Source organism: Ptychodera flava, chromosome 14 (assembly GCF_041260155.1).
Source record: "Ptychodera flava strain L36383 chromosome 14, AS_Pfla_20210202, whole genome shotgun sequence".
Taxonomy (NCBI): Eukaryota; Metazoa; Hemichordata; class Enteropneusta; family Ptychoderidae; genus Ptychodera; species Ptychodera flava.
In genome coordinates this window covers 12,854,861-12,999,039 of record NC_091941.1, presented here as the reverse complement: position 1 = coordinate 12,999,039, position 144,179 = coordinate 12,854,861, and the positions used below count along the sequence as shown (strand labels likewise).

The following is a 144,179-nucleotide window of genomic DNA, read 5'->3' as shown; positions in this document are numbered from 1 at the left end:
ATTCCATTCTCCAGAGCAAATACTTTATCTTCTTGTCATTTTACAGTTTCCTCCATATAGCTAAAAGCTTTACCAAGATCAATAATATCTATTCGGAGTTCACTTACTGTTGACTCAAACTTATTGGAAAGTTTAGTATTAGGTTCTTCCAGTGACATACCACCACTTTGAACAGCTGCCGATGTCGCCATTTTGTTTCTCGATTCTTTGTTCCCAATTACGGGCACGTTTGATTCTGTTTCTGTCAGAGTACTTCTCCTTTTGCCTTTCCTTAATATAACAATACTTCAAATCTACACCAGTCACATCATTTTCTTCTTTTGACGACATTTTCCGACCAAATAGCGTCAGGTGAAGGGAGAAAAGGTTACATCGCCGGAGCGAGCACAAAGCATAGTGGCGATATACCACGGCTGGCATGCGCACTAGCTCTCAGCTTGAGGAAAATTCCTTTTATGACGTTCCACGCAAGAATTTCAATATACTGTTATGATATAATAGCAATAAATCACACCCAGCGACGGTATACCACTCGATTTTGACCATTTCACTTCATATATGCACTTGCTATCGCTCGTGCATATATGTCGTCAACTGGTCAAAATCTCGTGGTATACCATCGCTGGGTGTGCTTCATTGCTTAATTATAACACACCACATGGTCATTCCGGTCGCGATTCGCCAGAATACGTCACGTGACGAGAAATTGATAGGTCTTGTCCCCACTGACTCGACAAAAGTGACGTCAGATGGTATATTTTGAAAAAAGGATTTCCCTAGGGAAATAGTATTGACCAAATTTGGAAAAGTGCCCGGTCACGTGACCGTAGTGTCGTCTGCAGCTTTGAAACAATGGTGGGAGACTAGAACGCGATGTTCGCCCGGGATGAGCGACAAGTCTCTCTGAAATAGAATGATAGATTTTCCATTCCAACAGCGTAGGAATTTGAAGAGCTCATTGACGAAAAAGATTCAAGTGCAACCAAGGATTTTGCTAGGTATATGCTTAGAATATTTCTTGGAAGAAAGTGGTACCATTTACATACTGTAACCGCTGTGGAATTATCGCAATGTAAACCTGTCAGGGATTGTTGCGGTGTAAAATATCAAAACACATTAAAAACTATAACATAATACAACATGAGCGTGTGGTGTGTTATAAAACACCTATCATCTGGTCTTTATTCTGGCTATAGCACCCGTTTATTACCCCATGTGACCGTGTGTTACCAGAAACACATCGCTATACCCCTTGGCCTACGGCTTGTGGGAATAGCTATGTGTTTATGGTAACGCACGGCCCCTCGGGGTAATAAACGGGCGCTACAGCTCTCATGACCAGATAATAGGTGTTCACTATAAGAGTATACGGGCATGTTTATCATACATATGTATTTGTGACTTTGATGACTATTTCAGTGGCATGTCAAAGGTCACAAGGTGGCACATACTCAGGATGTGAGCCAATGGGTTTGTTCTGGAGTATGAAACCAGCGGCAGGTTCACGGAAGGGTAGTCGTCTATATAGGCTTGATGTCATGAAACCGCTTGTTGTTAACATCCAAGTGTTCAGGGGTCACCTGAATGAAAAGTTTGCTATCGCTTCACCAATTGCCATGACAACTATTGAACGATGGTATATCCGACCTGGAGTGACCAGAATTCCCATAAGAGAGGGTGACATCCGGGGCACTTTGTTCATTCCAAATGGTAAGTTGTGTCTTCAATGATTGATATCTTTACAGCCGTCTCTTAATAGTTCCTAAATTTGTTCAAAACTTTAAACTCATGTATGCTTTGAATTTTTCTTGTATCTTGAGAGTGAATATACTCTTAGGAGAATAAATATCCTATCGACTTTGTGTTAATTTTCAATGCATTCTAAGGATTTATTGATATATCTACCACAAGGTGAATCTTTGAATATGTATGTTATATGTACGTGTTTATGTATGTATGTATGTATGTATGTATGTATGTATGTATGTATGTATGTATGTATGTATGTATGTATGTGTTTTGTTTGTGTTGAGGAGCTTATATCGATGTCTACAACAGAAATTTTTACAGTTTTTCAGAGTTGTGGATTTTTATTTTCAAAAGTATAGTATGTGCATAAAGGCTAAAAAGAAGGCTGATAGTGTGGCGCTGTCTGTAGTCTAGCATTCGATTTTGTAGAGTCATGGCTCGATTTTTCTTAGTGTTTATTCAATACATGCGCTGAAAAATGAATACTCTTATCTAAAGGATGAAATTAAAATTGTTCAGCTCTTACAACGGCAGTTGTGCACTGTGCAACCTGTTAGAAAACTTGGGTTACCAAACTTGATTGAATTTTTGATGATCTAAACGGTAATATATAGTTGAACCTCTAATACAGCATGGTAGTTGTTTGAGAGCCAGGGATGACAAATGAAATATAACGGCTGAAATTATACAACGTACAAGATCACATGGGTAAAGATTTAAATTCTTTTTTGACTTCATCGAGGGTCTGGTCCTTTCCCTCTCGTCATCGATTTATGGGGAGGTGGAGGGGGCATCCTTGAATACAGGAGCTCCCTGCTTGCATCGCATGGCTTCGCTGCTGCAGTCTTGGAATACATTGGCCGTCCAGATCTTCCAGTTACAGGTGCTGATATTCACTATTTTGAGGTAAGTTTCAGTATATGACGTTTGTTCTGTTTGGCACTACTTATGAAATGTTCATAGTGTTTATATTATCGACCATGCTTGCCGATTCAAAAGATCTCATTAATCAAGACATCAACAACATTTTCGATGACCAGTACTATAATATTTACCCGTGGTATTGGACCTCCATTCAGTGCTTGTACTACGAAAAATGTCCTGATTTCAAGAATAAAAAGTAAATACGAGGCATTCTGGCAAAGAGGCCACGAAAAAGACACTTTTTCTCTTAATCTTTTTTTAGAAATTGTTTTCAAAGTCACGTATGACTTCATTTGTTTATTCTTTTTCGATTTGCTGTAAATCTTTGTATCAATTTTCTCAGAGCTGCTTCTCGCAATAAAGATGTAATTATTATTAATACACAGTCAAAGCCGCTGAAAAAAACTTGATATTGTCAAAGTTTCGAAAATTTGAGATGGTAGCCAACGGTTTCTAACATTACTGCTTACCCCACCACACACACGATTTAAAAGAGTGGCAACCTTGACCAGACATATGAAAAGTGACTGTCCGATATGCTTGTGTTCATAGCCAATCAGTTGTCAGAATATAGACTCCGTATTTTCACTACTTGATAGCCATTACACGTAACCAACATGTACAAATTTACAAATGGGCACAGGGTTTATTTTATAAGTAAATAATTAGTACCATTTTGGTTGCCATCCTAGGAAGCCTGTGATTTCCTTTGTCGTCGTCCAGATATTGATTCCGAGAACATTGGATTTATAGGCAACTCACATGGAGTATCCGTTGGTTTGCAGATTGCTTCAGAATCCACTATAAGGGTATGTACCATCATCGACATTGTCGTGCAAGTTGTTATGCGATTAAACAGTGTGCAACAGAAGCGCTTTCATTCCACTCTCTCTCTCTCTCAAACCTTGCCATAACGTATAGCATAATGTCGTTTCAAATCTTTCGGAGGATAAGGATTTAAAACAATGCTAGATTACTTCATGACAAGCTAGCATATTCATGTGATATGTATTCTTCTGTAGTGTATATAGAATAGAGAGCCATCATGATGCTTTCCGATCAGGGAGTTTTCAATTTTTTATGATGGGGTGGGCTACAGAAAATCGAGGGTGGGCCATTCTGTAGTGTATCATCTCCTTCGATTACCTTTCAAGAATGTGGCCCTTCCTCTTCTCAGATTTAAAAAAAGACCCTCCCAGTTCAAAAATTTAAAAGTTTAGAAAGCGTGTATGACTTTGATAAAATGGCTGACATTTTTTACCTAGAATCACTAGGTGGAACTTGTCGTTCAAGTGAACAAATTTGTGGGAAACTCGATTATTTGTGTGTTATTGCGACTGCGAATTCGGTTTCCTTTTTGGCACCAAGAATGATGCTAATTGAGTTTGACTAATCGAATTTGACAAGATGTTAGGAGTTAACAGTTTCATGAAGTGTATACATAAACATTACAAGAAGAGGTATTTTCGTATGGCAGTGGTAAACAGACATATTGATGTGAGATACTTGATCTCGATTGGTTAATGGTTCCAAAGTTTAGCACTTGCGAATGAAATAGCAAACTGTCACGCAGAAGAAATAGATTTTGGAGTGAATAAAATTGGACCAAGCTCAAAGCTTGTATCTTGGTTTTGATCCACTGTCTGAAAATAATCGTTCAGGGAAGCTTGTCATGGCATAAATCGAAAATAAAAATGCAAACACCTTATTTATAAAGTTTATAAATATCCAGCAGACCTAATTCTATAAATAAACGATAAGATGGTTTTCTGAAACCAGAATATAACAGACAAAGAGAAACACGGTGTTTCAATTTGTCTTGAGAACATGTAATACAGCGTACACACATCATTCTTCAACCGTTGATTTATACACAGCTACCACTTCTATAATGCTGTGAACAACAAACAGAGAATTTTACAATCCATCATAAAAATGGCTAAGGGACTGATCAGTTTCTTCGAGATGGGGGCGGTGGATTATTTTTTGTCGACGTCAAAAAGTGGCTGAGTCCCCCCCCCCCATTCTAATTTTAGAAAACAGGGTGACCCACCTATTCCAAATTTCGAAAACAGCGCGCGACAATATATATATATATATATATATATATATATATATATATATATATATATATATATATATATATATATACATATATATATATATATATACACACACACATATATATATATATATATATATATATATATATATATATATATATATATATATATATATATATATCCATCCAATTACATCTCCTGAGAAACTATGGAAGCTATTGTTACCAAGTATGATATGCGCAGTGTCTGAGAGGACTTCTTCTTTTGACTTTGAAACCATGTCCGATATTTTTAAGTAACGCAACCGAAGGGCTGGCCATTAATATTGAACATAAAAGTATTTCTGATATATATATGTGTATATGTCTGATATTTCGAAGTTACGCACCCGAAGGGCGCGCTGCAAAATATGTCTGATTATAAAAGTAACATGCCCGAAGGGCTGCCGAAAAATGCATCTGATTGATGAAATTTGTGGCTGGCACAATGCATTTTTAGGCCCTGTTGAAATTCAAAAACACACTGTCTCCCCTCCCCTATTTGGTCATTTCGAAACCCCCCCCCCTCACCAAAGTCAACATCCGTGAGTTATCGGGCCGTGTGAACGATGTACGCTTCCCGTACTTACCGTTACGGTGAAGCCAACAGTAAAACAAGCTGTCTGTTAATGCTAGATGTAAAATATCCATGCGGGCACTGCTATTTTGACTTCGTTAAAATCTGTTCGGTGCTGGTCGATAATGGTAAAATTGTTTGAGAATGCCCTGCATGTAACTAAATGTCATATAGCATTCGGGCTGTTGTTGTTGGTGCACAATGAACAGTTTGTGCACATTTATTTGTATTCTAAGGCCACCGGCCCATATGCAAAGGGTTACATTACTTAATTTAAATATAACTTACAAAATCACCATACAAACAGGTGTCGGAAAGAGTAATTAATCTTAAACTTGTGTAGTACAAACAGTCTTCATTCTGAGATTGAAGATTTGAAAACAACATAACATAATTGGAGTAAAATCTTTTGGTTTGACGAATTCAAAATGTTTTAAAGCAATCCAATTTTTCCTATTTTTTGTCAAAAAAATCATTTTCTCCCAAAGTATTTGTTGGATTGCTTTAAAACATTGTAGTCTTGATCCTAGGGTTATTTTCTGTCAGATATGTAAAAGTCATTCTGAGATGGAGCATTACATATTGCTGGGGTATAAGATTAATTTGGACTTACAATGGAATTTTCTTAGTAATCAACCTGTAAGAATGCAATGTCATGTGTGTACTAGTACTTAGTATTTCTGTAAAATAGGAGCACAGTGTCATTGACACAATTTTTTTCAAAACAGACCAAAACTCACTAGAATCTCCATGTGTAGCGTTTCGAAACTCATCTCTAATTTTGTCTTGGAATTTTTTCTTACCGTCTCTACATGTTTGTTTGAAAGTTTTATTTGCATTCTTGTACTGATTCAATGAATCTTCAGAACCATTTCTTCTAAAAGCTTTCAGACTATCATACGCATTACGTTTCAGACTTTTGCTGAATGGCAACGCTCTCCAAACCATTTTGATGTCATCGAGTGATTCCTTTCTTGAATCATATTCACGTAACTTAGAGCTATTGTGATGTATTTGTTCACGAAAATCCACCATATCATCTTCTATGCTGTTCATTCTCGATCCTAGATTGTCCGGCTTTTCGTGAATGTACTGTGACTCGGCAAGTATTTTGTCGAGTTTTGTGTTCAGTCCCCGGACATCCTCTTTCGTCGCAAAATCAGTTGCCGTGGCCAGTGAACCAGTGGAACGTAATTTTGGAGGTCCAGGGTTGCGTTCAATATTGCCGGTGATGACAAGAAGGCAAAACAAACAGAGCTTCACTGAAAGTGACATCTGGCAATTGAACAGCGGTATGACCAGTGACGCCATATTGGCTGGCTTCACGTGTCTCCACCACTAAATCTTCCAATTTTGTCTCTATACAGAGTCAAATCGATACCCATTTTACAGGTCGGTGGTTTAATGCTTTAAGCAAGGCGATGTAGAGAGCAGAGACCGGTATGCGCAATCAAAGACTGAAATTTCCCAGATTTTGACGGAGCCTTCCTTCCAAGCCAGTTGCTGGTGTGGCTGTTACGTATAGCATTAACTGTGAAGATGCATGTAATAAAAATATTATTACATGAATTCATGGGTTTTGTGCCCGAGAGCAGGTGACTGGCGTCGGGCATATAAACTCGTGTATTCAGGCGATAATATATAATGTTCTGTTTATATCATCAGCTTAATTGTGCAGTGTTCACAAATAGTGTCTTCACACGACCAGAAACAGCAATAACCAGGGCACAGATGGCCTTTAATGTTCCTCCAGGGTAAGCCAAAGTTGATGAGTCATGCCAGTTACACTCAACACAGAGGAAAGGTCTTTTTGATCATGCACTTTTTCACAAGAAACGAACTTAGAATTTACCAACAAGTACATGGAATATACAAATTCAAATAAAAATGTATGAACTTTCAGTAGAGGGATATTTTGTCTCATTCCATGCTCGGCCGCTCTTGCCTCGCATTACACACGGGAGTGTCATAAACACACCCCGGAGAAATACAATTGATATTGCCATGATTGAATGATTGCTCCATTTTCCAACACTATTGACACAGGGATGTATACGGTCTCTTCCGCCGTAAGTGTATGCTAAATGTTGTATTTCGTAAGTTTTCATTTGTATTATCAGTAGAGGACAAAATGAAAGAAAACAGTACTTAAGAGCTTTAGTAAATACAACATTATCTCCAGGGATATATTTTTGTCAGGAGCACTATGCAAACTAACGAATATATTAATTTTTCCTGTAGTATGTTGAAGTTAGTAGACAAGAAGGATGATATCAGAAAAAGGCGTTCTCCTCCAACTTGTTGAGATATAGCACATTGAGAGGCATCTTAAATAACCCTTAGATTTTAGGCCAGCAATGCTTGATTAAAAATAAAGTAGGTTAAAGAAGTAGGAGAGCTGATTGATGTTTAAATGCTGCCAACTTTCCCTTTGGCACAAAGTTCTATTAAACCATTCCTTTACAAGTGACTCAAACATAGCAAAAATTGGTAACTGGCTAAGTAATTAATGTACAAAATGATATCTTTTGTCGACCAAATAAGAAAGTTGACAGTCAACAATTTTGTCTTCGTTATTTTAAGGAAAGAAACAATGTCTCAAGCTTAATTTCAAATTAAACAGTGTATCACTAATATTTGAAAATGAAATATTACTTCTCTCGTCAAGTCTTGTGATACATTTTCAAGAAGCTGGCGATATTACAAGTCTAAGAGAATACTCTTCCACTTTCACATACATGCCAATGAAATGATTACATGCTGGACTACTGATTGGTCGTTAGTCTTTTATCGGTTTGCAACTCCTAACCAACAGTGCCTACTTACCTAGAAAAAATCCAGCGGTAACGAAGGCACACAGATGGCACCATATGCAGGATATGTCGAAGCATAATTTGCGTGTTACAATGATATTGCTTTTCCTCACTCAAAACGTTTCTAATTTAACACTGATGTCTTTTGGCTTTCAGTCTTCCATGTAAGAAAGATGAAGATGGTAATTTCCTCACATGTGATATCACAGATTATCATCGAATTCTCAAAGAAGAGGGTGAGCAGGCATTTATCCGGGTGTGTTTACAATTCTACAGCTTTTATCCTTGTTGCAATAAGATCGATTATGGTAGTCTTCATTTCAACCTATAAAATTCTAATCATTATCTACAATACGTCAAGTTTGCTGTCCGTCATAATTGGTTCAAAGACAATCTGAAACCGTGCAGACTGGTCGTAATAAATCAAGAGCAATCTCACAGAATCGAAGAAATATTCGTACAACCGCTAATAAAATACTCAGAAACCTACACTCCGGGAATCAACCTACCCGTAGATAAACTTGTAAAGACTAATATTGGCAAATAATATGATGTATTCACAAATTTTAAAACTAGTCATACTTATTTTTTGACCATACATTGCAGGTGGAAAACTTAAGTTGTCCGTCATTGTTTTTGATATCAGGTGATGATCTAAGCTTGGATTCGGAGGGCCATTTCAAGCAAGTAAGAATATTTTTTGGAATCGATAAGTGAAAGAATATCTGTAATGAAACCTATTGTGGATACAAGTACAATACACTATGACAAACATTTATAGTAAAGTCAAGCATATGTGCTGATAGACGTGATATGTCTATTGGTATATGAAAATAAAAAAAAATCCTCTGAGAAAGTGTCCAATAGTACTGTTTCTCGTCAAACAAGGGGAATATTTTTTCATATTTGTTTCAAACAGTGTGTTAATCGGTGTGGTTTATCGCAGATAAAGAATAGCTAATCTGTTCTGGCCAGCTGTTTAATCGTGGAATTGATAGAAAAGATCATTCTTGAATTTTCATCACTTATCCCACGACTGTAAAACTGCGAAAGGACGCATAATTTTCAGTAACTGTATCCTTAATCCGTTTTCTTATATTTCCAACAGTTATACAAAAAACTAGAAGATGTTGGCAAGGAGCATTTGGTGAAAGTCCTCCGCTATCCACAGGCAGGTCACATGTTGGAGCCTCCCTATACACCATTGTGTACCTTAGGATATATAAAACCTACTCGAGCTGTCATGCGTGATGCCTCCGATGGTAAGCGTAGGACGACTTCTATAGATACTGTGTCGATCGTCAGGTTTTGACCACCGTCTTCTTGGACGTTTTTGAATTTCTTTCCTGAAACAGCCGTTTCAATTGTTTTAATAATGGGTTCACATTACCGTATAAAACTGTCATACTTCAGATTTTTGTCCAAATCACTTAAAATTTGGAATATAACCCTTATTTCTTTAAAACATTGTTTTGAAAGGACATAGTCGCCTGTTTAGGGATTTTTTTGCATTAATTTTGAGTTATGTAAAGTAGTTTGTGTTTGATTTCTTGAAACATGCTAAAATTCTTGTCAACTGTGCACACACAAATTTGCTCGCACCGAGAAAAGATTTAACATTCAGTGAACATTTTACGGTCTGTGTCAAAAAATTAAGTTCAAAAATCAGTTTTACAACCGAGAATAGCATATTACATAAAGTTTTGGACTTAATGTAAACGTCTGTGAAGGAATCTTACTTGGCCATGCCTTTCGAAATTCATGTAGATAACGATAGCAGTTTCATTTACATACTGTGACAATCCTTATTTGTCATAGAAAAAAATTCATTTTGTCAAGAGGTTACAGGCGAAATCTTTTCATTCTACAAAAGGATATGTACACAGAGTAAATTTATACAAGTAAACAGTGTCTTCTTGATATCCCAAAAGGTATATAAGAACGACTAATTTTTTTTGTCCCTTTAAACCATCTTATCCGATCGTTTCTTTAGTGGATGCCCAGATGTTTTATTTATAAAATGCCCAAGATTGGTTATGAAGTTTCATGTTCGTATTTTCATAGAGTTTTTCCTCATATTTAGGGTTAAAAAGTCTCCTCTGACATCGTTTGTCCGATTTGAAATTTCAATAGCGTTGATCGCGATTTCGGGTTTGTTACTAAATATAGCTGCACGCGCGCGACTTTCGGACAAATATGCTAAAATTCGGACAAGTTTTGTCTTTGTGTGCACGGCTGTTGTTGCAGCTTGTAGTCTCAGTCATCAATTCATATGAATAAGTGTGACGCTAAATAGCCATTCTAACACTCGCAGGTTTTAATTTCGTCGTTTATGCAGAAAATGCGGACGAATATTTATTTATCCATATTAATGAGAGAGAACAGCGATCAGCGCTATTGCTTCTGCCAGTGTGCTCTTCTTACTGAAAGCACACTCCGTATTGACACTTGCTCAACTGATAACTAAGTTCCTAGAATTGACCTCATCCAGATTTACTAACATGATAATTGCATTTACATATGCAAAAATTCGGGGTCACTTTACAGCATTATTTCTCAGGAACCATTTGTTAAATAGATTTTAACTTTGGTATGTAAGTTCCAGGAGATAAACTGATTCAGATTCGTTAAAATTATGAATACATTTTCATATTTGAAATCAGGGGAGAATTTCTCATTTGATCAAAACATATTTCGTCAATTCACTTGAACTCTGCCATTCATGCGTCTACTGTAGAAGTCAAGATCGTCATTTGAAAAATTAGGGTAATGCCAAATTTGGCCATGAAAGACTTGAAGATTGGAAACGAACAGAATAATGCTCGTTTTCATTGTTCCATTGCCGCAGTATAAGTCTTCTATTGAGAATTTTCCTTTTTGTAGAAACGTTCTCTGTACAACTAGAAATGGTATGATATCGAATGAAGTGGATGTAATTAGTTACTCGTATCTAATGATCAGGAAAGAAACAACAAATTGATAAAAAAAACCATTTTAAGTTGAAATACTATAATGGCGTAATTATTTTTATGAGGGTGATTTATGTCACTAAATGGTGTTTTAAATAATATTTTTGTATTCACAGCTATATACATAAAATATGGCGGATCACCAAAACCTCATTCTGACGCTCAGGAACACTCATGGAAAGCTACCCTGCAGTTCCTTGATAAACACTTACGAAACAGGAAAAGGCAACTAATGGTCACACCGTCAAGGCTTTAATAAAATTTAAAAATACTTTAACACAGCCTTAAAGGCACAAAGTCAGCCATTTTTCATGAATTGTGTTTGATACGAGATACCATTTATATTGTTTGATATGTTGAAAGATACTGAATGAATGGGTGACCGTGCATATATTCTACCCCGGTTTTAGATAAATTAAATGAAACCATCGCAAAAATGAATTAATGGTCATGACCATTAATTCATTTTCGCGATGGTTTCGTGTATCGTGTCTAAAACCGGGGTCGAATATATGCAAAGTCACCCATTTATTCAGTGTCTTTCAGCATGTCAAACAATACAAGTAGTATCTTATATCAAACAAAATTCATGAAAAATTGCCGACTTTGTCCCTTTAATAAAGCATGTTCATAAAGCCATTTTCAATGATATTATTACTGAGCTTTGTGCAAAAAGTTGACACATGCTAATTTAAATATTGTGCGGAATACTTTGAAAACATAGCTATGCACTGCAAACTAAAATTGTTTCCCCGATCTCAAGTTGCGAAAACAAGAAAGGAAATGTACATGTGCCCATTTTAAGTAGATCCCTCCCAAGTTCTAATTGTCAGTTCCTTAATGAAAGTGACGAGTGGCGATATTCATGGTTAATGGCGTGGCTGTGGTAAATTTAAACTTCAATTTGGTCAACACATTATCGATGTCCCTTGATCTTATTCCATCGTGCATATTACGTTGACATTGTTGTTCGAGTTAAATTTGTCAAGATTTTCAACTGCGCCACCACCGCTAAAAGTGTGTTAATTTTTCTAGGATACACATGCACGGTCTACCGATGAGAAGTGAACATGCACTGCAGTGATATCGGGGCAGGCAGACTGACTCATAGATAGTGACCTGTATGTCTTGAACTTAAAGCACGTTAATAGATCACAACATAAGCTGGGGTTTGGCGAATATCTGAACACATCTAAGATTCAATGACCCATCTAAAATGAGATTTAAATGTTAAAACTTTGGTGCATTTAGGAGAAAGGGGTCCGAACTAGTGGGAAATTCGAATTTTTGAGTGAATACCATGATTTTTAGGTACGTGATTTTTTAGTTACTATAGACTATAGTCAATAGAAGCAATTGCGATGAATATCCGTCCGGCGTCAGTCTGTCTGTCTGTCTGTCTGTCTGTCTGTCTGTCTGTCTGTCTGTCTGTGTCTGTATGTATGTATGTATGTATGTATGTATGTATGTATGTATGTATGTATGTATGTATGTATGTATGTATGTATGTATGTATGTATTTGCATTTGTAAGGCAAATGTTTATCATTTTTGGTCAAAAAATCTTTAAATCTCTTCTTCGAAGCTGGAGGTCAGATTTCTTTGATATTTGGTATATAGCTCCCTAGGGATGACCTATTTCAGATTTTGTCAAATTGTGCAGTAATATGCAAATTTGTATTTTTATGGCAATGTTTTGTCAATTTCGGTCGAAGAATTTGTTCACTATAACCGTTCATCTAACAGCTTTAACATTTGTAAATTATATGATGAAATAAGCAATTTTGTATTTTGGGGCAATTTTTGCAATTTTTAGTCAAAAACTGTGTATCTCTTAAGGTACTAATCTGATAGCTTTAATTTTGATACACAGATTTCTCCAGATGTTCTAATTGTGATACATTGAAATTATGATGAAATCTGCAATTTTGAATTTTTGGGCATATTTTTGCTATTGTTGATAAAAACTGCAATTTTAAAAACTGCAATATTGTATTTGTGGGACAATTTTTAACATTATTGATAATTTGTATTTTCTCAAAAAGCGCTTGTCTGATAGCTTTGATAGTTGGTACACAGGTTCCAAGCAATTATTCGAAGAAAATATGATTGAAACTATGATGAAATCTGCAATTTTGCTTTATTGGGAGGGGGCAATTTTTGCCATTTTGGTCAAAAAAATTTCATTCTCAAAAAATACTTGTCTGAAAGCTTTGGTTGACATGTTTTTAAGGATGATCTTAATGTCATATGTTAATTATGATATATTGAAATAATGATGAAAACTGCAATTTTGTATTTTGTGGGACAATTTTAACCAATTTTGGTCAAAAAATGTGCTTGTCAAAAACTTCTTGTCTGATAGCTTTGATATTTGGTACACATTTTCCTACAGATAAACTAAATGTGATTTATTGAAATTATGATGAAATCTGCAATTTTGTATTTTATGGGCAATTTTTGCCATTATATTTTTGGTCAAACAATTTAATTCTCAAAAACTAATCGCCTGATAGCATTGTTTGACATGTTCTTAGGGAGGATCTTAATGTGATATGTTTAAATTGTGATGAAAACTTAATTGTAATTTTATTCAGGTATTTCGCCATTTTTTGTCTTGTCACTGAAATGAACTATCAAAGATTTCCACCTTCATCAACATATGTGTCAAAAATAGTTATTCTTAACATAACACAGCGAGCTATATCGGCCACAAGGTCGTTTGTTTACTACGCCCTCTATTGTCAGTGAGAGAAAAATTTAGTGACAGCGAGTGTCGCTGACACTCATCATACCTGTAAAAGAATTGTCTGCTCGGTTTGAGTGTCTAGATCAAGTGGCAACATGGGGAATTTAAAGTTTAATCTAAAATGTTGTGTCGAATTTTGGCAATGGAGACAAAGCCCTCAGCGTCATATTGACCACGTGATATCCATGGATAAGGGAAGTCATTTTTCTCTAACTCTTGTAGACGCAGTGTTGTAAACTGCACAATCCCATTTTGCTCAGTCACTTGGTCTTGAAGTAAATCAAACACAACATCGAAAGCTCTAAGATGAGCAGCAGATTTTCGTTCCTGCTGTATTTCAAAGGCATGGTTTATGGTTCTTTCTTTGTCATTCAAATGAGCTTCGACATGATGACCTATGGAAACTTGCCTCTCTTGCAAACAAGTCTTCACCTTGCACCATGCGATGTAGATCATGTAGCCCTTATTCAAGGGCTTGGAGATCATCTTTTACAAGAAGGGGTCTTCAAGACTCCAGCCTTGTCTTTAACTACCTTCATTTTGTCAAGAGGTTACAGGCGAAATCTTTTCATTCTACAAAAGGATATGTACACAGAGTAAATTTATACAAGTAAACAGTGTCTTCTTGATATCCCAAAAGGTATATAAGAACGACTAATTTTTCTTGTCCCTTTAAACCATCTTATCCGATCGTTTCTTTAGTGGATGCCCAGATGTTTTATTTATAAAATGCCCAAGATTGGTTATGAAGTTTCATGTTCGTATTTTCATAGAGTTTTTCCTCATATTTAGGGTTAAAAAGTCTCCTCTGACATCGTTTGTCCGATTTGAAGTTTCAATAGCGTTGATCGCGATTTCGGGTTTGTCACTAAATATCTCTGCACGCGCGCGACTTTCGGACAAATATGCTGAAATTCGGACGAGTTTTGTCTTTGTGTGCACGGCTGTTGTTGCAGCTTGTAGTCTCAGTCATCAATTCATATGAATAAGTGTGACGCTAAATAGCCATTCTAACACTCGCAGGTTTTATTTTCGTCGTTTATGCAGAAAATGCGGACAAATATTTATTTATCCATATTAATGAGAGAGAACAGCGATCAGCGCTATTGCTTCTGCCAGTGTGCTCTTCCTGCTGAAAGCACATTTCGTATTGAAACTGCTAACCTGATACCTAAGTTCCTAGAATTGACCTCATTCAGATTTACTAACATGATAATTGCATTTACATATGCAAAAATTCGGGGTCACTTTACAGCATTATTTCTTAGGAACCATTTGTTAAATAGATTTTAACTTTGGTATGTAAGTTCAAGGAGATAACCTGATTCAGATTCGTTAAAATTATGAATACATTTTCATATTTGAAATCAGGGGAGAATTTCTCATTTGATCAAAACATATTTCGTCAATTCACTTGAACTGTGCCATTCATTTTTCTACTGTAGAAGTCAAGGTCGACATTTGAAAAATTAGGGTAATGCCAAATTTGGCCATGAAAGACTTGAAGATGGGAAACGAACAGAATAATGCTCGTTTTCATTGTTCCATTGCCGCAGTATAAGTCTTCTTTTGAGAATTTTCCTTTTTGTAGAAACGTTCTCTGTACAACTAGAAATGGTTTGATATTGAATGAAGTGGATGTAATTAGTTACTCGTATCTAATGATCAGGAAAGAAACAACAAATTGATATCTAAAACATTTTAAGTTGAAATACTATAATGGCGTAATTATTTTTATGAGGGTGATTTATGTCACTAAATGGTGTTTTAAATAATATTTTTGTATTCACAGCGATATACATAAAATATGGCGGATCACCAAAACCTCATGATGTGGCTCAGGAACACTCATGGAAAGCTATCCTGGAGTTCTTTGATAAACACTTACGAAACAGGAAAAGGCAACTAATGGTCACACCGTCAAGGCTTTAATAAAATTTAAAAATACTTTAACACAGCCTTAAAGGCACAAAGTCGGCCATTTTTCATGAATTGTTTTTGATACGAGATACTATTTATATTGTTTGACATGTTGAAAGATACTGAATGAATGGGTGACCATGCATATATTCTACCCCGGGTTTAGATAAATTAAATGAAACCATCGCAAAAATGAATTAATGGTCATGACCATTAATTCATTTTCGCGATGGTTTCGTATATCATGTCAAAAACCGGGGTCGAATATATGCAAAGTCACCCATTTATTCAGTATCTTTCAACATGTCAAACAATACAAGTAGTATCTTATATCAAACAAAATTCATGAAAAATGGCCGACTTTGTCCCTTTAATAAAGCATGTTTATAAAGCCATTTTCAATGATATTATTACTGAGCTTTGTGCAAAAAGTTGACACATGCTAATTAAAATATAGTGCGGAATACTTTGAAAACATAGCTATGCACATAGCTATGCACTGCAAACTAAAAATTGTTACCCCAATTTCAAGTTGCGAAAACAACTGTCTGTCTATCTGTCTGTCAGTATGTATGTATGTATGTATGTATGTATGTATGTATGTATGTATGTATGTATGTATGTATGTATGTATGTATGTATGTATGTATGTATGTATGTATGTATGTATGTATGTATGTATGTATGTATGTATGTATTTATGTATGTATGTATGTATGTATGTATGTATGTATGTATGTATGTATGTATGTATGTATGTATTTGTAAGGCAAATTTTTATCATTTTTGGTCAAAAAATCTTTAAACCTCTTCTTCGAAGCTGGAGGTCAGATTTCTTTGATATTCGGTATATAGGCTGGGGATGACCTATTTCAGATTTTGTCAAATTGTGCAGTAATACGCAAATTTGTATTTTTATGGCAATGTTTTGTCATTTTCGGTCACCATAACCGTTCGTTTAACAGCTTTAATATTTGCAAATTATATGATGAAATAAACAATTTTGTATTTTGGGGCAATTTTTGCAATTTTAGTCAAAAACTGTGTATCTCTAAAGGTACTAATCTTATAGCTTTATTTTTCATACACAGTTTCTTCAGATTTTCTAATTGTGATACATTGAAATTACGATGAAATCTGTAATTTTGAATTTTTGGGCATATTTTTGCCATTGTTGATAAAAACTGCAATTTTAAAAACTGCAATATTGTATTTGTGGGACAATTTTTAACATTATTGATAATTTTATTTTTCTCAAAAAGTGCTAGTCTGGTAGCTTTGATACTTGGTACACAGGTTCCAAGCAATTAGTTTAATAAGATATGATTGAAACTATGATGAAATCTGCAATTTTGCTTTATTGGGAGGGCAATTTTTGCCATTTTGGTCAAAAAAATTTCATTCTCAAAAAATACTTGTCTGATAGCTTTGGTTGACATGTTTTTAAGGATGATCTTAATGTGATATGTTCATTATAAGATATTGAAATAATGATGAAAACTGCAATTTTGTATTTTGGGGACAATTTTAACAAATTTTGGTCAAAAAATGTGGTTGTCAAAAACTACTTGTCTGATAGCTTTGATATTTGTTACACAGTTTCCTACAGATAAACTACATGTGATTTATTGAAATTATGATGAAATCTGCAATTTTGTATTTTAAGGGCAATTTTTGGTCAAAAAATTTTATTCTCAAAAACTAATCGCCTGATAGCATTGTTTGACATGTTCTTAGGGAGGATCTCAATGTGATATGTTTAAATTGTGATGAAAACTTAATGGTTATTTTATTCAGCTATTTCGCCATTTTTTGTCTTGTCACTGAAATGAACTATCGAAGATTTCCACCTTCATCAACATATGTGTCCAAAATAGTTATTCTCTACATAACACAGCGAGCTATATCGGCCACAAGGTCGTTTGTTTACTACGCCCTCTATTGTCAGTGAGAGAAAAATTTAGTGACAGCGAGTGTTGCTGACACTCATCATACCTATAAAAGAATTGTCTGCTCGGTTTGAGTGTCTAGATCAAGTGGCAACATGGGGAATTTAAAAGTTTAATCTAAAATGTTGTGTCGAATTTTGGCAATGGAGACAAAGCCCTCAGCGTCATATTGACCACAGATATCTGGGGATAAGGGAAGTCATTTTTCTCTAACTCTTGTAGACGCAGTGTTGTAAACTGCACAATCCCATTTTGCTCAGTCACTTGGTCTTGAACTAAATCAAACACAACATTGAAAGCTCTAAGATGAGCAGCAGATTTGCGTTCCTGCTGTATTTCAAAGACACGGTTTATGGTTCTTTCTTTGTCATTCATGTATTTCAAATCAAATGAGCTTCGACATGATGATCTATGGAAACTTGCCTCTCTTGCAAACAAGTCTTCGCCTTGCACCATGCGATGTAGATCATGTAGCCCTATTCAAGGGCTTGGAGATCAATCTTTTACAAGAAGGGGTCTTCAAGACTCCAGCCTTGTCTTTATATACCTTGTAAGTTAATGCATCGCTCAGGCTTTCCAGACACTTTCTTTTCCAGCTTTCTACAGAAGATGCATTCTGGAGGGAACGGCCGCATGACAGATGAAGATTGTAGCTTATGAGACGAGTGTAATGTTGAGGCTTCTTGTACTGCAAAACCATGACTATAGGGATCCTTCTTTTTTAGCGAAATTTCGGAAGCAATCTCGATGATAGCCTGTTACTTCTAAATCTACACCATCACGACTCTCTGGAATGCGATCACAGACATTAGACATGCGATAGGGTGAATCATGTGGTTTAAGCAGTTGAGCCAGTTTTTCAACGGCTGAATCTCTTATTTCACTAAACGGTGTGAAATCTAGATACTAGATGCCGTTTATATGTAAAATACAATTTCCAGAAGGACACTTCTACAGTACTTCTGGCCTATTGTCCTGATCACTCTTTCGGTATTTTTTGGCATGATTAGCCACCACCACCACCACCACCACACTATAACCAGTAGCCTCCCAACTGTTGGAAAGGTTGTTTACTGTACAACTTGAATACTTTCTTATCCTTTCGAAAGTGTTTAGTTTTGCACTTTGTCCAATTTAGGAATGTACCATACCGCACTGTCTGCTAGTGTGAGTTGAGTACAATAAAGATTGATTGATTAATTATGCTATGATTGTTAGTTGACTATCACCTGTTATAGCTAATACTACGGGTCCAAGCCTACATCTACAAGAGAGAATAGATTAAATTACGATATATGTCAATCATATCATATCAGTATATTGATATTGCACATCCAGAGCCCTGGGAACATGGGAACACTTCATTCCGACCAGATTAATAAATTCTAGCGGATTGGTGCAGATTCAATCGGCCTTCAAGTATTCATATGAACCATTACTCAATATGTTGTCTTTTTCCCCTTTGCCCCGATGATTGTTTGTTCAAAGTCTACCTTAAAACTAAGTCTTGCATACTAACATTCTCATACTCTCAAAGCCCAAGGTGAAAATCGGATATATCATGAGAAGCATGAACAAATGTCTATGGTATTATACTATCAAGAAATTAAGGCGTTGATCTCAGTAACCCGGTTGTTACGCTTTCATCGGAAATCCTTTGAACGGTCAAACTTTGTTTTCTGACAATGATTCTAACTTTTCACTTTTTTGTTTTGCCTTTTGCAGGAAAAAATCTAATACATTAATTCGAAGTGTAAAAAAAATCAGTCACTGTTACGCACTTATTCAAAAATTCTCACGGAAAAAAATCCGACCGATAAATTTATAAAGTAAGCTTACAAGGCCGCAATGGAGTCAAATCCAAGAAAGATACATCGAAGATGTAAAGGCTGACTCTTAAAACCCAAGACTTGATGTCCTATACGACATCCTCTAGTTTAGAAGTCACAGAATGAGGTGGTCATATAATATAAAAATGCCGGTATTTATGTCTGACAAGGCCTACATCGTGCAGCGGAGGTATTGTCCGTCACGGACGATGTACGAGGATATTAAAATCCCGGCATTTTGTGAATAAACTTATTATTATACACCTTTGTAGTCCAATTTTACAAGGAAAAAGTCAAAATTAAGGCGTTTGAGGGTGCCTACCGCGCACTGCACTGAGCGATCGCGTCACAGGCGTTATGTGGGTTGGGTAGTTTGTAATAGTAGTTTATGTTATTAGTTTATGCTACGTTCCAACGTTCTGATACGTAGACTTGTGTGATGTTCAGACATGGAAAAACTCTCAGACTCTGGCCCTGTGAAGTTTTGAATGTTTCAAAGCATATTTACAGTAAAATATTGTAAAATCTTCTCTCTTATGTAAAGGTGTTGTCAGGTCAAAAGTCAAATAGCGTCCAATAACACCTGAAGCTGTTGTGCTCCGCATCAATATTATTGGACTATTCTGATATTAAAACTCACCGTACGACGAAACTCCGTAGGTTACAGCCGCAGGTGTATAATAGAGATGTCATCGGTAGTTTGTGGAGTCGTAAATCCTAAGTCAAGTTCTCAAATTGATTCAACATTTTTCTGTACGTTGAGTTTTACCATTTTGTCATTCGTAGCGGACTTTTTGGATCTGTTAATGGGTCTATGAAGAGCGCCCAAAACGACGATCGTGAGAGAGTTTACAATCGTGCATTTCTGGGCACCTTTTGCAAAGAGTGAAAAATTGAGCGCGGTGGGCGGGCTGCCCCAAAACGATGTATTTTGAAAATTACAAGATAAAACCAAGAATCGTTAGGGTTTCGATAGCTTGTCATATCCCTGACACTTGTATTCCAAGAAGATTGTAATATTAATTAAAATGAAGTATCCATTATTGGAAACAAAAAAGCCCCAGTGCTTTTGGTTATCATGTCATCACAAAATAACCAAGCCGCTGTAATTATGTGATTCTTTAATATTCCAGATCACAAACAAACGCTCGAGATCGAAACTATGTAATGAGAATGCAATCTTTGATGAGGAACTCAAAACAGTTACTAAAATCCAGTTATCATAAATATCCCACCAAGATAGTGCTTGTCAAGCCTCGTTTTCAAGTATTGAATTTTGAAGAAATCTTTCGGCCATCCTAGGGAAATAATAGGACCTACATGTGTGCGATAATATATTTGACACCTTTGTTCCATTTTTGACTCGGCAACTAAAACGGCTTTTTTGTTTCATGTCACTTAGTGGAGATTACTGTTCAGTGTTTGTAAAGTCTTAGAGGTAAAAGTAGCAGACTTTTGAATAGATATCATTTTGGCGATTTCTTGAGTGTAAAAGTTTTTTGTATTGAAGTTCTGAAGCTAGGCTTGCACTTGTTTTAAAGCTGTATTATTTGGAAGAACTTCAATGACGTAATTTTTGGTCAGTACCATAATCGAATCGAGTAATACTTGTCATGAACCATTATTCAGCATGCAGCATGGTTTCAGGAAGCAGAGCACCACAATTAACATTATTAAACTTGTCAAGTTAAACAAAAACAACCAGAGTAGTGTCGAGAAACTTTGTCCAATTATATGTACCTGTTTAATGACAACCATTCGAATACGGAAGGTAAATGACCTTCCTTGTTGATAGCCAGCGCGGGTTTTACTCATCCAACTTCCTCCAGAGTCGGAGTAGCCCACAATTTAGGTTATAAAGATCGATGTTAATTTTATTGTAACATTTTTAATTCATTTTATTGTAATGTTTTTAATCAATTTAAGTTATCAGATGCATTGGTAAAAGGGAAACCAATTGAAGATAAATCATTCTGTCACTTGTGCATCTCAAAGGGAGAAAACAAATCGAGAATCAAATATCCTTATTGTGAGGTTATTCCCTTCCGTTCCGTCGATCGGTGTAAACGCTAAACCTTACTGTGTACCGAGCAAGAAATCTTTGCGGGTAGACAAGCGCTGTATTTGTAAGTCAGAGCATGAACAGACTTAAGTTTTGCAGGGTAACTGAATTGGCACATCATCTTGCAAAGACGCGAGTCTGTCAGTTTTCAAATGTTTTTGTCCACGTTAATTGCATTCGGGGTCACACTATGAGATTCTACTGCCGTAAGTAAAACGCCAAAACTAATGAACTCGGAAGAAAAATAACTCGATAAGTAAAGGTGTATGGCGTATCATTTCGAAAATGCAGCTCAAAAGAAAAGTCAGAGAGACAAAATATGTTATTAATCCCTCAGATTTTTTTCCCAGGAATGTCAGCTGCATTTATAGTATATGCTATCACAAAGATCAGAGACACAATTTTCTGCCAGTAGAATCCTCTTCTGAGACGGGCCATTTTTAACGACCTGTTAAGGGGCTTCTGAAAAGTAGTATAGTGTATCTTTTCCAACGAAGAAACATACAAATCTTTAGGGGAGAACTAGAGAACCGTTCGATTTCAAATATTTGACGCTTCGGCCTTTGACACATATAATTCATACACGTTCGATGATTGATCTAGTGCTGCTGAACAGATAGGAAGCTCAACCCTGATGAAATACTAACATGCTTTAATAAATATCAATATTTCATAATTATGATATTATTTTTAATAACGAAAGTAATATTATATTCTTTTAGACTTTTAATACTCTTTTCCCCCTGTGTATATGTAGTCAAAGGGCATCCTCAATGTGTGTGGGTGTTTTGACCTTTAGCCATGACATGGGCCTTTTATCATGTTGATGGTCGATTGGCAGCGGTAATTTTCTGACAGGCAAGATCGACGTTGAAAATTATACCTTCTGTTCAGAGCACAGTGAGAGCAGACTGTGTCCTAGCGTACCGTCAGATTTATGCTACATCCAGTGACCGTAAGTAACTCTGCACGTGTATCAATCGACTGAACAGAGGCGCTTAAGCCTTAATTCATGACAGACAAGGGTTCTGTGTTTATTGAGACCTTAAGCATGTCTCTGACCTCGAACATGTTCCCGTAGGCCTTGTGCTAAAAGTGCAGTAATATAGACGGTTAAACGTAAGTCTGACGATACCTACCCGGACAATCCCTTATACTGCGTGGAAATTACGATCAACTGAAAACACCAGGACATGTTTTGAGGTCAGGGATATGTTTGAGATTAGGGAAATGTGTCCGACCATTGAGGTGACCTTCATGGCATTAGGGATTGACCATTAGATCTTGGGAGGGGTGGTCACTATCAGATTGTGAATATTTCTTTTAACAATTGTAATTATTTTTCCGAAGTGAGGTTTTACATGCTTATTTTTTCTAAGTAAACTGTTAGATTTATACGTTTTTAATATCGATGGAGTCTGTTTAGAGGACTTTTTTCATTCGTTACAGCTATATAAATAAATAGAGGTGACCATAAGTCCAACATCCAAGGCTAAGTGATTAGCTGATTGTATTGCTAAGTGTTGCAGATCATCTTGCAGTAGTTTTATCAAAACACACTGGGTGTCAGGTAGGACTCATTTGGCTATGTAGTTACATATACATTTCCAACTGTTTCCTTAAGCGGAGAAATTGGTGTGTGAGTGTTTTTGCCCAACGTAGTCCTCAGAGTCCTTCCCACTTAAAGTCCTACCTATTTTATCATTACATAAAGCAAAGTTGACATGCACTGTCCATTTGCTTGATCTTTCAATTTTGACAACCCTTGCCCCTGCAGCTCTTTAAACCCATCATAATAGAGCTATTAATTGTTGTGCTGAAATGCACATGCAAACTGCAGTGTTGTCCTTGGTTTTAAAAGTAGGCGGGTAAATAAAAAAGTAGGCGGGTATTGCTATGAGCGAGCGCAGGGAGCGAGCAAAGAGCGGGTGCGAGCGGGTACACCCTCTCGCAAGGCGAAAATTGAAATTTACAAGTGGAAATAGAGTTTTCTGGTGACATCTAAGAGTAAATTCAGTAACTGTTACTGAGACTCATAGGGAATCTCTGCTCTGGTAACGAGAATGCACAAAGTACCCGAAGACTGAACCCATAGATCAAATTACAGCCGGTTTCATGTCTGTTTGGTTTTTGCTATACAATTGTTCAACACCGACAAACTACTGCACCATGTCCTCACAATCTTCAGTCTAATCCTTAATGTTACTGCCACTGTGACACAGTGATCACCAAATTTTAGGGCATCTGTTGCTTTATCAAGTTCGATACGGAGGGCTTCTTATCGTGTTTGCGTGGCTCTATCAGTTCCATGTACTGCATCCTGATTATCACCAGCTGCTCTTGGTACAGTTAGCATGTTGACACTCCTCAATGTAAAGTTTTCATGGAAGAGGCAGTGAAGCAGTGGAAAGAGGTGTTAAGTAGAACAAAACTGCCAACATAATTTTCACGGTGCGTACAGTATTCGAAGCCTGAAAGGAAATTTATATCCTTTGCATGACTGCCATATGAAATAACATGATCTTATCATGACTAGTCCTATCAAGGTCAACCAAACAGCACGTCTACAATTTTTAGAATTGTTTCGAATAATAAAACAACTCAATCAAATGATACACACCGAACAATAATTCACTATGGACCAAACTACCAGCAAATTTTCAAGTGTTCAGAGATAAAAAATTCATGAAAAGATGAGATGATGGCAACTTCCAGTTGAAAGGGTATATGCAATACATATAGCTGCTTCCTGCTGCTAAAATCTAAAGAAATTCAAGATTTTAAAGATTATTGCAGAGTTTTTACACATTTGTGTTCTGATTTTTTTTATTTTGCAAACTAGTCCGAAGATTGTTTTCCCTAACATTTTGCCTTGAATTTTTTTCTGCTTTTGTCTACCCCTTCCCAAGATCTAACGGTCCGTCCCTTATAGTTCGGAAATGGTAGACATGCACCACTTATGTTTGAGCGTGAATTAAGTTGTGCGCGTGCGCTAGGCATGAGCCTTTCTAGGCTGCCGTTATATGCAAATTACATAGCAACCATCATTATCAACAGTTCCCTCCCCTTATTTCAACCAATGGAATAAAATCATACGTACGTGCCAAAGTTATTAGAATACATAAACATGTTGATGATCATTTCCACTTGTTGCTCGGAAAAAACGGGGCGAAAATCGTGTGTCCTGTCTGTTTTACCGAGCAAAAATGGTTTAAAGGTCATATTTTTTAAGTTGAATTTCTTTGAAATTTCATGAAATCTTCGGGAAGTAATTCTATGTTCTTGAGGTTTTCTTGAGATGAAGGTATCATGATCTTGGAATTATATATAGATACAAAACTTTTATTGTATCAACCAACCACATGCACGGCTAATTTTTGTCTTCGCGCGCATAGTCAGTGACATGCATGGTATTACAATGCATGTATGTGGTATACGGGTCGCGTACGTAGAAAGAATGGCGTTATTCAACACTGAACATTCCATACGCCTGTGCTCGACACAGGGTAACTCACGGGGTAATATGATACAATGAAGTTAAATCACTTTGTATTTGCGTTTGTAATACCCAAATGAAGTGGTCGAAGTGGTTTTACCATGTACAAGAATCCATGTCCTTTCCCGTTGAAACTACCCAAAATAAAGTAAATAAGCAACATAAGCGCAAACGCCCTCAATTAACGGATCGTGAATTTCGGAATTATGAGAATGATCTATTACTGTAAAATCATATATCGGAGAGCCATTCTCAATATCGTGTGATAATAACCATGTGGCCATTTCGAACTTTTGCAAAACTCTTTTTGAACTTCATTAAGTTACAGCAAATGATCATGTGACAGAAACTGTAAAGAAGGCGACATACCCTTCCAAAGTTTTAGAATCTCAGCATACGTAAAACATTCGTATTGAATTCAATGAGATTCAACGATGTACGGACAAGATGATCAAGTAGACATGTCCACGGACACTTCATTGACCCAATGTGTACGTTTCTAAAGAAATGATGAAACAATGTCAATTTTTATATGATATATCATTTGGCAACAATCAATTGTTTGGTTTACCTTGTCAGTGTAATTTTGACGTTGAATGATTCAAATACATAAATATCACAAGTTGCATTCTGCTCTCTCTCTTTTTACCTCACAATAGAAAATTTATAGCAGTTATAGATCATCATGGCAATGGTTAAGAAAGCAGAAAACAGGGAACCATTGACCCCATCACCTATCATCACAGTAACACCAGCGAGGGCAATGGTAGACGAGACTGTGCAGGTTTTCGCTTCACACATGTTGCCAAGACAATCAGTCACACTCTATGCATATTTAATATCGGAGAAGCAGACGAAGTGGGAATCCTGGGGTCACTACATCACCGATGATGATGGTAATATCAGAGGTAAGGTTGAGTTAATATTTTCATTTTGTTCCATTAAAGGCAGAAAATAACCCACCTTCTTGAATAATATTCTGCTTATTATCATACATGCTATGCCTGTATTGCCATTTCCTTATTGTTTAGAGAGTACTTATATGAATCCGTATTTTAAGATGTTAAAATATGAATCGCATTTTCACTGTCATCGAACCTCTTCCAGCCAGGCGTAAGTACATGCAGAGTTTTACCAAAATGAAACAAACAAAGGAACGAACGAACGAACGCGTCGAAAATTTGTATATATTGCAACCGACATTATAGTTTCATTGTTCACGTTTCCGCACCGTGTTTTCATGATATCAACGCTGCTGAAGTGAAGACTGTAGGTCGACAGTGCGTTATGACAAAAGCGCTACAGGCCAGAGAGCAACACATGACAGACAAGGAGACTTCAAGGTGGTCAGTATTTTTGATCGTGTGATTAATATCTTTTACCTTATAACGTAATCTTTGAATTTCGGTGGATACCCTTATCTCAATTCGTTCTCATCAAATTTAATCTCCAGACATTCAGTACATTCCATTTGATTTATAATATGTAGACTCAACTGAACCTGACTGCACAACTCTAAAGTAGCACTATCTCCTAAATCATCAAGAAACCGGATAGTGCCTAAAATGTTCCTGTGTTTCGGTATATGAGTTTCATTTAATTTGATCAAGGCTATTCAGATATATATGCTTAATTCGAAAATTTCATTAAATACGCAAACTACTTATAGGTCAAAGTAAAAATGCTAAATGGGTTTCAATGATGTTATATCATAGTGTACATGTTTTCAATGTACATAGCAAGTTTCATCAACTTTTATCAAGTCGATTCAGACATACCCTGATTGGAAAACTTCCTTTAATGTATTAGCGATATGCTGAAGTAAAAATGCTAATTGACTTTCAATAGATAGATTATTAGATACAATAATATCTCGAAAGTGCATGGCAAGTTTTATCAACATTGACAAGTGACAGAAAATAATGACAAATTAACGAATAAAAACACAATTTGAACTCTGATAGAAGAATATAGACTACTCGGAACGTTGAAAAGTGTAAAGGTAAAGTTTGTTTATCAATATTCATGAGCAGATTTTGCACATTGTATGCGTGAAATATAGGTTATATTCTCCATTATAAATGAAACATTTTTCCTGGAACAAATTTCACAAAAAAAACGAATTTCGTTTTGAGAGGAAGGGTGCCACAAAAAAACTAAGGAATTACGTTTCTAGTGCGTCGGCTTTTATTTTCGACGACCTTGAATGAAACATATAACTCATGTACATAAATACGAGGGATCACGGTTGTGCCCTCATCAGATGCGAAATTGCAGAAGTGAATTTATTACACGTACCAAACGTCACTTTTATTTGAACACTAAAGAAAGTAACATGTGTAGATCTGTTGTGCAGCCATCTTTTAAACAAACCATATGCTATTTATTTGCTGTGTCTAAAGGTTTACAATTAATTCTTCCACACTCGGCTGTTTCATTTGAGATACATAAAGCGTGCCTTTATAAGTACTACAAAGTACTACTAGGGTATATTGGTATGTTTTTTCATAGCAAGTAGAGGGGGAAGATACTGTCTATAGTTTTTATTTATCAATATGACTTTGATCTCTATTTCAGTGGCATGTCAAAGGTCACAAAGTGGCACATACTCAGGATGTGAGCCAATGGGTTTGTTCTGGAGTATGAAACCAGCGCCAGGTTCACAGAAGGGTAGTCGTCTATGCAGGCTTGATGTCATGAAACCGGTTGTTGTCCACATCCTAGTGTTCAACGGTCACCTGAATGAAAAGTTTGATATTGCTTCAGCAATTGCCATGACAACTATTGAACGATGGTACATCCGACCCGGAGTGATAAGAATTCCCATAACAGAAGGTGACATCCGGGGCACTTTGTTCATTCCAAATGGTAATTTGTTTTCCGTGGTTGATATCATTACAGCCGTTTCTTTATAGTTCCTTTAATTTGTTCAAAAATTGAAACTCCCGCTTTAAATTTTCCTTGTATCTTGAGAGTAAAGATACTCTTAGCAGGCTTATTCTATCAGCTTGGTGTTAATTTACAGAGGAATTTAAGGATTTGTTCCTACTACCACGGATGTGTTCTGTTTGTGTTGAGGAGCTATTGCGTTTATACTGATATCTTACAACATAATATTTTACATTTTTTCACATGTTTGGATTTTTATTTTTAAAAGTATAACATGCATAGAGGCTAAAGAGAAGGCTGATAGTGTGGCACTGTCTGTAATCTAGCATTAAGTTTTGTGGATAGCTCGATTTTGCTTAATGCTTTATGAGAAAAATTATATTTTTGCGCTAAAAAATTAAATGCTCTTATCTCAATGATGAAATTGAAATTATTCAGCTCTTCCAACGGCAGCCAACTTGAATTTGTGGTCTGTGCAGCCTGTAATAGAGCTTAAGGTACCCAACTTGACTGAGAACGTAGGCTGATGAATGAAATGTAACGGCCGAAATTATACAAGGTACAAGATCACATGGATAAAGTTCTAAATTATTTTTGACTTCATCAAGGGTCAGGTCCTTTCCCTCTCGTCATCGATATATGGGGAGGTGCAGGGGGTATCATTGAATTCAAGAGCTCCCTGCTTGCATCGCATGGTTTTGCTGCTGCAGTTCTGGCATATATTGGCCACCCAGATCTTCCAATAAAAGGTGCTGACATTCACTATTTTGAGGTAAGTGTCAGTCAGGTCAGTATATGACGTTTGTTCTGTTTGGCACTACTGATGAAAACATTATAGTGTTTACATTGTTGACCAAGCTTGTCGATTCAAAAGGTCTGGTTAATCAAGTCATCACTAACATTTTCGATGACCAGTATTCGAATATTTACCCAGGGTAGGACCTCCCATTCAGCGTTTGTACAAAAGACGATGTGCTGATTTCAAAAATAAAAATTACGAGGCATTTTGATTAAGAGGCTACAGAAAAGATACTTTAATACACTGTCCAAGCCGCTGAAAAAAAAACAACTCGAAATCGTCAAATTTTCGAAAATTTGAGGTGGTAGCCAACGGTTTCTTACATTATTGCTTACCCCACCACATACACGATTTAAAAGAGGGGCAAACTTGACCAGACTTATGAAAAGTGACTCTCCCATATGCTTGTTTTAATAGCCAATCAGCTGTCAGAATATAGACAGCGAATTTTTAGCTCATATATGGTTTTGTATATAAATACCAAAAAGAGCTAATATGATGAGTCGGTAGCATCTGTATGTCAGTATGTTTGTGGGTACGTATGTGCGGATGTATGTCCGTCTTACAAAAAGGCTCCCATACCGCCAGAGCTACCATCTCAGTATTTGGTGTACAGGTAGGTGCAGGGGTTGAGATGTGAATTTGTTCAAATGAACACATCAGTGTCAAAAATGTGCAAATGAGGTAAGAAAAAGTGAAATCCTGCAAATGTGCAGGAGTGATGGCATGCCAGTAAGAAACAGGCCAAAAGTGACGGATGGCTCATTAATATTCATACGCATTAATATTCCTGGAAAAATTGTTGCGTATTCTTGATGCTACAATATTCTGTATGTTTGTTTGTACTTATTCTGTATGTTTGCTTTCTTAGGGCTTAAAATACATTCAAACATAATAACAACAGCAAGCCATTTCCACTGTACATGTAGCTTCAAGGGATTTTTTTTTCATTTTTAACTGAACTGTGTGCGTTTACACAAAGCAAGAAAAAATCTTTAGTAGTTATAAAGGAATGTTTTTCCATCTTCTGAAAAAAAATAATATACTTGTTTGTCACGTTTTTACTGTGCTTATATCATCCCTAACCACTGTAGAGTTTGGATCAAGATTGCCCCATACAAACCAGTTACCTGTGCGTTTCTAGTGACCTAGCTGGTCTTGTAGTCTTGTGCGCAGACTCAGTAGAGTTAAAACGAACAACTTAGGAGGTCGGACTAGTCTCTGTTTACCATGCTTTGAATGTGGAGTTTCTCGATGTCAGGTTCACTCTACTTGCTTTTTGTCAGTCATTTTACAATGGGAAAACAACAAACAGAAAGGCTGGTTGTCACCGACAGTTAACTTTAGGGTTTATTTGCCCAAAAAATAAGTCAATGTTTGTTCACTGAATTCAAAAACCGGGCCCATTGACACTACAGCTTGCTTGTGACTCTCATTGCATGCAGTCTCATCACAGTGCCAATGCCATTCACTGAACTGAACACGTTTATGTAACAGTAAAGTCCAATTTCCGTGTCAATTTTTGCTACCAGGATTATTTTCATAGTGTTATGGACATTCATATTGTGCATAAAAACTTCAGTTTTTTCTCCTTTTCTCAATAGTACAGAGATAGTTTGTCTCCTTTTCTCAATAGTACAGGGATAATGTGACACAGAAACCTTATATAGCTAGGGCAATGAACTTTTGTGAACGTAACTCTAAATGGGCTGACAGGCTTTCATATGCAAAATCAGCGTACGGAAAGTACAAAGAGTATCAAAATCGAACTAAAATTAGTCTCTCATGTTAATGTTCTTGCTACACTATACAGGTGCCGATAACGGGCCAAATGGATCGAAGTGTGACACCCATGATATTTGATATGCCATTCCAGCCAGCTCAGTGCAGCGCGCGATGGGTCGCCCCTTCTATGTACAGTTGGCGGCGCGCAGCACATCAAAGAGGGGGAATCGCACAGATAAAACACTGAATGTGGTGTTTGGAAGTGAAGATGTGAGATTTAAATATTGATATGTGAATTTCAGGCCAAAACTACAACCTCACTTCACATGGTAATCCAGGGATAAAATATAAACAATTTTTCCCTTATAAAACCACAGGGGAAAAAATCAGTTCCCCTGAGTGGGGAAGGAGGGTTTTTGTGCAACTGTTTACTTTATTTGATTTATTTTGATTATTTTCAAAGGATAAAGCTATTCTTTAAAAGGTTCACGGTATGTTTTTTTTGAGCACGTAAATTGATGTGCGTCACTATTTTTCATTAAAACACGTTTGAAGTTCACAATTCACTATTTTTTCCTCCGCGTCATGTTGAAAAACATCAGCCCACCCGTCTTATAATTTCTTTTCTGTCCCTTAGCATGAGTAATCCATTGGGGAAAAGATCATATTTTTTGGGCTCTTTATTGTCCCTTTATTGGCTCGTTCCATCTTGTTCTGGCCCCTTATTGCTCGTTATTGCTCGTTACTGCTTATTTCTGGTCGTTATTGACCGTAATTGCTACGCTGCAGCTCGTTACTGGTAGCGGGTCGCACCATGTCCAAACATGCCGTAGAGCTAGTGGGCGGGATTTCCAGGATTGCGCTTGCAGATTAATGTATGGATAGATCATATTTTTGGCTCGTTATGGCTCGTTCTAGGTCGTTATTGCTCGTTACTGCTTGTTTCTGGTCGTTGTGGCTAGTTACCACATTTACAGACACCCATAACTAATAGCATTTTGGTCACCGTCATAGGAAGCCGTGGAGTTCCTTTCTCGTCGTCCAGACATTGATTCCGAAAACATTGGATTGATAGGATACTCACATGGAACATCCGTAGGGCTGGAGATTGCTTCAGAATCCAATGTTAGGGTATGTACCATCATCTACATTGTCGTGCAACTTGCTATGTGTATAAAAAGTGTGTAACAGTAGAGCTTTCATTCAACTGTTCCTCTCAAACCTAAGGTTGCTATAACAAATAATAGTGTATTGTCGTTCCAAATGTTTTGGACGATAAACTGGATTACTTCATTTTCGACCAGCATACGATTTATTCCGATGAATTCTTCCATAGTGTATACAGAATAGAAAGTCACCATGATGATTTCCGATTAGAGAGCTTTCATTTTTTGCTTACGTGTTTACACACGTGAGCATATGTCGTAGCGATGTCTGTCTGTCTGTCTGTCTGTCTGTCTGTGTGTCCGTGTGTCTGTCTGTCTGTCTGTCAGTCTGTCTGTTGGTCCGATATCTCAAAACGGCTTATCAGATCAGAATCAAATCTGGTACATAGATTCAGTTAGCAAATGGCAAGAACTGATTAGTTTTTGGTGGGTCTGGCTTGCATACTTTTTGCTCATTTGCATAATTAATGACTATAGAAAAACGGATATTCATTAAAAACGACTACACACAATTTGATGAGATTTGCTAGAAATGTTGATCACACCAAGATATATCAGTAGTGGGAACCATTTATGGGTGACTGAAAGAGAGTTACTAATTTGCATATTTAATGAACTTTCCTAATTAGGGATATATGTCTGATTTGACTCAATCAAAATCGACCAAACTTGGTATGTATATTAAAGATGCTATGATTTAACATTATTGAAAGTCATTAAGCGTTTTAACTGCAGCCAATTCCTAATTTACATATTTAATGAACTATGCTAATTAGAGATATATATTTAAATTGACTGGACCAAAGTTGATGAAACTTGCTACATGTATTGTAGCTACTATGATACACATTTTTGAAAGTCATTAACAGCGTGTTCATTTTTAGCCGGATGCCGGCCAAATTGACCGGCTACTTTCGTATTTTGGCCGGCTACTTTACAGCACTGTTTCGCTCTCTGGCCCGGAAATTCTGGTTTTGATAACAATAATTAGATTTTTTGGTGGTCTTGCAAGCCGCAGATAATATTTCAGAAGTGCCGATGTGGCTATATGTAGTCTAGCAATTTACGCGGTGAACTTGTTGCTATCACTGTAGTACCGCGATCAGCGAACGTGTTGTACTATACACTGGGCATCGCTCTCGAGGTCAACCTCGCTCGCCCGATCACAGCCCGAATTATTCCGACGTTCACATCGGTATAGCCGAAAATTGGACTAACATACAATTACGTTATGCCCGCGAATAGCCGACCATTTCCGAATGAAGCCGACTTTTGTTTCGCTCAAACGCGGAAGAGAAAGTCGACGCTTGAGAGCTTTGGTTTTCTGCGTAAGGGTAGGGCCTAGTCTGATGGGTTTGGTAGGTTTTTGATCAAATCTAAAGCGACCACAAGTTACTGAGTCTCACTGTTCATACTTTCGAAACGCCACGTCAATCTATCCATGGTCGATCACGATGTCAATATTCAACTCAAGTCGATCGACATCGCGCTTTGTGGAGGGGCTGTGGTTGTGTGCATCGCGGAAGAGAAAGTCGACGCTTGAAAACTTTGATTTTGTGACTTTGTCTGTTGGTTATGGGAGGTTTAGGTCAAATCTAAATAAACAAAAATTACTTGGCCTCACTTTTCGTACTTTTGAAACGCTACGTCGATCACAGTGTCAAATTTCAGGTCGACCGATATCGCGTTGTGTGTACTGTGTTACAATTGACTACCAGTGTAGTACAGGCTGGCGTTCAGTGTCGTTTATAGTTTGAGGTTTTATCAAACATGAACACTAAAATTTAGCTCTCTTTTTCAATTATATTCAACATCAGCAAAAAGTCAATAATCAGCTCGCGGATTCGTTTTATTGTGAAATTAGTACAGTGAATTAAAATCACTGAAAATTGTGTTCCTACAATTCATTGAATTGAATAAACTCTTTGATTTTACTGTATCTTCAATCAAGTTTATTTAAATCAGTAAAACACTTTGTACAGCCAGGCTGGTCAGGATTCTAGCGGATCGTTACCTGGGTTGTGAAAAACCTAGGCCCATTCTACGATGTATTTCAAAATGTTTGTTCAAGTCATGAGCTAAACATAATTCTGCACAACAGTCTGGTATTATCCTTGTCAACTGAATGTAGTTGACAGGCCCAAGTGATATCAAATTAATTTTTCTGACTTTTTTAAAACTTTATCCCTTGAAAACATGTTGTAATTGGCAATGATAATGATTATTCTGTATGCTGAAACGGTCTTTAATACTGTACAAGAATGCATAAAATTACTCCAAAATGTCTTCAAATTTAAAATTTCTTGCCCACCCCCGTTCCTGAAACCCTCCCCCTTTGTGTATGTTGAAATAGCCTTTTATACACTGTATAAGAATGCATGAAATTGCTCAGAAATGTCTTCAAATTTAAAATAATCCTTAACACTCTCATGCTGAAATGGTTTTTCATACAGTACAATAATGCATGAAATTACTCCAAAATGTCTTCAAATTTTAAAAATTTCTTGCTTTCAGGGAGGGGACCCCTCCCTGAAACCCTCCCTCCTGTGTGTATGTTGGAATAGCCTTTTATACACTGTATAAGAATGCTTGAAATTGCTTAGAACTATCTCTCCCCCCCCCCCCCCCAGCCCAGGGAACCTGGTTGCACACATTAGCTAACCGCCTACTTTTCTGAATTTTCCGCCTACTTCAAAAATTTTTGAGAACCCTGCATTAAACATTTTTACTTCAGCCAATTCCCAATTTGCATATTTAATAAACTTTCCAAATTAGGGATATATATCTGAATTAACTTGATTGTAGTTGTTGAAACTTGCTATATACATCAAAGATACTGTGATATAATATTATTGAAAATCAAAAACATTTTTACTTAAGCAATTCCTAATTTACATGTTTAATGACATTTGCATATTAGGGATACAGCGTGTTCATTTTTAGCCGGATGCCGGCCAAATTGACCGGCTACTTTCGTATTTTGGCCGGCTACTTTACAGCACTGTTTCGCTCTCTGGCCCGGAATTCTGGTTTTTGATAACAATAATTAGATTTTTTGGTGGTCTTGCAAGCCGCAGATAATATTCAGAAGTGCCGATGTGGCTATATGTAGTCTAGCAATTTACGCGGTGAACTTGTTGCTATCACTGTAGTACCGCGATCAGCGAACGTGTTGTACTATACACTGGGCATCGCTCTCGAGGTCAACCTCGCTCGCCCGATCACAGCCCGAATTATTCCGACGTTCACATCGGGTATAAGCCGAAAATTGGACTAACATACAATTACGTTATGCCCGCGAATAGCCGACCATTTCCGAATGAAGCCGACTTTTGTTTCGCTCAAACGCGGAAGAGAAAGTCGACGCTTGAGAGCTTTGGTTTTCTGCGTAAGGGTAGGGCCTAGTCTGATGGGTTTGGTAGGTTTTTGATCAAATCTAAAGCGACCACAGTTACTGAGTCTCACTGTTCATACTTTCGAAACGCCACGTCAATCTATCCATGGTCGATCACGATGTCAATATTCAACTCAAGTCGATCGACATCGCGCTTTGTGGAGGGCTGTGGTTGTGTGCATCGCGGAAGAGAAAGTCGACGCTTGAAAACTTTGATTTTGTGACTTTGTCTGTTGGTTATGGGAGGTTTAGGTCAAATCTAAATAAACAAAAAATTACTTGGCCTCACTTTTCGTACTTTTGAAACGCTACGTCGATCACAGTGTCAAATTTCAGGTCGACCGATATCGCGTTGTGTGTACTGTGTTACAATTGACTACCAGTGTAGTACAGGCTGGCGTTCAGTGTCGTTTATAGTTTGAGGTTTTATCAAACATGAACACTAAAATTTAGCTCTCTTTTTCAATTATATTCAACATCAGCAAAAAGTCAATAATCAGCTCGCGGATTCGTTTTATTGTGAAATTAGTACAGTGAATTAAAATCACTGAAAATTGTGTTCCTACAATTCATTGAATTGAATAAACTCTTTGATTTTACTGTATCTTCAATCAAGTTTATTTAAATCAGTAAAACACTTTGTACAGCCAGGCTGGTCAGGATTCTAGCGGATCGTTACCTGGGTTGTGAAAACCCTAGGCCCAATTCTACGATGTATTTCAAAATGTTTGTTCAAGTCATGAGCTAAACATAATTCTGCACAACAGTCTGGTATTATCCTTGTCAACTGAATGTAGTTGACAGGCCCAAGTGATATCAAATTAATTTTTCTGACTTTTTTAAAACTTTATCCCTTGAAAACATGTTGTAATTGGCAATGATAATGATTATTCTGTATGCTGAAACGGTCTTTAATACTGTACAAGAATGCATAAAATTACTCCAAAATGTCTTCAAAATTTAAAAATTTCTTGCCCACCCCCGTTCCTGAAACCCTCCCCCTTTGTGTATGTTGAAATAGCCTTTTATACACTGTATAAGAATGCATGAAATTGCTCAGAAATGTCTTCAAATTTAAAATAATCCTTAACACTCTCATGCTGAAATGGTTTTTCATACAGTACAATAATGCATGAAATTACTCCAAAATGTCTTCAAATTTTAAAAATTTCTTGCTTTCAGGGAGGGGACCCTCCCTGAAACCCTCCCTCCTGTGTGTATGTTGGAATAGCCTTTTATACACTGTATAAGAATGCTTGAAATTGCTTAGAACTATCTCTCCCCCCCCCCCCCAGCCCAGGGAACCTGGTTGCACACATTAGCTAACCGCCTACTTTTCTGAATTTTCCGCCTACTTCAAAAATTTTGAGAACCCTGGGATATATACGGGGATTTACTTGATCAAAGTTTGCAAAACATACTATGTACATTGATGATTATACCAGGTTTAAACAATATCAAAAGTCATTTCACATTTTCATGTCAGCTAATTTATAATTTGCATGTCTAATGAGCTTTCACAGCTCGGCATATATGGCTTGACGGACTTGGCCAACGGGAATTACACTTGCTATATAAAGTGGTGATACAATGACAGCAGTAAAAGAACTTTATTTCAGCTAATTACATATTTGTATACTTCATGACCTAATCGGCGGTGATTATTTTTCATTACGTTGATCATAATATTTTCGATGAAGTTGCAAACATGTGGCAAAGGTTAAAATTTACACATAACTGCAATATATAATGAAACACGTGAGCATTTTCAGTTCATATCTGGTTTAATGATGAGGTGGGCTACAGAAAATCGAGGATGCTCCATTCTGTAGTGTATCATCTCCTTCATTTCCCTATCTAAAATGTGACCTTCCCCCTTTCCGTTTAAAAACAAATACTCTCCCCGCTCCAAAATTTAAAAGTTTAGAATGTGTTTATGACTTGATAAACTGGCTGACCTTTTTTTTACCTTGGATCACTATATGTTGAACTTGACGTCTACGAGGGCAATTTTGCAGAAAACTTGATTAATTGTGTGATGTACAACATTGAATTCAGTTGGCATTTTTGAACCAGACATGATGAGTTGAGTGGGGCTAATGCAGCAATATATGCATATCTACGTAATCGACTCGAAAAAATACGACTTTTGGTATTTATAGATACACTGATCAGTAGACTAACACTCATTTATTTGATGGATGTTTGGTTGGTATGAAACTTTTGAAATCTTACAAAATAAAATGTACTTCTAAGTTTATAATTGATATTTATACTGCGATTTCCAAGTTGTGGACTCTCGGGCCAGATGGTGTCACTTTGACATCAAGTTACACGAGTGTCTGCATCACCGAACTGGCGCTGTTTGTTGAGTCACTCACAGCCTGGTCACTGTCAATCTTTGTCCAATTGAAAGTTACATCATAATCATCATCATCATCATCATCATCATCACCACCATTATCATCGTCGTCATCGTCATCATCATCATCATCATCATCATATCATCATCATCATCATCATCATCATCATCATCATCATCATCATCATCATATTATCATCATCATATCATTATTATTATTATTATTATTATTATTATTATTATTATCGATCATCATCATTATCATGGCCAACATCATATTCATTTATTCATTCATTCATTCATTCATTCACCTATTGCCAATTAAAGAGTGCATGCCGTACTGTTTTAAACAGTTAAGAGATTAACATGGCAATAGGAGTAAAAAATCGCATTTGTCAATCAAACAACGACTCAAATTAAAGTGCTTTGCACAAAACGAGTGTCAGCCATAGACAGAGACATATTGGTGGGAGTTAACAGTTTCATGAATTGTAATGTATATAAACATTGAGAGACGAGATATTTTCTTATGACAGTAGTAAACAGACGTTTTGATGTGAGATACTTGATCTCGATTGGTTAACTGTTCCAAAGTTTAGAACTTGCTCATTAAAAAGCAATCTTTCCCGCCGAATTAAAAGTCTTTGGAATGGATAAATTTGGACCCAGTTTAAACCTTGCATCTCGGCCGTGATCCCGTCTGATAATAATTGTTTGGTTGATGGGTAAGTTTGTCATGGTAGAAATCGAAAATAAAATTCCAAACACCTAATTTATAAACATTGTAATTATCCAGACCTAAGTCTATAAATTAACGGAAGACGATTCTCTGAAACCAGAGAATGTAATACAGATCACACACATCTTCATCCGTTGATTTATGAACAGCGTCAATGCACTGCACTTCTATGATACTGTGAACAACAAACAGGGAATTTTACACTCGTCATAAAACTGATTAAAGTAAAATGTAAACCTTTCTTGGGGGCATAGTTTGTCCCCATTTCCTTATCCCTTTAGAATACCTGAAAGTTCCTTTCAGTTCCAAATTATACTATTGACTAAAATAGACTCTGTTACTTCCAATACCGTGATCTGAAACATGGAAATACATACAATGGCTACATTAGCGCGAAAAAAAATATTGTATATATTAATAAGTCAGCTAATCGCTGTGCTGTACACAGCAGAAAGCTATGATTGCGATACGTGCTTTCTTCTTCTAAATATCTATTGGAAAGCTCACAGTAGTTAAGAGCATAAAGCAGATATGGGTTTAAATTCAATAGAAATGTGATTGACACATATCAAGATGCAAGAACGAGAACGGGCACTCAAATTATGTCATAACTGTGGGCACATGTGTGTTTTCAATCTGTTTAATTCAATCTGCATCTCTCTCTCTCTCTCTCTCTCTCTCTCTCTCTCTCTCTCTCTCTCTCGGACACACACACACATACACACACACACACACACACCTACACACACATACACACACACACATAAATATATACACCGGCCGAGACATAGACGCCTTCATCGTCTAACCAATATGTTTTTGTTATATCACCAGCTTAACTGTGCAGTGTTTACAAATGGTGTCTTTGTGAGACCAGAAATAGGAGCGTCACGTACATACATGGCGCTTAGCGTTCCTCCTGGGTAAGCCACTGTTGATGAGTCATGCAAGTTACACTCAACACTCTGGAAAGGTCTTTTTGAATATGCACTTTTTCACTGAAACGAATATAGATTTACCCACGACTACATATGATATACAAATTCAGATAAAATGTATTGACTTTCACTAGGGGATATTTTATTTCTCATGTAAATTGTAGAAGAAGTAGAGCTCAATGCTCGGCTGCTCTTCCCTTCCCTTGCGAAAGACAGTTCCATTATCATATTGGAGAAATGCAATTCGTATTGCTGTGATTTAATAATTGCTCCATTTTCCAACACTTTTGATACACGGATATATATATATATATATATATATATATATATATATATATATATATATATATATATATATATATATATATATATATATATATATATTCGAAACTAATGAGAAAAATCACACAACTAACAACTACGTCTGCGTGTCTCTACACTGCAAATTTTGGGGGCTTGAAAAAAATTGCCTGTGTAGGACTTGAACCCACGTCCCCCGAATTCAGTTCGGATGCTCTACCAACTGAGCTGACAGATCATTAGTTTCAACTTCAAATTTCCACGCTACACAACACTGGGGAACCTGTCATATTACACAATACGTTTATATATATATATATATATATATATATATATATATATATATATATATATATATATATATATCGTCTGATGATCGCTACAGAGAGCACATGTAGTGTGAAACTGAGTAACGCTTAAGTCCTGTGTTCTACTTGTTATCATTTTTTACTGTATATGTATATATATATATATATATATATATATATATATATATATATATATATATATATATATATATATATATATGGTCTTTTCCGTCGTTAGTGTATGCTAAATATATATATATATATATGGTCTTTTCCGTCGTTAGTGTATGCTAAATGTTGTGATGTTTTGATAGTAATGATTACATTAATTACGCAACCGCAATATTCGTATAAGCAGTAGAGGACAAAATGAAAGAAAACAGTTCATGTTGTAAGCTTTGGTAAATCTAATGTGAGGCTGCAATTTTGTTCACTCAGGTGTTTGAGGGCGCACTTTGTCAGGCGCATGCGTGGATCACAAAAGATCTGATAGTGCAGTGATTTCTGGCGCGCACATTGAAAGTTTTAGCGGTCAGTTTATCACAATTTGAGTGCGTTCATCACATCTTGCAGAGAACTCACATGAACCCCCTCTTGGTAAGCGTCCTTGTGTTGTATTTGAAGTCTTTCAGAATACTTTTCATTCAGTTCTATAGACGTTTTCAGTTCGTATCTGGTTGGATGCGAACGTACGCACATGTGTGCAGACACACAGACAAGTGTTCAGCGGCCAGTGTTTACCGTTCATGCACAGTATTTTTCTTCTGCTTTGATATTTCACGTTACTGTTGACACAAAACCGAGTCTAGTACTTTACGATGTGACTCCTAGTCATAGCCATTCTGAACACAGGACACTTTGGTGGTATTTTTTGTCAGTAGACTCTTAGAGCGGCAACATTTTAATGTAATGTAATGTTTACACGTAGCGTACACTGATGGAATGTTCTGTACAATTTGCAAGACACTTACACCGCTGTCCTATTACTTAAACAGGTGTTTTAGTGTGATAACTGCAGAGGTTGTATGAGGCTACAGACACAGGTTGCATCCTGTCAGGGTGAGTTTTGTGTATTATTCACATGCAGTCCAAATTGTAGTACTGTATTCAACAAGTCTTTATTATTGTAATGCTGTGATGAAATAGCCACCCCGTCTATCCATTGCTCAGCATGTAATCTCTCTGATGCAACAATATATTGAATTTGTTACTGTACTGCATGTAGAGGTATGTGAATTTGATTTCTCAGTGGAAACTTGAAACAGCAGTGTAATTATTTACATGGGTATTCTCTGTACTTCTTGTACACAGGTCTTCTTCTCCTCCTCCGTGTCATTCCTTTACCTTGGCATAAGAGTTAACTGTTCTGTACTGAATGTACTGGCAGGAATGTACTACTGATTTGCCTTGAATTAATGTGGAATTGGAAATAAAAGAACCAGGTATTGATGACTCAAGCTGCTGTGTCTCTGTGCATCTCTACCGAACGTTACACATGGCGTAGTCGGCAGGATTTCCTCATCAATATTCTACATCGAAGACCCTGACTGTATCCGGATGTGATGGTGTTTGTGCAGTTGTATGAAAAGACAAGTTTATGCTGTACTGCTGAACTGTTCTGGACACACATATGTGCTATGTACGAAGAAGTGTCACTGTGCTGTGAACATTTAGAAATGTTTTAAAGTGACTACACATATTGAACAATATTACTGCTGATATTTGTAGAAACTTTGAATGTTTTATGGTAATGCCATAGGTTGCTATGATACACAGTTATAATTTCAGTCATTGAACGAAATTGTCACTTGCTATCGATTCCAATGTAGTAACGCATCATACTAGTGTACTTCTGTGGTAAAGTGTTATCTATTCAGGATGGCCAACCCTACGGCAATGAAGGTAGAGATCACTGAGCAGGAGATGAAACGGTTACAGGATACCATAGCAAGCTTGAAGGCAGAAGTAGCTCGTAAAGACGATGAGGCTGCAGCGGCAGTTGCTAATACCAGAGAGGCAGAGAGAGAAATCAAGAGGCTGGTTTCAGAGAAGAAACACGTTGCCTCTGAAGTCGAGTCACCTTCAGGCCATGCCAGTAAAAGTACAGCTACAAAGATGGTATATGTGTCACCAAATCGAAAAATTGACAGGTTTGATGGCAAGCGTGAATCAGGGCTGCTCATTGAAGACTGGATAGAAGATGCCAGAGCAGTAATTGCATCAAGGGGTCTGACCAGCCATGAACAAGCAGCGTTTCTGATTGAAAACTTGTCTGGCAAAGCACGACGTGAAATATTGGGCAGAGGGAAGAGCATAAGCTCGGATCCAAGTAAGATATTTGCAGTGTTGACTAAAGTATTTGGTGATGGTGACACGTTGCCACAATTACAACAGCGCTTTTTTGCCTACCACCAGAAGGATGGAGAAGATTTAGTGGCTTGTTCCCTGGAGCTGGTGAACCTGTATGATAGAATCATCCAACTTGATCCATCGTTCAAACCAGGTAGGGAAACGCAACTGAAAAATCGACTTGCCGAGGCCGTGTTAGATGACAACCTACGAACAGAACTCAGACGTCTGAATGCTGACCAGCCTTCTCTATCATTCTTCGATGCTAGAGACCATGTCATAACTCTCATGGGACGGACTGAAAGACGTTCACGGGCAAAGCGTGGTGCCGTTTTATGTGAGGTTGCAGCAGAGGAAGACTTGCGCGCTCTGATTGTCAAACAAGGTGAACAGGTTGCAGCCCAGCAAAGCAGTTAGAACTGTTGACATCTATGATACAGAATAGAAACACTAGTACCAGAACAAAGCCGTCAAAGCCTACTGTGTCTGCAGATGGTAAGAGGCGATGCTGGAAGTGTGATGCTCTTGGCCATATAAGTCGGGACTGTCCCAAGAAACGTCCCAATGGAAGTGCTACTGAAACCAATGGGAAAGCCGAGACTGATGAGTTAAACTAGGCAAGCCTACTACCGTGAGCCATGTGGTAGGCGAGACTGTGACTAATGGAGGCTCAATCATACTTAAAGCAATTGGTGACTGTCCAACGACAATGGTGAAGTTAGGTGGTGTTGAGGCGGCATGTTTGATTGACACTGGCGCAGAGGTGTCGACCATAACTGATAGATTCTTCAGGGAGTATTTGACTCAGGAAGGGGAACTGGTAGATGTCTCCTCGTGCATCACGATTACAGCTTCGCAAGGGTTGGAAATCCCCTACAGTGGGTATGTGGAGCTTTCCGTGACTGTATTCAATATGAAGTTTGATGGTCTTGGATTCCTTGTGGTACGTGATCCAGTCAACACTCCTGTCGAGGCCCGGAAAAGGAGAGTTCCTGGTGTGATCGGATCTAATGTACTACGGGATATTAGACAAAAGTTAGTCTGTAAATATGGTGATGATTACCACAAGAAGTTATCTTCATCACTAGGCGATGGTGAGGTCAAACTTCTACATGCAGTAGAGATGTATAGGCCGATGGTAACGAGTCAAGAGACAATCGCAACGTCCAACGACATGCACCTTGTTCGTGTTGCTGGTAGGAAGCCTATTTTGGTCCCCGCTCGATCAATCAGTGTTGTTGAAGGTTCTGTCAGGCCTGCTGCTAAGGGACAAGTATATCATGCAGTCATTGAAAGACATGAAGCCCGCGTGGCTGAGCTACGAAACGGACTTGCAGTTGGAGCGTCATATGTGTCTGTTGGTCGTGCTGGCAGAGTTCCCATGCAAATTGCTAACTTCAGTGATGCTGATGTCTATTTGCAGCCACGTACGCCCATTGGAGTTGCTAAGTCTGCAACTCTGGAACCGACTGTCACATTTCATAAGATTGACGAGAATTCAGTCCAAGTGAGAATGTCCAATCGGGACGAAACAACTTCATCCATTGTGAAGGACATTGTATCAAAGATGGATGTTGGTGAACTTAGTGAAGCGGAACAAGATGACTTGAATGAAGTAGTTGGCAAGTACTGTCAAACCTTTAGTATGCATGAAAATGACACTGGTTCCTGTGATTTGGTTGAACATGAAATACACACCACTGATGACATTCCAGTTAAAATACCCTACCGGAGAGTGCCACCATAGTAATGGGACGAGATGAGAGAATACCTCCAGAGATCCCTGGATGCAGGTATTATAAGGGAGTCGAGCAGTCCATGCGCCTTTCCTATCGTTTTAGTTCGCAGGACACGTATAAAACTGCGTTTATCTGTGGATTATCTCGCACTGAATGCCAAGACTTGCAAGGATGCCGATCCGCTGCCCTGAATAAAGGAGGCACTGGACGTGTTGAATGGGCAAAGTACTTTTGTAGTCTCGATCTTGCCCATGGCTTCCATCAAGTACCGGTCGCCGAGCAGGACATCGAGAAAAACTGCCTTCCTGTCAGGCACAGGTGGCCACTATGAGTTTGTCAAGATGCCATTTGGTTTGTCAGGAGCACCGGCTACATTTATGAAGCTGATGGACAAGGTGTTTGGCGATCAAAACTTCCAGACCCTCCTTGTGTATTTGGACGATATCCTGGTGTTTGGATCAACGTTCAAGGAAACTCTGGAACGCCTTGAGATGGTCCTGTCACGGTTGACCAAACTCAACTTGAAAGTCAAACCGGAAAAGTGCCAGCTTTTTCACACAAAGGTCCACTACTTAGGCCATACAGTGAGTGCGGATGGTACTGCCCCGCTGCCTGAGAAAGTGAAGGCAGTACAAGATTGGCCAAGACCTCAGACAGAACGTGAGTTGCGTGGGTTTCTAGGCCTGTCTAGCTACTACAGGAGGTTCATACCAGGTTATGCAAAGACAGCTGCACCTCTACAGAACCTGTTGAAGAAACCCGACAATACACATGGTAAGGAAAAGGACAAGAGAGTACACGCCAACAAGCGCAACCTACACAGGGTGGTCACTGAGTCATGGGACGAGTCATGTGAAGCATCCTTTTTGGCACTGAAGCAAGCTCTCATTTCACCACCAGTGTTAGGATATCCAGACTTTAAACTGCCTTTTATCCTGGAGACGGACGCAAGCTACCATGGATTAGGGGCTGTATTATCACAGAAGCAAGGTGATAAGGTGGTTGTGCTCAGCTACGCCAGCAGAAGTTTGAAACCCAATGAGCGAAATATGTCGAATTACTCTAGCATGAAGCTTGAGCTATTAGCACTACGTTGGGCTATCACCCAGAAATATCGCGACCTCCTTATTGGTGCGGAATTTACCGTCTACACAGACAACAACCCGCTCAGCTACCTCTTGACTACTGCCAAGCTAGGAGCCACTGAGACGAGATGGGCAGCTGAGTTGGCACAGTTTAACTTCAGTATAAAGTACAGATCTGGAAAAAGTAACGGGAACGCTGATGCATTAAGCCGGAAAAGGAATCACACTGATCAGGGAGAGTATGCCAGACTAGAAGAAATCCACATAGACATCGTCACTAAGGACACTTCGAGTGCCAGATCCTCAACACCTGTGCCCAAGGTTGTCCATATTGAAGCTGAACAGAAAACGGCAAGGGTGCTGCTTAACGAAGTTAGGGCGAAGTCAAGCAAAATGGAACCCAGGGCAAGTTCTACATTTCCCTCGATCCAGGAATGTGACCTTAAGCTGATGCAGTCAACTGATGATGTTGTGGGTAGACTGTGGTTCTACTGGAATTCCAGACACGCCCCAACCAATCGCCAACTGATGAAAGAATCAAAAGAAGCCCGTAAACTTCTTCGAAATTGGAAAAGGATCCAAGAAAAGGACGGTGTTCTCTATCGTATTGTGTATGACGCAGGGAGAGAAGTCAATCAGCTGATACTTCCAAGTTCTCTAAAAGAAAAAGTTCTAAACGCTGTTCACGACCAGGTCGGACACCAGTCTGCAGAGAAAACTACAGCACTCGTTAGGAACAGATGTTACTGGCCAGGCATGATAAAAGAAGTTGCTGACTATTGTCGCGTTTGCCAACGGTGTACTTTGGCCAAAGCAGGGAAGCGGTTACACCCCACCATGGGCTCCTTGACTGCTTCAAGACCACTAGAAGTACTTGCAATGGATTTCACAGTGCTCGAACCCAGTTCCAGCGGCATAGAAGATGTTCTTGTCCTCACCGACATATTCACAAAGTTTACTCAGGCAATCCCAACAAGGGATCAGAGAGCTGTGACTGTAGCGCGCACTCTTGTTAGAGATTGGTTCGTGAGATTTGGCGTCCCGCAACGGATCCATAGCGACCAGGGTCGCAATTTCGAAAGCAAGGTGATACAGGAACTCTGTCGAGTTTATGGCGTCAGGAAAAGTCATACCACGGCATATCACCCAGAAGGGAACGGCCAGTGTGAACGTTTTAACCGTACTCTTCACGATAGGCTGCGTACTCTTGCTCCAGAGAAGAAACGGAAATGGCCTGAACACTTGCCGGAGATTGTCTACGCATATAACATTACACCACATTCCTCCACTGGCTATTCGCCACACTATCTTTTCTTTGGAAGAGAGCCTACCCTTCCAATAGATCATCTGCTGGGTACAGAGGCTTGTGCAAGCACAGAGAGCCAGATGGATGATTGGGTTTTTGAACACCAGAAGAGATTGAATGAAGCCTTTGAGGCTGCATCCCAAAATACTGAGAAAGAAGCTAAGAGGAGGCGAGATAGGAACGATGCCAAGGCGGACAACACTGATTTGCCCATAGGCACAACTGTATTCTGTAGGAACAGAGCCATTAGAGGCAGGAACAAGATTCAAGACAAGTGGAGTGCTGAACCATACCGTGTGATCAAAAGGCTGGACACGGGAGGTCACACTTATGTCATTGAACCTTTCAGCAAAGAACTGCCAGTGAAAACTGTGAACAGGTGTGAGTTGCTTGATGCTAGGCATATGATCAAGGATATTGACAACGGTTATAATCCAGAAATAGCCCTCGAAGATGAACAGTCCGAGGATGGTAATAGTGAAGTTGACGATGACTTTTGCATAGACAGCGAAAGCTGGGATCAAGTGGTGAGTCAACCAGAGAACCAGGAAACGGCCACTTGCATCTCCATAGATGTTCCAGGCGATGACTCCAAGGCAGAAGATCAAGATCGTACCTTGATAGCCCATTCAGAGCCACCGCAACCCTCCAGGACAGGATTGCCTGAACATTCCAGTGTAGAGTCCGAACACTCTGTGACGGATGACACTCATCCACAGTTGAGGCGATCAACAAGGGTTAACGCTGGGTTACATTCAAATCCACATCACTTGCCTCGATCTGCAATTAGCGAGTCAAATTCTGGTGATGCTAATGCTAATTTACCATCAAAACTTGATCCACAAGTTCTTGCCAATTTAGTTCAGTCGCATTTATTCATGACACAGTTACTAAATTCACAGAATTTTTAATGTTGTATTTTGCAATGTTTAGTATATTTCTCGTTATAATGTTGGTTATGGGGACATTAACCGTCAAGCAGGGAAGTGTGTGAGGCTGCAATTTTGTTCACTCAGGTGTTTGAGGGCGCACTTTGTCAGGCGCATGCGTGGATCACAAAAGATCTGATAGTGCAGTGATTTCTGGCGCGCACATTGAAAGTTTTAGCGGTCAGTTTATCACAATTTGAGTGCGTTCATCACAACTTGCAGAGAACTCACATGAACCCCCTCTTGGTAAGCGTCCTTGTGTTGTATTTGAAGTCTTTCAGAATACTTTTCATTCAATTCTATAGACGTTTTCAGTTCGTATCTGGTTGGATGCGAACGTACGCACACGTGTGCGGACACACAGACAAGTGTTCAGCGGCCAGTGTTTACCGTTCATGGCCACAGTATTTTTCTGCTTTGATATTTCACGTTACTGTTGACACAAAACCGAGTCTAGTACTTTATGATGTGACTCCTAGTCATAGCCATTCTGAACACAGGACACTTTGGTGGTATTTTTGTCAGTAGACTCTTAGAGCGGCAACATTTTAATGTAATGTAATGTTTACACGTAGCGTACACTGATGGAATGTTCTGTACAATTTGCAAGACACTTACACCGCTGTCCTATTACTTAAACAGGTGTTTTAGTGTGATAACTGCAGAGGTTGTATGAGGCTACAGACACAGGTTGCATCCTGTCAGGGTGAGTTTTGTGTATTATTCATATGCCGTCCAAATTGTAGTACTGTATAGTGTATTCAACAAGTCTTTATTATTGTAATGCTGTGATGAAATAGCCACCCAGTCTATCCATTGCTCAGCATGTAATCTCTCTGATGCAACAATATATTGAATTTGTTACTGTACTGCATGTAGAGGTATGTGAATTTGATTTCTCAGTGGAAACTTGAAACAGCAGTGTAATTATTTACATGGGTATTCTCTGTACTTCTTGTACACAGGTCTTCTTCTCCTCCTCCGTGTCATTCCTTTACCTTGGCATAAGAGTTAACTGTTCTGTACTGAATGTACTGGCAGGAATGTACTACTGATTTGCCTTGAATTAATGTGGAATTGGAAATAAAAGAACCAGGTATTGATGACTCAAGCTGCTGTGTCTCTGTGCATCTCTACCGAACGTTAAATCTAACATTATCTGCAGGGATATGATTTTGTCAGGAGCACTTAGCCAAATACAGAACATAGTAATTGCTTTTGTTGTAAGGTGAAGTTAGTAGACAGGACGATATCAGAAAATTAATGTTCTTGACCCACCTATTGAGATATAGCACATTTACAGGCATCGTTTAATTACCTGTTGCAATGCTTCTTGATTCAAAGAAGGAGATTATTTTTTTTATGATTAAGACTTTATTTCGGACTTTGCCGTCCATATCATCATTACCAAAAAAGCTTACAGGGAAGTTACTTTGTGAGAAAGTGATGGTTAAAATGAATACATTTGTCATAATTAAACAAAAAGTAGGTTGTTCCATAATTTCATGATCTCAGATGTGAAAAACAGAGACTCACACACTTGTCGCACATTTGTGTTGCTACACTTCATCAGTCGCTGTCTTAAACCATGAATCTGCTTTCTAAGCAGAGCATCGAAGTTATCAATTCTGTTTGATACGAACATGAAACCGGCATTATATCGTTTTTCGTACCCAAATAAGAGACGAACAGCATTATTGTAAGCGACCTTCAATTTTCTCATAACATTTACAGAGTATTTCGCCCAAAGTGGACCTCCGTACACTTGATAGCAATACGTTTGAAAAGAACGCACTTGACATTAAAAGTACATCGAGAAAATTTTCTCAAGAGCATATTAGAAGCTAGCGCTCAATGACCTCAACATCTCTGAAAACAGTATTTAAAACGTAAACCAGATGCTTTTTGTTTGTAACAAAATTCAATTTAACTCCTCCAAGATAGACAGGAGGAATGCGACGAACTCTAGAGGAGTCGGAAATAACACACATACAATTTGTTTTCTTGTTATTGAAAATGATTTTGTGACTGTCACCATATGCAGGAGAGGTCAAAGCATTATTCATGTGTTGTAATGATGGTTTTTCTTCGTTCAAAACAACGCTTTCAATTTAATAATTATGTGTTTTGGATTTCAGTCTTCCATGTAAGAAAGATGAAGATGGCGATTTCCTCATATGTGATATCATGAATTATCATCGAATTCTCAAAGAAGAGGGTGAGCAGGCATTTATGAGGGTGTGTTCACAATTCTACAGCTTTTCTCCTTAATACATAAAGAGCGATTATGGTAGTCGTCATTTCGACCAATTAAATTCTAATCATCATCTACAATACGTCAAGTTTGCTGTCTGTCAGATTACGTTCAAAGACAATCTGAAACCGTGCAGACTGTTCGTATAAAGCCAGAATCTAAAAAATATATGTGCAACCTCCAATAAAATAATCAGAAACCTGCAGTCGGGAAATTAACCTACCTGTAGATAAACTTTGAAAGTTTAATGTTGGTAAATAACATGATGCATTCACACATTTTAAAACTAGCTTTTTTTACTACACAGGTTGAAAACTTAAGTTGTCCGTCATTATTTTTTATATCAGGAGATGATCCATGCCTTGATGCCGAGGGACATTTCAAGCAAGTAATAATCTTTTTTGAATGGATAAATGAAAGAATATCTGCAATGAAACCTATTGTCGACACAAGTAAAGGCGAGCACTTGTGCCAATAGACAGTGATAAGTCACTTGGGTATATGAAAATTAAAAACACTTTCTTCGTAGAAAGTGTCCAATAGTACTGTTCCTCGTCAAACAGGGGGCATATTCTGTTCATATTTGTTTCAAACAGTGCGTTAATCGATGTGGTTTACCAATGATAAAGAAAAGCTCATCTGTTTTAACCGGCTTTAATAGTTTAAAGGGCCATTCTTGAATTTTCATCACTTAACCCACGAGTGTAAACGTGCGAAGGGACGAATATTTCTCAGTAACTGTATCTTGAATCCGTTTTCTAATATTTTCAACAGATACACAAAAAACTAGAAGATGTTGGCAAGGAACATTTGGTAGAAGTCCTCCGCTATCCACAGGCAGGTCACTTGTTGGAGCCTCCCTTTGCACCATTGTGTACCTTAGCATATACAAAACCTACCCGAGCTGTCACGCGTGATGCCTCAGATGGTAAGCGTAGGATGACTTCTATAGATGACATATAACTTTTAGTCCGCTAAACTGTCAACCATACAGAGTTTAGCAAAAAGGTCACTCTCTGCTGAGTCTATCGTGAGGTTTTGTCGGCCGACTTCTCGGACGTTTTGAATGTCTTCCCTCAAACTGCCATTTCAATTGTATTAATAATAGGTACACGGTACGATATAATGTCCCGCTTCAGATTTTTTTCCAAATTTACTTAAAATTTGAAATATCACCTATTTTCTTAAAAACATTCTCTTAAAGGGACAAATTCGCCGTTTTTTTCGTGAATTTTATTTTATATAAAGATAGTCTATATGTTTGTTTGTTTGTTTCTTGAAACATGCTGAAATATTTGTCAACTTTTCACAACATCAACTCTGCTTGCAGGGAGAAAAGATTAAATATTCAGTGAAACATTTTATGGTCTATGCCATAAAGTCATATTCAAATTAAATCTGCAAGCAGCTTCACTGGGCCCAAGCACTTACATAAATTGGCTAAAGGTACCAGAATGACATTTCTTATCTCTGTAGTTCCTGAGATACACTAAAGTAGGATAAAGGTCATGCAGAGTCATAAAAAGTAAAGAAATTTTTGGCATGATGCAATCTAAGAGGTCCATGATGCAATGCTGTCAGAAGCCTCATCCACGACAAGTAAGAAGGTAGTAGCACTTGTGGTTACTGATTTATAGGCCTATTGGTAAAATTGAAGTCAAAGACCATCCTTTGCTCTCTTACCTATGTCCTAAAAATCAGACGTCTAGCTCTATTGGCAAGCCCAGAATTAGATATGTGCTTAATTAATGAGGTACGGTATGTGGCACCATAAGCCCCCGCCCCCCCCCCCCCCCATCCTAACAACTATGAAGGGTATACACTTATGGTTACTGATTTGTATCCCTTTTAGTGAAATCGAGGTCAGAGGTCAACCTGGTGACAAGACATTTTCTAAAAAAAATATTTGCCTGCGTAGTTATCCCTGTTTATCAAAAATCAGAACTCAAGCTCTTTTGACTACCCAAGAATTGGATATGTGCATAATTAATGAGGTAAAGGACGTGATATTTGTCATGGGAACCTGTCCCTATGGCCTACAAAGTATGTTTACAGAATTTTCATTGATCAGACTTTGTGCAAATGGGATAGACTTAAACGTTTCTTTCCTGGTCATTTGACCAGTTTGCACGCTAATGAAATGGAAAAAATATGGTCTTTGAGTTTTACCCATGTGCCAAATTGCAGATCATTCAGTGCAACAGGATAGAATGGGAGCCCAGATACATTCAAGCAGGTCAAAGGTTATTCAAGGTCATCCAAAATTTGTCAAAAATGTGTTGGTCCCATACTAAATCATATGCACCAGGAACCAAACCTTAAACCCCTGTACTATCTGATATACATTGATTTTGCATAATTAATTAGTTACAAAAATATATTATTTAATCACTTAAAGATCTTCGTCTCAAAAACGACAAGGTCAGTGTCCCTGAAATTTGGTCAATGGCATCTTCGTACCATGCCCTAAAAAGTGGCAACTCAGTGTTTTGATTGGTCAAGTTTTATGCAAATTAGCTTGAATACAAAATTTGAATTCAAAATGGCATCCAGGTCATGTGACAAATGAAAATTTTAAGGGGTCAGGTGCACGTGGAGTCATAAGGATCTATCAGCTCTGCAAGTTTAAAATGGCTGGGTGCAGCAATTTCTTAAATCTAGGTCGACAAAAAAAATATAGAAGAAGAAGTTGTTGTTGTTGTTGTTGTTGTTGTTGTTGTTGTTGTTGTTGTTAAAAGGCCAAGGTCGGGCTTGGGCCCCAAAAATTAAGTGTACAACTCTCGCAATGCATAAAGTGTGGACCTAATGCAAGCTTTTGTGATGTAATCTTAATTGGCGGTGCCTTTCTTATAGATGATGATAGCAGTTGTCCCTTACAATGTGGCAATGTATATTTATGATAGGAAAGCAAATCAGATTAGGAAAAGTCTATTTTATCAAGAGGTCACAAATGCAATCATCTGATTGCATTCAGCAAAGGGGTAATGTTTTACACTTTGCAGTTGTGTATTGCCATTACCACAAAAAGATAAAAAAACCTACTTTTGTCCCTTTCAACTATCTTATCCGATAGTTTCGTTAGTGGATACCTCGATACTTTATTTATAAAATGTTCAAAATTTGTTAAAAACTTTCATAGTCGTATGTTTATAGGATTTCCCCATATTTCGGTTTGTAAAGTCTTCTCTGAAATTAATCGTTAGTCCGATTTGGTAAAGTTTGATAAGTATAGCTTCTCAGTATATATTATATTCAAATGACGATGAAGTTTTTGCTGACTTGCTTGAGCCAGTCTTTACTTCTTTTTGAAAGCATCTTCCGTATTGAAACTGCCCATCTGATACGTAAGTTCCTCGAATTGACTGAATTAAGCTTTACTAAAATGATCATTTCATTTACATATGCAAATTTTCGGGATGAGTTTCCTTATGTCTCCTCAAGCCAGGGGCGTATGAAGCACTTCACGGTTGGGGGGACAAAGGTAACCTATATTCTGGTGATGAATGAATTACGATCTAAAATTTGCATACATGAATAAATTAAAATATCAAATCGTACACGAATAAATTAAAATAATTAAAACAGGCCAAAATCAAACTTAATAGTAAAAAATGTAATGAAAGCACCACTACTTTCACATACGGCAATGTCTCAATATTTGTGTTTTTATGTATTAGGCCGTGTAAAGAAAATTCTTTTGTTTGCTGTCCTTGGATTTTTGAAAAACCTACAAGCCAGCCAGCAAAATAACCCCCAAAACAAACACACAACATAGATCAATCGCATAAACTTTAACTTTCCCATCGGTTTATGGGTCACAAGTATGAAAAATCATCTGTTACATTTACAATGCAGTGTTTCTTATGCTCTTCATTAAAGGCGGAGCCTCCCTTTAAAAGGGCGCCAACCTATGGCGGCGTTCACTGTGTAAGTGGACATCAAACAGGCAACGTGAGCGCACATGCTCCAGAAAATGCCACTTTTTAGTTTTTTTCGGACCGCAAAAACGCTGTCAGACTGCCAAGCGGTTAGCACGAAGCTGCTGCCGATCAAACCCTTCGGTTATATTCAAATTCTAACGTGACTGGAAGACGTTTTTTAAAGGAAATTCGAGTGTGGTGCTGGGGAATATATGACCGTTTGCAATTTGAACCCACCGTCAATCAAACGGTTATATAAGCTCTATTTGCAGGATTAGAAAAAGGTGACAAAAGATTGAAATCAGTTTGTGTAATGAATGTAATAGAAATCAAACATCATACTGGCCATGTGTTTGACTGGGAGGAGAACTCCACTAATGCGAGAACCTGGGATTGAAAAGTGCGGCTTTAAGTACGTTGAAAGCGATGCTTGGAAACAAAGGTTATATTTGTATAAGTACAACAAGCATACTTAGAGTTAGGTGCCTGTGAGTCTGAACAAAAATTCCATGATAAACAATGGCAATAAACAATATACCAGTACATAGGCCCTAGTGTACCACATGTACAGTGTGATAGTAAACAACTGGTTGTGTTACGCAGATCTATAGTTTGTCTCTGACGGAGGTTTATGCACTAGGTAGTCATAGGCAAGAGTAAAACTATTAAAATAACAAGATCTCAATTATGAATAAAAAGCATATTTGCGACAAATGTAAAAGATGCAAATTACGTATTACGACGATGTTTACGAAGTTTTGAAGAAAACGAAATATATTTGAATCAACACCTAATGAAGGAACATAAGAACTTCACCGTTTACGCAATGGCTTCAATTTTGCAACGTGTCTATAGTGACATTTGTATAGTAGTTATGACATGTACATTTAAGATCGAGATCTGTATTGATGTTTACGATTGGACGTATATTTCGATCTTTAATTCATATCTATCATATGATGCAAACCAAGCCTTAAACATAACGTTTAAAATCCCATTCTAAAATAATACGGGAAAGGGAATACAAAGAACAAGAGGGAAAAATACAACAGACAGGGCAGGAGGACAGACAAACGGAGAAGCGTATCTTGGGCGATGGCAGCTGTCAAGCTTGTCTACCGAGAAATAAAGTCTATGTAGTACCAACCAACTCTGAACATCTCGTGTAGTCAATCGAAGATTACCAACACCTCTCAGCAAGCTAAGACGAGTCCATGAGTAAAAGCAGTCCAAGATGAGGTAATGAGATAATAGGAAAAAAAACGAGTAGTAACAGTTGTTTTGACAACTGTACACTATGTATTTCAACATTTTGGGGTAAGCTTAGAACAAAAAGTTCTTCTTGCAAAACCTGAAAATTCCAAATATAATACTGCAAAAGTTACTGAGTATAACAAAGTATGTAGTTATCACTCAGAAAACAAATGCTAAACATCTTGGTAAAAGGTGAAACTACTACCTCTTCCATACAATTAAAATTTTTGCAGTGAGAAGAGTGGGTAGCTGAAAAAATCATAACAGCCTTGAGTACAAATCCTCCTTTTTAAGTGACAAATAAATATTAGTCCTGATCACTGTTTCTGCTGAGTTAAATGCTCCATTAGCTGTAACTTTAAAGGCTATTTATTCTGAATTTTATGTATCAACTATTTTTTTAGCCGAATTCCAATAGCGCTGATCGCGATGTCAGGTTTGTTACTAAATATAGCTGCACGCGCGACTTCAGACACTGCTGCCTGAAATTCGGACAAATTTTTTTCATGCGCGGTCGTTGCAGCTCAGTTGTAGTCTGAGCCATAAATTCATAGGAATTAGTGTGAGTTTTTGTATTCATTATAACACTAGCAGGTTTTGATATCATCGTTCTTGCCAAAAATGCGGACTAATAGTTATTTTTGCATATTAATGACAGAAAACTGATGCTATTGCATACTAAAATGCTAAATATTCTGCTTGTCAAGACAGCAATGCCGAATGGCCATTGCTATTTTGAAAGCTGAATTTTAATACGGACTTATAAAATGTCCAAATCGTTTTTAGCAGAAAAAAATGTTCAAAGTAAGGGCAACTTCCACCGCGTACGAACTATTTGGAGCATTCAACAACGAACATTTCAACGGCGGTACCTGCTTGCCACGGTGCAGATCAAACATCGTGATCAATCGCGGATCGTGGAAAAGCTGATGGAAATTCAGTTCCGTTCCTTATTCGAAGCTAGACCAGTCAAGAATTATTTTCGATCCGTCTTGCATGGAGACCAAAAAGATTTTACGCACTTCCGTCGATTTGAAAACTTTGAGGGAGAAATCAACTTGTGAAACGGTCGATTGATCTTCACTTACTGTACACTGCAGTCCGCTACAACAGGAGGTGCACATGTACACTTTACGTACAGCGGTCGATGTACCCCTTTAAGATAGGTAATCTGATTTGTATGGAAACAATCGTACGACATTTGCGTTTTTGCGACATTAAAGTAAATGACTGCGACATCGCGAACAAAGGAAGGGCATATTTTCGATCATACGATCTGTGTTTGTTTTTCAGATTTCGTCCAAAAACCTACCCGCACGCGGACGGCAAACAAAGAATTTATCTTACGGCGCCCTAACTCCAGTTGTTTAACTCCCTACATAGCACTCAGCAATAGTTGGGACAGCTAGCCGTAGTCAATGTGTATTTGTAGAAGTTGGGGGGGGGGGCAAAAGTATACCTTCCCCCCCCCAACTTCAGCATTGGGGGGGCCGCCCCCTGCCCCCCCCCCCCCCCGGTTCCTATGCCTATGCAAGCATAATTTCTCAGGAACCATTTGGTAAATGTATGTCACTTCCAGGAGATAACCTAATTCAGATTCGTCGACATCATGACTTAATTTTCACATTTGAATTGGGGGCAAATTTCTCACAGATTTGGTTAAACACATTTTGTCAATTCACTTTAATTCCTCCATTCATGTTTTATACTGTGGGTCGCCATTCGAAAAAAGAGGGTTATGCCAAATGTGGCCATGATAGACTTGACGACAGAATATGAACAGAGCTATAGTATATTGCTATTGATTGTATCATTGCCACAGTACTCTCTTCATAAATTCCCTTTTTGTGGAAAGGTTCACTGTACAACTGGAGAGGCTTGGCTGTTGAATGAAGAAGACATTCTGTCCTTAATAGTTACTCGCATCTAATGATCTGAAAAGAAACAACAAATTGATATCTTAAAACCTTTTAAGTTGAAATATTATAATGGCGTTATTATTTTTATGAGGGTGATTTATTATGTCACTGAATGGTGCTTTGAATAATTTTGTATTCACAGCTATATACATTAAATATGGCGGATCACCAAAACCTCATGCTGACGCTCAGGAACACTCATGGAAAACTACCCTGCAGTTCCTTGATAGACACTTACGAAACAGGAAAAGGCAAAGAATGATCACACCGTCAAAGCTTTAATAAAACGTTATATCCCTGCTTGGAAAAATGCTCTTTGTTAAAATACATTCAGGTACATGTATGTTTCATCCGAACTACATCAAGTAAAGTTGATCACCGCAACTTATGCCTAAAATCATACCAAAATGACAAAAAGTCATGCCCAAAGACAGAAAGGTTATCATCATTACCCTTAACAACACAGGCGCTTGGCACATTGCTGGGATAATAACGGTACGTGATACTACTGTACATGTGAGCTAGCTTAACCGAGCGGCTGTAGAGCTCTGCGGGGCTTGGGCCCGGCTTGGGCCCGTTGTCCACCGCTGTCACATGCACAGTAATATCACGTACCGTTATTCTTTATTAAAGAATCAAGTCATGTAGTACACATTGATGATAATGCAGTGCGTTCGCCGGGCCCGAGCCAGGCAGCCATAGCCATTCATGTATAATGCCAGTCAACATGTAGGCCTATAACCCTACACTAATATCACGTACAGTGATTCTTTTATTGAATAATCAAGTCGTATATATATATATATATATATATATATATATATATATATATATATATATATATATATATATATATATATATATATAGACATTCTACGTATTAAATACGATCATTATCCCAGCAATGTGCCAAGCGCCTGTGCTTAACAATACTTTAAAAGAGCATTTATAAGGCACGTTGTCAAAGCCATTTTCGAGGATATCATCGCTGATCTTTGTGCAAAATGTTGACACAGGCTAATTTTAAATAGAGTGTGAAGTACTATGAAAAGTTTTTAACACAACTCTAGCTGCACTGCAAATTCTTGCGAAAACAAGAAAGCAAGTGTACATGTGCCCATTGTAAGTAGATCCCTCTCACGTTCTGTCTGTCTCTTAATTAAAGTGACAATTGACGATTTTCACATTGAAGCAAGGGATATTCATGGAATGGCTGTGGTAAATTTCACCTTCAACTTGGTCTATACATTGACGATGTCCCTGGAATTTTTTCCGTTTGTGCAACGCCTACGTCAAACATTGACATTATTTTTTCGAGATAAATTTGTCAAGATTTGAAACTGCGCCACCACAGCTAAAAGTGTGTTAATTTTTCGAGGATACACGTGCACAGTCTACTGATGAGAGGTGAACATGGACTTCATTGACATAGGAGACACGCAGACTGACTAATAGATAGTGATCTGCATGGCTTGAGCGCTAAAGGCACTGTGAGCGATCCCTGGGATCGTGTTTGTTCTAATCTGTAGGAGGATTATGGAGGTGTGATAGCCTTTTGTTTTCCATTGAAATTGTAATCTGATGGGTAAATTTTCAGATGAGACAATTTGGCGCCAACACAGGCCGGGGGGACAGATATTTGGACTCTCAAACTTTTCCAATTCTCTTTTGATCTATCACTTATGAGGTTTAATTTTGAAGTACTAAGAGAAATGAAATTTAAACTTTTACCGTCTTAGTTTTTTTGAAAATCGAAAGTTTTATTTTTCTTCGTAGAGAATGGGGTAGGGGTGGCGGCCATTTTGAATTTCGAATTTCGGTAAAACTTGGTTAATTTGTTTCTCTAGTACCCAAATTTGCACTATGACTCCCGATTTTTATTCTTTAAATTGGATGGTTGAAAGATTCCTTGGAGAAAGTCGAGCAAAAGCTTATGTCCTTCAGTTTCCAGGCGCATACTACCTTACAGCAAGTCAAAAGATCACAACATAAATAGTCTTGGTTTGGCGGGTATCTATACACATCTCAAGAGTCAATGACTTATGATCGATCTAAAGTAGAATTTAAATGTTAAAACTTTGGTTCATTCGAGAAGAAGGGGTCCGAACAAGTGGAGAATTTGAATTTTTGAGTGAATACCATGATTTATGGGTACGTGATTTTTTTGTGTTACCTTTGTTTTTGTATTTTCTGACAAAATAAGCTTTATATCCATTTAAGGCCTAGAATTGGCAGATTTACATTTGTGAAGTCAAACGAATTCCTACAATAATATGAAAGCAATTGGATATGGCAGTTGGAGCATATAATCATCAGAATTATCTGGGGGATACTTTAGAGGTCATTTGGACACTTTTGGAATCAAATGTATTTTTTCAGTCCAATGCTAAATGTTTGGCAAAACAGTTGAAGTGTATCGCAATCAGATAAGTAAGTGTCATACTTGTATAGACCCTGGCACCGTCGTCTGAACTTTCGACGAACCACATGGAAAAGGGGTAAGTATCCTGGGATAGAGAGGGGAGGGGTTCTTTGTCCAACTGTTTACTTTATTTTATTTTATTAATTTTGACTGAGATATTTGAAATCAAGATTTCAACTTTAGACCGTCTGACTGCTTTCTTTATTACTACAAGTAATTTATTAATTTTCACTGTGATTTTTCAAATAAAGATTTTGACTCCAAACTGTCCGACTGCTTTATTACTACATAAGTCTATATCTCCTCTCCAACCTGTATACACAGCACTGTAATTGCTCAGAAGACATTGCAAACATTGCCAATCGACTGTCCGTACCAGCGGATTAATTAAGTCATCCTCGCAGCCGTCCCACAGGTAGTAAAATTATTGGGATGGGGTGGGGATAGAGGTTTCTTGGTCTCAGCACAGGATTCTCCTTGCTTTTGTTTATTTAGTACGTTTGACTATGATATGTATTGCCAATACAGATTCATACTCATACTGCCAAGACCGTTAATGTCTTGGTCGTATGTTAGCACTAGTTTTGTAACGATTTTTTCTTCTTCCCTGTGTCACGTACAGCAGGGTATAACAGAAGATCCTCTGTTATACCCTGCTGGTAGGTTCGTTGTTGACTTTGTCAAAGTTAATCCCGTAATAATCTGGTGACAGCGTCCACAGATTAGTATTTTACCCTTGCTTGCTTTGACGCATTAGACAATCAGACGCATCAGTAGATAATAGACGCGACAAAGTGACAAAACTTTGCGTGAGATTATCGAAGGTCAAATACGTGACACGGCCGGAAGGACAAAAAAAATCGTTACAAAACCAGTACTAATAACTAAAAAGACAAAGACACCAAATGTTAGCAGTATAGATCTTATTGGCAATAAATATCATAATCAAACGTATTAAAATAAATAAACAATAGCAAGAGGAAACCTGTGCTGAGGCCAAGACGCCTATCCCTACCCAACCCCCGGGGACGGACATGTAAGCAATCCCCTATGACCAGTATCGGAACGTTACTAAATCACAGTCATTTGCTCGGTTACTTTTTACCAAATAGGTTTGACAACAGGGTACAGGTGCGCATGATGAAAATCTAAATTAGTAAGACCTGCCATGGTGCAGTCTGGTGCAATCTTAGATGTATTTTTAACTCAAATTTTTACTAGTAGCCTAAAACTGTTGGCACACTTTAAGAGGGAGAGCACGAGAGGGGGATATACCCGCTCTCGCATTGAAAATTATGAGAGATTGATCCGTACAATGGTGCAATCTGAGAGGTGTATTTTGCATCAAAAATTGAGTAACCCCTTCTTTCTCTCCACATTTTGAGCACCCCCTTGCATCTTTCAATTTTTCTAGTGACCCCCCCCTCCTCAGATTTCTCCGAACACACCCCCGGTCGTAAATAATGGCGACATCCTAAACATGGGCTTTAATTTCTATGTAGCTAGAGCCATTGATTCCATTGCCAACATTTTTAGTATTTCCATAAGAGTTGCCGCCCGCCTCGAACGACTACCCAAGCAACGTTACGATAACCTGTGGTCTCCCTGAATGTGCTTGGTTTTTAGTCTGGTCCCCTGTTCCATTTCTACCGCTGGCTGCGCTGCTCACGAAAATACATCCCCCTTCTGCCCTTGTGCACGTTCTGCAGATCTGGCGTTCTGCAAATATTGACGCTGCAACTTTTGACCTGGGACAAAGGTCATACAGGTCTAAATGGCAGTCCGGTAGCGAAATTTTACGTCTGAACATGGCCATGGGTTGTTTTTACGTGCGACCGCACATCCCTACCACTTCTGTGAACAAGCACACCGGGCAGTAACCAGAGTAACAGCGAACTGGCGGTATGGGGGAGATGGTGAACGTTTTGAATGTACCGGTTCCTCTTGTAAGTTACTCGGTGCTTTGCTCCAGGGCTGGAGGGTTTGATGAAGGTTAACTGTTCCAATAACATATTCATGCTAGATGCCATGTATGAGACCATTGAACTCACCGGCCTACGGTAGATCAAACCTACGATGGTCAACGCGGCATCTGCCGCCCTCCGGAGCACCTGCACGTGGACGTACTATATGCTGGGCAGCTTCGCCTGTCCATACAAATTTGTGCGACATAAAACGTTTAGTATAGAGATGAAAATTGAAAATATGAACGACAGCCAATCTGTGACTAGATAGTGGAAGTTGTTGGGTTTTTCACACATCGAAGTGTCAAGCATCAGAACCGCCCCGCAGCATGGTTCACTGTCTACTTCATTTTCATCCGGGATTTTCATTGTCGTACAAAATTATGGTAAAATTACAGTCAAGCCCTGTTTCCCCTTTGCATGTACACAGTAAAATGTTATACCAGATGTACGCAAGCAGTAAAATGCAAAAGACGCTTTTATCAGTTAGCCAATGGTCTTCCACGTGTTGAATGTTTATTCATTCGACACATAAATTCATGAGGCTATGGCAAGGGCAGGAGATCCCTTCAGAGTGCAGTCCTTCAGAAGAGTCAGACCACTGAACATCTCTCTTTGTTGTACGCCACTTCTCAAAGATCTGTCGGGCACTTCACTGCAAATTTTCAGGAGTGAGCCAGTGTCGAAGGTAGGAACAATTGCAGAATGTAGTATGAAGTTTTTTCTATTAATTGGAGCCACATATCCTACACTGAGTCAACTTATTCATTGAGTATATTTTAGGTTTTATATCATTGAAATTAGAAATTTTGAACAAGAATGTGTAAGACTTGTGAATTGAAGGTAACCAACAGTATACATGTGTTCACAGTCCCTCTGTTGTTGGTTATGGCCATTGTAATAACATTTTCCAAATTTATTGCTGTACTGTTTCCTCATGAAAAATCAAAATTTAATTTTTTTTCTCTCCTCTAATGTATGAATTAAATGTATAACTTTTTGAAGACTAGAAAAGAAAAACGGTTGTGCATCTTGTAATATCTTTTTTCCCCTGTGGACAGTTCCGTGCTCAAGGTGCATGAATCGCACGATGGCCCTGCAGAATGTCCTGTGGATGCTCATGTGCTTAGCAATTCTGCTCGATATTGCGACCAGTTGGCCGAGTGTGGACTCCACTCATGACTTTTTAATCGAGACAGAGGACCAGCTTAACAATATCCTGCAGAAGCAGTTGCGAGAGTTCACTGTCAAACTGGAAAAATCTGCACTTGAAGTTCAAGCACAACATTACAGGTAATTTAAAATGGAATGTTTTTGTAAAGTTGTTTACAGATGTTCTCCCTCGTCAAGCAAGTTTATCTATTCATCTCTCTCCTTCATATCTAAAAGTCATTATTACATTTTCTGCCTTAGTCTATACTTCTCTTGTCTGGAGATCCCAACACCTAGTATAATATTCTTGTATGAAGTGTTCTTCTCCCTGCATGTCTACAGCAATTTCATGATTGTTCAAATTTTCACACGCCAAAGTCAAGGAAAACTTTCCCCAAAATACAGCTGCTTTCTCATTATATGTAAGAGGGGTTGACCATTACATCAGGGAGGGGTTGTCAATGATGGAAAGAGACCTGCAGAGCAAAAACTACTGCAAATATTTTGGCAGCCATACAGATTAAAAAATTCACAGGAAAGTCTACCTAAGAATGTGCAAATTTGGAAAAATTTGTTTGTTCTGTAAAATCTTCAAAATTTGTCAAATTTTGGAATGGGAAAAAAGCTTTGCATGTCTTGCTGTGATATCAGACTGTGAAAAAGTTGTGAGGAGGAAAGTTGTAAGATGTTTCATATTTTTTGCATTTCAGAACGTATGACACACCTCACCAACGCAGGAGACGAAGTGCCTATGCAGAGAGTTTTCCACACGCATTTACATACGACACTGGTGTTGGCAACAGAGAAGGTATTATTGCTTTAAAATCTTGAGCTGCAAGACTATTCCAAACTTGACCTTGACTAAAATTAGTAAGGCATTTGTACAAATAACAATTTGGGTATCTTGTCCGTCCAGACAGATTTCAAATTTCAAAAGGATGACACAGATTTACAAAATTTACATCCACATGTTCATGTAATTTGTATGATTATCCTTTTTTGCTGCATGTCTAACATTGTAATGTTTGAAGTCATGTTCTGCTTACACTTGGCTAAGGCCGACACTCAAACTTTACAAAACAAATTTTATTTAGTTTACCAGCATGTTTAGAACATAGCTCAATAGGACTGTGACTGACAATTATCATTCTTTAATCGTACTAAAAAGTGGAAAACCACTCTACAGTATAGCTCCCTTTGGATCCTTCTTCCATAAGAGGACTTTTGCTTTGAAAGGCTGGTTTCTACTGAAAAGCAGCATCAACTTAAATTGTCCAAATTTTCAATGTTAGCAAAATGGGTTTCCTTCGTGAGCACTGCATATGTAATCTGTCCCTGTGGTCATTTTGCAGAAGTGAAGCTGGTTGGAGTTCAACCATTCCAGACATTCAATTTGTTGGCTGCCAACGATTGGGAATATTTTTATCACAACAAATCCCATGTCCTAGCCCTGGCATCTACAACAAATGGAGAGTCCGCTCTGTATGTTTATGACAACTCTACCAACCAGTTTGAATTGACAACACCGTTCGGAGGATCTGCAGGCAAGTTCCCTTTTGACTTCAGCTTTCAGGAATGTAATGTGGTCTTGTGGGGTAGCTGTGTGGAATTTATTCAAATGGTACATATTGTTTTGAATTAAGGAGGAATACACTCCATGAATCCACAAAATGAAAGTGAGCTGTGCATTTTTGTTCAATTACAGGCGTTCTAGATGTTGAAGCTTTCTCAATAGACAGGAGAGTAGGTGATGCTATAGAGACTGACATGTTCTTGGCTGCCGTTGAAGGAGATGACTCAGTTAAGATATACAAAGTGGATTCTGATATGGCAATGGTGAGTATCCATACTAATTATTGCATTTTACACATTTCATTTCGGATGTTCAAAGGACCAAATACTGGTATTTTATCAGGTTCTTGTGCAAGGTAAAGCTTTGAAATTTTCCTTCAAAAGCAACTTGCATCTCAAGAGATTCCATAGCTTGCTTTTGGCATGAGCTGGAGGAATATTTTGTGCATGATCTTCTGGATATTCCTGTTAAGTCTCATACAGAAGAGACAAATATTTAACAGCAATGCCTGATTAACAATGCAATTTTACTTGATCAAGTTTGTGAATGATAATAGTCATAACATTGCAGCTTTGTGCTTTTCTGGTGTGAATCTTTGAATTTGTCAACATTAAGTCAAATTTGAGTTTCTGACTCAGTATGGCAAAGAAAATGGACTGCTATCTTCAAAGCAAAGTGTGGATGCCAATAATAACCCCCTCCCTCCACTGTTGCAGATTCTTTTCTGTTCATTTCTTGGTTGTTGTGAAAGGGCAATGCACTTCAACAATGTACTTCATTTGCATATTAAACCTGAAAAATATTTCAAATGAACCAGTCAAGACTGATCATTGATATCTTCATGCTTTGAAATAATACCAGGAATGCCAACAGGTCTCTATAACAGGTATTAGTTTTTCTTCAGTACAGTTTCGGACACCTAAATGTGTTGAGCATAACAACAGTGGATACTATACCGGTACAATTGAATGACCCCCTCCCTTTCAACATGAAATGTTGCAATGATTCTGTTTACCAAATGGTATTGTCACATCATGCAAAAAGCAGTCTTCTGAGTTGCCTAGTGTTTATGTAAATCAAGTGTAATCTATAATTATGACAATTTTTTTTCACTTTCTATATGCAGTTGTATACAAGCCAACATTATACGCAAATAATTAGGAAAGACTTTACCAACACATTCAATTAGTTTGTTCATATTAAATGTTGTTACAGCAGAAGATTTAAGGTTGCGCTGCATTATGTGAGAAATCTGCAGAATGCTTGATTTTCTTTCAACAGACTGAAATCCAAACTATTAATGACGGCGATGCTCAACATGTTGCAGTGTTTACCGCACCATCCAAAACATACTTGGTTATAGCAGTTTATCAAAACAATGGTGGCAACAAGAAGCACGTTTCAACAGTGTACACATGGCATGCCAGAAGTAAGTTCCCAAAACAAAGTGGTACCTGCATTTGCCACATGTAACTTGTGTTGCACGTTCATAAATTCCTCAGATTTTTGCATTACAATACATCAACTCTGAAATTTGTCTGCAGAAACCGTTCAAGTGTGTTCACTTGTGCCTTGATTTTAGGCCCAAAATAGTCACAAAAGAGGCAATTCTAATGTGGCTTGTTTAAAGCTGTCCCGTTTTCACTTTCCTTAAAATGCAAATACTAGTTCTTGTAGAGTGCTCTCGAGAAGTGCACCTGAGGAATCAAATTTTTACTATTTTTTTAAAGTCAACTACAAGTTTATTGTGTTGAGATACAAAGCTTCCAGCTTGTCAAGTCTGCCTCTACGTGTACAGACTGCATTGTAGTTGAGTGAATTCTGGTCTTGGCAAGAATTGTAATGTAAACAATAAAAATGCATTTTACATGTACAGATGCTGTGCAGACAAAATAAAAAGTTGGTGTTTAAATCATGGATGTAAAAAAAAGACGTCCATGTTGAAGCATGCTTTTGGAGAAGTATATTACAAGAACTCACAATTGATGTACATAACAAAAATACTGAAAAATAGTTGCAGCCCTGTCTTCCAGGGGGCATGATTACCAGAGTTCTTTAAGGTCCCATTTGTAATTTTTTAATTTGCCATCACTTCCCAAATCTTGTGTGGTGTGTACAATTTGAAAACTACAGCTTAATATCTTTTTGACAGGAGTTGTTCAAAGTTTCTTAACCCTCTCATTCTTTCTCATAGGGGCTGGCCTTGTAACCAGAAAGTCTTGCTCAAGACTGGGTTAAACTCTCTTCTCATTACATGTACTTTCAGGTCAAACGTTCATTCATGTGCAAGACATTTCAACAACTGGTGCAAAGGACGTGGAAATGTTTGACATCAACAGACACATGTACATAGCTGTGGCAAATCATGTCGACGATTTAAGCAATAAGAGTAGAGTCGGTCATCTATAAATTTGACAATGGTCTTGGAATGTTCAGAACATACCAAAGGTAAGAGTGTTTAGCTCAGGCATGAGAAATATGTAGACTTAATCATTTGTTTTGTGCAGAATATTCCAGTTTATTGGCATAGGTTCCCTTCCAACACATTTGTACTCTCGTGTCACAAAAGTTTGAAAGTTCCGGCACTTTATCATTCATGATAATTGTGCTATGTGGGTAAATCTATAAATAATTCAAGGGGTTAATTCAAAGGCATGGTTCCAATTTTGTTGAAAAACTCTAGTACTTTATGAACCCTGCCATTCAGTCTCCCAACAATTTCATTTGATTTGATACATTATCAGTTCAAGGTCTATCAGTAATTTTCATATAAATGGTTACTTTTTCAAAAAAATTATCTAAGATTCCAATGGGAAGTACGGTATTAACCTTTTGAGTGCTGTCATGTTTTTCCAGACAAAAATTTTAGTGCAACATTTTGTATTTTTTTGTAATTTTGATAATTTTTGGACCAAATGGACATCTCATTTCATCAGCAACAGTTCTTTATCTAAATTTTGACAAAATTCTAAAAAAAAATTGACTGGGTTATATTACATAAAGGCGACAAAAGCTGAATTTTGCAGTCAAGAGTTAATATAGATGAATCATTTTCATAGTCTACATGTATGGATATACAATCCAGTGCCAAAACATTGAAAGTCACCGCACATGTCACCTTAGTATTTGGTGGAAAATATATGATGGGTGATAGATGAGATTTTGTTCAAATGACCCAAAAATATGAAAGCAAGCTTTGAAAAATATGAAAAATTGTCATATGTTAAATTCTTCAGTGCAGGTCAAACTGCCTGGATATTTGGCAAAAAAGTTTCGTAGGGCACATCTGTTGAAGTTTGGATAAAATTGGCTCGGATAAATTTGTCAGAAAAATTGATTTTTTTCTTACTTTTCCTCAAATCTTATGTTGAAGCTGCTTGGCATGAAAGCTTTGCAATTTGAGATTGTTCAAATGTTGATGAAATTTGCTTATGAAAATTTTCATCACCAATCTCCCATATTTTTTGTCAAACATTTCTACCCTGAAATCGCATGTCCAAAGCTTTCATCTTTAAGATCTCCAACCTGCATCACTTCTGATCAAATGACGATACAGTTTCATCGATTTTATATTTGTATCACAGTTACTGCAATAGTGAAATATAAAGTGTTAGCACTTAATTGACCTGTCCACTGCTACAAGTTCAACAATTGTATGTGGTTTTGTATGATCAATGTATCGTAAGAATGGAAATTCTCTTGCATATTCTCCATAGGATTCCAACAAATGGGGCGATTGATTGGGAATATTTTAACATTGGATTTGAGCATTACTTGATTGTGGCCAATCTCTATGGTGGGAATTCAGCCATCTACAAGTGGGATGGTAAGTTGAGTCACTTGTTTGTGAAATGTTATATCTCCAGTGATATCACATGATGTATATTACTGGTCCCTTGATTGTCAACTAAACACACAAAATGATTCAACAAATTCTGTACATGCATATAGTTAAAGGTGCAATCCCCTGTCTTGGATATTAGACCATACACCAGCAATCCAAACTAAAGGTGTCTTTTCATCACAACTCCTTATTACAAGTTTGAGTGATGGTCAGAAAATTTACAGCAATTTGAAAGTAAAATCATTCAAATGGTGCCAGTTTCTCTCATAGAATCAGTTCATAGTATGCAGCTTTGCATTGAAGAATTCAGTGACAAAGTTAACATTTGAATATCATTAAACCTACTTCTTATGCAAATTGTTGTAAACTAGCTCCTCCCATGATATGTACTGTATGAGAAGGATGTAAGTATACTCAAACTGGCTGTTTGTTAATGGCAGCCTCAACTTCAAGATTTAGTAAAATTAAGGCCTTACTCTGGCCAATACAAATGATTAGTTGCACAGCAAGAATTCGACTAAATTCTCATTAAAAGACTGACTGTATTCTCTTGGCATGTCCCTCTTAACTTCATCTCATCTGCCCCTTTTGAAATGGTGGACATCCTTTGATCTCAACCCATTCATTTCCTCAGGTTTGAATTTTGTGGAGTTTCAAGTAATCACCAACCCCTCACCAGCTTGTTGGCACGCCATACCAGTTGGAAGCTGCAGGAAGGAAGTCCTCTTGGTTGAGGGAACACATCGTGCCATCTTGGACAACATTCAAATTTATCACTATAAAGTGGAAGCCAAGGAGTTCGTCAAAGTTGATGACAATGGTAGGTGTTCCAAATGTACTGAAACAAAATAACTCGCTTAGTGCAAGGACAATTATATATGTTTTACATAACATTGCCCCATTTTGGAATGTCATGGTGCTTTTAATACAATAAAATGTGTGCAATGCATTGAAACTAGAGTGTTGCAGAAAAGAATTATAGCTTGATATTGTTGGAATAAAATGTAGATTGTTTAACTAACTTTTGTAATGCGTAAAGGCAAACTTGAAATTGGATTCAAGTCGCAAAATATTTGGCATTTCGAATTTCTACTGAAAATGTTGCTTAAGCATTCATTTATTTCTGCCATAACATTCTGTATTTCAGTTTTTAGCAGATGTAAAACTCCTTTCCTTTACTATAAAAGTTGTATGACAAATTTTAAAAAAAGGGCTGTATAGTACTTGTATTGTAAAATGATCAAAATAATATATAATTTTGTAAATTTTTTTTGAAATTGCATAATTTCTTCCTGCAAGAAAGGGCAGAATTGTAGCTCAATTGATTTATTGTATAGAGTTGCAAATATCCAGCTTTTCTCTTAAAAATGCCTGAAGAATTATTCTAGCAAGTATACATCAGATTCTGAAATAACCAAGGAAATAAATGCCATTTACAGTTGACACTGATGGTGGACACTGCAGAGGATTAACGTCGTTCAGAATGGACGATGGTTATGTCTACTTGGCAAAAACCAACATCAATGGAGGAAATCAAAATTACATCGATAAACTGGATGTCAAACTAGAAAAGGTTGACAATCCTGTGGTTGAGGATTATGCTCAATTGCAAGAGGAACTTGCAGCATTGAAGGTAAATGCCGACAGTACATGTTAATATTTTCTTTATCAAATTGACCACTGCAGTTGGATTCCCAGAAAGCACAACTTGAAAATCTATATTTCAAAAAGAGTGAAACATCAAAGCGAAATGCTATACCGTAACAAAATATTTGAAAAGAAAATTACAAGTCCAAGGCATGTACCATGAAGAAGAGATGATAAAAAATTACAAACTTCTGCACACTAAAATTGGAAAGATTGCTGTAAAAAGGATGTTCCTATATTTTATGAAGTGTTATGGTTAACTTAGAGAATGTTGTGGTAGCAATAGACAAGGTCAAAAATATGCTGGCTGTATCTTCTAAAAAGTCAGAAGATTGTTCCTTTATTCAATCCAGCTATTAAATATCAACATTGTAGACTCTGTTGTATACATTCATTTTCTTACATGAAAAATTCCTGGTACTATTATGTAGGAAAACTTAACCCAATACGAATCTGATGTGGCAATGGCACAAGCATCGATAGATGATGCAGTGACGTTGGATGGCAACCAAACAATTGCTGGTGCCAAAAATTTTACCACCAATGTGACCATCTCTGGAACTTTGTTTGGAAACTCAATTACTGTAGAAGGTATGGTGGTTTAGAAATTTATTGACAATTTAAGAACCTTTCTGTGAGGGTGAAGGTTTGTGCATGAAGTTGTTTTCTATGGTGGTTTGGTAGTTTCTGTTTAAAAATAACATACCAAGGACAACATTCTGTATAGCTGCATCAGTAAGATAAGGAACATTATAGTTGATATTACAATTGGTAAATGTTAATTGTATGTTAATTTCTCAGTTTGTCAAAATGGCTAACACAGTTTTACGATAATAACTTTGTTTCAATAAAAAACATGAAATATATCATTTGAAGTATCCTCCAGCAATATGTAGTAAAAGGTAATCACTTCATGTGCACAGATTGAAAGCTTTGTGTATTCTTTCACATTCTGCAGTCATTAGGCATCAACATGAAACGTTCATGAATGACTTAAAGAAGGCATTTAATTTTCTAGAAAAATCTCTGAAGAGCACTGACTGCGTCCCTTTAATCCTGTACCCTGAAGTTGTACCTCCACAGTGACAAGCTACTTGCATGTCATTTCTCATCTACAGGTGACATTGATGTTGATGCTGGACAACAAACTGTCGATATTGGATCTCAGATATCAACTTCTCAGCTTCTGGCTGAACTGCAACGACATGAAAATAGTTTGGCCAGCTTGGAAGCCACTTTAGACGGTATGCCCTTGAATTTTACATAAAACGTTTGTTGGCTGGTTTTACGATGATTTCACAAAAGTTGCTGAACTGAAGTCTTGTAATCTAAAACAGTCAGTCATTTGACAGAAACTTTGCTTACACTTGCCTTGTTCAGATGCTGTGACCCTGGATTCTCCTCAAGATGTAAGTGGAACGAAGATCTTCAAAAACTTGACTGTGGAAAATACTGTGCAAACACAGACCTTACAAGTAGTTTTTGTCAATGATGTAGACCTGGAAGCCTTAGATACAGACGCTGTAAGGCAAGTATATCAAGTGCATAAATGATTTGGAAAGATTCTTTTTCAATTCTGAATCAACAGAATGTTACTAAGGACAAAAATCCAATCCTGTCATTGCTCCAACATATTATATACTTTTTGTGTACTGCAAAATACCTGGTTTTTAGTACCAGTTTATTACATACCAAAATATTTCCATAAATAATGCTGTATGTTTCAGATTTATTTAATAGCAAGCATAAAAAATGCAGTTTGCATCTCCAGATAATCTAAATCATCAAAATTTAACTCCTTCCCTTTTAATACTGTAGACTGGAATATTCAAAGGATAACACTGAACATAGCTTCACATCTGTCAATATTGAATCTTTCCAAAATCATGATAAACAATGTTTCAGCTGTCATATCGATCCATTTACAAATTTTAAGAAATTGTTATTACAACATCAAACATTCAATTTCAAGTGCTTGTCAAATTTCCAGTCTACTTTGAATGTACAGTCTCAAACATAAGTGTCAAACTCTGCAACTCAAACGAACACCAATGGGGCTTGTACATGCAGTGTGTTTCTATTATCTTCCATGTAAAGTATTTCACACCACACTGTTGTCAGTCATAGAGCATTTATCTGCAGTGCGATCCACATTTTTCTGACAAATAGAAATATAACTTACTTGCACAAAATGTCAAATTCAAGATGTTCATTACAAAAGATTGCAACTTCTCTTAATCTTACCCAATAAAGTGAAACTATAAACATGTCCTGTTTAGACTGTTCACCCCAGATTGCCTTGTAAACCGGTCCACTCTCACCATTTGGCCAAGTACCTGTATCTGTAATATTAAATCTTTCTAGACAAATAACTCCATATTGGCTTTTGCAGACTGGATGATGATTATATAGTCTATGGGGTGAAAACTTTCTCACAAGATGTGACAATCACTGGTGATGTGGTTATGAAGGACTCAAACTTTGTCAATGGCATTGATCTGTCAGAGGAAGCAGTTTATACTAATACAGTCAGAAACATTTCAGGTACGGTACTCTCCAACCAAACTTTTCTATACATATTCCAAATTTCAGTTAGGGTAGAATATGCCTTGAGGACAGCTGTTCCAACTCAATATATTTTCAATTTGTTTCTGATCTACCACTTGTTGGAGCTCATTTTAAAGCTCTTGGAGTAAGAAAATTTTTCAATCTTAGTTTTTCATAAATCAAAAATATATATTTCCACATGCAGTTAACACAGATATAGCAGACATTTTGAATTACAAACATTGATAAATGTTTGGTATTTTTTCTCTGGTGCCAAACATTGCACAGTAACCTGAATTTATTCTTGATTTGGTGAGCTTGAGAATGGTTTAAAGTTTCATTTAGGAAAGATTTAGCAACAGTTTAAAATCTTTCACCTTCATTACTCATACATTGTACTACCCCAGTCTAACATTCGTTATAGTTTATTTACCAGAAATCTTCCCAAAAATCTTTTTTTTTTATAATTGACCCAAAAGATAAGTGCATCATTGCATGTTTAAACCATCTGGATTCTTGAAGAGCTACAAAATTGAGGTTTTACTAATATCAATAAATGGTGAAAAGTTTCAAAATGTTACATCACCCATGACCATCTCTTGTGAATATCAAGTTCATTCTGATGGTTAAATGTAATTTGTAAAATGTTAGCATGTGTTTTCCTTTCTACAATTTCCATGGATAAGATTTTATGCAGATTTTAAATTTTGATATTGCATGTGATAATTTGCTTTTTTTATTGCAAATATTTTATAGTCTGTTGACACAATAGATTATTAAAAAGAGCCAAACAGAATATTTGAGTTGGCTAACAGAACAATTATTAATTAACAATTCTTTTTTATTTGAATAGGTACTAAGACTTTCAATGGTGGTATCACTATTCAGGGTGACGCAATCATGGCTGACTCAGTGACAGTTGATGGCGTGGACATCTCTGCAGAGGCTATCATTTTGAGTGAATCTTATAACATCACAGGTAAAAACTTTCAAGGTCCCTTAAAACTCAAGTCAGCATATCTAATCCTTGTAATGATTGAACTTGTGGCTTTGAGGGAAAAGTAAATTCCATTTGTGAAGCTATAGTGTGTAACACATGCCACTTGTGCACTGGTTAATTCACAAAATTGTCACCCAGCTTTAGAAAGTAGAAACTGAAGTGGCCCATGACTTGTTTATATGGTTATATTTTAACCTGCAACTGATCTTTGAAATTACAAGTTACTTCACTGTAAAAAGTTGACCGCCAATGTCAAAGCAATCTTGATAATTGTGAAACTAGTCTCTGATTTTTGACATTTCATTTCTTAGCCTATCAACTTTGGTCGTATAGAAAAACATGAAGTATGTACAACAAATTTTTTTAACATTTCCATAAATTCAATGCATAACTTTTACGGTGCAATAGTTGAACAGCTTTCTCACAATACGTATCTATTTTCAGGTAACAAAACATTCAACTCTGCAAGCATCACTGGGAGCGTATCAGTCAGTGGTTTAGTAGATGGAGTAGATATATCAGATCTGTTTGCAGATACCTTACTAGTTAGTGGACCTCAGACAATCACAGGTATGTTTGCTTTCATATCTTATGTTCATATGCAAATGGAGCAAGAGTGACAGGCAACTTGTGGACACTTCCTTTTTTGTTCATGAAAAATGAACTTCTCTATTTGAAGCTTACTTCTCAAGTAAAAGCAATTTGAGTAAAATTTAGTATCTTTTGTCTTCAAGACCACTTCTGTTGATGAATTCAACCTGCTGATGAATTCAACCTGTTGATCAATTCAACCTCAATATTGCATTTGACCCCTTGAAAGTAGCCACTGATGCAGCAAATTAGCTTTTTATGCCCATTCAACAATTTTACTGTTAAACTTTATATGATGTACTGTATTGAATGAGTTTGATGAAAGTGTCAGAATGTGAATCAAACCTATGGTTAAAACTGTTTCGCCAGCACCAGTTTTTATCGCTAGTAATTTTCAAAATTTATCTCCTTTGACAGGTGCCAAGAACTTTACTCAGTCGGTGTCTGTTGACGGGGATATCACTGTCGATGGCAGTGTCAATGGTGCAGATCTGTCAAATATTGATGCACAGGCTGCTAAACTTGGTGACGATTTTGAGGTATTTGTTCACGATCCATGCATAGTCTTTTGTTGCTTGATGGAAACTGCCCACCTTTGTCATTGTTATTGTTATCCCAGTTTGTTACTGTCATTGTATTTCTGGGTATTATTATTGTCATCTGCTGTTAAAGTTATCAGATTTATTTTCGTTTTTCTTTATATGACACTTCCTGCATATTAAAAGTATTGTGACATTATTAAATATTGTTTTCAGATCACTGGTCACAGTACATTTCAAAATAATATCATTATTCGTGGTAACCTGACAGTTGGTGGCACCATTGATGAAATTGACATTTCTGATGTAGTCACTCTAACTGGTAAGTTTAGCTTATATTCAAAAAATGAACCAAATTATTTTTACCAAATTAACTTTGTTGTACAAAGTGTTTGTTCTTTGAATGTTGAATATGACTTTCTGCTCCACTGTATTTGCAGGATCCCAGGAAATCACAGGTCCCAAAACTTTTACCAGTTTACTGACGGTCACTGGTGATATAGTTGTTGATGGCAATGTAGACGGCATTGATCTTTCTGAACATGTTGTCACACTCTCTGGTAAAGTATTAGCACATTTCAAATATCAGTTTTTTCAACTGTTCATGGGAGTAAATTTATGTTCTTTAAATTAAAAAAAAAAAGATTTGAGCCATCTAAATGAAATGAGCATGAATCCATTCAAGAATGTCCTCTAATGCAATTTACAGTATGAAAAATGTTTGTGTATCATTGCAATTGCCAGCATTGAGTCCTATTGACCAGCATTGTAAATCATGGCTATAAACCGTGAGAAATTTATGAAAAATGATGACCACACATCTAAGCAAGCTGCCTTGAAAACTCGACTGTCCAAGCAATTTTCAGTGCCCGGCCTGATAACGGAGTACACCTGCTGGGATCCTTTAATCTCAGAAAAGAAAAAGGAGTTATTTCCACCTGGCTATTTCTCAGGTGCATGTGTAACTAAAATTTCATCTCCCTGGCCAAAAAATTACTTGTTGCAGGCAATTATTTCTAAATTTTCATATAATCTTCGGAATAAGGCATGTAATATGAATTTCTGTCCAGGTATATTTCTACTTTAGCAAGTGTTGAAAAACTGGAATGGATTGTCCTCTGGAAGAATATTTAAAAGGAAAGCTTTCATCTTATTGTGATGTAATTCTCAAAATGTATTTCCATTGCAGGACCACAGAATATTTCAGACACCCAAATATTCTCTGGTGGTATTGAAACTCATGGCAATGTTGCAGTAATGGGTACTGTTGATGGTATTGATATTTCAACTCTAGAAGGAGAGTTGGTTACATGTTCAACAGATCAGACAATTCCATGTAAGTAATTTATCAATTTGTTCATGTGTACTTTTTTTGTCGCCTGAAAATATGCATTACTAGTGCTTTGTGAAATCTGTCTGCATTGAAGCCTAATCTGAACTCCTTGGCAACATGAAATTTTCAAGTTTCAACTCTATTTTTGTACACAAGGAGACTTGTTTTTCCTGAGTGGTGCTTCAATAGACAAATTTCATTACTTTGTGAAGTTGTTTCTCTTGAGAATGCTGTTTTATGAGCAATTTCTCCACTCAGTAGATACTTGGCTACCTTTTTTCCATTATCCTTTTGGCACAACAAAGTTTTGTCTGAAGCATCCATTCATTTTGTGTGATATTGTATTAACACCACAAGATGTAATTGGCAACAAGTAACAAAAATTTCTGAGAAAAGATTGATATTTTTTCCAAATAATCTCTCTCCAATTATATAATGATCAGTCATTTCTGTCTATTACTAGTTGACACTACCTTTGCGGATGATGTGACCATCAAAGGTGCCCTATCAACTGCAGGGTCATTCAATGGTTTGGACCTTTCTGGAGTTTTCAATGATGCGGTTATTCAGAACAGTACTCAAGGTAACCAACCAAATATATCGGTGTACTCTCAACATTTCTATAAATATTCCGTATGATCTAGTCTGTGTTGATAGTGTAGTTATCAGCATACTGTGAATATTATAAGAGGAAAAGGTTTGGTATAAACTCAGGTATTCTGTGCTTATTTTGTAGCTTTCATGAAATTACTGATTAGGGTGTTCATTTTGAGTGTGCATAAATTTCTGAGAAAACATTTTAGAATATTGTAAATTAAAACCTGCTATTCCAGTTCCATAAGTTATCAATCTGTGCCAGGAGCTTCTTTCCCTAATCTATTCATACAAATTCTCTCGGCGATGACCATTTTTGCCCAGCCTACCACAATGTTTAATGAACTCTTATTCACATATCTTGATCACAATCTACACTTGAAGATGATCCATTTAATCCTGCAATCCTTCTTTTTAAGGAGTAAACAGCACTTTGTGGACGTTAAAATATCAAATTTATAACATGCAGATGAACCATTTATTTCTTATAAAAGAATTTGAAGTTGCTCAAATTTCAGTCATTGTAGCAAAATTTAATCCTGTCTCTTCCTGACAATAAACACAATGTTCACCAAATGGTTTAGAATATAGCATAATTTTTTTTCTTGATTTCTCCAGACCAAGTAATAACAGGCAGAAAAACGTTCCAAGCAAATATCACGATACCAACTGGGCAAGGTTTTATCAATGTTGAAGGTCCATTAAATACCCTGAACTACTTCAGTGATCTACTGCAGTTATCAGGCAATCAAACTATCCTAGGTAAGTAACCTATGGCTGCATGAATTTGAACAAATCTTAAACTTTTCAGATCATTAACACAAGGCATAATCTTGCTTATTTGATGCAGTTTTTTTTTCAATTAGTCCAGGATCTTCACCCTCCGTTTCTAAATATTCAGTACTGATTTAGTAATTTTTTTCCAAAATTGTGGGCTTTCTGAAACCCCATTTAATTTTCAAGGACTTTCAGATGCATATAGACCCTGGGTTGCCCATATTTTGTCCATTATGATCAATTGTGAAGTTTCCGTAACTGTTATGCTAGTTGAGTATGCCAAACTTCAGTGCATTTCAGCTTATAGATTCAATTATTTCACAAAGGTGCAAAGATTTTCAGAGATGGCTTTGAAGTTAATGGTAATTTACAAGTTGATGGTTCAGTTGATGGTGTTGATTTGGACACACTTGACAGTCAACTAGTAGATATTACTGCACCAGAAAGCATTGCCGGTACCAAGGTAAGTTTTCCTGCCATATTTTGTGACATGAATACATTGTGGATGTAAAATGTTGCAAAGATTTCAAAATGTTGAGCAAATATGGCTGTTAGGCTCTGCCACTACAAGTATCCGCTGTTAAGTATGGCAAAATCATGATCAGTGCAGCATAAAAATAACCATACCTAGACTTTTAGATGAGAAAGTACATATAGTTGGTAATGTTATCACCACTGTAAAACTTCATTTGAGGTTCAGGGTATCTACTGCATGTCCAAAAGTATAGAGCCACAGCTGATAACAATGATAACTGTACAGTTTGAATGACCAAATTTTAGTTGGCAAAACTACACTCATCACTTCCCTACATATATACCAAAGTTGGGAAATGTAACATCTTGAACAATTTTTCACTTCACAGAGTTTTGTTTTGAAGGGCAACATTTTCCAAAAATGCAACTTAAATATTCTATATTGTAAAGATTTTTACCTGTTATATAATTTACAAATATAGACATTCAATGGAGATGTGACTGTAAATGGCAATATCGTCACTACTGGCACCACAAATGGAATAGATCTCTCTGAAGAGTTAATGATGGTCAATCAACAACAGAATGTAACAGGTACACATCGAAGTTCAAATTGCTACTGCATTGTAGTGTATCAAATCAATTTTAATATACCATTTTTTGTGACTTGGCTTTTTACCACTTTGATACATTTTCATAAGATTTTTAGAAAATGTCAATTGACTTTACTGCACAAGTTTTCAGTGTCAAAATGTAGAGTTGCAACCGTATTAAATTTAGATGTTTTGTTTCACAAATGTCTAATGAAGCCAGTCTGTATCAAAATTTGAATAGGATGATGAAACTGAAAGCAATTTGATGGAAATGATTTTGGTTTTACCCACAGGTGCAAAGTCCTTCTCTTCAGTTGAATTGAACAACAATTTGACTGTGCATGGTGACGTCACAGTAACAGGTTATGTGGACGGCGTCAATCTGGTAGACTTTGATAGTAAGCGAATAACTCTCTCCACAGACCAGGTAATGTGAAGTTGGCACAAATTATTCTAATTTCCTGAACATTTCGATGTGTGTGTATGCTTTCAATGTTAAAACACTTCATACAACTGATGGTCTAGAAATGTGCTACGAAGTTCAGTTTTTTTTAACCAACTCTAATTTTGTGTAATGTGGCTTTTTATGGTGCCCACTTTGACACCGCTAAAAATGAGTAGTTCAAAATGAAGCAGACAAAAAGCCCGATGATAATAGCCTAGAAACACAATAGCTCCTGAAATTATCAAAAGCTATATCTTGCACTGACAAAGGGGATGAGTAGTGTTTTCTTGATTGAAATCTATGGTCACTGCTCAACTTTTCATTGGTAGGTTATTGGCGGTGACTTGACCTTCAGTGATGATGTTCGTGTGAATGGTAACGTGACAGTTGATGGCACCGTAAACGATCTACAACTACCTGAATTTGCCAACACAGTCATGTCAGCTACAAAGGATCAGATTATAACAGCAACCAAAAACTTCACCAGTATGTCAAGTATTAATTTCAAAGATTAATTTCTCACAATGTTGTAAAGTGTGTCTGTATCTTTTCAACATCTCTAAATAGTTCTGATTTCCTCGTTAAAGTTGGTTTTCGCAGTTTTCAAAAGCCATATCCAAGCCATATAAATTTCATCTCAGAACTCTTTTTACATTTTGTCCTTGTACTTTGAAGTATTTTTACCAAGTTCCTGACTACTAATTATGCATAAAATGAGATTCTTTTTAAAGCAATTTTGTATTAAAAAACCCTAACTTGTTCATGACAGGTACTGTCAATGTCGTTGGAGATGTCATAGCGGCCAGCACAGTGGATGGCGTTGACTTATCACAGCTTGAAACTGAAGCCATGTACACAGACGGTGATCAAACCATCACAGGCAGAAAGGTAAGAAAGTACCGTTGTGTATCTCATTACCCCTGACCAACACCTGCTACGACGTGATCAGCAACTGAGGTACATGTAGTCACAGCTCTCTCAGTTTGACATCTTTTGTCACATCTATTCACAAAAATATCCTCTTCTTAGGAAACACAGATGCAACCAAATTACTTAATGTAATGCAGAATACTTCAGAGGGCTTTCAAAAATATCTGCTCAAATTTTGCTAATTTGCAATGGCTTTGGAGCAGAAATGATTTCCAAGATATAAAGATTATGCGAGAAATAATTTGCCGGTAGACTAGCAGAAATCTATTGTATTCCATTCACTGAAGAAATTTTTCCACACTTTTACTTTGCCAGAGTTCATGGTAGAAAATGACATGAAATCTGACAAAACGTCTCTTTTCATGGTCTTGCACCACATTTAACAGAGCAGACTTTGGTGCATTTTAAGCAAATGTTTGACTTCTGTCAAAGTCTTGATTCAATAAACAGTAATTTTCTGGAAGGCAACAATATTAACAATTTTGAAATTTGTTTTGCCTGGCTGATTTCCTTTACATCAAATTCCAAAAAAATTGGGTGAAACTAAATTAGCAGGATCACACCCACAAGTAATAAGTGGTTACAAAATCAAATTTCATATTTCAACTGCAATCACTTGCATCATTCTTTACAGGAATTTGCTCACCATGTCAAAGTCATGAATGATCTTAATGTCAATGGTACCATTGATGGTGTTGATGTGGAGTTTATCGACACTGATGCTGTCTGTAACAGTGGACCACAAGTTATTACAGCAAATAAAGTAGGTATTCTTTCTCTCCAATGTAATTTCCTTTGTTCAAATAAGTTTTATGTTATTATAATACAAGTACAGTTTGGAATATTAATTGTTACATTGTGAACAATAATTCATGAAATTATAATCATGTATAATATCAAGTTATCTGTAATAGACCATCCCATAGCTTGAAACTATAATAGATAAACTTTAACAAATTTATTAAAGTATGAAAGTTTTGGGAACTTATCAAACTGACAAGTTTAACAATCACTGGTTGATTATAATTTTATAAATTTACAGTATTCAAGTTTCCTGTTCTTTTCTGTTAAGTATCTATGGATAGCATTTGAAATTTACATGTGTAGATTTCAAATGGTATCTACTTTTAAGCAATGCCAAAAACTAGCATAGTCAATGACAATGTACAAAAGTTTATCTCCGTTACATTTATTTTCAGTATTTCTGTAGAATTGTTCATTGCCTTTATGTACATGTTAGCAAGGCAAGCAAAGGTGTTCTGTGAATGTAGTTTGGTAACGTTGGCTGTGTACCATGGACAATACATGTATCACAGTAGTTTTAAAAATTTCAGAAATTTCTTTAAAAAGCTATTGCGTGCAAAAACTGAATACTTCTTTAATAACCCAGCCAATCTCTCACATTGATGTAGTTTTTGAGTTTCAGCATGGTAGTTCCTTCAACTATTCTGAAAGCATTTCTGAAAATTACAGCAACAGCAACTGTTAATTGAAATCTGAGCAATTTGATGTATGTCAGTGTTGTTCTTCATTAAACCTCTGTTCTTAAATCATATAATTGCAGACATTCACCAATGGTTTCAGTGTGACTGGTGACATCGTAGTCAATGGTGAAGTCAATTCCATTGATATCAGCCAAGAGGTGTTCAGAAAATCTCAAAACCAAAATGTGACTGGTAAGTATTATGAAATGTATGGATTAAAATTCTGATTCAAAGATTTGGCCAATTCCACAAATTGTAGCTGTAAATAAGTTTGACAGAAGTGCATCAAGAGTATCTAATAATTACGCATTAACACTGTGGTCATACCTTGAGTGCAGTAAAGTTATGGCAATATTCTATGCATGTTCAGTCAATGTGGTACATGAATTTTATGTTGTTTGGTAGTTAAGGGGCCAGTACCCGGTACACAATGTTGCAGATCCCATGAAGAGATAGCAGATTCTACAATGTTTAGTTTTTTACAGTCAGACACTGTTTTACTCTTCTCAATGATGAACAAAATTGTGAAAATCTTCGATATATGCCAATACTGTTCACATTTCTATGTACCACATTATTAACCTAAGAAAATACTTTCCATGGGCTCACACTTTTAAGAATTACTGTGACATAAGGAATGAAAATGTGAGAATTTTTCTGAATCTGTCCTCAGGCACGTTATCCCTGAACACTACTGTTTATATGTAAAAACAAACAAAACTGCAGGTCACAAATCTAAAATGTTCATTTAGGCAACAACTGTGAATTTTCCCCTCCACTATGAACGTATACATAATGGCAAATAATTGATACATGTACTGTATCTATAGTAGATGTCACCTGCATATTTGCCTCATCCTCATCGGTCTTGGCTTAATTCTGTTGATAGGTATGTACACCTTCCAGGATGTCAATGTCACTGGTTCTGTGACCTTGACTGGTGAGGTCAATGGAGTTGACATTGCAGAGTTACAAAGAGAGGCTGTGTTGACAGACGTTCAACAAATTATCAGTGCAGATATAATTTTTGTTAATGGTAAGTTCAATGCAACCTTCATACTTTCTTTCCGGTACCGTAGTAGAATTATGTAAATCCTGGTCTGATTTTGCAAACAACTCCAGGCAACTCCTTCATCAAATCATAACAAACTTGTACTTGACAGATTGTGGATATGATATCCATACAACTGAAGGACTACCAACTTACTGAATAGTGTACTTTTCCCTATCTGTCCATCACCCTTGCTATTGATTTCTAACTCTAGCTGAACGGAGTGGCATCCAAATAAAAATTTACAGATAATACTTACAATTTCATAAATGTACAGTAATGAGTTTCTCTGCCCCTTCAGGTGCATGACATCATCAAATTCATATACTGCAACGAGAAGTTTGAGTGTTGTATATGAAAAAGAAGCCATGGAAGTAGCAAAACATAACACCAATGTAGAAAGTGCTTTTTAGCTGTTATTTGTTGGTTCACAGTAGCTATGCATTTAACTAATATTACAATAACACCTTTTTTCACTTCAACAAGCGCATTTCTTGTTAAAACTGCATGACCATGATTTGTTATTCTTGAAATCTCCAGACATCCATGTTGAAACTTCTCTCAATATCACTGGCACTCTCAATGGCATTGATGTTGGTGACCTGTACTTCAACACTCCCATGTTAGATGAAGACTCAGTCGTGGAAAGCAATCATGTTATTTTTGCCGGATCACTTGTGATCAATGGCAACTTGAACCTCACAGACTTTGTCAACATGGACGACTTGTCTGAGCTCTTCAAAGATGTGGTCTTTCTTCACACTGACCAGGTTGGTGAATTTAAACCTTCACTTCCCCAATTCTGTGTAAAACAGTTTCCACTCACCATTGATATAAACATCAGGTTTGGTCCAAACCATTGTGATGAAAGGGTTGTATTTCTCTTGTTTTATCATGCCTGGTTTTGATGATACTGTATGGTTCCCGAAACTGTTTGTCCATGGTAGTGAAGTAGTGGCGTAGAGATTGTCATCAGACATTGTGAAATTTCTTGAAATTCCTCCTTCAATGTACCTCTCCAAATGCAATGAAAGTTTAAACTTAATCCAGTCAATAGAAATTCATGCAAGCAGTTAATGATTCACTTATTCTACAAACCCAGCCAACTTCAACTCTAAAGGCTAGTGTATACAGTGGTCTTTGCACTGTGCTGTCATTATATCACCATGCTCTCCTCCCTGTGAGAAAACATTTTCAAAAAACTCTAAAGCTTTAAATGTAAATTTAAAACCAGATTAAATTTAGACTTTAGATGCAGTTGATCTAACATTTGTATAGTGCCAGTCCTATCAGCTTATTTTGTTCACAGCTGTGATGAAATATGTGATTCCATTTCTCACTACTTGCTTTTGAATTGTCTTCAGGACATTACTGAAACCAAGACCTTCACTGAAAATGTCGTTGTAGTCAGCGACATGATCGTATCAAGCAACATGACTGTCCATGGCATTGTTGATGGAGTTCATTTTGAAAGTGTCTTGGAAGATGCAGTCTACCTTGACTCTTCTGTACCACAAAACATCACAGGTAAACGTTCCTTTGGAAGGTGATTAAGCACAAACATTAAACCATCGAAAGTTATGTTGATTGGCATACAGTTCATGTACAATCACACCTTCAAGCAAGCCTTCAATTGCTTCCTTAAAATACTGAGAGCTTGAACAATCAAGGTCTTGCTTGAAAATCATTCACCTGACAAAAGCACTTTCTTTGGAAAACGACCATTTGACTTGTAATGTACCCAAAAAGGTAGAACTGACACACTTAAATTTCTAAACATTTGATAATTTTGCAGCTTGTAAGTACAGTCTTGCTTTACCATATTGCTTATCAGTGGCCACTTCAGTCCCTTTTAAGCTCCTTTTTGGAAACAAATATTTATTTTATCAAATACTTTCATCAACGCTTCTCTGTTACATTTACTGTTTACTGTACACATCTCAAAAATATGGTGTTTTAAGGTATGTGCAGTAAATTAGACAGTTGTACTAGAGTTCAATTAAGCTTGTAGATTAAATTTAAAGCAAAGATGCATGTAAAATACTGATTTGTATTGACAGATTGTAAATGTATGCATGACAAGGTGAGGAAAAATCAAGATTAATCAGACAAGAATAATTGCTTTTTCAATATAAAATATGGCTAAACTTTCGGCATTATTCTGGTAGGTGTCCCATGGTCCATGAATCTAACACAATTATAACTGAATATCCCTGCATGTATAACTATTAATACTGACTATTAATATCCACCAACTTTCCAGGGAAAAAAATCTTCGCAAATGATATCCATGTGAATGGCGACATCATCATAGATGGCAAAGTTGATGGATTCGATCTTTCTGAAGAAGCTGTGACATTGAATGGTAAGAAATATTTTTGCAAGCTTACTGAGTGACTGCTTCCAAAATAGAAACTTGCAAAGCAGAAAAGTTTAACTTAAGATGGTATGTGCCCAGATATTGAAAGTCTTAAACTTTTGCTCACTTTCCTCAAGTAAACTACGGTATAAACCATTCCCTTTTGACATAGAGAATACATAAACAGGAGTTTTACCGTGAAAAATTTGGTATTAAAGAAACAAATTGCCTGGTGTTTAGACTTTTGAAAGTTAAAATAACTGCTATCCCTGTTAACTGTCAGGACATCAAATTTGACTTTCACAAAAATAAGACCAATGTTTTTCATAAAGAGCTTCAAAATGAGACCACACAAGTGGTTGACCAGAAAAATATCATACAACTGAACATCTTTCTGCAGAGTGCATTCTAACTGAATAGCGCTGATCGCAAATGACGTCACTGTTCTCTCTCATTAATATTCATAAGTAAACATTTGTCTGCATTTTCCGCATAAACGACGAAAATAAAACCTGCGAGTGTTGGAAAGGCTATTTAGCGTCACTCTTATTCGTATGAATTGATGACTGAGACTACAAGCTGCAACAACAGCGGCGCATACAACGACAAAATTTGTCCGAATTGCAGCATATTTGTCCGAAAGTCGCGCGCGTGCAGCTATATTTTGTAACAAACCCGAAATCACGATCAATGCTATTAGACTGATCATTGGATGCACTCTAAGATTCTATTACAAGTTTGCAAAATGTTATCATTTGATAATGCTGATTCTCTTCCCTTAGGACTACCTTGGCACTTCTTTTTCATGTTTTTTCTAAATAGAACTGAGATGTTGCATCTTGTGTATCAAGCACTTCTGTCCAACCTTTTTACACTGAGCAAACTTGACCTTTTGAGTGTTGTAATTTTTCCCACCAAGTTTTGTGCAACATTTTACCAATTTTTATCATTTTTTTATTGGCTACAGCTGTTGATTGAAATTTTAGGAAAAATCTTAAACTATTGTCTAAACCTGAAAAAGTAGGTATATTTTATGATTGCTACAATAATCGACTTTGGCACTCACAGGGCTGATGATAAAACTTTCTTTCCACATATTTGTCAAATAGGCAATGAAGAAATTCCAGGGCTGAAGACTTTCAACAATGATGTACAAATGAATGCCAACATGGTTGTCACAGGTAAATTCATCCATACATTTTATATTTACAGTATGTTTTCAGCCGCCTTCAAATATTCAAGTCTGTGTTAAAATGCAACACATAAAACATGATATAGTGTTACATTGTCCACTTTGGTAACCCTTTTTTGACACTTCAAAATCAACATGAAAATCAAGGTTTACATCTCTGCGATCCAGAGCAGAAAATCTTGTTCATTTTCATCTTTGAGGGACAAGTTTAATTAGTGAGAAATCAAGTGGTTTTCAGTGGTATCCAGAGGTCCATAATATTGTGGAAGGACATGTCAAGATGATCACAGTGTTGTATGGGACATGCTATGCTGTACAGGTGTCAAGCTTACACTGGGTGTAGGGGACTCTGCCTGGAGCAAAAGTTGATTTGAAGCAACATGAGTAAGCTGAAAGAAGTGGGTCAAGCCGCAACTGGAAAATTTGGATGGCAATGCCAATGAAGTATGAATAGTCCTAGACTATCAGCTTGCACTTTTCCAGAACTGACAATGTTGAAAATGTTTCATTTTCAGGCAACATAAACGGCATTGACATCACTGCTGTGGAAGGAGACTTGCTGCAGACCAGCGGAAATCAAATAATTGTCGGCAACAAGACTTTTATGAATGATATAAAAATGCAAGGCGACTTATTTGTGGATGGAACAGTTGACGGGGTCAATCTCAATGAAGAGGCTTGCACCCTTGGAACACCACAGTTCATAACTGCAGTCAAAAGATTCAAGAATATCACTTACGTACATGGCTCTCTCAAAATCACAGGTTGGGATACGATTAGATGGTATTCAAAAATTGAACAACTGAATAACTTCATGGCTGCCTTTTCTTCATAACTTAGACTTCTGTACAACTAGTGTTGAATAGTAAATTCTCTTCCAGTCAGTTTCCAGACAGATTGCACAAAAAGGAATATTTAAAGTTGAAGACAATCCTAGATATGTAATTTATGGCCAAGAGCCCAACTACATGTACCATTATATACTCCAAATTTGATATTAATATTTTAAAATTTTGCACCTTTTATGTTAATTAGAACTTGCCGTACATGTCATGCCAAAAACTAAATAATATATGTTGATCAAATGAAATGGCAATCTCACAGGATACTTTGCAAAGCATGTGCATTGTCACCTTGATTCCCTGTCATCTAAATTCAACTGAAGTCATGAAGTTTTCAAAAATTTGGATGAAAAAGAAGATAATTTAAAGCTATATAATCTGTGGTGTTTTGAGTTTCCATTTGTATTCACTTTTATTAACTGTCTTCATGTATGAGAATCAAAGCTTTGCAAAACTGTCAAATTTTTGTCAATATTGTTAATTTTTTACCAAATTATCTTTGTCTTACAGGAGTCATTGAAGGGTTAGATATCGATACACTGTCTGCAGACCGTGTCACCCTTTCTGGAAGTGAAACCCTGAATGGCCTGATCACTTTCAATGACACTGTCACGATCAATGGAGACCTCCGTGTAGAAAGTACCGTAGATGGTGTTCATCTGCAAGAACTCAAGATCAGCCAAGATGAGATGACTCGTCTGCTACGCTATGACTTGGTGGAACTTACAACACTTGCAGACCAGCAGTGTGATCTGGTTGATGACATGTCAGAGTTCTATCATGGTATGCTGTCTAAGTTTTTACTTCTTCTGCCCGATAGAGAAAAAATTGAATAAATAAACACATTCTGATGGCATATTGTGCATTACACTTGCCTGTTTCCCTGAGTTGTATTCTGTACAAATGCACAACCAGTATTTTTACAGGACAAAGACTTTCACACAAGTTGCAAAACCAAGATAATAATTGCTTTGCATACATCATAGCTTTGAATAGTGTCTGACATGCCTTTCAAAGTTTTTAAATCGTGGGCATGCAAATTCTAATACCGCCAGCCAAATCTCCATTTTTCAAACCCTATAAAACACGACTTCACATTTTTGTATTGTAGGATTATTGTAAATTCAATATTTTACTGTAGGAAAATCAGATTTTTCTTTTGAAATAAATCTGTAACAGATAAGTAGTGAGATGTGGGCTGTTTCAATACTTAAACTGGCAGATTTGTACAGATGAAAATACCATAGTGTGAAATGTAGGAGTCCTGAAATGTTCATTCCTTTTAATTCTTATCAGTACCGGTACGTTGCACAGCAATGTTTAATCCCAGTGATTTAGTATTTCATATGTTTCCTTTCCGCTCCTTTTCCTTCCTAATCCGGCTGTGGACACCACTCAAATTTGATCAAAACTCAAGAATACTAAGCCCATACAGAAAATGTTTATGAATCCACCCAGTCATACGGGGTCCAATTTTTACCGTAGGAGGGCCATACCCCTCCCCTGAGAAAACCTAGTTGTTTGGAAAAGAAATTTTGGCCTTGTGTTTTCCAGCTACACTCCAGTCTGTTTCAATCGCAAAGGGCAGCATATGTTTTTGGCTCATTTGTTAACAAAATTCTTCTGGCATGCAAGTGGCAAGTAGTGTTTAAAGACTTCAGTCCCTTTCCCCTGCAAGTTCATTCTTAATTTAGCATAGTGTTATTTAATGTGAATACTGTAGTCCATATGCATGCAAGCAAAAAAAATGAACAAAATGTACAATGACGATATAATGCACCAAATAAGATCGCTGTATTCTCAGGCGAATTCACTTATTCGTAAATTTCATAGCTGTTCAACTCTGGTCAAAACTAGGCTTTTTCAAACTTTGTTCTTCGATGTACTGTTCTCATTTATGGAGTGTCTTCTCCAAAAGAAGTATGAGCGACATTCGTCTTGCTTATAATAATAGTTATAGAATTCTTTTGAATATTAAGAAAAGATTGAGCATAAGTGAAACATTTGTACGTAATCACATTTTGACCTTTGACAGTAAACTCCGTGCGGCTAGGGCTGGTTTTTATCTTAGATTGACTAGAAGTACAAATACTTTAGTCTGCTCAGCCTTGTCTGGTTATGTTATTAAAGGGAGTAGATGGTGGAAATGTTTTATGACAGATTGCTTATAAGGTTTTATTGTGCTTGTAGAATCTTTGTATTGTAGAATCTTTGTATTGTATTGAGGCCTTTTTTTTTTATGGAAGCATGTAGATTGTTGTTTTCGTATTTGTCTGTTTTTCTTTCAAGTTTGCTTTCTTCTATGAGCTGGTTCTCGAAATAAAGGTTATTATTATTATTATTTCTTCCAGATACGATTGCATACTTCAATTACCTGGAAAATTCAGAAACCTTGTCCATACAAGAACCAAGACATGTGGAAGCCTTCAAGTTTAATGGAACGATTTACCTAGCAACAACTTCATACATGTCCACCATCGGTTCAAGCACATGTGTAAGAAGTAAAATATATGGTTGGGATGACTCTAAGGGAAAATTTACTAGCAAATGTAAGAAGATGCACATTTCTAGATTTATAAAATGAATTTTCACCATCAAGTTAAACCATTTCTTGCTAACAAATGTGTTTTGACTGAGCCATGACATTCCTGTGTCTCACTGGTATGTTTGAAAAACACCAAGTATTTATACTTAAAAAAAAAAACGATGTCAAAAATGTGTAGAACTTTGTTTAAAATCCATCTGGAGTTTCAGAAGTATTGATTACTCTTTGCATTCAGTAATCAGTAAATCGTAGAGCCTTACATCTGAAGACTTTGTCCCCCTAATTCTTTGACATGTGTTCTAATAATGATATAAATGTACCAGTCTGAAATAGCTTCTTACCACACTTTGAGTAATACAGACTTAAAAATATTGTTTGTATGAATGCCTTGCAGTGTACTACCTGCTGTTGCAGCATTAATTTGGTACCCATGCACCCATTTAAAATTTTACATCAGTTCTGAAACACTTCTCAGTCATGAATACTTTTGATATCCCATGAAAGTTGATTTGCCCACAATGAAAGTTTTCCGTAAAGAATATCGATTTTGATCACCATGTAATGCGCAGAAACTTTCGTGTGAGTATTTTTTCAAAGTTTTGCGACTTTGACATTCATTTTACTGTTTCTAATCATCAAAATGCCATTTGCGGTACCAAGCATCTTTGTAATACAACTGTCCAGAAGGTTGTCATAGACAATATGAGATGAATACACTAATTTGAATGCATCAAGTTCAAATGTACAGCCCGCTTCTTTTGCAGGGGAACTTGGTACAAATGCCGCCACAAGATGGCATGCATTCACCATGAATGAAGAGCACTACCTTGTCATCGCCAACAAAGAAACAAGAGGTTGTGGTAAGTTAGTTTCATCCATGAATAATATACCTATTGTAATGCTCTATTGAAAGTCTTTTGGCAGCCATTGAAAGTGTTTGAAAAGAAAAAAGTTACCGTGGATCATAATAACAAAAAAACAATCCTGCTCATTTTTGTATTGATGAATATTAAAAAATCCTAGTTTTAATACATAACACTCTACCTTGGAGATAAGAACTAGTGCCAAATTTATTCTGAATCCAGAAGTCGTCTGGATTCAGAATCAATTAGTTCATCTCGAAAATGATTACTTGGAGAAATCCAAATCCTTGGGATTTTCCATTTTCATCTCCAAATATAATTCCGCCAAAGTTACTTATAGGATGGTGTAGCTTTAGATATTACTGTGACATTGTACCATATGTTTCAGACACTGCGGAGGCTGGTAAAGTATTCAAGTACAATGGCAACAGTGAGACGTTTGACGAATACCAGAACATTGAAACACTTGAAGCTTTGGATGCAGGAACTGCAGATATTGACGGCACAACATATCTTGCAATAGCCAATACAAAGTCCAGATCTGGTGGTGTTGAAAGTGTTACTGGATTTGTGTATCGATTTAATGAATCAAACAAGTTTGAACTACACCAGGAATTATCTGTTGGTAGTGAGTAGTGCTATAGCTTTCTCTTATGTATCTGAAATGGGAATAGGTTTATTCTTGAAAAGCACTTGGAAATTTGTAAACTCTGTTAAGTTCTCATTATATGATCTCTATGAAGTTCACATGGTTTCTACTGACCTGTTCCACCAGAATTTCCTGTATACAGGTGCACAATCACCTCTGAGTTGGGCCAATCCATTGTGATGAAGGGGTGAAAGCAAACCCTGCAGGCGTCACATTTAAGCTTTTATAAACTATAGTGTTACATACTTCCACAGTAAAACTTTGATAATATTCGTAATCAATTTTCATTGTATTTACAGTTGCATCTGGAGTTGAGTTTGTCAAGGTTGATGATCAACACTTCTTGGTATTTTCTAAATTTGATACTGGAGAGATGGTATCACCAATTTACAAGTTCGATCCAGAAGTGAGTTTTTCTTCCAAGGGGTAATAGTAGTGTAACCTGTAAAATGAAAATTACTTGCAAACTGTTCAATGCCCATCAAACCTGCAACTTTAAAATGCTTTTATTGAATCGTCCTACTTCACCAGTCTAAAAGCCAAATTACAGATGTTGGGCGTTTGTGTCACATCTTCAAAATATTAGTTTCAATATGGTCAATGCGCCCAACTGAATTACAAGAAGTGCTATGTGGGCTTTTATCAGAGTTAAATTCCACCTAGAAACTTGAATTCTGTACTAAAACTTTTCTAACCACCAGATAGTGGTTCACCACTAGATAGTGTTCTTCGTTCCAAATGTTAATCACATGAATGGATTTTAAAGCATTGTATTTCGGTGATACCTGGTAATATTATTTTTACCTTCATATTACCAGGATGAAACATTCACATGGTATCAGAACATTGACACTAATGGTGCCAAAGATGTCACCAGTTTCATGTTTGAACACGTACCAACCATAGTGATTGCAGATGAACAAAAAGTTGACTCTGGGGGCAGTACAAGCTATGAAGTGGCTGTCACTGTAAGTGTCAATCTTTTCTTTCAGTTTTTATACTCGCATTAGTCACAGATATGTAGAATATGGAAATATTGGAATCAGTTTGATTGTCATGCATCCATTCTTTGAATAAAGTTACAAGGTTTTCTCATCTTGACGTTCCCATATAGATACATTATATAAAGGGAGTTTGCTGTATCAACTTATTGTCTAAGTAACCTTCTAAACTTTGAATGGATTAAAAATTTGAAATTCGTCAAAAAAAACTGATTTAATTTTGTCATTACACATCTTGTCTAACTGTAGATTAGTTCAATAAGTCTTTTTTTACTCTAAGTGAATGTGATTTCTTTTTAATTTTTTCAAACTCCTCTGTTAGAGATTTCATCCGAGTGTACTTACAAAGTTTGCATTGATTCTTGTGGATGCTCCCATTCAGATTTATTCAAATTAAGAAAACTAGCAATATTTTTATTTTAAGGAAATTTTTTCATTCATTTTCTGATAAACATATCACAGATTCCAGTTTAGGAGTGTTGATATCATAAAATTACTGATGGTGGGATAAGTTGCACCTACATTAATTGTAAAACTCTAATCATTAAAATGGTTGCCATGGCAATGATTGCATTTATGCCTTTGCTTACTAAAATCTCAAGTGATGTTACTGAACCTAAAGGTAATTACAAATTCAGATTTAATTTATAAGTGTTTCAATTTGTCATGGCCTTTCAAAACTCTGATAAGGTGAAATTAATAATACAAAACTAACATGCTGGCAAAGCAGAGAAACCATTGAATATAAATATCAGTTCTCCAACTGACTCTTCTTTCAGTACAGTATTATCGCTATATACCCGTTTCAAATCAGACTTGACCAACAGCTATAACTTTCAAAAATGCTGCTGCCATTTAAGGTAGAATGCACCTCAGGGACAGATTCAGACTCTCAAACTTTCACAATTCTTTTCTGATCTACCAGTTGTGGGGGCTCATTTTAAAGCTGTTGGTATAAAAACGATTTTCTGTCTTGGTTTACGAAAATCCAAAATTTAATTTTTCTTCATAGCATTAATGCAGGGTTGGCGGCCATTTTGAATTTCAAATATTGGTAAATCTTGGTTAATTTGTTTCTCTATCACCAAAATTTGAATGGTAACCCATATTTTTATTTTGGTTTGTAAGACAATGGTTGAAAGATTCCTTGACTAAGTTAGAGCAAAAGTCTCACTTTCTAGCAGTGTACTACTTCAAAAGCTACATGTACCTCTGAATTCAGGCCAGAAACTCACCTGATTTACCCATCAAAATTTTAGTGCTAAGGTGTCATCACAGATTTTTTTGTTCACAATGTCATTCGATCATCATCTGCAAAATTTGAAGCTATGGAATGAAACTTTCTGTCGTTTTTGTCACAGTTTCAAAAAGGCAGATTAGTTAGCAGTACACTACTGAATTTTGAATTGGTTTGTTTACAGTTGTATCAGTGGTCTGACAATTCTAAAAAATTTGATTGGTATGATAAAATTGACATGACTGCACCATCGGCTGTGGAAGCTGTCAGAATTGGTAGTTATTACTATCTTGGGGTTGTCAGTGCCATTGAAGAACAGTTTACACTGTATAAATATTATGGTAAGCATGAATATTGTAACTCTAGCAGTTTTTATGACTAACTTTTCACATCAAAAATCTCTGATCTTCCTTCAGGTTTCTATACCGGGGTATGTTGACCCTTGGTCTCGGTCTAAAACTTGAAACAAGATTGCATTGCATACAATCTTCACTGTAAAATAACCAAATTTCATTATCAAACTTTATTCAAATAGCTTTTGACTTTTGATGGCTTCGGGAAGTCTTATTATTATGTCTAAAAGCAGGCACTGGTATTTTGCTAATTCAACTCTGAAGGAAAGAAAAATTCCCCCACTTCATTCATGAACTTTCACATGTTGATGCATTGAACCAACAATTTTCATTAATCTTGTTTTATGCCTAGATTAAATACTACTTTGTACATTGGTTTTAGTTAAAATGTCACAGTATGACAAATGCTTAAGAACCTTCTCTATTCCGTGCTTAAAGTTTTGCGGATTATAATGCAAAAGTTCCTCATGTTTACAAATTTAATAATTTTGTCTAGGATCAACTGGCTGGCTTGAAGCGGTTAAAATTGCTGACATTACTGGCTTGTATGGATTAGAAATATTTGAAAGGGATGGAGAGACCTACATCTTGCTGGTGGCAGACCCTACTACTACAATTTACCATGCAGTTAGGCTGGGTAAGCAAACATTCTATCATTTGACTGGAGCTTTGTGAACAAGATGGTCTTCATACCAAGAGTGATTTGTTGATTTTGCCCGGGCTGATACACTTTGTTGTGATGGATTCATTGGTATGCAATGATCATGCAAATATTTCATGCCTGTTGACAGCCTTATTTTAGTCTTTTCCAAGTTATGTTTTCCCATCAATTGTCTTGCCCCCTGAGAATAATCCCTCCAACACATTGTGATGTTTTATTTTGTACCTTCCACATAGAAGGGAGATTTTCAGCAGGGTTTCTCATGTTATCCATCCACTTTTTGAATTTATAGCTTTATATCTGGCCAGTTGTGATGATGTGTGTATATATATATATTGTGAGAGTAAACTATTTCACACTTGGAATTTCTTACCATGATTATAACTTTCTTACATACTTTTGCAATTTCTCTGCTCATTAAATTCAAATTATGATTATTGCAAATCTCGAACAGCGGAGAATGTATTGTTAGACTGTTCAAATCTTGGAAGATTTGCTGATCAGATGGTAGTATTTGCTCATGTAGCACTGTGGAGTTCATGTTCAGATTTTTGCAAACAACAGTAAAATGAACAATTTTAGAAAACTTGTCAGTTTTGACCAAAATGTCTTCATTTGTGTTTTTCATTTCAGGTGGCAGTGTAAATCATATTCCTGACTTCTGTAAACATGACTTGCTGGAGGGAAACTGGCACGGTCCTGACACTGACACCATCTCCTAACTCCACTATGATGACAATGTGCTGTACCTCAGCTATCAATTTCTACAGGCTCTGGGATGCAGTTGTGTGTTATAAAAACCTTCATTTGTGCAAACTTTTATTTCATTTGTTTTACATTCATTGACTTACAAATTATCTGGTTTGTATTTATTTTTAAAATCTAGTTTGCACTGATTTATATCTATTGACTTGTATTTTATTTGACAATGTTCTAGTTTGCACACTTTTGTTTTACATTAAACTATGATTCTCAAATAAAACTTGTTTTGCAAATTATTACACGTATTGAAAACTAAAACAGCAAACTGCACTTTCTGATTCCATCACTCTTTTCTTTACCAAAATAGTAATTTGTATGAAATAACTCACAGCTTGGTCAAGACCCAGACTTTTACAGTGTGGTTGTGAAAAGTTACAAATTTCCATTTACAACCATCTCTAAATTAGCAGAGGAAAATTGGACCTGACAGGCAGTGACTGTGAAATGCAGAATTTGGCATGTAGGGTTTTGTTTAGCTTTCAGTCATTGCACTTATGAGCTTGTACACAGAAGTTACCCTGTCCACCTGAATTCTGTTAACAGATGCGTATTTACCACTGGAAACCTCTTATTATTACCAAACCATGGTGAAGAAAAAGTGCTTCTCTAACCATGTTCAGGCAATGTCGTGTCTGTCAACCATAGGTAAAATCTGACCCTGGACCAAGTTTGATCTTGCAGAATATTTTAACCCTGCTTAACATTTTCTGATTCTCCCTCGACTTTGTTCACATAAGAGTACAATTCTATTGCAATAGTTTAACTGTGCAAGCAAGGATAGTGGTTTACAATGGTCTAATTGCTTTCCATGCAAAATATGTTCAACGTTCCTGAAGATATTCCTTTCAATAGGAGACTACTGGCATTGCAGGCATACTCTTTGGTTCAAATAGAGCTGGGTTCATAGAATTATCTGATGGCTTGGAATCTGAGTTTGTCAAAGGAATTGTGCACCGATAATCGGATCTCTAACTGAAGATGTACAAGTATCTCCTCATCCACAATGGATAAGGTCATTCAGTCTCATGGTTACTGTGACTAAAGTCTTCATTGAATGATTGTACACACACAGTACTTTCCATGTACACAAACAGTACTTTCCATGTACACCAAACTTCAAAATTGGAATCCATCCTCTCAAGTATACAAAGCATTGTCACAAATTCACATTTCACTCTTGCTATTGTCAAACCCAGGCAAAAAGTGGCATTGTCGAACCCACAAGTGGCCATTCTATTGAGGTAGCCTCTGTACAGGGTTGTTCTGCATTACTCTTTGGGTCAGTAGTGCATGGGATTGGTCAACTGGGGTGGGGGGGTTGCCTATGCAAACTTTCATATCTTAATTCTGTAGAAAATCTTGCATATCTGACCATACACTTTTATAGAAACCTGAAAGCAGTCACCTGCACAAGATTTTACCTGAATGTGACCATTTGAGCAAGATCAGATGACCATGGAGGCCAGCTGCAAATGACCAGCTGGGTAACATGAAACCTGTGAAATTCCCCTCTATAAAAGGTATTTATTGATATAAATAACTTAAAATGTAGCTGCATGAATCTTTACTTCCAACACCAAATTAAATCAAGAGCAGTATAGTTACATCAAAAATTACAGAAAATGTCAATATTGCACATGCAAAAGAAACCAATACATTTAAGTTGCATTTTTTTACAGAACTCTGATTAAGAACCTCATCAAACCATACCGAAATGGGTGTACAGATAAAAGTGGCTTGAGAAATGTAAATTAAAGTTGCTGTAATTTCAAATGGGACCAAAACTTCTGCAGTGGGACAAAAGGTTGTGGATAGAGCTTTCACAATTTGTTGCATTTATAATATTTCTGCTTTGAAAATGCAATTGATAGTATACTGCTTATGGGCTGACCAGCTGTGAAGCATATCGAAACTATCGGTACCTTCAGCTGAACATTTCCAACTAGATTTGGTCATTAAGGTTTGCAAAGATAATATTAGACCAATTAAATAGTCTCAAAATTTAAGGATGAAGTTTGGACGGTGCAACTGCTTCACATAAACTTACGACCTGCCACCACTCCAAAAAGTAAGATCTTAAATGCATATCAAAATAAGCTGTATCCAGAAATTAAGTAGAAAGTTATGTCCAAGCAAGGAAATTGTTCTTCCCTGCTTTAATTTTGTACAATGAGTATTAAAAATGCAAACTACATGCATTCATAAATGTGCAAATGTTGATCCTAGATTGTGCAGAGGAAGTGTATATGTGGAAGGAAGCAATGTCATCTGATTCCATGTCGGAGTTACTGGCTGTATACCATTTGAGAGGTCACAATATTAGCACTGTAGGTCTGTATTGGACAACTGGATTATGTTTGAAAATCGGGTGTTCAAGGTGTCCGTTCATGTGGGGGATAATTTACTCAAGAACTGCATTGGGAAACAAATGAATTAACTATCATAATGGTGTTACCATGATCTTTGTGAATGCCTCTGTACATACATTTGTTCCGATTCTTCTTGGCATGCAAACAGTGCATTTGTGTGTAAAATTGCAGATGGCTATATTACTGCATTCACAGATTACCTTGCCATCTAATGTTGGTATAACTGTGGCTCATTTACATGTAACATGCCCCCATTTAAAGAATCTTGCCTTGTCTTCTATGAAGGTGATTTTTAACTAAATAGGAGAGGTTTCAAGTGAAATAACACTGTAATTTACACATCAAAGTTAAATATGATACTTTAGCAACATTCAGATTAAAATGATCATCCTACAGTGAGAAACCCTGACTTGAATATTTTCAAACTACAAAAAGCTGACGCCTGTACTCCTGGAAACTTTGACCTTTGACCCAGTTCCCTAAGCATAGATCTGACCATGGGGTTGAACTGAGACTAGCAGAGGAACCGTTTCCAAAGAAGGCTGATTAAAGCTGGGAAATCAGATTGTTTGCAAGTGACACTGTTCAAAATGAGATCCTTTTAGAAAAATCAACGTAATGTTACTCTGACTCAAAAATAAATTCATAAGAGTGTTTGAAAAGAAGAATGAAGGGAAAAGTTAGCTGAAATTAGTGCATTTGACCTTTTGCTTTGTGACAATGCAAATTAACAATGACGTAAAAATAATTTAATCTTTGGACATCACTTGTGGTTTTAGTACAACATATCACTATGTTGTAAAAGCAAATCTTCATTCAATTCACTGCCAATTTTCAATGAACATGTATGTAAAGCATTCAGTACACTCTCTGAGAAGTTTCGCACATCTGTTACAGTTCTCATTCATATGAAAAAGTTGTGACATAACATGTATTGGTACTCTAAGGATAATATAGAAAAGTTGATGATCATGAATTCACACGAAAGATTAGAAACCTTGCATTTTTCTGGGCTGCACTGACACATTTAATTCTTGTATGCTTGACAAGCTCATTATCAAAGCTGAGTTTTTATGAACTTTTGTTTGAAGTAAGATACCGTGTACAAAATATGAGAAAATTGTCAGATACCCAATTTGTATTGAAAACTGAAATCCATTAGTCTCTAGATTGTGATATTGCTCAAAATGGATAGGCTTTATTAATCATGTTCGATAGCAATATGAGTGTTCTCTATAAAGTTTGTGTACAGTAAATAAATGGCTTGGGGAAAACAATCTACCTACTGTAATCTCCTATGATTGCTTTAGCATGCCAGTGAGACCCAACCAATATGACTGTGGAGAATGCAACAGACGAATTATATGTATTAGCCAATACTGCCTGTAATATTACAATGGCCAATGTTGGATAAAGGGCAAGTTGAATTATGAAGGCAAGATTTTAACTTAATTTACTGCTGTAGTCTGTGCCAAAAAATTCTGTTTCAGTTTTGAAATGTTGTAGATTATTTTAATTTACCCCTTCATGGATGCCTGCGTCCCTTGAAAACTCAGGGGTTGTATTTTATTGCTTGCACAGAATAAGTCAACTTGTGAAAAAAGTCAAAAGGGGTATATTTTAGATTCTGTAGGATGTTAGACAGCATGACCATTACATCAATGAAGCAATTAGTTGTATCTCAAAGGAAACTCAACAACCAAAGCTTACAGAAAACGGATAACTATCATTTTCATCATCAAGGAATTGACAATCCACTGAACTGTCAAATAATAGTAGATCTTGCCTGCAACCATATATCAAATATTACAAATTATGTTATACATCTGTATAGTTAACCCTTAGAGTGCATTAATTCTTCCAACCAAAATTTTACTGCAACATTTTACCAATTTTTGAGAATTATTCTCCAATTCTTTTGATAATTTTGGACCAAATGGCCATTACATTTCATTGGCTATAGTTTTTTATCAAAATTTTTTTCGCAAAAATTAGAAAAAAAATTGACTGGAGTAAATTTTACATTAGACAAAAATTGACTTCGGTGCTCAAAGGGTTAATCAGATGATCAATCAGAACTTCATTACAGCAATAATACATTGGCATGCATGTTGAGACATTAGTTCTTTGGCAAATTAATAAACACAAGAGTGTATTTTACAACTGTACAAATATAAATTATCAGGCTGATACACTTCAGAAGCTATCAGAGTCTCTCAGTGATAATTCCAAGATTAATACACTCAGCCTTTGAGTTTATTCCAATCCACACCAAAGAAGAAAGGATGTGACTTGATGTCTTCAACCCCTGACATGCCAGCACCAAGACGCTCATTGATGTTGAATTGCAACAGCTGTAAAGAGAGAATACACACTTTTATTAGTTAAACACACTGTCACTTCAACTTGACATTTACTAATGGCTGCTTGTCTAATTTGTGTCATTCAAAAAATATATGCATAAATGACTGATCATTGAATTCTGTGAAAATATACCATTTTTGTAAATGTTACAAACATGATACAAATTTCTGTCTCTTTCAGTTGAATGCATATTGTGCCATCCATGGGAACTAGTAAATTTTCTTTACTTTCACTAGGAAACACCATTATAATGGTGAAACAAGATTTCTTTTCTCTTCGTTGACGGGTGGTAAAGTCAACGCATCTGAATCTGAAAATCCATCAGGTAATTATTCAGTCACTCAGATAGATTCTACTTCTCAGGCGTAAAACACATCCTCATGGGTAAATTATACATGAACTGACGTCAAAACAGTGGTGTGTGAATTAATAACAGTAAACTACTTGCAGTATGGGTCTGTTTTATGAGGACCGCTTGGGAATGTATTTGGTTGTGTACAGTATTTGTGATACTCTACCTGAATGAGAAGTGACCTTGCTTCTGGCGACACATGGTCGGGGATATTGAGTTGTGTGTGTGAATTGATTCCACTGGGATGACACATGTACAAAGCCTACAGAGATACAATACCGACCATAATCCTATTACTGATCGTAAAAGGTTACAACATATTCACAATGGAAATTACACCTGCTGCATGTTGTAGATAAAGGTCTTTCAGATACCTTTTCAAACTACACAGGAGAAAACTACAGAAAAAATTAACAATCCTTCAAATTTGACTTTGTTAATATCGTTCATATATATATATATATATATATATATATATATATATATATATATATATATATATATATATATATATATATATATATAATATATATAATATATATATATATATATATATATATATATATTGTGGGGGGAGGAAAGGGGTTTCAAAGATGCATTGTTGCTGACAGTTGACAGTTTCTTAAGCCTCAAACTTGTCAGTACACTGTAGGTCTTTTAGTTGAAGCATAAACATGATAGTGTTAAATGTTGCCTACTGTATCAAAAGCAATGAAACAAGCACAGAGGTGGTGGCCTTTGATGTATCTTTTAATGTTAGAAAACTTGACACTCTCACAGAAAGTGAGTATTAGATGCAGCAGAGAACAAGAATCTGTATACCGATTTTAACCGTGGATGTAAAAAAATACCACAATTATATTGTGTCGCTCACATTTGATCAGAATTGGTACATACCAGTATGAATACCAAAGATCAACAATAAATGTTGTTTCTATCTGTTCAGTGCAGGAAAATTCTACGTTGATGTTATGACAATGATTTCTGCACAGTACAACCAGAAAAACAACAAGAAATATTTAAACCAGAAAAACAAGAATGACAAAAGTTGGACATGCTGCTACAGAGAAATAGATGTTTTGATCAAAAAAGGGCAAAAATTGTCCTAAAAACACAAATATTGAAATTTCACCACATTTTTTGCAAACAGCCTCTCAGCTTGTCAAAAGATGGTTTGCAACATTTCGCGAAATCTATCAGCAATATAAATCACTAGGCCATATGTATGTTGTAGTTACAGCACGCAATCTTATTTGCGCTAATGGATGTACATTGTATCCTCAGACAGCGTCGAACTAAACAAAATTATAAATCTGGAAATTTACTCAGAAAAAAAAATTAGCACAGCACAGCTTTTCTCATTTGGAAAAAACTTTTTTAGAAATTTACAATTGTAACAAAATGTTCACAATTTCATTGTGACCACCCCCTCCAAGATCTAATGGTCCGTCCCTTAGTTTGAGCAGGTCTGTTAATATGTAACAGTTCATAAACAATGACAGGAAATGACTCAAGGTCAGTGGAGTATCCTGTTTCAGTCATTGGCATGCCACCACTCCTGAACATTTGCAGAATTTCCCTTTTTCTTACCTCATTTGCACATTTTTGACACTGACGTGTTCATTTGAACAACGTCACATCTGTCTAGCTTAGACATACTGTCTAGCTTAGACAGTATGGGAGCTTTTGCGTGTGACGGATATACATCCGCACATACATACCGACATACATACATACATACAGACGCCACCGACTCACCATATATGCTCTTTTTGGTATTTATATAAATACCAAATATGAGCTAAAAAGATTTAACACTCCCTAAGATCAACGTGTGGATTACAATATCTGTTTTCGTACCTTTCCTGTCAGCATTTCAAAGAGGAGAGCACCAAGACTCCACCAATCACAGGCAGGAGTCAGTTTGAAAATCCCACACAATTCAGGTGCAGAGTACATCAACTCTACTGCTGTCGGGTCACAAGATGGTTCCACCCACTTCCATTCACTGAAGTAGGTCAGCCGGATGTGACCCCTCTCACCAAGCAGAATGTTTTCAGGTCTGAGATCTCTGCAATTCAAAAACATCAATCATCCATCACTAGGATTGTACATTACATGCACTATAGAATGGGCATTTCATTTAGTATGTTTTTATTACTTTATTTTCACCTTTTGTTTAATACATTTGCATTGAATATACTATGAGGGCAATCAGTAGTGCAGACATGACTTTGACCCTGTCATACCTATCTTCCTATGCACAGGTCCAACACGTGTGTGTGTACTACACAGTAAGGCTGCAAAAATCACTGGGTGGTGAATAGGTGACCTTTGCATAATAGAATCAAAATTCTCCTTTGATTGATATTATCTCTTAGCATTCAGTCTTGATGATATTGTTGATGCCTGATGTCCACACATGCCTCTTACACTTTCTACACTGCTGAATGCCTACATATAACCTTTCCATTCAAAATGACAAGATAGTATCAATATGATTGTAAAGGGTTAACTAATGGTTCTTTCCTGTTTCTGAATGTATACACACTTGGAAGAAACAAATTTCAATGAACTCACCTGCATAAGATGCCCATGCTGTGTAACCTTGTCAATGCAACAATAATTTCAGCTGCCCACATTTTCACACAAGACTCTGGCAGAGTAGCATGACTTGCTGACTTAGCTGCAATGTCTAAATGTGTGAACAGTGAAGACAGGGACCTACTTCTAAAGCTATCTCCAGACCCTGAACGTTTCCTAGGCTTTTCACTTTTCCTAACATCATCCCTGGATGTTTCCGATACAGCATTTGACTTCACAGACATGTTCTTATTTGTTTGAAGAGTCCTGTCTGCCGTTGACAAATCCCTGTTATCTTTTGTAAGTTCAGAGTTGCCTGTACCCTCCCTTTTCCCGGTGATCAGAGTTTGCAAGTTTGAGGAAGAAGCACGTGAGATGAGTTCCTTAAGCCCTTGCACCATGCCCTCACCAATGCCAAGGGGCCGGGGACTGCTAGATCTGGGTGGATCTCTCTCAGTGTCTGGACTCAGATCATGTCTAGGAGTGCCGTTAACAGCATGGACAGGAGTTGATGGGGTTGCGGTATGTGGGGTTGGGAGATCCTTGACTGCGTTCACAGATGCTTTATGTCCCTCAGTGTCCTCTTTCACTCTGATCATTGTCGTGACAGCAGGCTGTGAACCTGATGTGATCTCTGATGTTTCTGAATGCAAATCAAGATTCTCATTGCTCACATTGAATGGGTTCACAGTGATATTCAAATCTTTACCATCAGCTTCTGACTGGCCTTCACTGTCAAGTAGTTTGACATCTTTGTGTGTTACTTCCGCATCCGATGTCTTTGCACAATTGTCTTGAGGTAAGACAGTCGAGCTGTCATTATCAACATCACGTAAATACGTCAGATTGTCAAGAAGGGAGTCCTCAGTCTCAACGGTAGCACCCATATTGTAATTGTTCACAGACTTAGCTTTTAACTTCTCCTGATCAGTAGAGTCTCTACTCAGAACGTCTTCGCTTTCACTGCTATGACCATCAGCATTTTCAAAGCTTTCAATGTCCTTTATGACTTGCATTGCATCTGATATGACAGCGTGTTCATCCATTTCATCTCTGTAGGCACCTGTTTCATCTGTTGAAGCTGTGTGTGGACATGAAAGTTTTTCTTTGTATCCCTGGTTTGAGTGTGAATCATCCTCTTTCTCCGTTGGCACTTCCGCTTCGTGCTCCTCTGTGACGGTTGTCATGAAAGGACTGTCCCCATTTTTTGTCAGTATTCCACTACCTTGGTCTGATGAAAAACTAAAAACACGTGGGGACTCAGGGATGTTCATTTCACTGGGACTTTCAATGCTGTCAATGCTGAAAAGGTTGATTGACGGTTCTTTCTCCTTGATATCACCAGTCACAGCTGAGAAGTCAATACCTTGGGAAGAAGCGTTATGCAAGGACTGTTGTTCTGGCGATGGGGGCACAGCCGTGTTTGTGTCCCCAAACAATTCGTTATCATACTGGCTACTGGCCTTCATCAGATCCATGATTGGGTCTGGTGTTTCATCAATGTCTTCAAAGTCTATATCAAACTCAACCTGTTCTTTGTTCTCAGTAATCGTATCACTTCCATCTTGCAACTGCTTGATATCCATGATACCTGCTTCACTGTCACCCTTCGTGAATCCAGTGTCTGCTTCACTTGTGGCTGGTTCCTCCGCTTGCTGGGAATAATCCTGGAACAAATCAAGGTAACTGCTGACAGGTTCCGATGGCGCAATCAAGTCAGGGTCAGAAATTGAACTGGCTTCACTGTCCTTGCCATCCTTTCCTTTTTGATCGTGTTCAGGAATGGCATGCAGCGGTTCAGACAGTTCCAAGTCAATTCCGTCACTTCCGACACCCTGTGAGCTGCGAACACCCTGTGAGCTGTCAGATTTCAAGCTCTTGGTCGGACTTTCAAAGACATCACTGTCTTCAGCAGTATCCATGGTAATTTTGAGATCTTTGCTTCCAGTGCTCGTTGAACTGTTGCACCTTGACCTCCGTGACCCTCTGCTTCCGATGCTCCTCTCGAGACTGCTCCCAAGGGGAACTTTCTCTTCCTCGCTGTGGAAGTAAGACGATGCATAAACCCAGAGCTTTCCCCCTGTGGCGTGCTCCAGCACCAAATACACCGATGTTTCTGTTTCATAGTATTTGTGGAGCTGCACCATGTACGGACAGCTGGTCGGGATCCTGTTTGCTCTGCTTTGGCTTGGCATGGAACACTTGTGCAACACCTGGGAAGGGTGAGAAAAAAAGCAAAACTCGATCAGAAGTTTTACACTCATTTGGCCCAAGTGAACAAACACAAAACTATGCTCTGCACAATGTAAACATGTGAATACAAATTTGTGAAAAAGCAGCAATTTTTGTTAAGAGTTTCATGGTACAGAGGGACATAGGATATGTAGTCAGAGTTGTCATGTGGATATATTAGTTTAGTGTTGGATTGCTCTGTCAGTGCAAGGTGACCAGGAAATAAATTACAATATATTGGAGAACGATTCTTCAGCATTGTTTGGGATCACTGAGAATTCTTAAAGCAAATCGAAGTCTCATCTTCTCTTTTCTAGTTGCACCTTTGTATTTCTATGCTGCCTCTGACAACACAAATAATGAAGGTTTTTAGTTTTTCATACCTTAATGACATATGTGTTGTACGACATGGTGTCCAATACCAGCATTACCCTGTCAACAACTCCCAAAACTTTAAAATTCTTCATCTCGTCAAGGGAGCCTCGCAAGTGTGCCGTACCTGGGTCAAGTTCTATGGGAATGGATTCAGTCTGAAATCAGATGTACATTAGAAACTTGGTCATCTTCTCACATGAATTCAAAGAACATGCATTGTACCAGTGTTTAAAGTTATCAAAACCACAACATATACATGTATTCTCTGAAGAAGATAGTAAAAACATGGCATTTCAGTATTCAGTTTTATAAAATTGTTACTCTGGCATAGCACCAAAGGATATCATTGTATAATTATGGAATAATCTGTTTGGCAACACTAAAATATAAGATCTGACTAAACTGTCAATTAAGGAGCAAAGCCAAATAAAGTGTATTCTGTCAGGTACAAAGGGTGGTACAAGTATGCCCTGGGTGTTTCATTGCTGCTTCTCCTTTTCATAACATTTCCTTCTATGTACCGGTATGATCATCCAGCCTATTAAAAGCACTGGTGATGTACATACCAGTGTTTGATACATCATTTGTATGTACCACTGACTTGCTGTCTACACTGTGATTATTGGGCTACAAGGAGACATAACAGACATGAAGAGGCTGTATGAAGTACGATGTATAAGTCCTGCCATCAAATGAGATCAGGAGCTCAGAGCAAAACAATGAGAAAAATTATTGTTATCTTTCTTGACTGTCAGTTTGAATTTTACGCAACTAGAAATTGAAGAAACGGAAACTCACTTCCCATCTCCTGGCATTGGCAGCTTCGGCTGACAAATGTTTGTTATAGATGTCTTCTGCTTTCATCAAATACTGGGCTGTTTTCCTTCTGACTGCTTCACGTCTAGATCTGTTATTATCAGCTGAAGAACAGACAGATACAAAGGTCAAACCCAGAATTCAAATGGGCCATGGTACAAACGAAAACCTCGTGCATAAATGTACATAGCACTATATGTGTTTCTTCTTGTGCATGCATTTATCCTCACATGTTGGCTAAAGGCTGAATATAGAGCTGCACGGACTGTGCAAATATGCTGTATCCTATTGAATTTATTGTGAATGAGATTAGACAGGGATTACGTACAGTTCAACATATTCATTCACAGAGATTTCTTAGACACAACTGGATTGACAACACCAAGGGAAAATAAATTTTCAAAACATCTTCAAACACATAAAGAATTTCTTGAGTTCCTTCTGAGTTGGATGTCAATACCTACATGTACGTGTATGCTGATCTACTAATAAGGATGCATCACTTCTCAGAGAGGACAGGTTTAATGACTGAACTCTTTCAAGATCACAGATTATTCACCTCACGTTTCAGCAGACATTGTTTAACTTTTGTTGGCAGATCCTTGTGTATGTAAAATTGAACTGATTCCACTTACTCACAACACCTTGAAGCAAGATATTGACACCGACTTTGTAGTAGGTAAATGCAGCATCATAACTTGCATTGGCTTCATTCTCCAGTGCTGCACTGATTTGATTTGCTGCCTTGAATAGGTAGTCTTCCTTGCCCCCTAAGTCCATGTTTGAAACACTCTCGTTGGAAAACTCTGACGAACTTCTTTCCTTGTCCCGAACAACTACCTGGTTGACTAGCGATTTCCGAGGGGAGTTTGTCCGGCTGTCGCTATCAGACTCAGAGAGGTTCAATGACCTCCTAGGGCCCTTACTCTGTGCTTTGATGCTGTCAAGATAGATTCTGGCAGCTGATACCGGTCGCCTCTCCTTGTCAAGTCTGTTGTGTTCAGCAAGGGACTCTTGAGTCAAGGCAGCAGATGAATATCCACTTGTACTTGATACGGGCTCACTCTCTGTGTCATGTGGCGGAGAGTCTATTTCATCATCTGGAACAGACTCCGCCTTGGAACATTTCATTGTGATGCCGGCATCGTCACTGGAATGTTCAGATTGTTGGGATTTCTGTTCTAGCTCCGCACATGCGTCCATGGCTTCAAACAGCCAGCTTTTACTTTGGGCAAGAATGGGTGTTTCATTTGGATCTGTGGAGATAAGAATAAACAGTTTGTTATGTTTTGCAAGAGGATTTACTTTGAGTAAACCAAAGGCAAATTATGAATATAAGCATAGTGTGCAAAGGAAGTACAGACCAAATAGAAACACCCACTCTGCCTTTTTAATCAAAACAGTGACATACAGATTGGTAACGTACATTTATTTCAGCTTCTTAGAACAATGCATGTCATATCATAAATACCAAAAGTTTGAAATCTTTCATCATGGATAAAAACAAACGCAATATTCACATCTATGTTCATATCCTTTTGAAAATTAAATATCAGTTCTGTGTAATTTATCCTCAGTAGTTATACAAATAAAATCACTGTTGAGAATACAAGACAAAGCAGCCATCTGTCTTTAAATAAAATTCACACAAACTCTGACAATGTAATCCGAATAAAGTTTTTGCATATAATTCAGGTGACTCACGATTTTTACAGGCATGTAGTGTGTGCCTAAATGTTTAAGTGATGGGAGTGGGGTACATATACATTGAAAAGTGTTCTGGCTCATTGGCAGTACATGTTGAACTCTTTGTTGGTAAGACAATTAGGTACCTTTGTCAGGAGCAAACGGATCAAATATTGTGAGATCTTTGATTTGTGGCAGTGGTGTGGTCGGTACAGAGTCATCGTCTGTGAAGGTAGTGTGGTCATCATCATCTGTACTACAACTGATGGAGTCGTCCTGAGCTTGCCTGTGCAACCACACACCACCCAGGGTTGCACCCATCACATCCTCGCTTTCAGCAGTTTCTGCAATGTTTTCAACAGAGCTGGCTTGACTGGATGCCCTTGTTGAAGAATCATCTGTGGCGATGCTGGGTGGTGCCATAACGCCTGCCAACGGAGGCATGAGTTGTTTAGGTTGAATGGCAGGCGGTGGCAGCAGTCCCATGTTGCGGTCTGAGTTCACTTGCTCTGCTCCCTGGTGATCAAATGCAAAAATGAATTGATGATAAAGCATAATGAAGGGTGATGTACGGAGGATAGCTCACAAAAGGAAGTAAGGAAAATGTGCAGTATGGTTTGCTTTTAACTGTAAACAGCATATTGACACCTCTGGGTGTCTGTTGCATAAAGGCAAATTACGACAGATTGTGGAAATATGGAAAGCATATCTTTCATTTATACTTTGCAAACAGTATGGACACATAAATTCCTGTAAAATTCAATTACATCGCATATTATTGTTTCCACACTTTGTGAGAAGGTGGCACACTGTGATCAAGGTCAAACTGCTGATTGGAAGTCACCTTGTTGAATGACAGCATTTCAAGTACAAAAAACTGTTGGATGCAAACGTGTCACTCTTATCACCTTGGTAGCTTAATTTGAAAATACTCATGTTTAACTTTTCAGTATTTCCTTCCTTCAATGAACATACAATGCATCTATAACACATGAAAATTGATATGCTCACCTCAAAGAACTGCTGGAATGCTTTGCTGTTGACGATGGGTTGAAACTCAGCAGCAAATTCCAGTAACTGTAAAGCACTTTGCCTCCTTTCTTCAATAACTTGGTCATCAAAGCGACCTGCAGATCAGAGATCAGAAAACCATGGAAACAGTGTGCAATTTTCAAAAGCATTAACTTCTTGAGCTTCAAAGACAAGACACAGCCTCTTTGAAACAAAGAACTCTTAACAGCATGGTAATCAAGCAGCAATGCAATGATCTGCATTTGTTTTGAGACTCAGCCTGAATACTGAGCAGCTTATTGTGTGACAAACATTTCACATGAGTCATATAGAATATATTTTAAAAACTCTATTAAAAATAAATTTTACTGCTTTTTGTGAAAGAAGACCACAATGCTACTTGTAAAAACTGTGACAGGTACAATATGTCGTCAATGTGAATCTTCAATTTTTCCTGGTTTTGTTCAACAACACAGACTTATATAGAATTTTGACAAAGATTTTGAAATGCTGAAATGACACAAAGCTTGACACTTACAATCAAAAGTACTCTTTTCTTATACATGACAATTTCTTTCAGTTACATTTTTGAAGTGAAATCTTCTAGCATAGGTCAATGTAAAACTTGTTTTGGAAAGTTTTCTGACATGTCTTTACTGTGATCCTTGTGTAAGAAATGAGTGTGAAATTTACATGTATAATGCACCAAAGGGGCAGCTTGTTCAGTTTGTGACATTGTTTAGGCATCACCATAAGGTTGACGATTGTCTGAGCAAAAGCAATACGGTACATTTCCACTGTTCAAGCACTGCAATAGGTTCTTCTTAACGTGCGTATTTGTCTACAGATTTGGAGGTGTTCTGGCTCATTACGCAAGACTATATGTTTATTGCCGGATGGTATTATAGAAGGGAATTCTCACCGAAAAACTTCGCTCTTGCGAATTCCGGAAACTTTTCTGGTCTTCTCAAATTAAAATGTAATGTCCTCAAAACTTTGTACAATTTCTTGAAGTCATTGTACCTCTTCCATATAATGTACTGACAATAGAGGATAGAAAAGTTGGTAAGGTAAATTAAATGATAAAATTGTATAAACATTTATAGGTCATGATGAATGCAAATATCTATGGGAAAATATATTCACAACACATAATTAACAAATTTTAAAATGTAGATCTATGAATCACATTGAAAGAAGCTCTAGGTAAGAAATATTCACCCTTCATAATTCCTTCATTGCAAGCCTAAAAAAATGTAACAAGTTTCTCCACTGCAACAACGGAAATTATTGATTGGGAAACTTTTTTATATACCTTGTATTCTTACATACCTCTGTAGCATTATCTGGATTACTCTTAGGAGCAACCTAGAGTGAAGAATGAAAACCCATTATTGTCATGTGCAGTTTGCGTCAATGGTATCACAGTAGATTTTACAGTTTTAATATGAAACTGCTATTAAGGGTTATGCCATGTTGTATGGGGATGACTGCCTGGATGACTTTGGTTCTGTAATATCCATTCTTTTTGTAAATAGCCATACTAACAATGTACAGTAATATTCGGTGAAAGGATAGCCTAACTAATGATGGAATACAATTTAATCTTCTTGTTCTAATAGTGAGAATTTTTTGTCAATTATAAAAAATATTGATGATATGGTAACTACATCTAACCAGAGAAAATTTCATTCTGATCGAATTTGAAAACTAATTCTGTATCAATTGTACTTCTTTGGTGCTAATTAGATGTAGCTCTAATTTTTTAAGGTTTATACAATATTCTGTAGAAACAGTTCTAAAAGTCTGGTATAGATTCATAGGAAACTGCTGAAATAGATGTGATTAATTAAATTTCCATGGGAATTTGGCAAATTTTCTGTCTTTCTAATACAGGGCTTTCATCTCCTTTTACCTCCTTGATAACATTACGATGAAAGTTTCATATATATGCATGTTAGATTGAAACTACTTCAATCTAACATGCATTCCTGTTGTTGTTTATGGAAAGTTTAAAAATTTAGGTGCAGGAATTTTCAATCAAAGTAAATGATGTCACAAAGTATCAAAGCTTATCTTAAATGTCTGGTACAGTATGTTACAGGGCATATGTGAAATACTGGCACAGCATGAGATTGTCAACTTTCTGCAGTGAATGAATGCAACAACGCAGAAGTAAACTGACACACAAACAACAGGTTGATATTGTTTCATTAATAATCAATGAGAGCAATGATCATTCTAATTTCTATCACAATGCTACAACTGTCAATTTGGTAGAATCAAGGCAAAGCCTTGTTCACTGGTGGTTAACAAAAAGATGTTCTAATGCATAATCTAAGAATGAGCCCTTAGGTGACTTGTTCATTTATCTCTGGTCCTTGGGTAAATAATTTTTCCACTCTACATTAGGACTGCATTACCAAAAGTGCATCTACCATCTACTGCTTACTCTATAAAACTTAATTATGAGAATGGTAGCAGCAAATCAGTCTGAAATTTTGCTGAGAGCATAGTGTTTCAATATTTTGTACACACCATTCAAGAACTATGATCTGGATTGCTTACTTGACTGGTTTCCTTGGGACAAGACTCAAGTACTTTTGTAGCGAAACATTATGACACTACAGTGGTAAAAGATTCTTGTAAGGTAACTTGGGTAACTTGACAAATTTGAAAGAAAACAGTTATCTACCATTATTATCATTATAAATCAGGGAAGAACATAGGTTTAGTATTTTTAGCTTCAGGATGCACTTTACAGGAACCAAAAATGCCCTACGAGAACTAAATACTTTACGTTAGGCTAGTATTTTAATTCAGTTGAGCCGTTATCTTTGCTGTACACTGGACAGGATATCCTTCATCCAAAAATATTTTGACTGTAGTATGTGACATGACGGATGGATTATATGAACAACTTTAGTCTGTACCCATTTTATTCTAACTTTATGCTCGTTCTTTGGCTTATTTAGCATGTAAAATATGAAAATATTTAGCGAACAAAATTATAGATGTGGGCACAAATGAGAGCCATACACTGAACAGTGTAAGAAACCAGCACACAGTGTGCCACTCCCATCGTCCAAATCTGATGCACTGAACGCGAACAAGTCCGGTTCATTGTACCATACACACTTCTGTCACTCACAATTGAATACCACATTATCTTGCGGGATAAACTTACATTGTTAAGTCGTGGACACCGACACTTCTCCTCTAAAATAAACGAGTCTTAATAAACGTTTTGTGTCGATACTCTATGGGAATATTGATGGGAGGGTACGTTAGGAGGGTCATGACCTCGATCGACCTCGGGTCGGGGACAGCTGGAAAGTCATGAATGATCAGAGGGTTCACGAAAGTGTCTACACCATTTTCCCTCAATTTGTCACCGTAATGTGTCCTTTAAGGTCAACTCTTAAAAGCCACAATGATCATACTTACCCTATATGTGACTTTGTACACCGTGAACCCCTTTTCGTGTTTTGTGGGATCCGAAATATCAAATGTGCGGACCGTCGGGTCCTTCTTGGAGGCCATTTTGAGAAATTGAAAATTGGAAATGAGGCTCATGCCGTAAATCGTTCGCATTATTATATCCCACTGAGGAAATCCATATAAATCGAACAACATGGATTTTTTTGATTGATAAAATGTGAATAATAATTCTCATTCTTACATTTACTTTGGGCAATTTGATGAAATTCAGAACTTTGATCAGGATATTTTGCTAATATTATTTGTCGTAAACGAATGACTCACTCTTTTACGGATTGAGTGTCAAATTCTAATTTGAAGGATGACTAGTGACTTGAACTGCAGGTGACAAGATAAGTTTATTGCCTACATCGAAAGCCATTGGACAGTAAAGCAAGGAAAAAATGGGTCTTTTAACGATATTGAAGAAGATGAAGCAAAAAGAGAAAGAACTGCGGCTTCTGATGCTGTATCCACTTATTTATCCAACACTCCACAGCGCTTTGCCAAGTTTTCGCTCCTCTCGATTACATTCGTTGCCTAGGGATAGTGACGTCGGGGCGGTCGGTGGTGAGGTGGGCTTTCAAAACATATATTCCGTAAATGACATCATAAGAAACCATTCATGGCAAGACTAAAGAAAGCTGCCCCCATTCTCGACAATTTTGCAAATCAGGGTGTCCAGGTGCTTCAACAATCTGTGAGTGTGAGGGGTAACCGGAGAAGTCGGCCAGTTGCGAACTCGGCCAGCGCCGGTGCCGACCAACTCGGCCAGTGGGAGAAGTCGGCCAGGAGAAGTCGGCCACTCGCAACAAAGCAATATGATTGCATACGCATTCTCTTCACAGTTGAATATGCCAAACAATTTTAACTTTTTACTACCATAGTTTTTGTTATTTTGTCGGTTTAATACTACTACGAACATTCAGTAAACAACTCAAAGTCGAAGAGCTCCCACATCCACCCTGCAAAACATGTACGGTCTGCCTCAGTGTTTCTGAAGATCGCGCGCGTACCGTGTTAAAGTTCAGGCAAACATTATGCCATTTCTTCAGTATAATTCATGGCTTGATGAGTCTTAACTAATTTGCTTCACCATCTCCTATGACTTTTTAACGAACTTCAAGTGTGACTATGACGAAGGCTGCAAAACTCGCTACCACGATCGCGATACACCGCCATGCGATCTGTGAAGTTTGCAAACATACGCTCATCTTATGAATGACATTTAGATCGCTTTCGCATATAACTTTAGTAAAACTTCAAAAAAAGAAACACTATAATGGAGCATATATTCTAATTGGATGCATACTGTACTGGCCGAGTTCGCCCACTGGCCGACTTCTCCAACTGGCCGAGTTCGTAACTGGCCGAGTTCTCCAACTGGCCGAGTTCGCAACTGGCCGACTTCTCTTGTATTTGTGTGAGGTGTAGTCGCTGGCGATTTATTGCAGCCCCTATAACACAGAAAAAAGGTGTCACAAGGGACCAATATAAACCACAAGGACTGCGGTTTGGGGCCTCTAGGGAAACTGTTGTTTTCATAATGTAGTTTGGGCCCAGTGTTTTCCAGGTGACCCTATTGTATAGTATATTGTGGGTTTCATTTTATTCCAAGTACATCTGAGTCCACAGATGTTCCGAATGTACAGTCATATGAGATGCAAAGAACTATCAGTATGTACCGAGTATATAGTATCTGACGTGTCCTTAGGGTGAGGCAGCCACTGCAAATATACACACCATGGACATATCTTTTCCAGAAAATTGTATAAGATATTGTGTATTCCTTAACCATAATACTCGACTACAGCGGTTTAGATAATGCTGGCAAGACAACTATTCTAAAAAAATTCAATGGGGAAGACATCGACACTATATCCCCAACATTGGGATTTAACATCAAAACCCTTGAGCATAGAGGGTAAGTTCATGAACAGTTTTATAGTTACCACATGTATCAATTTTGTCAACATACGATAGATGTGGATGATGTTACTCTGTTATTCAAATGAGCATGCACTGGCCGGAAGACTTTGACCTCCCAAAGAAATAGCAATATCACCTTACATTAGAGCATACGATAATGGTTGTACTTTCAAAGTATCTAGTTTAAGGTCCATTAACCATCCAAACAACGCGTTTTTTACATCACACATTCCATCAACCAATCTGCACTACACAAATATGGTATATGCAGGTTGAACCACACTGTTAACAAGCTTGATGATAAACGGATGGAGAGGTCACTGCACAAATGTAGACAATCATGAAATGTACCAATTTTACAGCATGCTCATCAGTCAAGTCATCACCAGTCTTTGTGCTTTTTCAGTTTTAAGTTAAATGTCTGGGATGTTGGTGGCCAGAAGTCACTGAGGTCGTACTGGAGGAATTATTTTGAAAGTACAGATGGTTTGATTTGGGTTGTGGATAGTGCTGATAAAAGAAGATTACAAGACTGTAAAGATGAGCTTAGGGCTTTGTTATTGGAAGAGGTAAGACCTACGTTGCACTATACGAGCGATTTATAAGGGTTACAAAAAGTAAGATTGAATTTTCAGGAGAGAAAAATATATTCAGGATAAAAAAATAGAAGTATAGCAATAAAGACTTTTCTGGTGCAACCCTTCCTCATACACTGGTGAAGGATCGATAAATGTCTGGGATTTTCCACTCTTCATTCAGTGTATTTAATCCTGGATGTCCAGTTTTGTATCCTGAAAATTGAATTTGTTGATATATTTTTTATCCTCACCAGTGCAGTGTTTATAACTCCCTTTCCCAGGGTGTTTTTATTCAAAGAAAAGAATAGCTTGCATGTTTTAATTGAGATGGCAAGTTCATAGTTTAACCTGTTCACCCCAATTCCCTGTAAAGAGGTCCACATTCACCATTGATAACAATGGGTTTGGGCCAAACCATGGTGGTGAAAGGATTAACCCTCTCAGTCTGATATCAATCTCGCACAAAAAATTTAAGCATCTATTTTCTGTGTAAGTGTTTAGTTCAGTGATGATGTAAGACCTGATGCACTTCCTACGTTGATTGATGTAATTTAATTCTACAGAGATTAGCTGGTGCAACGTTACTTGTCTTTGCAAATAAACAAGATTTACCAGGTGCATTAGAGGCAGAAGAAATACGTCAGGTGAGAACCACATCTCATATTTAACATTCAGTAGCTTTTGATGCTTATGTAATGTTCTACAAATATTCTTGTTTGTCAACACAGTCCAGCTGTGTACTGTGTCGACAGGTAGGAGACAATTCTATCTATTACCTGTGTTGTAATGTCATGCAGTTTGCCCTGTGCAGGCTGCAAAATTTTTTCATATGGTCAGTTTGATGTGGATATCAGTCTAGAAACTCATATAGTTTAGCCAATATTCAGATACTCCAGTCACTCTTAATGACATCAATAAGTACATCAATTAGAAGTTAAATTGTATCGGAGGTACTACTGTATGTGACCTTCAATTTATCAAGTCACATCCAGTCCTACTCCCTAATTATTTGGTGAAAATCTTTCTTCATGTTTGTTGTGGCAATAATTAATCATTTTTAGTATTTGCAATTCATTCTCTACCTAAACAACAACAAAGATTGCTACTTGATAGATTATTGTCTTGTTTGTCTGAATTAAATATGTTCATTGAAAGACACTGTGGACCATCAAACTTATCCAGTCAGAGACATAACACAGTCACATTCCTCTAAAGATATTCTCTTACATACATTACACAAAGACAATATCTTGAAGCATTTTCCACAGCCTTCCCCGTTATTTCAAACATTTTCCACTTTAAATTCACTTTAGCCTTGACAGTCAGATTCCTTCGCTCCTTGTTTATTTTCCAATGAGTTCATGTTCAGCAATAAACATCTTAGAAAAACTGTTTTTTAAAGGTGATATAAGTAACTTGAATTTCCTATATTTTTTGAAACTGGAAAAATTTTATCACAGAAAAGTAAGCAAACATAATCCATACTTTTTAGCTTCATGATGACACTGGTTACTTTAATTTACTGCTATTAACCTTGCTCACCCCAATTCTCTGTGAACAAGTCTACACTTACCATTTATTACTCTTGGTTTGGGCTACACCATTGTGGTGAAAGGGTTAATGAGGCCAGTAAAATCAGATGTCAAATGATGTCTCTTTGTTTTGCTGTTAATTTGTAGGCACTTGAACTTGACAACATAGCATCACATCATTGGATGATATGTGGCTGCAGTGCTGTGACTGGAGAGAAGCTTCTGTTTGGTATCGACTGGGTGATTGATGACATTGCATCTAGAATATTTACAATGGACTGAACAGAGAACATTTCCTGTGTGCTGTATCTGTTGAGATATGTCCTTTTGGTGTCAGTGAAACAAATTTAACTTTGTTGTCTCTCAAAAGTTTCAAAAATTGCCCTCTTTATATCATGACACTCTACAACAGTTAATGGGTGTTTAATTCATTCAATTTGATATTATATTTGATTACATTAGACATAAATATTGAACATCTGTCTTGCAAAGATGTCAGAGTAATATTGTTTGAAGAGACAAGACTAGTAGCAAACCTACAAAATGCCTCATTCAAGCAGCTTCCAACAGTCAAATACACAAGTAAAATATCAGTATACGTAATGCTTTTCTGTCAGTCTAGAAGAGCCTCTCACTTGCAGGTGCTCTGTGTCCTCCAGAACCTAGTGCCTGAAGGTGTCTTTAGTCCATCCACCTGTACACTCTTGTGAAAGGGTACAACTTTCCATTTCATATCTGAAACTATATTTTCCTGTTTAACGCCTGTGGGGAAGCCCAATGAATTGTTTTTCAGGAAATATACCCTTTTTGTACCCCAAAGTGGAGATATTTGTAAATAATATGGTAGGGCTTAATGCCAAGGTTTGAAAATTGCTTGTGAAGTCTTGGGCTCCGTTTGTCCATCCTTAGATATCTCTGCTTTAGCCACTTCCTTTCAAACCAGGTTCAAGGATAATACGCTATGGCATACATATGCATGTCTGTTGTTTTGGTTATGGCATGCATAATTAGTTCTTATTTGCTTAATTAGTGATTTTTGAAGAAGAGTTCTGTTTCCAGAGAGACTGCACCTAATTTGATAAAACTCTGTACAGATGTTAGTCACTCAGAGCTCTAATAGAGAACAAACCTGACTTAGATTAAGACTGTTGGCTGTAGGACCAGTGCTTGTTGTGGTCCATGCCTTCCATGGGTACAAGTCAATGTAATTGTGTGATTAAAAATCTTTCATTGATGACTTCTCAGATTCAATCAAAATTTGATGAATGTTTTTTAATTGTATAATGCAAAATATTTAATAATGTCTTTTGTACATTTTTCACTCTTAGAAATATTGATTAAGTTAAAACTGACAGCCTAGAAGTGGAGTTTATAAAGTTGTTCATGGAAATATATAAACTATCATCATAAATACATCTTGTTTGTGTAAGCTGTAATGAAGACAAGTAATCACAAATCAAAAAAAGGTTTATTGCTTTGACAATGTTACAAAAGTTTGTACAAAAGATGTCTTTTGCATTGATAAAGAGTACTTAAAATGAGTTGATGCTGCCATTGCAGTGGTGTTACACTCTGTGTTGCATGTGGTATAGTTGACATAGAGCGGCCTGTGTAATCTAAAGGGGCAAAGCAATTGCCTCCAAGCATGAAGAATGTGGATCTCCTGAACTTTGACCTCAAAGAATCATGAGTCTTGTAGCTTTTTTGTACCTATGTGTGAAACAACTAGAGTGTATAATGAAGTTTTATTTCTAAGTAATGTTCTGCTGTTGATTTCTTCTTCCCTCAAAGCATATTAAATATAGCAAAATGTTTTTAATAAGATACTGCTGTATACTGTTTGTAATGTTTTCTTTTGTAAAACCTCAGTGTATTTGCCTGCATTTTTATTGCAGACTATACACTATGTGAATAACATGCAGTAAGTCGTCAGTTAGTGTCAAGTACCATCAATAAAGAAAACGCTCATTTATCAAAACATGCATTTTTATGTAACAAATAAAAGGCAGGCAGTCTGCTCTTCATCTTCCTTCTTTCTTTTCCTTTTGAAACGATGGTGGAAGCTGAGTTGGATTTGTGGACGTCAAAGTGGTAGGAGTGTTGAAAGTTGAAGCCTCTTGAACCCTTTCACCACCATGGTTTGAACCAATCCCATTGTTTTCTATAGTAAAGTTGGACCTCTAGAGAGGGAAATGGGGTGAAAGGGTTAAAATGTACACAGCTTCATCTCATGAGGGTCTGTGATTGTAAAGTGTGCATTGTCCATGTGCTGTTTACCCTGATTAGTAAATCTCACTGAGGTGCTCAGCATTGGCTTTGAAAGTTGACACAATATTGCTGAACGATGCCATGCCATTGATATTCATATTCAAAGCTGTTCTGTTGATAGTAATTCACTCACAAAAAGTAAAAATGCCAGGATTCCAGTCAGAAATGGTTGAAGAGTGGGCATGACACTCAAGTATGATGAGAGAGGGAAGAGATGTATCAAGTTCATGCAAGTAAAGTCAACTCTGTTACATTTTTGAAGCAGCATGAATATACATCATAAGACATGTATGCAAAAACCATACATGTGTAATGCACAATTAGAATACTGACACTAATTTATAAGTTTTTGGAACAGCTTAATTGCAAATTGAGTACCGGCTTGAAAATAGCCGGTATAATTTGTATTAAAATCTTACTTTCACACTTTGAAAAATTCCATCCTAAAGTTCCATGCCATCATGACAGTCCCAGCGGCAATGTAACAAGTCTTCAATACATTGAAAAAATGCCAAAAGTGTTTGCTCTGTAGCCTGTGATTGAAACATGATATGCTCCGGGCACAGTAATGCTGAGTCTTTATTCTATCCGAGAGCGAAATTAACTTTTAAACTCCGTGGCAGTATCGGAGAGTAATGACTGTTTGGGTCTGTGATCAGTGGCAACTGGTAGAAAGGTTTTTGAAGGACCACAGTTTTAAACTTGTTGTGAAATCATTGACAAATACAAGGACACTAGATTTCTATTGACTTTGACCTCACATTCAGAAAGTGTGAAGAATGTCTGATGGCATATCGTTAAATATTCATTTCTTTAAATAAATACACGTCAACCTGTCAGGTTTGTAAAGTAATACACTTCAATAGATGCTGTCATGTACAATAATTGATAAATTGAAAGTTGTGAACAGAAAATATTACCCAATGTTAATCACCTGTTAATAGCTAAGGGTATCTGAGTTCTACCAGTTACTGGCATGATACTCTCATGTAGTTGATTCTATGAGGAGTCAATTTTGTAAATTTTACATGAATGAACCAAATAAATATACGACAAAATGACGTTTTAACAAACTCACAATTTACACTTCCCACAACGTTTTCTTTGTCTTTTAAAAGAAAAGCTAGTTTCTTGAAAACACAAGTCAAACTTTTGAACTCTTTGTATTTGTAGTCAATGGAATACCGTATGTCAAATTATGAAAATGCTATAAAAATCATTGATGCCCTTGTTGAACAACAATCATTACGGAGAATGATAGCCTTGATGGCCTCCTTCACTCTTTGAAACTTAATGCTTATCAAAACACAAATTAAAGACAAAAAATTACAAAACTCTATAAATTACCATTTCTGATTTCTGTGGGAACACGAACAAATAGTTACCACCACTTGTAAAAGGCATCAATGTTAGAATCGGCAAAGAAAAATATTTTTTATACAGGTAAAATTCCCTCCAGAAATAGCTATCATCCGTAAATTGGAACTTCATTGAAAAAATATGTAAATTTTGCAGAAAAAAAAAATTCAAAATCAAAGCAAGTAATTGACCGAGTTCCATTTTTAAACAGTTAAAATTAATTCAAAACAAAGAACCTGAGCTGCTGAAGACTGCAAAAAGACAGTTGCTAATACGACCCTCTGAAAGTTATGCAATTAGTTCCAATATTGCTTCCCAGAAAGTGTGCCCATAGGTTTTGTGTCAGGGGAATTTTCCAAGCTCTTGATTTAGGTTTATCTCTGGAAAAATTATCATTCAGATGTCATGATCACTTTCTTTTGTTCACGCACTGCTTCCAGATTTTCATCGATCATCTTTTCACGATGTTCCTTCTCAACCCAGGGTGCATCAACAATATTTTCTCGTTTCACACTCAACGGTTCGACCGCCTGGCCTTTGTTCTGCCGCTTTATTTCCTGCATCTTGTTGACCACCGCCTGTGCCTGCCTCTCCCGGTCTTTGCGGATTTGCTCCTTGTTCCCAAACACCAATTCACTGGGGGGAGAATTCAAGGCAGAATGGAAAAGGACACAGCTTATATGAAACTCAGATCAATCCATTGAGCAATTTTGATGTGAAGATGATAACAAAGACACAGTGGCGGACAGAAATACAAAGTGCACTGAAGTGAGGAATGGGGCTGTTCCTGGTCGTAGGTTTGTTGCTAAATGTGCATGTGCACAACATCACACACTTCTGCTAGAAAGTCAGACAAATTTTGTCAATGTTGCATGGTGTGCTTGTTGTTGCATGTTGTAATCTGAGTATTGCTTGTTGAGTAGAATTTTAGTCGTTCTCTAATGGGTTATTTCCAAAAATCGTAATCTAAATTTGCAAACAAATGATTACATTTGCATATTAATGAGCGAACAATGTCATTAATGAACAGCCCTATTGTGAAAAGACAGAAGATTAGTAGTAATCGTGTGATGATATTTTCTAGCAAAACTGGTCAAAATGCACTGGAAACTCTGCAACAATTAATAAATTTCCTTCCAGCAAACATTTAGCACAGTGGAGCCAAAAGGGAATCAAATGAAAAGAGTGTGCTGTGAGATTATTGAACAAATATAGACGTTTTGAAGTGATAAATATCTTTATTACAAAATTAACAACATGAAATCTTTCACACGGCTTTACACATACAAACTCATCTACTATTCAGAGTCAAGAGTTATTGGTCAGTATCTGGAGACACTTCCTCAAGCAAGTTTTCTGTCATCTTTATCAGCTTGCTAAAAAGCAATATAGAAGAAGAATGAAGAAAGATATGGGAAGGCAGTTTTGAACAGTATGAGATAATTAGCTCAAGATTTCAATGGACAGTGCCAACTTTCTATGCATTCTGTATGTACATGATTTCTTGTGATAAGGTAAATGCTCCATTTTATATCTACTCTGCAAATACTGATAAACTTTTTTCAACAAAAATTCAAACCTTTTTCACACAGCAAACTGAAATCAAGGAGCTAAGCATGAACTTCACTGACTGTAAATAGTGTGAAAAAATTCTGAAAGTTGACAAGACCATTGAAGAGGAAAATGGGAAAATATAGAAACACAGAAATGGAAGTCATGATGGACAATGAAAATATGGCAATAATAGGATCAATAGTGAAGAAAAGTTGCATTTCCCTGCCGGAAAATTTCAGCGTTCTGTTAGTATTTCCTTGTAATCAGAGGTCATTCATACTATACAGGGCTCAGAAGTGGGAACTAACAAGTTACTTGCCACTTCTGAGCCCTGTAACCTATAAACGTTGGCAGCTAACTTTAATGCGCATGCCTGTAATTCATATTGAGTTTTCATTCTCAAAAATTTCACAGAAAACCACTTTTTTGAAGTCATTTCACAAGGATTATGTTTCCTAAAAGTCTAGAAGGATGTACAACTTGACTCATACCCAATGGCAACAGAAATATTTCATTTGAGCCACATCATAGTAAGTGACAGAACAGCAATGCAAATAAAAGATTGTAATGGAAAGATGAAATCTATACAAAGAAATTTAAGTTTCTCATACCTGTAATCAATTTCTCCATCACGGTCCTTATCCAGGCTGTTTATCAGATCATCGAGCTGGGATTCACTCAGAGGTATATTGGTGCTCTGTGCGTAGAGAACCACAGTGGTAAATGTTTTGTTATAAGTACTTTCTAGGTCTGAAGTTAATTACGATTTTCGAGTCTATCACTAATTTCTAATAGACAGTTGAACATTCCGACTTAAGGTTCCAAGACAAGAAATTGACCATTTTAAACTAACAATTCTCTAGTGTTTAATAAGCTAAGAACCCCCGTAAATTGTATATTGTCGGAAAGCCTAGCTATAGGGCAACATTTTGGTTACCATACTGTCAACATTGTTTGCATAACTATCACGTGACAGGTAATTTGCATAACCTTTCAAAAATCGGTTTTCCCTATGTTTTGTTTCAATGCTTTGAGATATGTGGCCGAAATTTGTGTGAGTGCAAGCTGTCCTATGGGTCTTCAAAAAAGTGTCTCAGAATTTTTTTAAACTTTCTTTAACAGTTTTTATGCCAGAAAAACTTCCAGAGCAGTGAATTTAACCGTAGTTGATTTCTTTAAAATTGCGCTCCAAAAAAACTAAGCAAGATATAAAAAATCTGAGACACGCTTTTGAAGAGTGTTATGACAGCTTGCATTCCAGCAAGTTTGAGTCAGATATTTTGAAGTATTGAGACAAAACATAGGGAAAACCGATTTTTTAAAGGTTATGCAAATTACCTTGTCACGTGATAGTTATGTAAACAATGGTGACACTGTGGTTACCAAAATGTTCCCGTATATCTGGGCTTTCAGAAAATGTATACTTTATGGGGGTTCTGAGCTTATTAACCATTAGAGAATTGTTAGATTAAAAACGTCAAATTTCTTGTCTTGGAACCTTAAAAGAAAGTAGCATGTTGGATTTTGTACAAGCCAAATTAGCATATCACTCATCGTGGTGCATCTCAGTTTTATGCAGTCAAACAAATGGCCTTTTGATTAGGGTTGGTGGTTGGCCTGTATGCAGGCAATACAAATCTTAAACAAACACAAAGCAACATGCAGAGAAAGCTGTCGTATCACAAAGAAAACAAAAGTCTTTACATGCAAGCCATAGAGGGCGTTCAACAATTCGGCCTCTCTAACCTGTATGCCCCTTTTGAACTCTTCCTTGGACACACTCATACTCTTATCCTTGTCAAATCTCTGAAACAGATCCAAGAGTCTGAGATTGTTCTTTTGAACGTAGTCCAACAGATGAGCCATCGGATCCACAATCACTTTCTTGACCTCCCTGTTGTGTTTGCTGTACCCTCCAGTACCACCGTGCTCGATTTTCAGATCAGGCTTCATTTCAAGAATCTCCTTCAAAATGTCTTCAAACTCTATCGTGATTAAGATGTCCTGCAGAAAGTTATCAAACAGAGACTGAGAAATTAACAAACTCTGTATGCAAATCCAACATTGGTTCGGCTGAATGTAGGTTTGAAACTTTTCATTGAAATAGGGTGTATAGATTTTAGAAGCAGTGCAAACAAGGTTCGTATTATACCTTTGATAAGTCTTCAAACCTCGCCGTCGCCATTTCCTTGTGCACTGCTTAAATTTAGAATATCAAAAGATAGTATTTAACAGTGAAACGATAGTAAACGTATGAAGTATTTTTCCACATTTCCGCAAAAAAATAATTGAAATTTGTTTTCCTAATATTTATAGATAGAGACATGGAAAGTTTTGATGTGTTGTATCATTACCGTTAACCTGATGTCCATAATTGCACTCTGTGGGTTGTTTTTAATAGCCATAAGAAGGGTTAGGGCTCCTGCCGCTGTAATTGGGTTCTTTCCGATCTGGACGAGATAATATAAAGAAATGTTTATAAAGATATGAATCGCAAGAAAAGGGCATACATAAAATAAAGATGTGACAAGAAATTATTGTTTTATAGAAATGTTGTCAATAATGCATTTAGGGGGAAACCCACGAAGAAAAAATTCAATCAACTCAAATATATGACGTAGGTTTACGTTATTTAGAAGTGACAACAAAACATCATGTGTGTAAACAAAATATAGATAATGTTTTATATATTTATATGTTCAAAAGAGGCTACGCTTTACTCACCCTAAGAACTTTCAATGTGTCATTCTGTTCCAATCCTTTCGAAATTGAAAGGGCGCCCTCGTTTGTGATTCTATTGTTCGTAAGATCGAGGTCCACAAGCTGCTTGTTGAACTTCAGCGCTTGGCCCATTGCCAATGCACCTTCATTGCCGAAACCATTCCAAGACAGATTCAGCGTCCTGATTGAATTGTTTTCCTACAATCGTGATGAATAAAATCCAAATAGTTGGCCATTGTACCAACATCCATTGTTCAGAGACAACAGTCAAGCTGACTAATTTTGTATCATGTCTCGAAATTAGACCACATTACCTTTCACCACCATAGTTTGGCCAAACCAATTGTCAATCACGAGTGTGGGCCTTTTTACGGGGAATTGGGGAGGGGGAACACGTTAAGTACACTTCATTACATCGGTGGTATGGAACACAACATATAGCTTTTGCAATACGTATGTGATGACATGACCGCTGATGTTTGTTCTCTCTGACTTCTGTCTCAGCGACATATTGCTTACCGACATGGCTTTACAGATGGCTATTGCTCCACGTCTTCTAAGGTGGTTCCAGCTTAGATCCAGGAGTTCGATTGTGTCGTTTGATGCTAATCGATAAGAAAGTGAGACCAATTATTCAATTGAATGACTAAATAACATACCCGCGCATCTATTTTTACTTTGAAGAGCCGAGTTCATGTCCATGGAAACGTCATTTGAGATAAGTATCACTTATGCAAGGAGTATACATGATAAGTGTTCTAACAGCTGGTATTTGTTCGCATCTAATTCTCATATCTTTCTTTGCATAACCTTTGGTTATCAAAATGTGTCTAAATTTATATAGAAACAACCAACTTCTAACAGTTCTGTATACATCAGAAATATCCCTGTCTTCTGTCGCACTTGTAACCAACCAAGAAAGACAATACAGACTTCCTTTTAGATTTGTATGGGATACTATGTAGCGATGATCGGCATTATGTATTTTATTCTTTTCTTTTCTATTCTATTCTATTCTATTCTATTCTATTCTATTCTATTCTATTCTATTCTATTCTATTCTATTCTATTCTATTCTATTCTATTCTATTGAAACTTTTACTCACCGATGGCTTCTCCGAGGAATTCGCCTCCAACCTCTGAAAATTTGTTATCGCTGAGAATGAGTTCCTTAAGTCTATAGTTACTCTGCAAAGGAATAGTTTAAAATACATTATTATATTGCATGACGAGGAAACCCCCTCATACTATATATTTTCAAAAAGCAGAGACTCTAAAGTTTAGTAAGGTAGCAGTAGTTTACTCGAAGGATGCATTTATGAGTCACGTGACAACATCAATGCAAACTAGCCATGCAACAACTTGACAAAGGCGCCATTGGAAGCAAGAATGATGAAAGAGTGGCACAGAATACTTGGATGAAAACGAAGTCATACCTTGAGAGCGTGGGTGAATGGTTCTGCGTCCTTGTCGGCAAATCCATTACCTGTACAGTGTGTGTAATAATAGGGATTACGAGAGGTAGCCTGAATAGGGAGGGTTTTTTTCGATTATTGCGGTGTAATTAAACTCAAGTATAGTATTCCAAAGTGATCATTAGTACCGGTAATATCTTCAGATTTATGGTATACTTGCGCAATCTGGTGCTATGTATTTTAGTCTCAGAAAAAATAAAGCGGTCCTTCGGGCGTTTTAGGCTTTGTAAACTCTCGGCTTCTTGTTCTATGTCGTTGTGTAAAATCTGTCTTGTTGTACATCGTCGTTGTGTTGACGATATTTGGGGGAACAGTAACAAAGAGGTTTAGGATTATTACCAACAGTTATTTTGTACTTGGCTGCCAGGCGGGGGAAATGAAATGCATTTTGTTCCATCGCTCAGCAGAAACGAATGCATAGACTAGCGTGTAGCAGCCCTCACACTACACTGAAATCCAAAACACTTTTCAGGATTGGTCTATAAGTCACTACTGATGTATGAGTGCAAAACATCAAAATGGTTTTACCTGACAAATTGACTCTTCGTAGAATCGTATTGCTTTCCAACATACTTCCTATCGCGGTAGCACCTAATGACCCGAGTTTATTGTACGCTAAATTCTGAAAATAAATGAAGTGATAAATATCAATAGGTCTATCACATTTTAATACAAACTATCTGTATTGTTTTCTTTAAATAGAGAGTCTAAGCTGTCGTGGTGATCGATTCCGACTCAGAACCATCAGCTACGTAATCTTTACTTACGAGTTCTGTAATGTAACAGTTTTCTTTCAGCATGTCAGCCACGTATTTGCCTCCAAGACCTTCTATGCAGTTGTCTTCCAGATCCAGAGAAACTACAACTGTGTTCGTCTGCAAAGAAGAACACATTTTACGATGAAAATAAACTGCGTTCATGATTCATTCCTCGGGCGAGTCGCTCGGTATTTTGTAAACGAGAGCAGCTAATTATCAATAGCCATTTGCGTTATCTTAATAAATACATAATTACGTGCATTTTCCCCTCATATAGAATTCAGTGTTCCGTAAATTTGCCAGAACTCGCTTGCGACACGCCACCGCTACTCAAATGAGACGAATGTGTGCCCCGATTTTGTCAGAATGTGTGATTACATATACGTATAAATACAAACCGACTTACCACGAGTGTGATGGCTATAGCCTTGGTGCCAAGGGGGCCAAGTCCGTGGTGTTTCATTCTGATTTTGTAATCTTGTATGTGACGCAAGAAATACGACACAGGTACGATACCGTATTCTTTACACGACTCAATATAGGTTGACCTTCCAGTACTGTCAAAGTCATCTTTTATGTCATCTAAATTGTAAAGCAAAAGATGAAATTGTATTGTCAGTCTGAATAGTTTCTCTGGGCGTGAAAGCAAGATAACTGGGAATATCTGTGCATTAATGTATCTTTGAAAACTGATGTGAATATACTTTACTAACATATAGTGATTGAGAGGGCAATTATATACAAGAACTTTGATTTCGGAATTTCTCGTTACCACATTTTCAGTAGGCATAAGTGTTCGCAAACACATACTGTTAATGATCATCAGTGGTTGAAAGACAACTGTATCATTGGATAACCTCAGAAAACTGGTTTACAAAAGATTGTTCTGCCCTGTTCAGTGTGATTTATAGGAATGATTACATTGAGTGTAAAGTTGAAGGCCCCCTTATAACATTCTGGAATTTTCAAGAATGAACACCCTGGATTTTTGTGCCCCCCTCCCCCGCCCATTTTGTCTTCCGATCTGCTCTCAATAATGCTTGTTCCCTAAAGCAATCAAACGCTATTAATTTCTTTATCAAAGTGCCATGCCAATTTTATAGTATCTTCACGTTCGTATGGAACGGTATACGAATAATAGTGCCTAGGCGATCGACTACCAACAATATCGTGTCATAGTGCCATGTAATCAAACCCCGGGAATCACACTGTGGCTGCCTTTGCGAAATGGCGATACCCGTACATTTAATCCTTTTTATTGTGTTGGTGATAGACCAACTGCACACTGTTTTACTCCCAAGCTACAGACTGGAACAACATAATTTTGTTTTATATAGGTCGTGATTGAGAGAGAGAGAGAGAGAGAGAGAGAGAGAGAGAGAGAGAGAGAGAGAGAGAGAGAGAGACAGAGACAGAGACAGAGACAGAGACAGACAGAGACAGACAGACAGACAGACAGACAGACAGACATCCACCAACTCCGTAACATTTATTCTCTTAAATTTCGTATCATAAAATTCACTCTTTTTTAGATATTCACCATTTAATACCTTCGATTTCCAAATCTGTGTCCCAGCCACTGTCACTATCAATGTCTGTCTTCAAAGGTACGCTACCATCCTTCGACTCATCCTCGTCCGCGATCTCTTCCTGACTCGGGGGTGAAGACAGATCCCTCGTCGGTGATCGGCTGTAAAATGACTTACTGAGCTGCGTGTTTGGACCAGATTGGTCCCCTTCGCGGTACTTCAACGGGGACTGCGCCCTGGATGTGTTCGCTGACGATACCCTTGTATCGCCCTCGCCCTACAAAGATAATGTATATGCCCTTTGTTAAAAATAAAACTGAGTTATTCAGATATATTGTGCACTAGATGTGCAGTTCTCCCTCGGTAAACAAACAGGTAATCAATAAACGTGCGATCATACACGTTTATTTAAATATACAATAGAAAACCTTGGTGTGTTATATTACAGGTGCGTAGAGATATTTATCAAATACAATAGAAAACCTTTGTGTGTTATATTACAGGTGCATAGAGATATTTATCGTACAATGCGTTTCAGATTTACACAAAATTTCAGTGAAATGCTTTTGACAATTTTTCTTGACTGTTACCACAATGAGATAATACTTGCCCTGTACAAATATTACACGGTGTGATTGTGATCATTTTGATCAATAATAATCTTTTAGGGACGGGTATCGGTTCGGTAGTTTATGTCCTGAGTAACAGAACACACTAAACTGCAAGTCACACTTTTCTGCGTTCGAAGCAGATATTTTACGTAAAAGTTAGAATTGCGTTAATATGAATTCTAGCAAGTAGGGAGATTTTATGAACACTTGAAGGGTTAGGTCGTTTTAGCCTGACGCGAGACATGTGTGATATTTCATTACATAGAGCAAGTAGGATGGAAAAGATTTTAACATATTTGTAATGGGCAACCGTAGGGAAATAAGACTAACCACGTGATAAGCCATCTAGAATACTGCAGTGTTATATGGTCTCCATGGCAAGTAACACAAATTGATAAAATCGAACGTGTGTAGAAAGTATTGATTTTATTTTATGTTTTATATCAAATGTACAAAAATCATGAGGGCGAGAACAGAAATATCAGTATAGCGTCACTGCTCACTTGCTTGTCATTTCTACCAAAACTTTGCTCAAGACGTCTTAAATCGTGGTGTTGCCCTGTTTATGAACTCCAGTTTTCTATTCAGGATGACAGATTTCCAACAATTGAAGTGTGGGTATGAGCCTTAACGTCTGCATCGAGTTACCAACTATTACAGAAAACAGTTTTACATTAGGCCGAAGTATTTTCTCTGTATGCTAAAGGCACGAAATACTTTGTGTCTGACGTATACGGAGTGTACTATGGAGTTTTGCTGGTTTTGTAATTGTGTATTATTATTTCTTTAATGGCACAATAGCTGAAACTCCGATACACGTAGATTTGCTGAGAGACGTCATGTCCATGATGCAATGCCAATCAAGGTTTTGGTATCATGAGTTTTTTCTGTGTAACATTTACAAACACCAGTTTTCATATTAAAGACAATTATCACAGCGAAGTGAGATAATCCTACGAGCGTAGGCCTGACTCACTTTGAGTTGAATACAATCTGACGATTATTGACGGGGAGGGCTTTCGTGATATATCAGAATTAATCGGCGATGCCCTAATACACCTTGCAAGTAACGGATACTCATCATTGCAACGATTTGGAGAATTGGACGAAAAATAATGCAAAATTACCGATGAATTGCAACGATGCATGCCTCCTATTATTTCAATAATTTGAAAGGAAGCAAACGATAAAATTGGATATTGTTACTATGGTTTCACTCCTGTCTTATTGTATTCTATAATTGACCAATTACGTAGGAAATCATGGTGGATGCACCTTGCTTTAAATCGAAATGGAAATGCACATTATTGAGAATAAGAAACCTGGACTCCTTCTAATCACCAAGCAATTAAAGACAATTGCAACATGCATTAGTAGGGAATAATTGAGTCGATTGGCTTGCGATGCAAAACCACACACACCAGGTAAAATGTCTCTCTGTACTGAGGCATACTTTACTTTCAATTGCCATATCTTCTATTATGTCTTACTCTAAGCTCTCCCTGGCACCTCAGGTACGCTCAGCAATGTATCAGAGAGTTATGTGAAAGAAAAAGCTTTTGTATCGGGTGAGTTTCTCCATGAGGAGGGAGAAAGGTGCCATACTTGTCCCATTTGTCGAGTTTGGCATCCCATGACGTAATAAGACATGGACTTTGAATAGTGAGAATTCGGTCGTTTAGCTTTTACAGCCCAATTACAGGCCTGTGTTTTCCGGCTATTAATTGCTATTTGATTGTGTTCCACTCTATAATGTTTCTCGTTATTTCGACGTGCTTTATTTCCATGGGGAGGATTGTTAAATGGGAGTAGCTCGGTACCTCGATAATCCAAATGATTGTTCGCAATCTCACAGTATGCCATGGCCTTGGACACATCTATGATCGCAGTAGGGTGTTACGTCTTTCATTGTGAATAAAACACTTTTCATTCACAGGGCTGTCTTTTTCAATACCCAGCCGCCACAAGATGTTATCGCACACAGCAGAGGATATTATTCGATGCAGGCCAGTTGACCATACTAGTACTTTCGATGACGAGAGTTATTTTGGTGGAACGACATGAAAGATTGTGTGTCTCATGTGCTGTTTCTTGTGATTTTAGCTCAATGTTGTGAATTTATTGTTCTTAGATTTCTAAAGCTATTATATTCCTTGGAGATAAGACCTGACATATTAAGAATTACGGAATTCTAGTTGTAAAAGATGAAATTTAATAAAGGGTTATTGAAAATCACATTTTTATTTTCTTGTAATCGGACTAAGTGGTGAGAATACAATTACATCTCTGACAGAAAAAATAACATGATTGTATGTAGCCACGGTGACCACAACGTTTGGTATTCTTGAAAATACCACAAATAATAAACAAAATTTGTTAAATTATTCCTTGACTTTTATAATCCGTGGAACAATGAATCGAGGTCACATGACGAAATCGACTATACTGTGAAGTAATGGACATCGCTATCGACAACATAATACGATGCCATAGTGAGTTTGTGTACTCATAGAAATCCTCAACAAGTGGAATTAACAGCATACTGAAGTTAGGGCATGATTATGTTGAAGTGATGGGAATATCTGTAAAAGTCACGTGTTTTGGGAGAGTAGCGTCACCGAGACTAGAGGATTGTCGTAGCAGCAAGGTATTCTAACTTTTAACCAAACGATAACACCTCGTGGCTCTAGATGTTACTCTTCCTGTCTCTAGTGGCAATCTCCATAATCGAAGTTTGAATTTGTATCTGTTCATCTCAACTTTTCTTCCCGAAGGCATTGCTTTGGTCGTACTGGCACGTCATAACTCAGGTTGTCATCTGTCTAAATCCATTCCCGGACATTTTTTTGCCTGTCTATCAGTCATGTTTTATAGCATTCGTCAAACGACCAAGTCTACCTTGACATTCTAAAGAAAACCATTTAGTACTTATTGTTATTCTAGGGAATATGGAGACTGGTTCTTCAGAAATGCGCTTACCAATTGAAATAAGAGGGAGAATTTATACTATGAGTAAGAATATGTTTGCAGAGATTTAATTTGAAATTCCTATAAATCCGTGATGAAATATATTTGTGGACAGTTATACCGTTCGTGTGGATTTCAATGACACGAACTCATGCCTATTTCCTGAATAAGTCGGGAACATGGATAGGGTACCGGAAATTACGAATTAAACTATTCAATGAATGGAAAGAAGTATAAGGCGTGACGTCACAGGATTGAGTGGATCAGGATCGCGAATTAGACAATGTCGTCATCAGGTATGATGTCACGTCACGTTTTGCACGTCACCAAATCTTTCGTTCAAAAACAATGAGATGTGGCACTATGGTATTATTGACAACGCATAGAGGAAGTCAAGTTTTGACCCGATGCCATCCAGAGGATTTGTGACAGAGCACTTTCCACTTTTTGTTCTAGAACAGAACATAAGCGGCCCGCGTCTGCACTGCGGTTTCCATAAGCCATCGAATTACAAACGGAGAGACGGGTTCATAACACGTTTCGGAACCATGGTTATAGCATAGACAGGGGAGTGTCCGCTCCGCTGCCTTTGGTCACAACAACATGGGTTACAACAGAAACATAAACACAAGCACCTCCTATAGGTCCATGCCACCATAACACATAAAAACACACACGCATAACGTCCGTCCCTCTCCCAGTAAGTTGACTTTCGATTATAACAGTATGTATTCATGAGCACGGGGCTATAAAGAAAGGTCTTTCTTTATACCTCCATGGTATGAGGAATGTGATCAACCCTGTTCTGATACATCGTTATGAGGGTTTTTATCAGCCATGTTCAAGTACGTCGTTGTGAAGACATGGCTATACCCATTCCCATACTATTCGTAGAAGAGATTTAAAAACATTTTAAATTTAGATTCAGATTTTACCATTCGATCGATCCAATTCAATACCAATTGTCTAATTTCCTTTCACATTCCAATCCCTTGTTCTTGCTATTCAATACTAATATTTTCAAAGCCAAGGAGGGATCAATTGTTTGTTTTCCGCTTCAATAATGACTTCTTTTCCTAGCATGACACAATAGATCATTGGCATGCACCTGACAACCACATTTCGTTATCAGTCCACAGGTAACATTCATTATCTGAAAAACTAGTTGGAGATGGAGGCTTATAAGTATCCGTACTGCGTAAATTGGTCACAAAAGTACAGGACTCTTCTAAAAATTGGGTAATGGAAGATAAAAATATAAATTAAATTGTCTTAGAGCATATTTGTGTTTTCATCTCGTTCCAAACAACTTTAAATTCGTTTCACATCCATATGTAAATTATTTCACGTACTTGTACGTATGCGAACTGCGATGACGCTCGATATTTACTTTGTCAAGGCAATCTTCAGTATATAATCACACTCACGTGTTTACACTTGATAAACATGATGAACAACCTCCAAGCAAATCTTTGCTTGTTGAGTCCTGGTCGAATGAAGGACCGTCAAATCAGCAACCGTGTCGTTTATGGATAGAAATGTCCTCAACTTTTAGAGCTTAGCAAAATCAGATCCGTTCAAAAATAGTATTGAAATAGCACCACTCTATCTATGTAGGTCTACATACTAAGATGTAATTTTAAATCATAGTTTCCTGTAAAGTTTATGTACATTCCCGCTAAAACTTTACAGGAAACTATACAAGTAAGCAACATTTTGCAATTGCTGTAACTCATGGTTTAGAGCTATGCGGTTGCTTCACGTTTGAGTGGACACAATGGGGTAGGATCAATATACTGAATATAGTGAGATACGGTTGATGACTTTTCAAAACCACCTGTTGCTCGTCATGCTCAAGAAGCAACCAGTGTCCGCGTTTTGCGTCCGAGAGAGTCAAACCGCCTTCCTGCGTGTAAGTTCTTTTTAGCTCCATGCTCCACGCTACCGTAGGAATTTCATGACCACAATTGTCTGCTTGGTCAATATTTAGAGCGATGAATACCGTCATGCTTATCGCCTGACTTGTCGGACCTTGGTTTTATGGCCATCCCTACCTACTGTAACAATTCTGTTACATAACAGTTTGTCACCCATCTAGATGCAGAAAATGCCGTCTACATACAAGTCCTAAGTCTCAATAACATTAATTATTATGCAGGTAATAGACGGATCATATTACCTCCATATGATCAAATTAACTTTGAACTTGCTGACTAAATTAAGGTTCCAATGCCTATCTTGAAGAAGCCTTCTGGTACGACTCAAAAATATTGAAAATGTCAAACAACCATTGCTTAATCAACCTTCATCGTCACTTTGCTCTTGTGTACTGAGTCTCACAAGACTGAACCGTGGTAATTTTTTGTGATATAATGAACAGACTGGTAACAATATTGGCTTGTTCTGAAATGTACTCGCAATGGATACAAAAAAACCCCAAAATATATGGTAAAAATCTGTAGAGGAAAGGCCCCATAAAATGTTTCAGTAAATATATCAGAATGGAACTTGTAGTTGGCCTTCATGGTATATTTGTAAGCCCGGCGAATCTGAAGTATTGTTTTGAAACATTGAATGGGGAAATGTTGTTGCCGATGTCATTGGTGATCCGAAACCCGTGATAGATGCAGGCACCCACATGTCTCACGTTAAAAACTCATAGAAAATCATTGGACCGAGACTCCAGCCCAGAGTTGTTTCACCCAGTCAACAAACGACATGCATGTTTATCGCGTACTCGTTAAAACACTTTCTTCGGTGGAAGTTGTTTCGTTTGCCCTTTGTTACGTTAATGCTAGGTAAGAATGGCTCTAATTGAAGAAGATTTTTAACACCCAGCAAATAATCCCTTGTCCCTTGTTTGTTTTTAGTTCCAAATAACATTATATGATTTAGGCTGGTTTTCTGACGCCTACAGGTGCACCACCACGTATGACTTTAATTGTGTTCAAAAGTATATAGTATCACAGCATTTGAACTGTCGGTAGCAGACAAACTCGGTGTCTGTAACTTCGTTTGGACTGCAATACTTTACCTTTTCATTTCCATCGGCGTCTGGCACGTCCGGTTCTTCTTGTCCCACCGGTATGGTATTAGCGTCAGGTTGAATTGTATCTGGTGTTGACTCCATGCCAGTTGTTGACCAAGTTACGCTACTCACTACTCCATGAGTCGATGTAGCAACCTGACACTTCTCTTTCAATAAATCAAGTGAGTAAACGCTCTAAGTACACTCTGCAATGTAGTCACACTTACGTTCCACTCCGAAGCGCCGGTATGAATGACAAAGAACGCGCTCATTTGCATTATTCATTTGTTGCCTGGTTACGCGTAACAGGAACGTAGATCAAGGCAGGCTGTGGACGAAGACCCTACTACTGTGAAGTGTTGGCACACATCGAGGCCCGTATACTTGAAACGATTGCGTATAAAGACGGAAAATGAACGAAAAACGTAATATTAGTTTGTTGAACTTGCAAATTGGAGTGTAAACGTAACCTGATGTTTTAAACTCACAAGTCCCAAGACATTCGATCGAAGCCAAAAACTTTTAATTGGAAATAAGAGTTGAATTGGATTTTTTGGTAAGATAATAATCCGTTTATCAAAAAGCTGACGGTGTTACAACGGAATGGCGTAAAGCTTTTATGTAATCCCCGTAAACACTTGTAAGAAGGTCGATATGCTAGTCAATACTGTTCAATTGAAACGTCCCGCCATTCAGATCATCATCTTGATTGGCATCTACGACTTACGTCACTTGTTCGATGCGGGGTATCCTCCTTGAATGTATCAGCCTAAGCAATGCTCGTGATGAGAACCAATCAACACGAAGGCAGACGTATATATCAGCGGAGACTCTTAGAGGCACGAAAACCACAATCATTTGATGGAGCATTAAGAGTATTCAACATGATTCTTCGAGCATACGTTCGGAGTAATAATGTCGGAGTAATGGGAGACCTATGATTGTCGTCTGACGTCAGTTGGTGCATGAGAGAGAGAGAGAGAGAGAGAGAGAGAGAGAGAGAGAGAGAGAGAGAGGAGAGAGAGAAGAGAGAGAGAGAGAGAGAGAGAGAGAGAGAGGAGGGGAGGGAGGGAGGGAGGAGGAATTAAACCAATCTACAACAGAAGAATATATGAGGACACAGCCACTTTAAAATTCATGTTTTTCTGTGTGTAGCCATAGACCATATGGCCTATGGTGTATCTCTATACAAATACCAAGTTTTCCACAAGAGTACTAGTTTAGAACAAGAAACGTATTCTTTCATTTTTATATGAAATGATTTAATACAAATGAAGCCTGTACAGTATTTATAGTAAGTGGTAGAATGTACATCTCTGGGGAAAAACATTTGGGGGGTCTGGAGGAGCGGAGTGGAGGGGAGTTAATTATAGGTTTGCTTCTGTGATAACGATTAATGAGAGAAGAAATCGATTAATGAATTAGGAATTTGCTACAGTGGAAAACAAAAGAATTGCTGGAGTGGCAAATGCCAACGTTAAAACGTAAACAAGACTGACAATAGAAAAGGATGGAATGTCGATGTATGCTGGGAAGGGTGACATTAAGAATAGCTGGTGTAAAAGGTGCAAAGCTGTCAGGGAACAGTAAACAATAGTACTTTCATCACTCACGCCGTTTATGATTCAAAACTAACGATATTCGTGAAAATGTACTAATGCTCTGTATTCATCTAGGATTCTTCTACTCGTCTACTGCTAGTTTTATTGCTTATCACCAATAAATAGAACAAACAATTGCAAGTATTGTCCTTGGTTTTAGAGAGAAATAAAGTTGGATTGACATGGGGTCACACAGGATTATTAACCTGACAAGTTGACCGCATAAAAACAGGTTTATGCGAATATCAGCTAAATCGGTAAAGCTAGTTTATTTATTTGATTTTCAAGAGAAAAAAAACGGGAAAATTCCGCCAATTTGGGAATTTTGTGCGCTCCTGCGTACTTTTTTTCGTTGGGGTGCCCAAGAACGCCCTCACACGGCCGAGTACTCGACTCTGCTCCCTTGAGAGGACAACACCTCACATTACACTCATCCGTAGAAGTATAAAACTGTTTTGTTTTTTTTCATATACTTTTCACATTTTAATCCCAAGTTAAACAAGAAAAAAGTTAGACAGGGCACAAAAAACAAAAAACAAACAATTGTCTGTTCTTTGGATTGACATGGGGTCACTCGGTTCACTTACAAGTTCACTGGCATAAAAAGAAGTTTACGCACGCCATACTTTGCCGTTTTAGGCCTCGCATAGTTTTGGGAAATACTGAGCCGATTTGCAATCCTTTTGTTGATTAATATCTACACAAAGAATGTAATAGTCTTTGGTTTTTGATTGCAATACAGTTTGCCTATGTATGGAGGTTAGTCATCCCATAATTGACATGCTAGGCGGCTGTATTTTCAGAAAAGGTCAATTATGTGCTTGGATATCAGCTAAATCTGCAAAGCTAATTTATTTATTTGAATTTCAAGAGAAACAACGGGAAAAGTCGGCTACCTTTGGAACTTAGTGCGCTCCGGTGGACTGTTTTTTGTTGGGGTGCCCAAGAACGCCCTCACACGGCCGAGTACTCGACTCTGCCTCCTTCAAGTTAAGAGGGACAACATTTTCTGACGCTAACGCATCGCCTCACTTTACATATCCTTAGGAGTATAAAACTGTTCTTGTCACATATTTTTTACATCTTTAACTCAAGTGAAACAAGAATGTCTGCATGTCGGAAAATTCAAACTCAGGTACTGCTCTTTGCGGACATCTACGTGGGTAAACAACTTAGCCCTGCGGGTGACAGTGTACTAATCTACACAGAGTTTAAATCGACATTGAAAAACATATTGAGAGCTAAATTTAATTTAAAATTGACTTTTCACGAATCTTTCACAACTGAAGCTCCAGTTAAGCAAGCAGTGCTCAGGCTACAAAAATCAAACTCGTCTACTACTTTCTCCATATACCTTCTTCATTTATAGCTAAAGCACTCCACATGACAGTGAAATAATCACCACAACTTGAAAGGTGTCACTGATATTGGAAAAAATTAGACAAGGTACACAAAAAAACAAACCAAACCAAACAAATAATTGTCTGTACTTTCAAAGAAACAAAGATTGTTTGGTGAACCGCTGTACAAGTATGAATTGCCAGGAAACTTTTGGTACAAAATTTTCCTCTCCCCCTGAAGTATCACAGTTTCATTATCTAATCATAAACAAAGTTGTCATTGCAAGAAACAGCCTCCTCAACACAGCTTTGCACATGGCATGTGCTGCTGCTAAACAACCTTTGTACCCAAACATGAATGATTGACGACTCAAAAAACAGTGGATCGAAATCAAATCAAATATAAAGACAAATGTAACAACCTTTCCAATTATTTTTTTGACAAAAATGAAAACGATTCCAAACGTATGGTATATATTAAACAAATATGATTGACATAAGCTTAAAGAATCTGCATACAAATAGGAAAAATGGCCAACAGGCGGTTTCAGAGAGGAGATATTTGACAGAAATCGTAATGGTTCCCAAAATCAAATATCTAAATAATGTTATAATTTCAATAAATCAGATTGTGATCATCCCGAACAATCCACGAACCCACTTTGAAAAGAACTTGATTGGCAGTTTCACAGAAGAATAGATTGTGACAAAAAATGAAAAATATAGCCCCAAAATTCTCATAGGCAAATTTCATTACCGTTTGATTACATTTGAATACAACCCTGCTTAGACACTTGTAAGGTAAATGCCAAATTAAAGCTACAGGCGGTCATAATGGACAAATGGGGTTTTAAAGAAATGGTTCTTTGGACCAAGGTGATTGAAATAATGAAAAAACAATATGCTAGTTTCATAGCATTTTATTGTTTATTTCTCCGACCCCCTACCATCTACATGACAATCCGCTGTGTTTATGGCTTCAATTTCGCGATCAACTAATGCCAACGTAGGATATGTGACACAATAACCAGTACCCATCCATCAATGCTAACGTGAAAACAGACTGATTTTTCAGTTAAAATTGTGACTTAGTGTCACAAGGCCCTGGTCTTTATTAGAATAAGATAGTTTTCTGGATTTTAGTAATATAATAGCAATACTTCTGTGGTGACCTTAATTTATTTAAAAGATCTTATGAGATAAGATTGAAAAAATGCTTCTTCCATTTGACACATTGTATAGTATCTTTAGCGTAATTGATTGGTTTCCTTCCCAGTCTAAAACACAGTTACCACCTCTTTTAGCAAATAAACAGAGTCACATCCACTAATTCCCCACCCCTCCCACGGCCGTTAAGCTGACCTGTCCCTTAGACCACTCTAAAGTGTTTTTTTAACAAGTTAACTTATCCAAGAAATATTGGCTTGGCTGCTCCTCTTTTGGAAGAAAGTTTGCATACCGTTCGCAAAACACAAAACTGCACATCAAATTGTTATCCCATAGGTCGATACCTTAACTTTTTCAAAAGTACTTTCATTTCCTTAAGTCCCTCCACACACGGATGCACTGTAATTCACTTTGATGTTGTGGCCAATACGAGTTCAGTGTGAAACACGCAATAAAACTGTTGCTGATATCATGATTCCACGATTTGTTTGTTGTGAGTTATGTGCATTTCTGAAATGGCGACACCAAAGCGTACATTGTACTGAAAAGATACTATTGTGAACAACACTTGACACTCAAATACTAGAACCTGAAATATTTTTATACCATCAGGCTTTAATTGCAAACCTCATAGATGTTTCATTATCACTGTAATTTTTTATGTAGCTTGATAACGTGGAATAATTCAAAAATGGTCTCCCATGAAGACAACTTTCACCTAAACATTGCCAGAGGGACAAATATTCATATAAAAGTGTTCCTTGACAGTGTAACGTGTACTACACAGCCATATGGTTCTTGCTAATACTAGTACATATTTACTTCCACACTTTCATACACACTCACATACATACTGATATATATATATATTTTGAATATGTTGCATGTGTTGTTTGGTGAATTATTTCAATTTTTATTCAATTTAGTGTATTCTTTTATATTTATCTATTTATTCACTTATTTATTCATGCATTTATTTATTTGTTTATATTTGGGTTTTGGTTGGTTTATTCATTTGCTATTCATTTATTTGCTTGTTTGTTTTGTTTGATTCGTTTGTTGTTTATATTTTGTTATTTGTTTGGTCGATTTTTTGTTTTTGTTTGTTTGTCCTGGCTTCCCTATGGTTGCAAGAATACACTTAAGTGTATAAACAAAAGCAAAATATTATTTTTAACTTTTTAAATTAGTTATTCAATTTGAAGTGAAATCAGACCAGAATAAGACTAAACAGTGCCATCACTGACAGAAATGAGAAGTTGTGCAGAAATTTTTGAAAAACAGTTCGAAATATAAAAAAGTAGAACAAGTATTTTCAATTCTTCCTGGCCTAAACCATTTTTATCTACATACTCTATATTTGTTCTGTTCTCATAGTATTTATTTGTTATAACTATGCACTCATAACCTGGATGGCCAGGCTGTCTACATGACGTTCGTGTTCTCTGAAAGTCTTCCCTATCTACAAGCATTGAGGCCAACGAAATGATGATTGCTCCCAGTACTTTATATCATCAGTGATTCTGCATACCCTCGCAGAGACTAGCTTATCACTCCTTTCAGAGACAATCTGGCTTCTTAATTATTCAACAATGTAGATTTAATCATGCCATTTCCTCTTGCCTTTAAAATGTTGAATAGGCATGTCTGAAGACTCAGGGAATTGCCGATGCACAGTCCAGAATATTTGAGTGAGTCTACTATCGCTTGGTGCATCCTTCATAATCCCTGCATCATTCACCAAGATGATGTGAAGAATTATACTGATTTAGATCCAAAGTACATTGATGATCCAAACCAATATCCCGATATTCATAAGAGTGCAACAGGTGGGGTTGCCAGAAGACAGTAACTTATGAATGGTTTGCACTGAGGAAAGAACTCAATTTAAAAACAGAGTAATTTTATTTGTTGTGTTGGCAATATAAATGAGATTGAGAAAGTAAACTTATTAGCATTTTCGCATAATTTTAACTTATCACTCTGCAAACTACATTGATATTTAATGATTAAAGATAAAAATAATATTTTTTATGTATAAGTTCATTACAATATATCTATGTATATACATTATACACACACACACACACACACACACATATATATATATATATATATATATATATATATAAACAAAATACTTCAAGTTCAAAGTAATGAAATCTATTATTTAAGTTTCATGCATCCTGCAATATATATATATATATATATATATATATATATATATATATTTATATATTTTTTTTTTTTTTTTTTTTTTTTTTTTTTTTTTGAATGCATGTAAATACCAGATGTAAAGATAAGATAGAATTTTCCTACCAATGTTCACTTGTCCCTGGTAATAAAAGTAATTACAACTTATCTGATTATGAAATGTCTAATGCGTTGTGGATCTAAGTTCTCACACTCTGCTTCCCTGTGGTAGAATATTGCTACCATAAAAATCACAGAAATAACCTTAAAAGTGCAATATATTTCATATTTCATCATCATTTGCCCAATTTAACATCTTTTATTTTTGTTGCTGTTAGCGTCTTCAAATAAATCCAACATTCTAGCCGTTCTCCTCATTGTTTTCCTTGTGTTGTTCTTCCATGAGGTCAAACTGATAATTTTTCTTTTCCAATTTTAGACATGGCCATCAATTTATCCTGGAGGGAAATTCTGTCTGCGAGATATTTTGCTGCTTCATTTTCAATGTTTTAAAGTCTAAGGTGATGTTAAAATATCAGTCATCTCCTGTGCTACTTCTGTTGTCGTAGTTATTGTTGTTTCTGTATTTGTTGATGCTGTTACTGTTTTTTATACTGCTGCAGTTTCTTTATCTTTTGATTCCTGTCTTTTACAAAATCAAGAGAATCGGAGTTGATGCTCTCATTCCATATAGATTATCAAATTCCTTGAAATGTCTACATGTTTCCTTTCTGTGCCTGAGAGTTTCTTGTTATCTATCACTTCCATGTTTAATTTTTTTAGATTTTTCCATTTGTCTCTTGCTTCAGTCATGGAGACATTGAGATTAGATTCTTTCATTTCAGATACAATTATACAATTTTGTGCCATAACTTTTCATGCCTAACACTCTGTCTACACATATCTTCCATATCTGAACGTAACACAACATGTAAACTTTCTTCACAATGAGTCCAAATATGAATTTTATCATAAGAGTTACCGACAACTCTGCTGTACATGTTCTGATGAGGTAGCTGTTCTTGTTGTTCCTTTCACTGTTTCTGTTGAAGCTGTTCTTGATTCTAGTCTTGTATCTCTTTATTAGTTTGATCGGAATTTTCTTGACAGAGCTGGTCTTGACATTTTCCATCTCCTTCCTGTTGTTTTCTATGATTTGCTGCAATAGCCCGATTCAAGACAGCTTGTTTTGTGTTGGCATCTGTCAAAATATATTATTCAACAAAGAATTATTATTTTTATGGGAGGTTCACACTGAACTCAATACATCAAATTAAAGGGGGAGGTCACCAAGGCAGACTTTGTCATATGTGTCAAATTTAGGTAGAGTTAGGCTGTGTTCACAAATAACGATTAGGGGGGCTGGAGGAATCACAATTGAAATCTTATTTTTTTCAAATCGCCCTCAATACCCTAAAAAAATTTCAAATCCCCCCTCTACATGATCAAAATTTTTCAAGTCCCCCCATCCCCCAACTATCACAAGCCTTTATATCAGTAAAGGATGTGCACGCTGAAAATATAAACACGTATCATATCATTCCGCTAGAAGATGTTCAACACTACCTCTTATCAGCAGTTTGTTAAGTCATATTCCTAAGACAAGTTCTTAAATTGTTTCAGTTTTAAACACGTCAGTGAACTTTTTGGCTTTATCAGTCTAAGCCAACTTGAGTTAATCCAACTCTGGCCAGGTCAATTGCTCCTGCAGAAGATTACATAAAATGACGACTATGAGAGAGTAGGAAAATCATGAATTCTGGCTAATTGTTGTAAAAAGTGAGCACAGTGACCTATCAAAAATTTGTTTTCAAAAGCACAAGACATATATGAATTAGATGCTACTTAAAATTGACAATACTGGAAGGTTAAAACTGTTCCATCAAATATATGTTTTATCCTCTGAAGTTTTGGATGTAATAGTGGCAAAACTGTCCATTCAAAGTTTTGCTATTGTATTATTTTACGATGAGAAAGTGAAAATTTCGAAAATCAAGCATCATGTGACTCTATCTTTTTCTTTTAATATTTGATTATTCTCATATGTCAGAATTCAAAATTCCCTAATAACTTTTAAAGTCTCCTTGTCTTCCATGTGTTGCTCTCTGGCCTGATCTTGTGTACAAGTATGCTTAACTGTCATGAGTGTCATTTGACCCAAACTCTTCTTCAACTACCATGTACATCAGAGTCAGAGCTATCTCTGTCACTGTTCAGGTATGCAGTGACAGTGACACTGCAGTAGCAGGGCTGTACCTGATAGTGACACTGGCCGTAGGGTGTAGCTGTACTAACTTTGATAATTTTAAAATGTTTTTGTTCAGTTTAGACAACTGTGTTCTTGTTCTACTCCCTGCAGCATGTTGAACTGTCCAGTATTCAGCTTGCTAACACAGCCTGTGTATGTGTACCATGCATTTGTATCACTGACAACTGACTGTCTGTCTGGACTCTAATTGTAAATTATCACCTAATACATATTTATACAGGCTTTGTCGACAAACTGAATATAGTGTGTTTGAGCATGCTGTAGGGAGACAGCAAGAAACTGTAGTAAATATATTGCACAGAAATATTGCAAAAATCATCAACAGTTGCAGCTTCTGCCCTGTTACTAGGCTCAAGTTTGGTTTTTTACGACAAATCATACATTTTTTTGATTTTTTCAAGATAAAAGTCATGAAATGTGACAAAATGGTTCTAGATTTTGTTAAACTATTACAAACATTACAACGATTGGATGACATAAAAAGGTATTCACTTTTCATTGAATTACCTACAAAAACTTGGAATTGGAAAATTTAAAACGTAAAAGGGAACCAAAAAATTTTCAAGTCCCTACAGGCAGAGCAAAATTTTCAAGTCCCCCTGAATTCCTCCACCCCCAAACACAGCCTTAGTAAAGGAAAATCATTTTCACCGTCCATAAATCACACGATTTCTCTGAAACAGAGACAAAAAAGATGAAAGTTGGGTTTTGCATGTTCAGCTGGGCTTTGATTTTGAAGCCCTGAAATTAGGCTCAAATGCACACCAAGCAATTTTTGCATTATAGAAATGGCATGATTTATTTTATGGTTGGTGTGTACCGTTGGTGAAAACGCGGCGGACGAATGGTGAAATGAATATCGGATTATCGGGCAGTGAAATGTTGGTTCGGCCAACAATATATCATCAATTATTTGTAATTACTACGCTCACCAAGGTTTTTATTTCTACCCGAAACGGTTCTGGCACCACTCTTGTCACCAACTTGTATCTGTAAACTATATACAAAGACGAATATAAAGATAATTTTTAATCGATAATTTCATCAGCAAGTCAAGCCTGCATATTATTTTGCATTCATCAAAGCAACATTTTGAAAACTGTCCGACTTCAAAGTTTGACATATTCTTCCTTTGTTATTCTTGACTGCGGAGTGACATCACAGGTGAAAAGCACATGAGCAGAGTGAATATCGGACGATACAGAAGAGCGAATGGTGAATAAAATCGGTTGAGATATGCCTGAGTTATTGCTCCATACAGAAATCGTGTGGCAAAAGCAGAACTAAAAGTTATGTCATTTATGTATGTATGTTGAAACTTTGAATATTGGTTTGGTGGTTGAAAAATCCGAACTTCAATCAGCTGTACAATTATGTTTTCACCGCGCCGTGACGCAAAAATGACGTAAGAATTCCTGTACCGTGATGGCCCGCGGTCGAGAATACCCGAAGAATTTGTCGTCTGCCCATGTAAAACAATATAAGCATCAGATATATAAAGCACAAAAAGTACTGAAAAATTGGTAACTTAATAAAAATGCTACCTTTCCTGAAACTAATGTAAAGGCATACAATATGTTCACTTACGTCTGCTTGGCGGCCATTTCGCCGACTTGTAACTCTAGCTACCACTACCGGTCTACCAACCTAAACGGCGCCTGCTGCTGCTGATGTACGCGGGAGAACTAGAAGCCCGAGTTTGTTACAGGTCAAATGGCTGATACAATTCTATCATTTCACTGAAAACGCAGTGCAGATAAACTGCGTCCTCATCGGTGTAAACTGCGTGCTACGCTTGTTTATGATAATCGGAATTGCTTGCTGTAACATTGCACATAAAATGCGTCCGTCCTCAACGGTGCAAACTGGGCCTGTAAACAAAAGTAGTTAACAGTGTCTATCACTGAGGACGCACTGCACATAAACTGCGTCCTCAACGGTGTAAACTGCGTGCTACGCTTGTTTATATGATCGGACTTGCTTGCTGTAACATTGCACATAAAATGCGTCCTCAACGGTGCAAACTGGGTGCTACGCTTGTTTATGCTGATTGAAATACCAAATTACTGTAAACAAAAGTAGTTAACAGTGTCTAT

The 144,179-nt window shown here is 37.1% G+C and overlaps 6 protein-coding genes and 1 long non-coding RNA gene across 8 annotated transcripts in view; 3 read left to right on the top strand and 4 right to left on the bottom strand.

Moving 5' to 3' along the window:
* The window catches only part of LOC139149412 (uncharacterized), a 2,840-nt gene extending 2,226 nt beyond the window's left edge, over positions 1–614 (bottom strand). The window contains exon 1 of the mRNA XM_070721160.1: positions 1–614. This exon is cut by the window's left edge and continues 327 nt beyond it. The gene's annotated coding sequence lies outside the window, so the exon portion shown is untranslated.
* Positions 1–13,791, top strand: part of LOC139149411 (bile acid-CoA:amino acid N-acyltransferase-like) — a 24,059-nt gene extending 10,268 nt beyond the window's left edge. Inside the window, exons 3-10 of the mRNA XM_070721159.1 lie at positions 1,420–1,710; positions 2,492–2,655; positions 3,366–3,482; positions 7,017–7,105; positions 8,321–8,420; positions 8,771–8,851; positions 9,273–9,426; positions 11,250–13,791. Coding sequence (XP_070577260.1) covers positions 1,420–1,710; positions 2,492–2,655; positions 3,366–3,482; positions 7,017–7,105; positions 8,321–8,420; positions 8,771–8,851; positions 9,273–9,426; positions 11,250–11,389 — 1,136 coding nt within the window. The 3' untranslated portion in view covers positions 11,390–13,791. The remainder of the gene's footprint in view (positions 1–1,419; positions 1,711–2,491; positions 2,656–3,365; positions 3,483–7,016; positions 7,106–8,320; positions 8,421–8,770; positions 8,852–9,272; positions 9,427–11,249) is intronic.
* A 52,098-nt stretch (positions 13,792–65,889) lies between these two features.
* On the top strand, positions 65,890–94,145 carry LOC139149408 (outer membrane protein A-like). The gene is made up of 38 exons (XM_070721155.1): positions 65,890–66,071; positions 67,340–67,449; positions 68,102–68,287; positions 68,907–69,100; positions 69,546–69,705; positions 70,233–70,358; positions 70,495–70,642; positions 71,507–71,658; positions 72,515–72,640; positions 73,106–73,231; positions 73,670–73,791; positions 74,008–74,113; positions 74,232–74,351; positions 74,981–75,127; positions 75,588–75,707; positions 76,337–76,480; positions 76,822–76,958; positions 77,452–77,563; positions 77,856–77,989; positions 78,337–78,493; positions 78,777–78,895; positions 79,572–79,700; positions 80,502–80,613; positions 81,311–81,457; positions 82,013–82,242; positions 82,837–82,999; positions 83,736–83,837; positions 84,941–85,012; positions 85,539–85,787; positions 86,376–86,648; positions 88,217–88,414; positions 89,175–89,270; positions 89,662–89,901; positions 90,222–90,328; positions 90,741–90,890; positions 92,345–92,501; positions 93,010–93,150; positions 93,808–94,145. Exons 1-38 carry the CDS (start codon positions 66,052–66,054, stop codon positions 93,894–93,896), a joined length of 5,421 nt encoding a protein of 1,806 aa, XP_070577256.1. The 5' UTR covers positions 65,890–66,051; the 3' UTR covers positions 93,897–94,145.
* A 1,338-nt stretch (positions 94,146–95,483) lies between these two features.
* Positions 95,484–111,284, bottom strand: LOC139149409 (ribosomal protein S6 kinase delta-1-like). The gene is made up of 12 exons (XM_070721156.1): positions 111,172–111,284; positions 109,057–109,092; positions 108,647–108,764; positions 107,725–107,840; positions 106,860–107,229; positions 105,663–106,283; positions 105,010–105,131; positions 104,220–104,366; positions 101,602–103,817; positions 100,882–101,092; positions 99,188–99,283; positions 95,484–98,659 (listed from the first exon to the last, which is right to left on the bottom strand). The coding sequence occupies exons 1-12, from the start codon at positions 111,265–111,267 to the stop codon at positions 98,549–98,551; spliced, it is 4,260 nt and encodes a 1,419-aa protein (XP_070577257.1). The 5' UTR covers positions 111,268–111,284; the 3' UTR covers positions 95,484–98,548.
* A 206-nt stretch (positions 111,285–111,490) lies between these two features.
* LOC139149407 (ADP-ribosylation factor-like protein 2) lies at positions 111,491–117,272 on the top strand. Its single transcript, XM_070721153.1, has 5 exons — positions 111,491–111,673; positions 113,018–113,128; positions 113,540–113,702; positions 114,275–114,355; positions 115,391–117,272. Exons 1-5 carry the CDS (start codon positions 111,609–111,611, stop codon positions 115,523–115,525), a joined length of 555 nt encoding a protein of 184 aa, XP_070577254.1. The 5' UTR covers positions 111,491–111,608; the 3' UTR covers positions 115,526–117,272.
* Positions 116,693–133,751, bottom strand: LOC139149406 (leucine-rich repeat-containing protein 74A-like). 2 transcript variants are annotated; one of them, XM_070721151.1, is made up of 13 exons: positions 133,520–133,751; positions 126,929–127,184; positions 125,785–125,960; positions 125,388–125,495; positions 125,149–125,242; positions 124,582–124,631; positions 124,252–124,333; positions 123,665–123,750; positions 123,149–123,343; positions 122,779–122,874; positions 122,171–122,428; positions 121,036–121,121; positions 116,693–119,506 (listed from the first exon to the last, which is right to left on the bottom strand). In XM_070721151.1, exons 1-13 carry the CDS (start codon positions 133,613–133,615, stop codon positions 119,263–119,265), a joined length of 1,827 nt encoding a protein of 608 aa, XP_070577252.1. In that variant the 5' UTR covers positions 133,616–133,751; the 3' UTR covers positions 116,693–119,262. The 2 variants fall into 2 exon arrangements, with proteins under 2 accessions (XP_070577252.1, XP_070577253.1); XM_070721152.1 differs by lacking the exon at positions 116,693–119,506 and adding an exon at positions 120,085–120,246.
* A 6,151-nt stretch (positions 133,752–139,902) lies between these two features.
* Positions 139,903–143,881, bottom strand: LOC139150637 (uncharacterized). The gene is made up of 3 exons (XR_011556246.1): positions 143,671–143,881; positions 143,016–143,080; positions 139,903–141,015 (listed from the first exon to the last, which is right to left on the bottom strand). It is a non-coding gene; the product is annotated as an uncharacterized lncRNA (long non-coding RNA).
* Positions 143,882–144,179: the final 298 nt, after the last annotated feature.

What these genes read in the sequence shown, in the direction of transcription:
- LOC139149408 (XM_070721155.1), top strand. Translation starts at nt 66,052, where the DNA reads ATGTTCAGAACATACCAAAG. An exon ending in TGGACCTCAGACAATCACAG is followed by an intron (nt 73,232 to 73,669) that starts GTATGTTTGCTT and finishes CTCCTTTGACAG; the next exon opens with GTGCCAAGAACTTTACTCAG. An exon ending in TCTTTCTTCACACTGACCAG is followed by an intron (nt 82,243 to 82,836) that starts GTTGGTGAATTT and finishes AATTGTCTTCAG; the next exon opens with GACATTACTGAAACCAAGAC.
- LOC139149409 (XM_070721156.1), bottom strand. Translation starts at nt 111,267, where the DNA reads ATGGCCTCCAAGAAGGACCCGACGGTCCGCACATTTGATATTTCGGAT. An exon ending in TGTACAAAGTCACATATAGG is followed by an intron (nt 109,093 to 111,171) that starts GTAAGTATGATC and finishes TCTTCACTCTAG; the next exon opens with GTTGCTCCTAAGAGTAATCC. An exon ending in CTTGCTTCAAGGTGTTGTGA is followed by an intron (nt 105,132 to 105,662) that starts GTAAGTGGAATC and finishes TCTGTTCTTCAG; the next exon opens with CTGATAATAACAGATCTAGA.
- LOC139149407 (XM_070721153.1), top strand. Translation starts at nt 111,609, where the DNA reads ATGGGTCTTTTAACGATATTGAAGAAGATGAAGCAAAAAGAGAAAGAA. An exon ending in AAAACCCTTGAGCATAGAGG is followed by an intron (nt 113,129 to 113,539) that starts GTAAGTTCATGA and finishes GTGCTTTTTCAG; the next exon opens with TTTTAAGTTAAATGTCTGGG. An exon ending in AGGCAGAAGAAATACGTCAG is followed by an intron (nt 114,356 to 115,390) that starts GTGAGAACCACA and finishes GTTAATTTGTAG; the next exon opens with GCACTTGAACTTGACAACAT.
- LOC139149406 (XM_070721151.1), bottom strand. Translation starts at nt 133,615, where the DNA reads ATGGAGTCAACACCAGATACAATTCAACCTGACGCTAATACCATACCG. An exon ending in CTATAGCCATCACACTCGTG is followed by an intron (nt 125,496 to 125,784) that starts GTAAGTCGGTTT and finishes TCTTCTTTGCAG; the next exon opens with ACGAACACAGTTGTAGTTTC. An exon ending in AGTTCAAAAGGGGCATACAG is followed by an intron (nt 121,122 to 122,170) that starts GTTAGAGAGGCC and finishes CTCTACGCACAG; the next exon opens with AGCACCAATATACCTCTGAG.